At 34.4% G+C, this 128,187-nt stretch overlaps 16 protein-coding genes, 1 long non-coding RNA gene, 1 other non-coding gene and 1 pseudogene across 23 annotated transcripts; 9 read left to right on the forward strand and 10 right to left on the reverse strand.

Moving 5' to 3' along the window:
• Positions 1-2,787: 2,787 nt before the first annotated feature.
• Positions 2,788-4,385, forward strand: LOC130951301 (octanoyltransferase LIP2, mitochondrial-like). Of its 3 annotated transcripts, none has more exons than XM_057879951.1 (3): positions 2,788-2,993; positions 3,313-3,393; positions 3,469-4,385. In XM_057879951.1, the coding sequence occupies exons 2-3, from the start codon at positions 3,343-3,345 to the stop codon at positions 4,171-4,173; spliced, it is 756 nt and encodes a 251-aa protein (XP_057735934.1). In that variant the 5' UTR covers positions 2,788-2,993; positions 3,313-3,342; the 3' UTR covers positions 4,174-4,385. The 3 variants fall into 3 exon arrangements, with proteins under 3 accessions (XP_057735934.1, XP_057735935.1, XP_057735936.1); XM_057879952.1 differs by having other exon boundaries at positions 3,327-3,393; XM_057879953.1 differs by lacking the exon at positions 3,313-3,393.
• A 1,862-nt stretch (positions 4,386-6,247) lies between these two features.
• LOC130950204 (endo-1,4-beta-xylanase 5-like) lies at positions 6,248-8,890 on the reverse strand (annotated as a pseudogene).
• A 6,258-nt stretch (positions 8,891-15,148) lies between these two features.
• On the reverse strand, positions 15,149-15,819 carry LOC130947989 (uncharacterized). The gene is made up of 4 exons (XR_009072894.1): positions 15,739-15,819; positions 15,515-15,649; positions 15,268-15,378; positions 15,149-15,198 (listed from the first exon to the last, which is right to left on the reverse strand). It is a non-coding gene; the product is annotated as an uncharacterized LOC130947989 (long non-coding RNA).
• A 5,623-nt stretch (positions 15,820-21,442) lies between these two features.
• LOC130948521 (uncharacterized) lies at positions 21,443-23,624 on the forward strand. 2 transcript variants are annotated; one of them, XM_057877273.1, is made up of 4 exons: positions 21,443-21,629; positions 21,913-22,150; positions 22,658-22,718; positions 22,809-23,600. In XM_057877273.1, the coding sequence occupies exons 1-4, from the start codon at positions 21,571-21,573 to the stop codon at positions 23,387-23,389; spliced, it is 939 nt and encodes a 312-aa protein (XP_057733256.1). In that variant the 5' UTR covers positions 21,443-21,570; the 3' UTR covers positions 23,390-23,600. The 2 variants fall into 2 exon arrangements, with proteins under 2 accessions (XP_057733256.1, XP_057733257.1); XM_057877274.1 differs by having other exon boundaries at positions 21,472-21,629; positions 22,685-22,718; positions 22,809-23,624.
• Positions 23,625-25,439: 1,815 nt separating this feature from the next.
• Positions 25,440-25,513, forward strand: TRNAN-GUU (transfer RNA asparagine (anticodon GUU)). Its single transcript has one exon. It is a non-coding gene; the product is annotated as a tRNA-Asn (tRNA).
• On the reverse strand, positions 25,447-28,404 carry LOC130948116 (probable beta-D-xylosidase 5). Its single transcript, XM_057876828.1, has 5 exons — positions 27,707-28,404; positions 27,462-27,631; positions 27,254-27,351; positions 26,406-27,167; positions 25,447-26,317 (listed from the first exon to the last, which is right to left on the reverse strand). Exons 1-5 carry the CDS (start codon positions 28,394-28,396, stop codon positions 25,677-25,679), a joined length of 2,361 nt encoding a protein of 786 aa, XP_057732811.1. The 5' UTR covers positions 28,397-28,404; the 3' UTR covers positions 25,447-25,676.
• Positions 28,405-31,907: 3,503 nt separating this feature from the next.
• On the forward strand, positions 31,908-36,382 carry LOC130948367 (vacuolar-sorting receptor 1). Its single transcript, XM_057877085.1, has 12 exons — positions 31,908-32,614; positions 32,962-33,654; positions 33,736-33,824; positions 33,907-33,976; positions 34,065-34,148; positions 34,236-34,312; positions 34,414-34,495; positions 34,706-34,788; positions 34,892-34,958; positions 35,494-35,622; positions 35,719-35,831; positions 35,924-36,382. Exons 1-12 carry the CDS (start codon positions 32,305-32,307, stop codon positions 36,020-36,022), a joined length of 1,896 nt encoding a protein of 631 aa, XP_057733068.1. The 5' UTR covers positions 31,908-32,304; the 3' UTR covers positions 36,023-36,382.
• Positions 36,383-41,221: 4,839 nt separating this feature from the next.
• LOC130951596 (AAA-ATPase At3g50940-like) lies at positions 41,222-43,304 on the forward strand. Its single transcript, XM_057880289.1, has 2 exons — positions 41,222-42,318; positions 42,595-43,304. Exons 1-2 carry the CDS (start codon positions 41,287-41,289, stop codon positions 43,012-43,014), a joined length of 1,452 nt encoding a protein of 483 aa, XP_057736272.1. The 5' UTR covers positions 41,222-41,286; the 3' UTR covers positions 43,015-43,304.
• On the reverse strand, positions 43,263-44,739 carry LOC130951597 (transcription factor bHLH84). Its single transcript, XM_057880290.1, has 5 exons — positions 44,295-44,739; positions 43,901-44,164; positions 43,751-43,816; positions 43,580-43,645; positions 43,263-43,434 (listed from the first exon to the last, which is right to left on the reverse strand). The coding sequence occupies exons 1-5, from the start codon at positions 44,712-44,714 to the stop codon at positions 43,315-43,317; spliced, it is 936 nt and encodes a 311-aa protein (XP_057736273.1). The 5' UTR covers positions 44,715-44,739; the 3' UTR covers positions 43,263-43,314.
• A 2,079-nt stretch (positions 44,740-46,818) lies between these two features.
• On the reverse strand, positions 46,819-48,033 carry LOC130950205 (transcription factor bHLH84-like). The gene is made up of 4 exons (XM_057878733.1): positions 47,530-48,033; positions 47,258-47,413; positions 47,034-47,165; positions 46,819-46,944 (listed from the first exon to the last, which is right to left on the reverse strand). Exons 1-4 carry the CDS (start codon positions 48,031-48,033, stop codon positions 46,843-46,845), a joined length of 894 nt encoding a protein of 297 aa, XP_057734716.1. The 3' UTR covers positions 46,819-46,842.
• Positions 48,034-50,963: 2,930 nt separating this feature from the next.
• LOC130951579 (uncharacterized) lies at positions 50,964-55,246 on the reverse strand. The gene is made up of 9 exons (XM_057880271.1): positions 54,958-55,246; positions 54,491-54,571; positions 53,968-54,088; positions 53,779-53,873; positions 53,135-53,206; positions 52,613-52,846; positions 52,395-52,503; positions 52,029-52,215; positions 50,964-51,713 (listed from the first exon to the last, which is right to left on the reverse strand). Exons 1-9 carry the CDS (start codon positions 54,979-54,981, stop codon positions 51,623-51,625), a joined length of 1,014 nt encoding a protein of 337 aa, XP_057736254.1. The 5' UTR covers positions 54,982-55,246; the 3' UTR covers positions 50,964-51,622.
• Positions 55,247-55,479: 233 nt separating this feature from the next.
• LOC130948536 (mitotic checkpoint protein BUB3.1) lies at positions 55,480-58,450 on the forward strand. Its single transcript, XM_057877294.1, has 8 exons — positions 55,480-55,705; positions 55,783-55,996; positions 56,669-56,935; positions 57,191-57,266; positions 57,412-57,492; positions 57,660-57,738; positions 57,839-57,939; positions 58,087-58,450. Exons 1-8 carry the CDS (start codon positions 55,583-55,585, stop codon positions 58,166-58,168), a joined length of 1,023 nt encoding a protein of 340 aa, XP_057733277.1. The 5' UTR covers positions 55,480-55,582; the 3' UTR covers positions 58,169-58,450.
• Positions 58,451-58,569: 119 nt separating this feature from the next.
• Positions 58,570-61,582, reverse strand: LOC130948535 (ATP-dependent Clp protease proteolytic subunit-related protein 1, chloroplastic). The gene is made up of 9 exons (XM_057877293.1): positions 61,234-61,582; positions 60,979-61,094; positions 60,663-60,866; positions 60,389-60,493; positions 60,238-60,300; positions 60,016-60,127; positions 59,426-59,487; positions 59,147-59,329; positions 58,570-59,069 (listed from the first exon to the last, which is right to left on the reverse strand). The coding sequence occupies exons 1-9, from the start codon at positions 61,460-61,462 to the stop codon at positions 58,983-58,985; spliced, it is 1,161 nt and encodes a 386-aa protein (XP_057733276.1). The 5' UTR covers positions 61,463-61,582; the 3' UTR covers positions 58,570-58,982.
• Positions 61,583-79,228: 17,646 nt separating this feature from the next.
• Positions 79,229-80,562, forward strand: LOC130950632 (zinc finger protein ZAT10-like). Its single transcript, XM_057879185.1, has one exon. The coding sequence runs from the start codon at positions 79,384-79,386 to the stop codon at positions 80,224-80,226; it is 843 nt and encodes a 280-aa protein (XP_057735168.1). The 5' UTR covers positions 79,229-79,383; the 3' UTR covers positions 80,227-80,562.
• A 7,135-nt stretch (positions 80,563-87,697) lies between these two features.
• LOC130947559 (BTB/POZ domain-containing protein NPY2) lies at positions 87,698-92,597 on the forward strand. Of its 2 annotated transcripts, none has more exons than XM_057876260.1 (5): positions 87,698-88,067; positions 89,023-89,889; positions 90,337-90,406; positions 90,496-91,671; positions 91,829-92,597. In XM_057876260.1, the coding sequence occupies exons 2-5, from the start codon at positions 89,828-89,830 to the stop codon at positions 92,393-92,395; spliced, it is 1,875 nt and encodes a 624-aa protein (XP_057732243.1). In that variant the 5' UTR covers positions 87,698-88,067; positions 89,023-89,827; the 3' UTR covers positions 92,396-92,597. The 2 variants fall into 2 exon arrangements, with proteins under 2 accessions (XP_057732243.1, XP_057732244.1); XM_057876261.1 differs by lacking the exon at positions 87,698-88,067 and adding an exon at positions 88,611-88,763.
• A 3,739-nt stretch (positions 92,598-96,336) lies between these two features.
• LOC130951327 (LOB domain-containing protein 38-like) lies at positions 96,337-97,008 on the forward strand. The gene is made up of 2 exons (XM_057879981.1): positions 96,337-96,541; positions 96,620-97,008. Exons 1-2 carry the CDS (start codon positions 96,355-96,357, stop codon positions 96,901-96,903), a joined length of 471 nt encoding a protein of 156 aa, XP_057735964.1. The 5' UTR covers positions 96,337-96,354; the 3' UTR covers positions 96,904-97,008.
• Positions 97,009-97,867: 859 nt separating this feature from the next.
• Positions 97,868-103,392, reverse strand: LOC130947967 (QWRF motif-containing protein 2). 2 transcript variants are annotated; one of them, XM_057876680.1, is made up of 6 exons: positions 101,776-103,392; positions 99,610-99,729; positions 99,193-99,309; positions 99,014-99,103; positions 98,470-98,577; positions 97,868-98,364 (listed from the first exon to the last, which is right to left on the reverse strand). In XM_057876680.1, the coding sequence occupies exons 1-6, from the start codon at positions 103,198-103,200 to the stop codon at positions 98,284-98,286; spliced, it is 1,941 nt and encodes a 646-aa protein (XP_057732663.1). In that variant the 5' UTR covers positions 103,201-103,392; the 3' UTR covers positions 97,868-98,283. The 2 variants fall into 2 exon arrangements, with proteins under 2 accessions (XP_057732663.1, XP_057732662.1); XM_057876679.1 differs by having other exon boundaries at positions 98,470-98,580.
• Positions 103,393-110,212: 6,820 nt separating this feature from the next.
• LOC130948112 (40S ribosomal protein S29) lies at positions 110,213-111,522 on the reverse strand. Its single transcript, XM_057876823.1, has 3 exons — positions 111,310-111,522; positions 110,573-110,672; positions 110,213-110,408 (listed from the first exon to the last, which is right to left on the reverse strand). The coding sequence occupies exons 1-3, from the start codon at positions 111,369-111,371 to the stop codon at positions 110,400-110,402; spliced, it is 171 nt and encodes a 56-aa protein (XP_057732806.1). The 5' UTR covers positions 111,372-111,522; the 3' UTR covers positions 110,213-110,399.
• A 7,225-nt stretch (positions 111,523-118,747) lies between these two features.
• LOC130950206 (extensin-like) lies at positions 118,748-119,272 on the reverse strand. The gene has a single exon (XM_057878734.1). The coding sequence runs from the start codon at positions 119,270-119,272 to the stop codon at positions 118,748-118,750; it is 525 nt and encodes a 174-aa protein (XP_057734717.1).
• Positions 119,273-128,187: the final 8,915 nt, after the last annotated feature.

Below are 128,187 nucleotides of genomic sequence, written 5' to 3' on the forward strand. Positions count from 1 at the left end.
AGCTATTAAGTCATTTGATTGGAGCTGTGAGTTGTGAGGTATCAGGTTTGGGGCTTGGGAAGGTTGAGATTTGAACCATAAGGTTGGCCCCGGTGCTGGTATGGGTGGAGGCACGAAAGATGGAGTTGGAGGCCTAACAATTTGCTGCGCGAAACATAGTCTTGTACTCCCTATAACCCAACTCCTTCAGTAACGTTTCAAAATCAAAGAATTTTACCAAATCAATGTCTAAAGGTGGCCACTTCTTCACTTTTTCATCAACATATTCTAATTTGCCCTGTGCATTCCTCTTAAAAATTTCTCTATGATGAAAAACAGGAACTATTTTAACCTCATCCATCTGAAAATTATTTTTACTAATCAAAATCCAATTCATGACAATTTAACATCACTGTGCCAATCATCTAAACTACTGACAATTAACATCAATTATTTAACAAATTAACTAAAAAAGTTCAAAATCCATTTAGCATCACAACATTTATAAAAATAAACAACCAGAAAACCCATTTCAACCTACTGAACACTAAGACACCAACATGCAATTTAGGAACAGAGATTGGATTAGAATAATGTTTTAGATGCTCAAATTCATTACTAACCTGAATGCCGACACAAGCTGCCTCCTCCACTACATGACGTCAGTGACTTCGTCAAGTGTGGCGTTAGAGGAGTCCTCCGAGTCCTTCCTGGCGGCCTTGTCAGCACCCTTGTCAACACCTACACTTACTACTTCCACCACTATCTTTCCTATCGTGCGAAGAAGGTTGAGGGATTTTGGTTATTCTGTAAATTTGAGTTAGGGCTTGGGGGGTTATGAGAGTGAGAATGATGTTTGCTCCTTCTTAACCTAGCAACGGCGTCGTTTTTTAATGTGACAGGGGGACAAATCGACCCATGTCCATTATCCCTTATCCACGTTGGCACTTAACTCTGGCTTAACTGACAGATCAGCGCCAGTAAATGACACATCAGCTTTTTCCGTCAACTATGGACGGGGGATACACAGGAGGGGGCGCGATGAGTGATTTTTTTCATAGACAGAGATCGGGGTGTCCTAATTAGAAATTGACAGGGACCGGATTGAGTGTTTACTCAAATTCAAATTCGAATAGGCTTTCTGCATAACACGTACTCATGGCGAAACAATTGTATAATACTAAATAAATGAAACATAATTCATTATATAAAATTAAAGTTTTTGCATAATGAACCGAATACGTACTCATAGTGAAACAATTGTATAGTATTGAATGAACGAAACATAATCTATTATATAAAATCAAATTCAAAAAGCTTTTTGCATAATGAACCGAACACACTCATGGTGAAACAATTGTATAGTATTGAATGAACGAAACATAATCCATTATATAAAATCAAATTTGAAACACCTCTGTCTACGAGATTATAAATTCAATTCAGATTCAGAACACTGTTTCAATTCAATTCAAGGAAAAGTAGAAGAAGAATCTGCGTGCGAGAAGAAGAAGGAGGAAGAGGAGGTATACGTGTATTTAAAAGAAGAAGAAGCACGGAAAAAAAAAGATAAAATGTGTGTAATAATATTCTTTTAATGAGAGTGATTTTTGTTGATTTTAGACCTAATAAAACTTGGAATTTGAATGCGAAACATAATCCTTGTTTAATTGGTTTTGGCTCACCTAAAAATATGCTATTTTTTTGCTTCACAGTATTAAGTTTTCCGAAGATTTAAAGTATTTAAAATTATAATTATCACTTTAATATTTGATTCAAATTATTTTTTAAAAAAATTAAATGTTTTGTTTTGTTTTAAAAATATTTTTTTCATCTAGCTACCACCTTATCAATTTATTCCAAGTATTATTAGCAGATTATCAAGTTATTTGTGTAATTTAATCGATTTAAGTTGGTCTAATTTTAACTATTTTATTTTTTTTATCACTACTATTTCGTCTATTTAAGTAAGTGTAAGAAATCGAATTTTATTATACTAACTATAGATAACAACTTTTAACCAGGGACGGATCCAGAAATAATATTATGGGGGGCCAATAACACATATAATATTAAAAATTATGTAAAAAAATAATATAATATAAGATATATTACAAAAATATACTAATAAAGAATATAATTTAAAGTAAAAAAAATATATGTATACTTTTTGTTAATAAAGTGGTCGATTTTTTGTATTATAAAATTCATTGATAATAGAATTTGTGTCAAATTTTTCAGTAATTTTCTTTTTAATATAATTAAAAGACAATTAGCAAGAAATTCATCTTTTATTTTGTTTCTAAGTTATTTTTCGCAATATTCATAGTTGAAAAAGATCTCTTAATTGTAATAGTTGAGACAGAGAGAATTAATACCAAATGAATAAAAAAAGACGGCCACAAAAAGAAAAATAATTTATTTTATGAGATTTAAAATTTTTATTTAATTAAAAAATATTAGTAATAATATCCTTTTTTTAATTTTTTTAATATTGTTACTTACTTTTTAGATATTAAAAACCATTAATATTTACATTAGACTGAACATTTATTTATATTAGACTAAATACTAAATATTTTTTTTAAAAAAATTAAATTATACATAATAATTTATTACTATTAAAAAAAGTTGGGGGGCCGAGGCGGCACTCGCCCCCTTGTGTCCGTCCCTGCTTTTAACTGAGTTCAGATTCAATGATAGATTAATTTAATTATTTTTCATCCAAAGATTCTTTTTAATTATATTTTTTGGTTTTCTAAAAAAAAATAATAATTATTATTCGACAGCGTGTCTTCACTTGTCATATTGCATCATCATCGTTGTCTTCGTCTTCTTCTTCTTCAATCTTTGGAATGTAGATGCAGAGATGCTAACATTCTCTGCAACATCATCAACTTGAGCTTCCTTACTCTCTCATCGACACAAACACTTGCAAGCTCTTTTCCAAAAGCACCTTCAGCGATACCACCTCTTTCATCATCACATTCAATTTCTCCATTGCTGCACTAATAGTAAACTTCGCGCCACACTCTGCTCCAATTCTACCATCTTTCAATTTACATCCATCTTGTACTCCATATCCAACATACTTATTACAATCTCAATTAGTTACAATGAGAAAAAAATCTTTTATTTCAATTGAACCAACACGTAGTTAAAATTATGATTTTTTTAACCTTTATGCATTTTACTTGTTTACATTGATCTTTTTTTTTCTGTGGAAAACATATTTATGTAAAAGTAATAATTTTCTTCAAATAAAGCTGGTGTATTTATATTTTGTAGCTTTGCTCTGAATGCCCTTGAACTGTTTGCTGAAATGTTTCTTAGACCTGTTTTTGTAGATGCAAATTCTGGTGCATGACACTAAGATATACATATGACTTGAACTATCTAATTTTCAAACACATGGTATGACCAAATGATTTTTAAAATTGGAATGTTAATAAAGCAGATTGCATGATTAATAAGTTTGTTTGCCAACAGGGAATGAGGGTTTTAAGAAGCCTTGAGGTCTTGAAACTGGGAGTTGTCAACTACTTGGATGCCTTGAAACTGCAAGAAAAGCTGGTCTTGGATAGAAAATCTCATAGGATATGTGATACTCTTCTGTCTTTGCAACATCCACCTACATACACTGTTGGCAAGAGACAAACTGTTCATAATTTATTAATCCCACAGTCGGAATTGGAACAAATTGGAGCTGAACTTCACTACACACAACGGGGAGGAGACATTACATTTCATGGTCCACACCAAGCCATTTTATATCCTATCATATCACTTCGCGACATGGGAATCGGTGCTCGAAGTTATGTGGAAAAAATGGAGCTAACTATGATTGAAATGGCAGCTCAATATGGTGTGAAGGCTTGTCCTGGACTAGCTGGTGAGACAGGTGTGTGGGTTGGAGAAAGGAAGATAGGTGCTATTGGTGTTCGGATATCAAATGGAATCACTTCTCATGGTTTGGCATTCAACATTGACCCTGATTTAAGCTATTTTAGGCACATTGTTCCCTGTGGAATTGCTGATAAAGAAGTTACATCACTGAGAAGGGAGACAGATTCTGTTCTTCCACCTGAAGAAATAATGCAGGAGCAGTTAGTTTCTTGTTTTGCAAGAATATTTGGTTATGATAACCTTATCTGGAAAGAGGATGCTTCAGTAGTTACTGATGGAACTGAATGAGATGAAAGCATTTTAGCAAACAGATAGTTGTATAACTTCTATGTTTGCTTTTATTCTTTCTTATTTTACTGTGTCACATTCATTCTTACAAATATAGAGCAAATGGTGCTACTTATGCAAAGATGGCACTGAATACAATTCCACACATATTATAAACGTATCTTCCATAAACATTGTGTTTTGGGAAATAACTCCATTATTGATTTCTATGGAAATGCTTACCACTTTAGGAATATAATGAACTTGTTTGTTTTGTTTATGTTACATGCAGATCACCAAAATACATTTTGTACTTCATGTTCCTGGAAAGTGGTCTTGCCTGTCAAGTTTAGCTGTGACTGTCACACCTAATCAGGATTAAAAGCAATGATTCAAATTAATATTGTCAAGAATATTAGCAAATGAAGACAACCAATTTTATATCATGTGAATTAGTCACATGATACAAATTGGCATGTGATGTAAAGATTGTAGAAATGTCAGAGTAAGTATGAGATTTGATAAGGATCACATGACATGCTCCTTCCTTTCCACGTTCTAACCCGCCAAAAAACAAAAATGCATTGTCCTTTTCCCCCTTCATATCTAAATCTGGATCTTCTAAACAACCATTGATTGGTTGGAGAAATGTTAAATTATGTTTAATCTCATCATTGTAAGAGTGCAAGCAAGCCGCTATTTATGCATTACCCGATAATTTTGATACTTTATCAGAGTCCATGACTCAAACCTCTTAAATTCTTCATTTTCCACAGAAATCTTTAACCACCAACAACCTCTTCACTTTTAGATACACTTGTCTATTCCAGTTCTACCTTAGCCATAAATTACAACACAAACATGCCTTCCAACTCTGCAATGGGGTAGTTTCAAGCACCAGAATTCCTTTATAATAACTGTTGTCAATCGTTGTTTCAAATAAAATCTGCCATGAAAGCTGCCACTCAGCGAGCTCTGGCGGATCTCTTCGTTCTGGTTATCATACATTTAATCATGTGCTCTATAGTTTCAGTCAATTGTGAGAATAGAATTAATCTGACAGATAGGTTGGCGACGCAGAAGCTGCTAGCTCATGCCGCCTCCTCAAAAAGTATAGATAAATTGAAAAGATCATATGAACCTTCTCAGAAATCTGTAGAGCCGAGTTTGAAGAAGGCTCCTTCAAGCAATTCGAATCCAACACACAACAGATGACTCAAACGGAAAGAAGGATCAACTCTAATCTCTTTCTTCATTTTTGTAGTTTATGTAACTAGTTAGTAAATCTTTCCTTTCACTTAATCAAAGATCAGAACTTTTCACTTAGCTGTTAGGACTTTGATGTATTTTACTTTTGTCTGTTTTGGACTAGAAGGATAATATCAAACCATCTAAACTTTTGTGGGATCACATGATACTAAATATTTTGCACTTTTGGACCAAAAAAAGAGTGCAATTTTAGTGATCACTAGTACTCAGATTATGCTAATAGTGACAGCACTTTGTAAGATGTTAATTATTCATGTTGAATTAATGTGTTATTAAGTTTGAATCTGAAATATGTGTTTGCTGAGATTACAATATTACTATAGCACATCCTCTTTGCCACAACTCCAAAACTCACAACAAATGATTCAGGTCAAAATGCATACCTAGAAGTTATTAAACATGTACAAAGTTGAAAGATCTTAATGAAATGATTTCGAGTATTACTATCATCATCTTTTGTCCATATGGAAAGAGATGTATAAGACAAATGTGAATATTAAAGAACATTTGGAAACTCATCATTTAAGTCTGAATGCACCAATAAAACAGAACATAGCTCAGTGTCAGGGAAGTGAAGATGTGCCAGGCTTCAAAGTTCGAAGTATTATACTTTAAGGAAACATATATTGTTTTTATTTTTTATTTTTACAATTTGAACTCAATAAGTATATTCAAATATATTGGGTGCTTGTTTCATAATACTAGAGTGAGGGAACCGACTTTGATCGTTCGTTTGCATAACTATTGAAAATCAAATTTCATAAAAAATAATATTATATAATATTTTATCAGGATCTTTCAAAGTTGTACATGTTTGCTATAGCTTTTATGAATGCATTTTGACATGGATGGTTTGTTGTGTAGAATCTTTTCTTACACAGATTCAGTGTTTTTGAGGAGTGGCCAAGAGGATGTGTCACAGTTACATCATAATCTCCATGATGCAGTGAAAAGTGTATAAATCCAGTGCTGTCTGCTATGGCTTTCTGAGGCTCAGTTTGCCACTCACTGATGAGCTTGTCCACAACGTCACTGGCCAGAGTATTCTGAAAATTCTCATCAGTGAGAGCCATGTCCTTGAAACCTGCAGCTATTGCCGGACCGACAAACATGATGATCCCTTCAACAGAAGGATGAGAGTATTATTCTCTTAGAATTTCTTCCAAGTGCTCTGCCTGCTTCCCATCCAAAAATCAAGAATGAGAATATAATTTGGTGTCTTATCATTAAGTCATAAGCTATAGTTAATTAAAGTAGTACAACTTTATTCTAAAATTCTAAGAAGATAGTCTCTATCGAATTCTAAGGATGACACTGATCAAATTAACATGTTTTCCTATCTTAAACATTAGAAATACCTGATTTGGATCTGAATCCACACTCACTTCTGTGAGCCATATTGGAAGTGAAGTAGTATCAAAAGCATCAAGAGCAGCTCTCATGGAAGTAAGATTTGGCTGGCCAGCAGTGAAATGGCCTTGCAGCCCTATTGCTGCTGATATTCCTTCATTTCCTGGAAATGACCGAATCTTCGCCATTTTTGCAATATAATTGGCTGGGCTGGAAGCTCTATCACCACTATATTCAATAGTGTTATACTCATTCATGAACAATAATGGTTTTGGATCAAGCTGGTAAGTTTTAGAAAAATACTCTGCAGAAGCATTTTCACCAAGATTGCCCTCAAAGAAGCTGAAGTGCAGATTCTCATTCACCACATCCCATGGAATGAGTTCACCTTCATACCTTGAAACCACAGAATTTATTCTTGTTTCTATTGCTTCCCTTAACTCATCAGAAGATAAGGACGTGACCCATTTAGGCTGCATGTTTTCATTGTCCCAGAAAATGTTGTGGCCTCTGACACTAATGTCATTCTCTTTGGTGAAATCCATCATGGCATCTGCTATGGTGTAGTTCTCTTGGCCTTGAATTTCCTCTGTGCTATACCACTTCATGGCATTGGTGAAAATTGTATATTTGAATCTCGATCCAAACCAGTTCTGGTAATCACTGCTTGTGAGGATATGGAAGTTCATTCCACATCCAAATGGGAAAACAGACTTTTTTTTGTTTGATGGTGACACTTGCTCCTTCTAATGTTGTTTCATTTGTATGTATTATTTGGAACCTCACCTTGCTCTTACGTACCTACAAGTTTAATTCAAAGACTGTCTTGATGGAAGTAGAACAGAAGCATAAACTTTCACGCTTGGTATGCACACTTTTAACTAAAAAAATTAAAAGGGTATGCACTTCTTTACCCTCTCAATGCTTTCATCTTGATGTGATCTCCATTGCTCTTTGGTGAATGGTTGCAAGGAAACACTATCAGCCCATTTTCACCTTTGAGTTCTTGGTCTGCATGATTGAATATTTGAATCAATTTCACTTCACAAAATTTGAAAGATATCTAAATAAAAGAAAACCAGAACCATCTGAGTATTTGACTATTTTTTTCATGCTCTTAAAGCTGAGAAACATGCAGGTATTAAGTCTAGAAAGTTTTTCACTTCACCTCAAAAAGAATCTCAGCAGGGCTTGAGTAGTTGGCAACTATGCCACCTTTTAGCAGAGTCCAGCATCCATGCTTTGCTACCACGTGGCCTCCTTGAATCAGCTCAGTTGCATTCGTTTTAAATATAACTGACACAGTGTCACTTCCTTCACTGAGCTGAAACCAAGCTGAATATAGAAATAAAGTCACAAATTTCTGGTTGAAACACAACTCATGATACTAGAGGTAATAACAAGTCTAGAACATAGATTGTATGTATGAGAATGCTGTCTTCAAAGTCTAAGTTACCATTTAAGTTGTATAGCATTCTTTTATTAAGTTGGACCTTCTGGGAGAAATTATCTGCTGGTTGAGTCCTGTTTCCCACAACAATGAATCTATTGCCTGCATTGGATATTCGTTCCTCGATAGAACCATTTTCGAATACTGTCCAACCATCTATGCTGTGATCAAATCCTGGATTTATTATAATGCCTCCACCATACTGTGCTCTTGGTGTTTCTGCCACACACTGCTTCATCAAGGCATTGTCAACAACCGCTTATGTGTCAATGGTTTATAGAAACTATCACATAAATAATTTAAGTATTTGTCTGGTTTAAGTTATATTTTTAAATTATCATGTATTCTTGAACCTCAGAAGCAAATGGTGAACATATACAAATATGTAGCCGCTTAGGAAAAACACTTTGTAGTATTCTACTCTCCATTATTTTAGAAAATGATTCTTATTCATGAGACTTTATGTATTCTTGCCTCAGTAGTAGCAGAATAATCATAAGGTAAGGAATGGACACCAAGTCCTGCATTTATTCCTAGATATATTAGTTAGTTATATGGTGAACAATGTAGATGGCACTGAAAGAGAGGGAAAGAGAGATATAAACCTGAGATCACTAAAAGCAAAGAGGTACTAAACAATAACTTGGAGTCTTCTGCAGTAGTCTTCATCTTTTCACTTCTCAATAAAGCCTTCTCTTAATTTTATGTTACTATAAGGTATACATATTATTTGAATATAATCCAATTGTTTAAGAAGAACAAATGCTGGTTTTAGCATCAAATCCAACGAATGAGTATAGGTCATTAAGAGAATATCACGTGCTATGACAAATCTTAAGCAATGTCAAATGCTCACTGTCACACAAATACACAACAAAATTCTTTGGTACATTTTGAATATGTTTATGTAGAATTTTATAAAATCATCATAGATAATTCAAAGCCTTTGTAAATATTTAAGATAACTAATTAATAAATAGGCTATGTAAATATCATGGTGTTAGGAACTTCTATGATAGTTTATTATGCTGCATTTGGACATATATTTCTACTTAGTGATATAAATAAGAGTGACACAATTTGGCCATAAAATTAAAGCGTTATAAGGTGATGCATTTTTAAATATAAATTGTAATTTTATTTTACTTTTCTAAGTTACTTCCTTGTAAATAGTTTTGAGTGAAACTAGTTTGGTTTAAGACAAGTACAGCACAGTGCATTAGAAAGTGTTTAGCTTATGATAGCGAATTATAATTCATTTACTATGTCCCTGACTCATCTTGGTTTTAAAATGGCACCATTCATCACATAATAGTAGGTATACTCAATAAAAACCATAGCTTTAAATAATTACCTTTTTATGTTTATTGATAATTTAATTTAATTAACTGAATGGAGCCGTGTTAATAGATAAATTTAGCCTAATTTTTCATGAATAAACTTAATAAATACTTTAATATTTTGAATTATTATTTCACAATAAATAACTTTTGCATGTCAGACTAGTACTTGTTATTTAATAAAATTTGCAGTGGCATCTGAAGAGGAATGCACATTCTTTATGGGAATAAAGAACACCGTTAAATGTTAATCAAGCTATTGCATACGGCAAGAGCATGAATTTGGTGAGTTACAACTCATATTTGGCAATGAAAAATACACCTCAAATATATAGGCAGGAAGTGTTTGGTGAGTGGCAGTGTATTAATGGAGTTTGATAGAGAAGCATGCACTAAATTCATGATAATGTGATTGATGATGATAGCTATTAGCTAAGCTTTGATGGAATACATATACTCTTGTCTGAGTGAAATGTAAATCCACTCAACCAGCACAATATTCATTGTGCCATGGCCATACATGTTTCTTAGGCTTCATTTGTTTTTTGGACTGAAACTAAAATTGAAGGATTAAAACTCATCTATTTCTTAGGCTTCATTTGTTTGGTGATTATAAATTGGAACTAAATTTTTAGTTTTAGACTTTTTTGTGAGATAAAATTTTAGTCTCTTTATTATCTTATTTTTTTTAGAAATACATAGATAGAAATTTTTAGAAACAAAGACTAAAATTTTAAACATATATTTAAAAAAAATACTTTTATTTAACTTTGTAAATTTTAAATTTATTTATTAATTTTTGTATTTATCTTAAACCAAATATAATATTGAGATATAACTTAGTACCGTATATTTTACATTAAATACAATACAAAAATTTAATTTAGTTTTTATCTCTGTCTTTTAATTTTTATCTCTTATTTAATCTTAGTTCAGTTTCTCTTCTAAATGCAGCATTGATGTTCTCAAAAAAAAGTTTTTCATAACCTACATTTTTTATTAATAAAGTTTAGAATGTCCCTAGCAAATTGATGTAAATTAGTTTTATATTTAGAAAAAAAATGAGTAAATTATTATTTTTATTTATAAAAATTCTTATAAATTTTGTACATAAATAAATTAATGTTTTAGTATTTTTATTTATCCGTACAAACAACTAATATCTTATATTATTAAAGAATTTGAAAGATAAAATAAAAACTCTAAAAGGTTGATGACATAAAAAACCTAAGTTTATTATTAATTTATATTTATTACCCAAGTGAATTTTTTTTCTAATTTTAAAATATTTCTTGTTAATTTCGATGGATCAAATTTGTATCTCTCATGACATTTAACTTTAAAAAAAAAATGAGTTAAGATATTTTTTCTCAACAATAAAATTTCATATTAACTTAGAGAGTATAACTGCGTGTTCTATGTGATGTGCAAAACCAAAGTTTATCATTAAGGGAAAAGCTCTGAGGGTTTGTATGCTTTACAAGTTCTTTAACGAATAAATTTGTAAAACGCGCTGTAAGGTCTACGTTGAATACACGCGCTATATAAAGATCCTGTGTATATATAACTATCAAATTTAAAAGATTTGTTTCCTTCTTCGTTCTTCTTATTTCTAGATTTGTTTCCTTCTTCGTTCTTCTTCTCGTTCTTCTTCTTCTTGTTCTTCTCTCTTTGTAACTCCAGCTTCGTTTTCTATCGATTTTTTATTTTCTGAAATCAAAGTTTGAACTCGTTTTGAAGATAATAGATGATTCAACCTCAGATTCTTAGCTGAATCAGGGCGAAGTGGATTATGAATTTGAATCTAACAAAGTTCCTGAGGTTTGATTTACATACGATTACTCTGAATTTTGTTGCAGTAATTTGTATAGCATTGTGTAGCTGAATAATTCGTGAACATTGACTGTGAGACTAACGCGTCAACATAAATCTGTGGATTGAATGTAATGTATTAGTTTTGATTGATTATGTGGAATTTATAGCAGACGCTCGGGTGTAGATCAAAACTTTTTTGGGTGTATTTATTTCGGTAGTGTGGGTGTATTTACAGTTATGACTTTTTCTGTTATTTTAGCTGAGTTGTTGTCGTTCGGGTGTATTATATCAGACATGATTGGGTGTGTTTTTAGTTTTTGTGATGGTGTATTATGCAGTATGTGTGTTTACAGCTTATGGCTTTTATTGTCATTTTAGTTGAGTTGGTGCCGTTCGGGTGTATTATATTAGCAATGATTGGGTGTATTTATAGTTTTTGACATGGTGTATTCTGCAGCCTCTCTTTGTTGTTGATGACCAGTTTGTTCCGAAGGTTGGAATGACCTTTACCACCCTTGAAGATGCTGGAAAATTTTACAGGAACTATGCTAAGGCTGCAGGTTTTTCTACAAGAGTTCGGAGCACAAATAGGAAGGGAAACGAGATTAAGAATCAATTGATTACATGTAGCAAAGAGAAAAAATGGAAATCTAAAATATCTCTGACCAAGAAGACGAATCCGACAGCCGGTTTAAACTGTCCTGCAAGAATTTATATACACACATTGAAGGATGTTGGTGCTTAGATCATTTCAAAGGTTGTGCTGGATCATTCACACCCTTGCTGTCCAAGTAAAGCAGAGATGCTCAAACAGCACAGGGAACCAAGCATGTCCATTCGTTGTACAATAGAGAATAACGAGGAGGCTGGTATCAGACCAAGCAAAATTTATCAATCATTTGTTGCGGCTGTCGGGGGTCACCGCGAGTTAAATTTTATTGAAAAGGATGTGAGGAATTACATTACCAGGGAAGTGCCGAATGTTTCCAAATAAGAAGATGCAAAGAAATTTGGGAAACATTTGTTAAGAATGAAAGAGAAGAATCAGAATTTCTTTTTTGAGCTTGAACTCGAGGAGGATCAATTGATTAAGTTTACTTTTTGGGCAGATGCAAGAAGTAGAACTGCTTTTGAGTATTTCGGAGATGTTATTTCATTTGACACCACGTACATTACAAACAGGTAACAAACTGTCCTTTTTTATGATTCTAAATTAATGTGTTTTATGAATCTACCGCAGAGGTGTATATTTAGGTGTTTTTCGGGTGTATACAAAGCATTTGTTGGGTGTACGTATTGATTTTCCATTCTGCACTATGGTAATTTGTTTTAGATATAATTTGGTTTGTGGTTCTTTTGTCGGGGTGAATCACCACGGTCAGTCAACACTTTTTGGATGCTCTTTGATGAAAAACAAAGAAATTGAATCATTCAAATGGTTATTTCAATGTTGGCTTTGTTGCATGGGAGGAAATACTCCAAAAGGGTTTCTCACTGATCAATGCACATCAATGAAAAGGGCTTTAGAGGCCTGTATGCCAACAACAATTCACCGTTGGTGTATTTGGCACATCATGAAGAAGATTCCAAGCAAATTAAATGGGTACAAGGGACATGTAGATATTGAACAACAAATGAGCGAAGTTGTTTGGAACTCTCATAGCAAAGACTCATTTGATAGGAATTGAAATGATTTTCTGCTAAATTTTGGTCTTGTGGACAACAAGTGGCTTTCAGGTAGTGTTGGGTTAAAATCTGCAGCAGAGGTGTAAATTTAATCTTTATTCGGTGTATTTATAGTCTATGTTTGGGTGTATTATGCAGATCTCTATGCAGACCATCATATATGGGTTCCAATCTATCTAGATCACCACTTCTGGGCAGGGATAAGAAGCACACAAAGGAGCGAGAGCATGCAGTCATTTTTTAACAAGTTTATTACCCAGAACTGCTCGCTTATTCAATTCGTCAAACAATACGATAATTGTCTCGGAAGCAGGGAGCAAGCAGAGAGAGAATCAGATGCTGCAGATTTTCATACGGTCATACCGTGTGCAACCAAATCCTCCATTGAAGCTCAGTTTCAAGATGTGTACACTCATCAAAAGTTTAGGGAAGTCCAAGCGCAATTCCGATGAAAGGTGAATTGCATCACTAGATTAACGAATTCTGCTCTAGGCTATTCAGTATATGAGGTTGAAGAACAAGTTTCCAGCTCAATATTCAACAAGTTTGTGGTTACTTACGACTCAGTTGCAGCCGAGATAAAATGCCAATGCTTATTATTCGAGTCGAGAGGGATACTGTGTCGTCACGCACTAAGCGTGTTAAGCTTTGAACAAGTAAGCCAAGTGTCACCTAGATATATACTGGAACGATGGAGCAAGAAGGTAAAGAGGCGACACACACACATCAAGAGCAGCCACGACGAGCCACTGTTGGAGCCAAGAAGCAAGAGGTTTGACTAATTGGTTTTTCGTTCGTAAAATATTTGCAAATTTGCATCCGAATCGGAGGAGCTTACTACAATTCTGCAACGTGCGTACGATAACGTCATGGCTAAGATGGAATCATTGAAAGCCAAAACAAAGGGCACATCTTCTTTATCTCATGAAGACTCCAACTTGGAATCTGTTAACGAGCTTCAAAGCCCCCCAAGGATTCGAACAAGAGGACGTCCAAAAAATAGGCTAGGTTCAAAGTTGGACAAACAGATTGCAAATGCCACAAAGAAGAAGAAAACGAAAGTTTTAAGTGAGGTAAAAGTGATGTTCTTTAAATTTGTGGTGATTGAGTTTATTTTTCTCGTTAATAGTTTAGCTAATATGTGAGCTTGTTATATTCAGATAAACATGTTTGATGCTGCATCAGTGGTGCATTCAAATTTCAGCCAATATCAATGACATGTTATGAATTATCAGTTCAGGGTACCAGTAGCAGGGGACAACTCTTTGGGTGTATAGTTACAAAATATGGGTGTAAAATCAATGTTATTTTGGGTGTATTTTTGTGAATTTTATTGTGATTCACATTTTACATATAGATACATATATATACTTCAGAATCTTCTGTTTGTTTTTTTTTTACAATGGTTTAATGGTTTTAGGTATTAGGGTTTAGGGTTTTAGGGTTTACAGGTTAGGGGGTAAGGGTTTAGGTTTTAAGTGTTTAGGGTTCAGGGTTTTAGGCACAAAACACCAGGGGAGATAGATTTAAGGGTGTATATTCAACTTTCTTTGGGTGTAAAAAATGGCAAGTTATGGGTGTATATTTGATTTGATGTTTTCCTTCATATTATAGTACCTGTAATTCATACATTTTGAACACAACACACAGAGTTTAATAATTGAAAGAAATTTCACAATAAAATGCATTATAATTGTCAAATATTTACAACATGTCTTCCATTTGTTACAAGACTATATAAGATTTACATTAAGCAATGTCAACATCCTGAGAATCTATTACATTAAGCAGTGTCAACATCCTCAAAATCTATCTGACAATATGGACTCAATAACAACGAGGATGGCTTGGACAGTCTTATTGCATTACTTCCCCTAATGGCTTTATGTTTGTCTAGATTCATGTCATGGAATAGAATCCGGGAAGCATATTCTACTCTAAAGTGGTCCACCTCGTCCTACAGTAAAAAAGAATATTCTGTTTAATCAACCATGTTAATTGAGTAATGTAATACAGAGTTATTTAGTTTTAAACATATTTACCTGAGTCCAATTGTCCCACTCATACTTTCGCCTCTGAATGTTTGCGGGCTCAAATATCTCAAGCCACTTCATTACGTAGATAGCACAGTCATAGCTGAAAACAGAAAAATAAATTATAAATTACATATAGGAAAGTTTAATTTTCAGAGTGAAAGATTTATACCTTATCTTTTGACCCGAGATGTGAAGGTATGGTGCTACAATTTCCCTGTCCTTGTCCTTTGATTTCAGAGGTGCCCCCCAGCATATACTTTAATTCGTGATATTACGTATCCTTTAAAACACAAAATAAATTAGTAATAAATGAATAATTTCAATAAAAGGATACACCCAAAGGAGTTAATAGTTACCCCTTATATTAAACAGAAATACACCCAACTATATATATACAGAACATAGAACCAACTTACAACAAATGTATTCAGCACAGTTCTCTCTTCGGTAGGAGATTTGTTGTGTACTGGGTCGACTATATAAAATTTCTTCTTTCTTGTATCAGCGATCCATAACCACCAATGGTTTGAATGGCAAACAGGTGCAAAAATCTGAAATATGTTCAGATTGATCACTGTTTTAATTTATTTGGCACATAAGTAAAAAATCGTAATAAGAAGTTTTTGAAATGAAAACTTACATAACGATGTGATGCTAACTTTTTAAGGTCCAAGAAGGGTATAAACATTGGGTAGTCTTCCACCCTGAATGGCCTATTAGTTTTAGCGTTTAAGAATACCCCCTTTGGATGATTTACAATCGCCATGTTCTGCAAAAATTGAGAACAACCAAATGAATCCAGAAAATACACCAAAATGAATAAACAATTCCCACCCAATTGAACATAGAAAATACACCCAAATGAATAAACAGAATACACCCAATGTAAGAAAAACAATATATCCTAAGGAATGCAGAAAATACACCCAAAATTCGTTGAAGCAACCCTTACCACAATATCAGGGGGAGACAGTATACTTCTTCTTGAAACCTTTGAATATTTTGTTGGTTTACGATGAAGCACATGGCAGAGACAATCTAGAAAAACAGAATACACATCAATCAGGATTGTACTTAATTTTGGTGATAAAAAAATTAATATTGTTGTGATATTACCTCAGCTTCTATATGCGTTTTAGGCGCAAGTGATGCAAGGTGGAATTTTGAGAGAGTGTATATATCTCCGGCTTGGAGTCTACCGATGTCGTCAAACTCATTAGTTCGCTCATTTGAGTAGGATTTCACTCGTATAGCCTAGTGGTAGCATTTCTGTTTCTTGTCAGTAGTATCTAAATTCGGCCTGACAGGAGTTTCAAACTTCTCGAAACTCTCTGCCGCACTCTCCTTTGGAATCTGTGGACTTTTTTTTCTTTTGTCACCCCACCACTTGCAATTTTATGTACCAGATTCTCTAATTGTTCTAGCAGTATTGGGGTTTCTGGAGTTTTTGCCACGTGTTCATCTTGCGTTGACGCCCCCTCCTGCGTTGTTGTTTCTTCTTGGCTCGAATCAGTGAAGCCAAGGCTGAATGATGGCAACGGATCTTTTTTAGGAACGTATGATGCTGTCCGTGCCATCATCATCAACACAGCAGCGTCTTCTGGGGCTGGATTACTGCGTGATCATGTATAACATATTATAACAATAAGAATATACGAATGATAACCAAAACATTGATTTTACTCTAATGAACTTACATTTTAGATGGAGCTGGGGGAAGTGTGGGTGTGCTTTCTTCAAGTTCTTGGGGGGTTCAGGAGTGCTGCACGGCACATAAAATTAATCATGACGTAAATAAAACTATTTAGGGGCAATATACACCCATACTGTAACCCAATATACACCCAATAATATTTTTTACGTTTTTGTAGTTCCTTCAATTTGTAGCAGAGGGGTTGGTTCATATTTTGTCTCAGGTGTTTCTTCAAATTCCGGCACAGTGGTTGTTTGGGACACTGGTAGACAAACTTGAATCGAAACTCTAAACAAGAAGAAAAATGAAAGGTTAACAATGCCTTTGAAAATAAAAAGGTTATAAGAGTGAAATATTCTTGAAAAACTCACATTGCAAGAGCTTCGGACGGTGTCTCTTTCCTCACAACCATCATATTCAAATCAGCCGGCTCACTGTCTGACTCTTCAACCAGACTCATTCTAAAATACACCCAAAGAAAGTAAAAAATACACCCGAACAATTCAAAAGATAGACAGGCTTTGTTTTTTGAGAACTTACATAATTGTAGTTTTTGGTTTTTTTTCCTGCCTTTTTTTCTCGAATAAAACAATAAAGGGCTTTTTTTTCTAAAAAAAATATACAGAATTAAAAGTAGAAGGTAATAAAAGAACAAAAGTAATGGTTATTTGAAAGAGAAATTACATGCTGTCTGCCGATTTGTTTACGCTACTTTGTGTTGTGTGTCCTTGAGAGGAAGGATCATCACTTCCCAAGTTTACGTCTGGTATTCTAAACAGAGTTCATGTTATTCAGACAAAATATCATACAGTTAAATCATGATAACAAGATTTTATTAAATAAAGCTTCTTACGTTTCAGAGGAGACATAGTGACCTTCCGTCGATCGCAGGTCAGCTTCCTTCTCCCTGCGAAACAAGAAACAGTTATTAACAAAGAAAACACGCTAAAATCTGAAATATACACCCCAACAAGACATACTCCTGTGCAGCAGAATTTTCATTATTTTCTCTTAAGAATTCATCTTGATCTTCACTTCCTATTTCAGATCTGTCAGTACATTCATAAAAGAACATGTTAACAAAATAATCATGATGATAGACGGTAATATAGCTTACAAAGTACTGTACCCATGATAGGATTGATCTTCTTCAGGAGATGAATGCTCAACAACAACCTTTTTTCTTTTTGGATTGTATTCTGGGTGGAAAAAATAAGTATGAATCAGAAATAAAAAATTAATTTTATCACAAAATATTATCCAAAGAAGTGCTTACTTTTTTGGTGTTCTTTGTGTCTTTTTTTTTTTTTTTTTTTGCTTCATCACCGGTGATGATTCTTCGCTTCTATAAGTTATTAAGAGACACTTCTGTTAATACATAAAATCTTGATAATAAAGCCAAAAGAGAGGAGTAATAATTTCAGAACATTACTCATCAGTTGATTCAGATTCTGCATCAGAATCTTCTTGACTCTTCTTTCTTTTTTTGGAGTCGATTCTGGAAGGCAAACAATCATTATTTAAAAAATACACCCAAATGAATGCACAAGATACACCCAAATAAATGCACAATATACACCCAACACAATAAACAAAATACACCCATTTTAATAAACAACATACGCCCAACTTGATAAACAAAATACACCCAAATGGTTCAACAAAATACACCCAACTTGATAAAGAAAATACACCCAAGTATGGTACTTACTTTTTTCCTTTTTTGCTGGGATGTTTTCTTGGTGAATCATCTGAGTCTTCTTGAGTCTCAGACTCAGAGGTAGAACTGTCACTATCAGTTGTTTCTGTCTCCGAAGACGATGTTGAACTTGCCTTTTTTTTTGTTTTTTTTTTATTTCTTTTTATTTCTTTTTTCTCTATTTTTTTCATTTTCTTTCTTGTTTCAGCCATCTTTACAATCCCCTGAAATATTAGAAATTTTAGTTAGCAGCATTCAGGTAAATAAAATACATCCAACATATTATGTTCACTTACCATATTTTCCTCTATTTTCGTCCTCATTCTTTCGACTAAATGCTCCTTACTCCAGTTTACAATCCAGGGTTTTGGAGGTCTTTCTGCCCTCTTCTTGTCCTTATTTTTAGAAAGATGAAAGTAAATTATCATTAGGGCAAAGAGGCAGCCATCAATTGCCTTTTTCTTTTTCTCCTTGTAATCGGTTATGCCCTTGATGATAAAACTCAAAACATGCCCTCCCCAGTTTCGCTCTGTTATGGTGTCCATCTCAAAAATTGGGGTCAGGTGCACAAGTGATATTTTGTTTATTGTCGTTGGTAAAAGGAATGCCATCTGTATATAGAGGATGAAAATCCTCTTGAACATTAAGCGATCCTGTTCGTTACCAACGCTAATATCCATCATCTTATCTGTAAGATTTTTGAGGGTCTTACCCTGGAATCTTCTAAAAATTTCTTTATCATCCTCAGAAAGTTTCTTATAATTGACTTTCTGAGGAAATAGATCCCCTACAAAAAGGAAAACAACATAGTATGAAAATCAGTTCAAATACACTCAAGCATAAACTTAAATACACCCAAGAATCAGTTAATATACACCTATAATTTTTAGTGAGTTACCTGATGCGTTGATACCAAGCGCATCACCTATTGTTTTTGGACTTATTTTAAAAGAACCGTATCCGGTTTCCAGTCTTGTTCCCCTAATTTGAAGTTGTTAGCTAACTCCCTTCATACTTGGTGATGCACCCTTAGTGGCGGGATGTGCATCAAGCCACCGAATCCCAAATCCCTCACAATCGTTTTCTTCTCCTCACTCATGTTTCTGAATTTCTCACTTAATAAATGTGTTGAACACTTAAGGTCTTTGGTTTGTTGTAAACAAAAACAAAATTATAGTCAAATATATTTCTATTATATACAACTGATTTCATCTAAGACATATATTTGTTCTTACATTTTTTCCAGCTTGGTTTCTCGCTGCCATTTTTTCTGAAATGAAAAATACACCCATAGATATCAGTATGATACACCCATAGATATAAGTCAGATACAACCATAGATATCAGTAGGATACACCCATAGATATGATTCAGATACACACATATATATCAGTAATATACACCCATAGTTATGATTCAGATTCACCCAACAATTTATGCCATATACACCTAACAAATTACTCCATATACACCCACTAAATTATGCCATATACACCCAAGGACAAGCAATATTAGAATAGTTACAACAGTTGATTATATTACACTATATCAGTTCAGAAATTTACATCCAACAAATTATGCCATATACACCCAACAAATTACGCAATATACTCCTAAAAATCAGTTACGAGAAGAACTAGAACAAGAAGAACAGTAAAACCTAGGATAACTAAGAAGAACAGTAAAACCTAGAACCAAGAAGAATAGTAAAACGTAGAACAAGAAGAATATTAAAAACAGTAAAATGAGAGATAGAACAAGAACAACAGTAAAACCTAGAAGAACGTAGAAGAACAGTAAAACCTAGTTCTTCGATTTTGAAATGTGAAAAATCTACAAGATGACTAAAATAGTAACGTACCTTGAGTAATATTTCTTTGTTTTTTCTGAAAATTGTTGATGGAGAGTTCTATTTTTTATTGATGGTTTCTGCTAATCTTCGCGACAAGTTCTATCTCTTCAGTTTGGAATGTTGCTCGAAGGTTGACGGTTTGTGTTTTCTTCGAAGGAGAAGTGGAATAGTGCACCATAACGAGCACTTTTTTGCGATGCGTAACGATTGAGTGACGCGCGTGACATTGACGCTCTATTCAATGGGAATGAGTGCGTGTGTAATGCTATTGGGCTGGGCCAACTTGTAACGCTTGTAAAGAATTTTTGCTTGTATGTGTAGCAGACCCTATCATTAATTTTACCTAATATATAGATAGTTATAGACAAAAAATATTAGATGCATTAATTTTTATGAATAATTTTTTGCATATTTTTAATTTTAATATTAAAAATAATTCATAAAAAATGCGAAAAAGACATCTTTATATTCTAAAAGCATATAAAAATATATAGATAAACAAATTACTTCCCCCTTATTTAGATACATCTTTTGAAAAATATGTTAGAATCATTATTTTATAAGACTAAGGTATAGTATTATTATTTTTCAATAAAAGATTTTATTTTTCACATTTTGATTTTACTTATCTTGTGTTTTAAAAGTATATTTTAATAATATAATATACGAAATTTCAAATTTTTATTTATTTAATGCATTAAAATTTAAAAATATTTTATACAATATTCTTAAAATTTATATTTAAATTAAATTATTCTATTAATTTTTATAATTTTATCAAATTTATTTTATAAGTTTTTAATTAAGTTCTTATATTATTTTAAATTTTATAATTCAGTTTTTATTATACTAAAAATATTTCTTTTAACAAAATATCTTTAAAATAAAAACGTTTAGGTTTATAGATTTAATTTTTAAATATATATTTTTAATTAATTCATTTTTTTTATATAATAAAAATTTAATTAAAATTTTTTAAACTGTAAAAAATTAATTATAAATTTGGTGAGGATAGTAAATTTGACCTTATTTTCATGACACAGACGAACAAGATGAAAGATAAGGATCGTGCGGCTGGTGTGTAATGTTGAAAGAGGCATTGGGTATTTGGGTAGAATCCGCCGCATGTGAGAATGGATAGCATGAACTCATGAAGTGGCACACACAGAGAAGCTTAGCCCTAAAACGAAAACAAACTCAGGATCGTTGAATTACACTACAAAATCTCATGTCTCGTCGAGACTCTGATTCGAAGCGCTACCATTCTAAGTTCGATTCAGAATCCAGGTATGCTGACGCATTATCCTTAATTCAGGTTCCTAATCGCTCTATTTCTTAATGTCTACTTTTATATTTTGTAATCGCATCATTTTCTGTTCAAACTAGGGTTAGTTTAAATTCACTCTGGTATCATGTTTGGATTAGCTTAGTTTACGATCAAATGCTTATTCTCAGAAATTTTGGAAAGTTTAACGAAAAACACAAAGACGCTTTTAAAAAAAAAATTATTTCTGTAAAATTCAAGCAAAGGCGCTGGTAAAAGTGAGATGATGTGTGATACTATTTTTAGTCCCAAGAGATATAGAAGGGATGGAAGACAAGAAAGAGAAAGAGAGAGGGAGAGAGAGAAGGACAGAGTACCAACAAATGGAGGAGACCATACGGATCGGGACCAAAGACCCAATTTGCCAAATCGTTCTAAGGAAGTTAACAAAGATGTTGCTGACAAGAAATCAAATGATCATAATGAACCATCCAAGCATTCATCTGATCCTACTCAACCTCCAAGACCCCACTCTTATTATCAGGTGTAGTAAAAGCTACAAAGTAATTATTTTAGTTTTTTATTATTATTATTATTATTCTAGAATTGAGTAAATGTAGGAACATTGCTTGTTTACATGTGAACTAAGTTGTTCCAGTAGATCTGTATCATATAAATGTTAACAAAGGTCGTGACTGAATTCTGGTTTTAGGATACTAATAGTTTGTACTTGCCTAGTTGACCGTCCAAGCTGTATAAAAGCGATGCCTCTCCTAGAATTGCTGAAAATTGTTCTCACAGACGTTGATTTGTAAGAAGTTGCATATTCATCATCTTGGGCTGAAAGCAATGCCTTAATGATCATTTTCAAGATGACCTGGAAATTGTTTTTCAGCTGCGGATTTAAAATCATTTTGCATGCTTGATTGTTTATTCAGTTTATCCAAACTATTTTTCGGGTGTGATGTAGCGGGATTCTTGTTCAGCCCCATGCTTTCAAGTGCCCTCACATGTAACCATCTTAGGCTTGCCTATGCATGTTTTATAACAGCATGATGAACGTGGTAATGCTGGGCAGGTTGGTCGAAATGCTGATCGTAGGGAAGCTGGTGGTGAGTTTCCGTCCTTCTTTAAATACTTTTGGATATATATTAACCGTTTGGTTTGTTGTGTATGGATACTGACACCAGATATTCATGCAGGAAAAGTCTCTTCTCAAAACAGAGAGTATAATGAAAAGGTGGAGACAGGTCATAGTAGAGAGCCAAGAGATGAGAAATCACATACTAAATTGGATGACAGTTTCCAGCGACGGGGTGGTTTTTCTGAGAGGAAAGATGAGCAACCTACTACTACGAGGAGAAGGCCAGCATTTAGGGAGAAGAAGATTCCAGTGGATTCAGGAGAAGTTAATCCAGCAACAAGGATGGTGGTAAAGGCTGTCCATACTGACCAGTCTTCAGAAAGGAATGAAAGGAAGGAAGAAAAAAGCAGCAATCCCAACCATATGGATAGACCTGAGAAGCAAAATGCAGATGACAGATTACCAAACAGGACTGAAGCTAGGAGGGATGGCTTTTCATCAAGAGTTAGGTATGGGGCCAATGGAGGCAATGGTAATTACAGGGGAAGAGATAGATTCCACGGAAGACAGGGTTATCAACCAACCAAGACCCGAGCAGAGAAGTGGAAACATGATTTGTACCAAGAGGTTAATAAGGACCCTACGCCAAAGAACGATGATGACCAGATTGCAAAGCTGGAAGCACTCTTGGCTTCATGATATCTGAAAAAATAACCAGTATTTGATAAGCTATAATGATTGTTTTCTTGGAAATCATAGTTTATTTCGTGTTTTGTCGAACAATGTCAAAAGATGACTTGCAACATTTGCTGATTTCGTTTTATAAATTACATGTTGAGAGTTTAGTCCTTTTGGTTAATTTTATGCATGTCTGTTAAAGTTGAGTGTAAGACTCTAAGAGCATATACATAGTAAGTTTACTAACACAAGAGAGTATGCCACCAACTAAAAAATATTTAGTAAGCCACGGCTACTTTTCCATCTTTGAATTTTTTATTCCTACCAACCTAGAGAACTTTCATTGTTGAATAGTATTTCACTTTTAGTTTTTTATTCTTGACAATATGAAAACTGAAAAGAAAGCTCTTTTATTTCACCAGTAAAGAGGTATTCAGAGTAACGAATCAATTTATATCCGTGAATAAAAAAGTAATTAAATAAATAATGGATCCAAAGCTAGTCGTGTTCATTACAGTTGATACTCTAAGAATCAGTCTTCAAGAGCAGATGTATACACAATTAGATGACGAATAATGATACCACACATCATCTTAAACAAATGAATTATGTAAATACCAGAAAAGAAGATAAACAATAATATCTAAAAGTGGCAGGGATAAGATAAACAAAAAAATATTGAACATCTTCCATTTTGCATCAATTAGACTTTTGCAGCAAAAGATTTAGCACTAGTTGTGGCAGCATTTGGAGGAGGAGGAGCAACAGCGAAAGGGCCTCTGGGACTGACCAAGAAGCTATCAAAACCTTCAGCTGTAGTATTATTGTTGGCAGGGTGAGACTCAGACCTTGTTCTCCTGTGAGATGATCCAGTGAAGGAGTCTGACCCCAAGAGCAAATGGTAGCTCCGGTTCGAGCTCTCGGAATGGGACAAGCTCCTCTTCATTCCATGGTGGTGGTGGTGGTGATCATGATGGTGATTATTTTGGTGCTTCTTTATCGCTTGATAAAGATATGGAATCAAACCTTCCATTCTTTCCCTCACAAGTGACAACTAATAACAGCCTTTGACAATCTTGAACAGCAGATGAATTTTGGTTCTTTAATTTGGTTTGTATTGCTGAAGGTTTCTAAGGAGGAAATGTATTTATATTGCAACAAAATTGGTGTGCTATGAAAGGTACTAAGAAATTTCCAGCAGTGCCACAAATGGATGGGATGGAATAATTTCATTGACTTGTAAGGTCACTTTGACATTAGAATATAGTCTTTAATAACGTGTGATATTTTATTATTAGTTAGAGAAGTAAAAGATTAATGCATGTATGGTGTTTTTAAACAATTTTGCTTGCAATAAAGGGAAAAGTTGGTAAGGCTTTGAATAATTTAACTCGGCAATTGGAAATGGAACTGCAATGCTCGAGTATGATAACTCTGACTTTGACTTTTGCTTCGCTTGTCATGTGTTCTTTGTATCTTATATAATAATGATATGGCAACTAGTCAACTACTCCAATAAAAATATTAAAAATATTTTTTAAAGATAATTTTTGTTTAAAAAATAAAATTTTTTTGTTTAATCATACTTCAAATAAATATAACACTTTTATAATATATAAAAATTAAGTCCTACAACTTATTATTCAATAATCAAAATAAAATATTTTCACATAATAAAAATCATAAAATTTTTATTAGAATAGTCACCTAATAATATATGGATGGATATGGTCTTATATGGATATAGTTTTGACCAATAGGGATTAGATATTCCTTGCTTCGGCGGCTTTGTTATTGCGCGTAGTGAATACTGAATATCCAACAGGACTTTGTTTTTTCTTATAACAATCCATGGAACCACAGAATTAGTGATTGTGTGAATTCATTCATCAATTTCAGTGACATCCATATGCAACTAATTAATTAGTGAATTTAATGACAGCATTATGGTACAGTTAACATTTGTCAACGAATGGAAACACGAATAACACCCGGTTAGATGTGCACTAAACCGACCAAAAAATATAGAAATTTAATATTAGTAAGTTTGATTTCTAAGTTTAATCAACAAGCTGGAGTAGCTCAGTTGGTTAGAGCGTGTGGCTGTTAACCACAAGGTCGAAGGTTCAAGCCCTTCTTCTAGCGATAGTGCTTAAATTTTTTCCTAGTAATTGATTTTGTATCAACTTATTTTATATAAATATAAATATTTAATATCATATCTTTATAAGTATAAACTAGCAGACAAATAATGGATAGATTATAGATAGTATTAATATTATGTTACGGCTATTTCCCACCAGAGCTATCACTGAGACATGAAGTGTTCTCCATCCACAATCTCTGAAAGCTTAAAATCAATGTTATGTGTGACTTGGTTATCACTGGAAGAACCAACCACAATAGTGTTCTGTCCAGTGATCAGATTTCTCTTACCATCACCATCCACTACTGATAATTCTTCACATAAATCTATTTTCACCGTTACAAATTCTGTCATCCCAACCTTAACTTGCACCCTTTCAAATCCTATCAGCTGCATAATTGGAGCACCAGGCACAAGCTCAGTCATTGCTGGCTTCCAAAACACTAGCACCACATGAGATCCATCAAAGGGTCCATTGTTCTTCACACCAATCACAAGCAAGAATGTTAAGTCAAGGCAACTTATGGCGGAAACATCAATTGCTTGAACATCGGTGAGGAACTCAAGTTTTGAATGAATGGATGATGAGTTCTTGATCACTATGGTGTTGGGAGCTGATGCTACAAAGGTGGTGAATGTGGAGTAACTTAATCCATGTCCGAATTCATAGAGAGTGCTTCCATTGTAGAACCTGTAGGTTCTTCCAGGGTAATTCCTGCTTCTATTGGCTCTCATGTTCATGTCAGTCATTGGTACTTGATCAACATAAGATTCTGGGTACCATGTATAAGGGGACCTACCACCTTAAAAATAATATGAATACTTCAATGTTAGTTTCTTTCTAAAGCTTTGTTGACATAATCTATGGTCTAATGATAGAAAAAACATTACCTGGGTTGTAGTCTCCAAATATTACTTGAGCTATGGCATCTCCACCAGCTTGACCAGGATATCCAACCCATAATATTCCTCCTATGTTGCTGACACTCTTAGTGAAAGAAATATCAACTGGGCCAGCTGCCATGATCACCAAAATCAATGTTCCTTTTGTAGCTTGAGCAACATCCTTAACAAGCTTCTCTTGAAATCCAGGTAGTGTCAAGTTCTCTCTGTCAAGGCCTTCTGCTTCAATGGACTGGTCTAATCCCACAACCACCACAACTGCATCAGCACCTGATGCTGCCTTAGTTGCTGCTCCGAAAAGGCTCTGAGTGCTGCACTTAACATTGCTGCAGCCAGGTGCATAACTCACAGAAGAAATGTACTTCTCTAGTCCTTGCAATGGACTAGTGTAGCGGCAAGGTATTCCAGCATAGTTGCTAATCATAACTGTGGTTGCATTGGCATTTGGACCAATCACAGCCAGTTTGTTTATCTTGGTTTTTGATAAGGGAAGAGATCCACTATTTTCAAGCAAAACTATTCCTTGCTTTGCAGCATCTAAGGCTAATTGCTGATTCTCTTGAGTGCATACATCAGATGGTCCAAGATTTGCAAATGGAAGTGATTTGGGGTCATCAAAGAAGCCTAATCTCATTAGAACTATGTAATTGTACACCAGTGCTTGGTCTACAACAGATACATCTACCTTCTTCAACTTCACTGCATTTGGCGTGTATTTTTTTAGAAAGTCCCCACAATTCATATTTAAACCTGCATGTTAATGGTATAGTTTTTCTTCCTTGTCAGAAAAATTGTAGAATCTTTTTGTTGGTGTTAACATGAGTGATGATATTTACCTGCTTTCAGTGCAAGAGCCACAGCATCTTCAGGTGTTGCAGTGTAGTGAATTGCATCATAATATACTTCAATTGAATCACAATCTGAAACAATATATCTGCATGTAGAGTACAACATCAGTGAGCTAAGCTTCACTTCATTGTCTCATATAAAAACTAAAAAGAAAAGAATTGAAAATAACTGCATTTTATTTTATAAATGACAAACCCGTCTAAACCCCATTGGCCTCTTACTACCCCTTTGAGCAGGTTTGGATCAGCACAAGTGGGAACTCCATTGACCCTATTGTAAGAACACATGACACTACTAACATGACCTTCCACCACACAGCTCTTAAATGGAGGCTGATACGTGTCCTCCAAGTCTTGCATTGTCACCTGAAATATACAATCAATTTGTACATTACAATCTTCACATGATAATGATCATGCACTAAATCTGTAAATCTTTACCTTAGCATCAAAATGGAAGCGATCAATGCCTTTCCAGTTATCAAGATCATAAGCAGTGTAATGCTTACAACAACTTGAGACCTTAAGGCGATCAGCTTTGGAACTAGCTTCATCAGGCACTTCTTGTAGTCCCCGGACATACTTGACAGCATATCTAGACACAACAAGAGGGTCCTCGCCGGGAGTTTCTTGGCCGCGACCCCACCTTGGATCGCGAAACACATTGACATTAGGACTCCAGAAAGTGAGGCCAGCCAAGTCCACATTGTACATGGCTCTGGCCTCAGTGGACACAACTTGTCCCATGTTGTACCAAAGTGTTGCATTGAAGCTTGCAGCTGATAGAATCACTGCTGGGAAGCTTGTGGCACCAGGGACCCTTTTGTCAAAGCGTGTCCCTGGACCCAAGTTTGATACACCATGAAGTGCCTCTGACCACCATTCATATGCAGGGACACCTAGTCTTGACACACCGCTTGAAGGGTTCACTAATTGCTCTGCCTTTTCTTCAAGTGTTAGCCGTGAAACCAAGTCTTTGGCTCTGATCTCATATGTTAATGAAGTGTTACAAAATGGGAATTTGCTTCTTTGAGAAAAGCCTTTGTCACATGCATGCTTTTGGCTCCTAATTGGAACTACCACAACACAAAGGCAAAGAGATAATGACAACAATACTAGTTTATTCTTCATGGTCTTTATGGAATTTCTTTATGTTATGTTTGTGATCTCTCTGGTTTGATTTATATATAACAGATTATAGTGTCGTTGCAGGTTGCTTGTGAATTGAGATATATAATGATTATAGGATGCTTAAATGAAACAAAAGCAGCTTTGGTTCTTCCATTTATAGCATGGCACCACTAGCCAAATGGTCCAACACATATAACCTTACTAATATAAGTTTAGAGTTTATTTCATCATAATTGTTGATATATAACGTTGCTAAATATGATAAGGTAATCAATTATAAGAAGGCCAGTGGGAGTGTGACACTATTGGGAAATGGTGATGTGAGATGGATGGATGAAAAGGGTAAGGGTAAGGGTGCCTTTGAAGACACATTAGCTCATAAAAGTGCACGCTACTATATGGAAAATGTAACACCATGAAAGACACTTATAAGTTTTATGCATGAAAATTATTATTGAGGCATTGTATATCTTGATTACTCAACCATACCATGTAAAATTTGATATTTTGGCAGTACTTGGTTTCATAGTCCAACTCAACTCTCTGATATTGTGTCCTTAATTAATGAGAAAATTGTAAGGAGTATAGATCATTTCACAACCCAGATACTTATTTAAACAGACGGGTGAACTGATCGCTCGATCAATTCGTTAGTTACAAAAATTTTCTATTAACACTTAATATTGACACAATAATGTAGGGATGACAACACCATCCAAATCTATAGATATCCACCCCATTCTTATCCGTTTGGACGGATTTTTAGTGGGATGAGTTCTTGGGCGGGATGGAGTAGAGTGGGGCTGAATTTAGATAATACCTATCCGCCGTAGTATATATATATAATATATATTATTTTAATATATAATATGTGTAATATATATAAAATAATTAGTAAAATAATTAATAATGTTATATTATATTTAAAATTTTATTTTAATTTATATTATGTATATGATAATAGTTATATAAATTTTGAAATTTAATTTTATTTATTAAATTTTAATAATTATAGGGAAGTGTGATACCCATGAGGATGGAGCAGAGTCGGACATAGAACAAAAACCTGCCCTCCCGCTCCGTTGCAATCCGTACAACAATGTTTCTCTCTCTCACTCCATCTTTGGTTATTTTGTTTTTGATAATATGACTGGGCCAAGGCCCAATTACCTCTTTTATTATCAAATTCTCTGTTCTCTTACTATTTTGGTTGGAGTCGTGAACTGCATATATTTGTAATGTTTTGGTTGATTCAAAAAACCTTCATTTGGACGGTCCAATCCATACCCAAAAAACTTAAATATCATTTTCCAATTTGAAGCCCCAAAGGTAGACGAAAAACACAAGGGAAAAAGAAAAAGATACACTTGTGAAGAAAAACTAAAGAAAGAAAAGGAGTTTCTTTTCACATTAATACATTATCATCTAAATTCTTTTTTTTATAAATAAATATATTACTTTAAAATCGTGGTACATTTAAAATATGTCACTTTTAATATTTATAGAGTACTAAAAGACTAAAAACATTATTTAATTTAATTCAGCTTTCTTATCTTCAATTCGGACAACCGATTTTCACATAGCTTACAGAGAAATCAATATCTGATGTTCACACTCAACACAATTTATAAATTTTCCAATAAATTTAAGTTTTCTTATTTCTTTATAAATATGAGCCCTCACTCTAGCAGCCATCCATGGATGATGGAAGATGAACATCTCCATGATTCACAGTTGCCAGAAGAATCATAGTATGATAAATCATAGTTTGTTAATTACAAATTTGTGTAGCAGCCTCTCATTTTATTTTAAGTGTGGAGCAATTAAAATTTAAAAAGTTATTGTTGCATTCTTAATTGGTCCACGCGAGGTTTCTCCAAACACTTGTCAACTCGTGATTGGTTGGTACACGTTTTCATTTGAACCTACGTGCAAGTGAACCTCAGAGTTCTGCTCACATATGATAATGCATTGAAATGCTAAAGAATAATATAATTATCCAGTCATCCAGTGTTAGATTTCTTATTACTTTTTCAACTACATAAGATTTTCAAAATAATAAATATTTATATTTTTATTATTATAAAAATCTTGCACGTGAAGAACACTTTGTAATTTTTATGGTTGATTTTTTTTATAAAAAGACACAAAAAATATTATATACATAAAAAATTCACTTACTAAATTAATTATGATATATTTATATATAAATATATGTATTATTTTATTTTTGTAATATATTTTATATTTCACATAAAAATTTAGTAAAAGTCATGTGAGGAATAATAGATATGGTTCAGTTAGTGATTTAGTTATACTTTATTATTATGTGTATGATTCAGTTTATTAATTATTATGGTTCACCTAATGTGCAGCTAACTATGAATATCTGTTTTATTCTCAGACAAACATCAACTCCCTGGATTAATGAGATTGATGCAGTGTATGGTCTATTGGATCCAATGAGATTGTACTTTCTACCTTGCAAATTATAATTTGAGAATTAAAAATATATTTGAACAAAACCGAATCTTAGTTCTATTATTAGATCATTTTTTTTAGTTAAAACTAAAGTCATCCATCCTAATTCCTAATTATACTTTCTTCATAAGTGTGTTTTTTTTTTTTTAGACTTGACAAGAAAGAAAGCAAGTATTAAGGTATTGATTCTTTTTTGTAAGTTATTTGTTTTAGGAGAAAAAAAATTGGTTATACAATATTTTAATATTTAAAATAAAATTTCCAACCTTCAACTTTTTTATTAAAATATTATAAGATTATATGATAGATATTTTGTAAAAAAAAAAATGATTAATGGGCCAAGCTCAATATACTAATTCAAAGTAAAGCGGATAACAAATCCATGCTTGTATTAAAAATAGATATTATAGATTATAATCTTTTACTTGAAATAAAAATATTTTTTATATAAAAAAATAAATTATATTATCTATATGTTAAAAATTAGTTATGAATTAAAAATATATATTTAAATATAAAATATGATATATTTTATATTTAAATATATAATAATTAATTTTTTTATGCATGACATTTTTATAAAAAAATTAAATATATTCAATATCAATTATCTTTTATTTTTTTAAATTAAAAGTGAGATTTAAATTTAAAATTTTTAAATAAAAAAAATTATATCATTTAAATTATAACTTATTAACTTTAATATCAATTATCTTTATCGCCAATATATTTTTCTTCGTAATTATTTGTATCTGAGTATTGATTATTGTGTTTAGTCACTTTTGGTAATTCTATCTTATTCAACTTAATAAGATAGATAATATTGTAAATCAACAAGACGGTTTATAATAAATTTTTAATTAAAATTTTTCTAAAATGAGTTTGATTTGGGGAAGAAGCTAAGGTTTTGATTTTTGAAGAGTCCAAATTAGTAAATTGCTTAATAGCTAAGAAGAGTAATATTTTGTCTCCGTGGACTCAACAGAGTGAGAAAATAAATAAAGAAATAAATAAAAATTCACACAAAAGAAAAAGAGATCTTTGAGTTTTCCATTTCCAAGTCTCCAAGTCTCTCTCTATAGATTGCGAGAGACTTCACAATTCACTTGTCCCTAACAAACAATCAAACCCTTCAAATCAAGCATGCAAAATTAACCAACACACCACAATTTCTCAGCTTTTTTTAATTATTTTTTCCAGTCCCCTTCTCAAACAACTCAAAATTAAAAAGCAGCATCGACGATAATTTCCACTAGAGTTTCTTTTTTCCTTCCCCCCTCCCCCTTTTTTTTTCTTATTTAATTTTAGCAGAAGCTGGGAATAAAGGTGCAATTTTTACACTCATCGAATCACAGAAGTAGTATCGCATCCCAATTTAGAACTCGTAAAACCCAGTTTCGGATTCGTCTCTGGGTGCTCCCAAAAATATGAAGAAGCTTCGGAGATCAACGCTGGCGCTGTTTTTAGGGTTTCTGTTGCTGTCGGTGGCGCCGTCGTCAATGGGGAGATTCGTGGTGGAGAAGAATAGCTTGACGGTGACTTCGCCGGAGAAAATCAAGGGGACCTACGACAGCGCCATTGGTAACTTTGGGATACCACAGTATGGTGGTAGTATGGCCGGGAGCGTCGTGTACCCGAAGGACAACCAAAAGGGCTGCAAGGAGTTCGATGAGTCTGGGATTTCCTTCAAATCCAAGCCCGGTGCTCTTCCCACCATCGTTTTGCTCGATCGTGGAAGTAAGATTCTCTTGTTTGAACTTATTTGATGTCTGAGCTTCAGCTGATTTTCAAAGAGAATCACTTTTTTGAAGTTATGTTTTCAGTTTTGAAGCTTTTTTTTTAAATTATTTAGTATATTTTGCAAGATTTTGTAGCTAGGGTTTTGCTTTGTGGCAGAAGCTTTTTGATGCTTTGCATGTAGTTGAGCTGGAGTTGGTTGTTTACACTGACTTGCTGTTTTGTTTGTGATGGATTTGGATTAAATCATCGGATCCTAGATATTATCTTTGAATGGATTGATAGCTGAAGTATTGAAGTATTCCGTTGTTTGTATTCTTAATGTTTTGTCCATTTGTTCCTTGCAGCTTGCTTTTTTGCTTTGAAGGTCTGGAATGCCCAGAAGGCTGGAGCTTCTGCTGTTCTTGTTGCGGATGATATTGATGAAAACTTGATAACTATGGACACACCTGAGGAGGATGGATCATCTGCAAAATACATAGAGAACATAACAATACCATCAGCTCTCATTGAAAAAAGTTTTGGTATAAAATTAAAGGATGCCATAAGTGGTGGTGATATGGTCAATGTAAATCTTGATTGGAGAGAGGCTGTTCCCCACCCAGATGACCGCGTGGAGTATGAGTTGTGGACCAACAGCAATGATGAGTGTGGAGTTAAATGTGATATGTTGATGGAATTTGTGAAGGATTTTAAGGGTGCTGCACAGATACTCGAAAAAGGTGGTTATACCCAGTTTACACCCCATTATATAACTTGGTACTGTCCTCAGGCGTTCACATTAAGCAAACAGTGCAAGTCTCAGTGCATCAATCACGGAAGATATTGTGCTCCAGATCCTGAGCAGGACTTCAGCACTGGTTATGACGGGAAAGATGTGGTTATTGAAAACTTAAGGCAGCTTTGCGTTTTTAAGGTGGCAAATGAAACTAAAAAGCCTTGGGTGTGGTGGGACTATGTCACTGATTTTCAAATTAGATGTCCGATGAAGGAGAAAAAATACAATAAGGAGTGTGCTGATGCTGTCATTAAGTCACTTGGTCAGTGAATTGTTATTGCCTATGCTTTTATCCTGGCAGTTCATAGTAAAGTTTCCTAATATGATTATTCAATATCTGCAGGTCTTGATCTCAAAAGGATTGAAAAGTGCATGGGAGATCCTGATGCTGATTCTGACAATCCTGTTTTGAAGGAAGAGCAAGATGCACAGGTACAATTTTAATCAACTTATAGTACCACTTCGTTCATTTTCTCAGATGGTTATATGGATATTTAGCAAACTAGTTTTATAGGTTGGAAAGGGTTCCAGAGGTGATGTCACCATATTGCCTACTCTTGTTGTCAACAATCGACAGTATCGAGGTTTGTACTGTATGTTTCTCATGGTTATATTTTGGATTGCAACTTCTTAGGTTATATAATTTTTTATCTCTGCTAAAATGTTATCCAGGAAAACTGGAAAAAGGGGCTGTCATGAAAGCTATTTGCTCTGGGTTTGAAGAAACTACTGAACCAGCCGTCTGTTTGAGCAGTGGTAATGTTTACTTTCTGTGTAATATATCTTGCATGCTTTTCAATACTGGATCCGGTGCTTCTTGAGTGACAAACTTTTGGTTGGCAGATGTGGAAACAAATGAGTGTTTGGATAACAACGGTGGTTGTTGGCGGGATAAAGCAGCTAACATCACTGCATGCAAGGTATTTTATATTTGAGTGGAAATATAAATATCTAATAGCATGTAATTCAGGTTCCAGTTTCCTATATTCCAAATTTACATATATGATTTTTGTTTTATCAGGATACATTCCGCGGCCGAGTATGCGAATGCCCCCTCGTGGATGGCGTGCAGTTCAAAGGAGATGGTTATACAACTTGTGAAGGTTGAAATGCTTAAAACTTTTATTTTTGCATATATTCTATACGGACTTCACTTTTAGGGGACAAAAGAAAAGGACAGTCGAAGATGTTTACTCTACTTTTTGCTTAGTTCTTGCTTTGTTGTGATGATCTTTTAGATTTAGAGCATCTGTATTTTTTTTTTAAAACTTGCTTTTCACTTTCATTTAACTAGTTTTTTCCTGGTTTTACAGCCAGTGGACCTGGGCGGTGCAAGATAAATAACGGGGGGTGTTGGCATGATGCCCGTAATGGACACGCATTTTCTGCTTGTTTGGTTAGTAGCTATCTTGTTACGCTTTAGCTCAGCTTATTCTATCTTCAAAAGATCCTTAACGGGAGTTGAATTATGACATATCTTGTCACTGCTTCATGAACAGGATGATGGACATGTTAAATGCCAGTGTCCTGCAGGGTTTAAGGGTGATGGTGTCAAAAACTGTGATGGTGAGACATGATTATATTGTTTATCTTATTAGGTGTACTACAATTTGTATCATGCTTGATACCCGATGCACAATAACTTTCCTCCACTCCAGCTTGGCAAGTTGAATCCAAAATCCTGCTGAAACACAACCCAGCTGAAAAATTTCCAAATTGGTTTCAGGATGAACCCCCTTTTTTGCACCCTTTAAGCTAGTTTTTGTGATACTATAAATGTTTTGTGATTGCTTAACTAGTACATATTTCCAAAACGTTGGACAAACTCCTTGCTCCCTCTTCTGTTTGATTCTCCTTATGTTATACATTTTTAATTGACCTAGATAAACTTATTGATGGTCCAGTATGTGAAATGCTGACTAAGGCGTGTAATGTATATACCATTATTTAATTTCATCCATCATTGAAGTAGTTATGCAGTGTTCTTAATCATTTGGCTTAACATTATGAACTCGAGTATACACGGGAATGCTCTCATAATAACTGGAAAAGAAAGATGTATATCTAAACTTTTACACCATCATCTGTTTCGTTCTTGCAGACATAGATGAATGCGGAGAGAAGAAAGCTTGTCAGTGCCCTGAATGTACCTGCAAGAATACCTGGGGCAGCTATGACTGCAGTTGCAGTGGAGATCTTCTGTATATCAGGGACCATGATGCCTGCATAAGTGAGTTACATGCACTTTGTCATTCTCCTCGCATATCGGTATAAATTTCGAATATGCTCGTCTTTTTTGTTTAATTCGCTGCTGGGTTTTCTGTAGGTAAAACTGCAAGTCAGGGAGGGAAATCTGCTTGGGCTGCATTTTGGGTCATTTTACTTGGCTTGGTTGTAGCTGCTGCTGGCGCATACCTAGTGTACAAATATAGAATAAGGGTAAGCTTTATCTGGCATTCCATCATGGTTATTTTCAGCTTCTATAAAGAAGCATGTGATGACTCCTCTTTAACCAATCTCTTGTTTTGCAGTCATACATGGATTCTGAAATCAGAGCCATCATGGCACAGTACATGCCCCTGGACAGCCAAGGGGAAGTAGTAAACCATGTCAACGATGAAAGAGCATGAAATGAAAAGAAAACACAGAACTTATGAGCCTCCCTAGTCTCTTGGGACATGATGATGATGCATGAAAGCTTGGTTGAGGTGTTGATGATTCGGCGCATTGAATTTAATAATAGAATGTATCATATTTGACACAATAAAAACACCTTGGGAATTACATAGTTGTCCTGCGTTTTTTTATTTGGGATGCACCAAGTTGTGTACTTTAAAAGGATGATTTTAGTAGCAATTTAGTAGGATGGACTTAAGTTATCTCACTAGATTTTAGGACGTGTTTATGCGACTTTTGTTCCACACTTTGTTATTGTATCTTATCGCGCTTTTACTACGAAATCTACGTACATTGCCAACAATGTTATTGCCCTCACCCGACTTCTGATCACTTCTTAGATTAGATGGTGATGCCTATGCTTATGAATAGGTTGATTGCTTCTTTAAAAGCAACCATGGAGCATAGTTTCATTGCCGACTAGGTTTTGTAGCTTTCTTCAATTTTATTTATTCCCTCTCTTATCTATTCTGTCTTGCCTAATCTATTAACTTATACAATCATGTGTTATTTCCAGACTTATTTTAAAATTAACGACTCACAAGCCATTAGGGGGAAAAGGGAAAAAGTTATATGATGCTCTATCTCAATCTAAAGGTGATTTAGATGTATGGTTGAACACTTCATTAAGTGTCGTGTATTTTGGTTTGCTCATGTATAGAAAGACATTACGCCCTAGATACTAAATCTAAAGAGATATGTTATACTAGTTATTATCGTCTTTCTCTTAGATTGCATTTGGAAGAGAGATTGAATTAAATTAAGTTTTGTATTATGTTTAGTATAAAGTGCATAGAATTTAGTTATATTTTAGTATTTATTTGATTCAAAATAAATATGAATATAAAATTAAAATATTTATTGAAATATTCTTAATTATTAAAGAAAATGAACTTTCGGTTCCAATCTCAAAACAAACAAGCCAATGAGTAATAGCTCAAATGGCATAGTCTTCCCATACTAAATTAAGAGGTTGCGAGTTCGAGTTTCATATCTTTGGTAAAAAAAAAATCTCAAAATAAACAGTATGGGATTGTGAGTCGTCTAAGGCTCCTGGTTGTGATGGATACAATATGAACTTCATTAAGAAGTGTTGGGGAGATATTAGGTCAGACTTCACTATAGCTATCATGGATTCTTTCAGTCTAAGGGATTCTAATGTGACATGGACGGTTTTGGCTCCAAATTTGTTGGAACTAAGGATATTAAGGATTTTTGGCCGATTAGCATGGTAGGATGTGTGTATAAGGTCATATCGAATGTTATGGAGAACGAGGAGGATAATGCCAAGAATGGTTGGGGAGACTCAAAGTGCTTTTATGAAGGGAAAGAAGATCCATGATGGGGCTTTGATTGCATGTGAAACTGTGCAGTGATTAAAGATAAAAAAGAAGAGCTCGGTAATAATTAAGCTGGATTTCCAAAATCCTATGATAGAATAATGCGCGAAGTTTTATGGATATTGTACTTCAGAAGATCGGATTTGGACAAAAATGAAGAGGGTGGATTAAGGAATGTGTTTGCACGGCATCAATGTCAATTCTGATAAATGGCTTGCCATCTAGATCGTTTAAGATGAAACGAGACTTAGGACAAGGTGATCCTCTTTCTCCATTCCTATTTGTTCTTGTTGTTGATGTCTTCCATAGGATGGTAGAAGAGGCAATTAGAAATGGTAGGATTGCTTCTCTGTGGTTGGGCGGAACAATGTTGCGTTATCTCACTTGCAATTCACGGACAATACCATACTATTCTGTCCTCAGGAAGAGATGTCTATCAGGAACTACAAGTGACTCTTGCGCTGCTTTGAGCTGATGTCTGTCTTGAGCATTAATTTTGATAAATCTAATTTGATTCCGGTTAATTGTGAGTTAGAGTGATCACGAAAGATGTGTAGATTGCTAGGGTGTAAAGAAGCTTCGTTGCCAGTTAAATATATATTAGTATTTCTTTGGGAGCGAATCTGAGGTTGGTCAAGACTTGAAAACCAATAATAGATAAAATGAAAGAGAAGCTCATCTTGTGAAAAGTAAAAACGCTTAATAAAACTAGTAAACCGGTCCTTATCAAATCGGTGCTGAATAGTCTGCTAGTTTATTACCTCAGCTTATATAAGATGCACAGAGCAGTGGTAGAAAAGTTAATTTTCTTGCAGAGAAAGTTCTTATGGAGTAAGGAGAATAGCACTCAAGAGTTACCATATGTGAGGTGGGATATTGTCCAAGTCCCAAAAAAGTTAGGAGGTCTAGGAGTAGGTGATGTAATCATTCAGAATACGTTCAAGTGGTGGTGGAGATTTTTAAAGGAAGATTGTCCATTATAAAAAAAATTGTGTGCTCTTATAATGATTTGAATCCAAATATTGTTCTCTCTTGTCAGCCTGTGCCAAAGAAAGGAGGTTTATGGAAGGATATATGTCAATTACAAATAAAAGAGCAACAGGTGAGAGACAATATGATCCGAGGATTATCTTTGGAGGTAGGAGATGGCAAAAGAATTTGCTTTTGGGGAGATAATTGGCCACCATGTGGTATGTTGAAGTTAGTTTTTCCAAGGCTTTTCTTGGTTTCAAACCAAAGCAAATTAGTAATAGGAGATTGTGGGTTTTTGAATGGGTTAGAGTGGATATGAAATTTTCAATGGAGAAGACAATTATTCCAATGGGAGTTGAAGTTAGTTAATCAATTCCATGGGGTCCTTTAGTCAGTCATATTAACACATGGAAGAGAGGACCGACTAGTGTAAAAATTTGATAAATTAAGAGTTTATTCTACTACCTCCTTTGTGCAAGTTTTGTAGGCTGAACTATTACCGGAGGATATTACAAGTTACAGTTTTACTAGTTCTATTTGGAAGGAATTGGTCCCACCACGAATTGAGTTGTTCACCTGATTTGTGTTAGTGGGCAGAGTCAATACTAAAGAGAGATTAAGTAAATTTGACATTATTGATCAAAATGATAGTATTTGTGTTTTATGTAAACAGGATACTGAGAATAATTACCACTTGTTTATTGATTATGAGTTTATTTGGCATGTGTGGTGTGTTTGATTGTGTGCATATGATAAACCATGGTGTATTTCAGGTTAAATTAAGCAACATTTTGAGAATTGGATAGGTACACTTGTAAAAAAAAAAAAACGTAACAGGTAGTTGATTGGATTTTTTTTCTTATTATTTGGAGCACTTAGCTGAAAAAGAATGATAGAATTTTCAGAAATCAAGAAATAGATGTTGCGAAAACAGTCAACAAATCAATTAAAAGTTACAAAAAATAAAGTAATAATTGATCTTTTGAGTTGTTGATGATATTATCGGAGATAATTAAAAATTAATTTATTTTATCTGTTTACTATTTTTATACTGATGCATGACCTTGATGTGTTGAGCTATAACAAAACTTTGAAAAAGCTTAAATTGGTAATGAAGTACTAATAGAAATCCTTTACTATTTTAAAGTTTCTCTTTTTTATATAAAAAAGGTGAAATATAATCTTTCACGGATAAATATTATTATGTTACTTAAGATTTCATATTTTTAATGCATTGAAAAATAAAAAAATAAAAAATTATTATTATATACTTAATATGTGTTTTTGATGGTTCTAGTTGAACTTGAGAAGGGGGGTTGAATCAAGTTGTTTAAAACTCAAAGTTTCTAGTTCTGTTTTTACTGTTGCTCGAGTTGCAGGAGATTATTTGAAATAATCTCATACGCAGAACATTAAAAGAGTAGAGAAGAGGAGAAAGGGGCCAGCATGTATCCTGGTTCGGATTCTTAGTGCCATGAATCCTACATCCAGTCTCCACCACAAACCATGGTGGAATTTCACTATAAATCTCAGATTACATTCACCAATACTATTGAATTAATTCATAATCCAACTAGTATCTACCCCTAAGCTTTATACACCAAAGCTTAGCTACCCCAAAGTGCTATCCCAACTTGGAAGGGGAATCTACACAGATTCAATTCTCACCAAGTGCTAACCCAACTTGGCAAGAGGAACTAATCCTAGTTCTTTCACCCAAATTACATCAGAAAAACAATGGCTATTTTGCATCACTCTTGCCTTTTCTCTCTTGGCTTTTGATCCTCACATAATAGCCTTTTTCTCAAAACAGAAAATAACTCAAGACAGCCATAGCATAAAATAAGAATTAAGCTTGAGTAGAAGAAAGAGATTCCAGCTCTATGTTAGAGAAGGTGCTCTGAATGTGTGTGCTCTCTCTCTCTCCTTCAGAAGATGAAATGAAGCTTCTTTTATATCTTCAGCTTGGCTTCATTGTAGCCTATTCCTCTTTTCTTTTCCTTGCTGCCCGTTGGAGTGGTCCATGATGGCATGCAGTCCTTTCTTCATCCTGCTCCACTTCCTCTGCTGTCCGAGGAGCTTCACAACTACCTCTGCTGTCCTTGGTGTTCCTTTTTCCCTTGGCATGTTCCTCTTTTCCATTCTGCTCCATTTCTTTGCTGCCGCTGCTGCTGCTGTGTGCTCTTGCTCGTTGGTGTTTTGCTTAACCACGATCCTTAGCAGTGCTCAGCTAATGTCCTTGAGTTAGTGGTTGTTCCCTTGTGTCTTTGGAGTGGTGAGAGTGTACCAGCTGTCCTTGTTGCTTTATACTACCAACACTTGTCCTTTTCCCTTTCCAGCTGTTTTCCTTTAGCTTTTAGTAAAATATATGATGGACGTTGCTGTGAGGATGAGCTTTGGCTCACTGCTGAAGCAATTGTTGGACTAGGACTGAAGCAATGTGAACTTGGATACTTTGGACCTGCATCACTAACATTCTCATTAAACACTATTGGGCTTTTAACCCAAAACAATGTTTGTCATCATAATATAACCCAAAATCAAACTGGGCTCAACAGTTTTCAAAGCACAGTTTGCTTAAATTAAAAAATTTAAATTTTTTTCTCTTTTAGAAAAAAATAAAGAGTAAATGTTATACAAAAAGTAAATTACACTATATAGTAGTATTATGAATTTATGACGCTTACGGTATGAAGAATAAATGAATAATTGAAGTTTTATGACTTATGACAGTAAATAATGGTGATTCATAGTTACATGTTATCATGAAATTTGAATAACTAAGCAGCGTGCGTAGCAAGGTACTTGATACCATCGTTGACAACAAAAGTCAACCTCCGTCAACCCCCAAGCTTCCATGAAACCCACTCTGCTCTCTCACTCACTCTCATTCCCAAACCCAAACGATGAAGCAGCTTCACCTGCCTTCCGTCCAAACAATGATATCCGCCGCAGCCTCCGCCGCAGCCACAACCATGCTGCTCCGCTCCCTGGCCCGCGACTACGTCCCCCGCGAGCTCCACCACTGGATTCACTTGAAGCTCTCGAAGCTGCTGTCGTCGCTCTTCTTCTCCTCTCAACTCACCCTCGTCATCGAAGAGTACCATGGCCTCTCCCACAACCACCTCTTCAACGCCGCGCAGCTCTACCTCACTCCTCACACCTCTCCCAACTCCACTCGCTTCCGTGTTACCATGCCGAAAAAGGCCACCTCCATCTCCGTCTTCATGGACCGCAACGACGAGATCGTTGACCTCTTCAACGGCGTCAAATTCACGTGGAAACTCGTCGCCAAACACATCCCTTCCACCTACATTCGAACCCCTGGCTCCAACCGCCACGACTACCCAACCCTCAAATCCGAGATCCGTTACTACGAGCTGCGGTTCCACGCTAGGCACAAGGACATGGTGTTCACGCAATACCTACCTCACGTGATGGAGAAGGCCAAGGAGGCGCGGCAAAAGCAGAAGCCACTGAAGCTGTTCACGCTGAGTGACCAGCGCGTGTTCCGCAGTCGCGGCAGCGCGTGGCAGTCTGTGAATCTGGATCATCCGGCGACGTTCGATACTCTGGCGATGGATGAAGACGCCAAGAACGCAATCGTGGAGGATTTGGAGAGGTTCGTGGCGAGAAAAGATTTATATAGGAAGGTTGGGAAGGCGTGGAAGCGCGGTTACTTGCTGTATGGTCCACCCGGCACTGGCAAATCGAGCTTGATCGCCGCCATGGCTAATTACCTGAGATTTGATGTCTACGATCTGGAGCTGACTGATGTTAGGAGCAATTCTTTCCTCAGGAAGTTACTGATTTCCACTGCCAATAGATCCATTCTCGTTGTTGAAGACATTGATTGTTCTCTTGAACTTCACAATAGGCTCACCAAGACTCCGAAACCCCAAGGCCCTGCTCACGAATTTCACAATCAACAACCTCAGGTACAATCAGCAGAAAGACTAACTAATCATATTATCACATGTGTATACGATCTAAATTCGGGTTGATAAATTCTTTGGGCACATCAGAATTTATTGTTTTTGGCCATCCCTTAGCCATCGACTCAATTCCTTTAGGTTAGTTTTTTTAGTCTAGTAATCGAACAACATACTTTATCCCATAATTTTAAACATTAATAGCTAACTGATGACCAAAAACAATAAATTCTGATGGCCCTCTAACATTCCTCATTTGGGTATTGTGGTTGCATGATGCAGGTGACTTTATCAGGGTTCTTGAATTTCATAGATGGGTTGTGGTCCAGCTGTGGGGACGAGAGGATCATATTATTTACCACGAATCGGAAGGACAAAATAGACCCTGCCCTTCTGCGTCCTGGCCGTATGGACGTCCACATTCACATGTCTTACTGCACCCCCTCTGGATTCAAGATGCTGGCATCCAATTACCTTGGGGAGGGGGTCGCCGCACATCCACTTTTTCCACAAACTCTGGACCTTATGCAGACATCTAAAGCCACTCCTGCAGAGGTGGGAGAGCTCTTGCTCAAGAATGAGGACTCTGAGTCTGCACTGCAAAGTGTCATCCAACTCTTGTTGGACAAGAACAGGGGAGAAAATGATGAATGCAAGGCTGTACAAGGGGAATGCAGCCAAACTTTTGGAACTCAAGGATGACAACAAAAGCTTGGATTAGCTGAAAACAAATAGTATATAACTATATATTGTTCTGTTATTACATTGGAATTCATGTGGTTAACCAATACAATATCCAAGTTTGAGATTAAGCCAGAAAGCAAGCAATTTTCATACATCAAACGAAAGAAAAGAATAAGCAAGAGAAGTAGAGTATCATGGATTCATGCTATATTAGTTCTCTCATAAGTTTTTGAAGCCATTTTGGCTGATCACCATGTACTGAAACTTTCTTAGAATAATGAAAAAAAAAGGGAACATTACAAATGTCATTTTTTATTGCTATGCTATATATCTGCTATTATTGTTTTGTTTGGGTGTGGTAATATTGAAGTCTAGTCCAATGTTCATTCCATTGTAAGCAATTGGAGCGTACATCCAGAGATCATCAGAGCTCAAGAGCTGTCCAATTGAAAACAAAATATGGGGAAAAAAGTTGAGTCAATCTCTGTTTTTTCGTAAAACTTATGAAAATAGAACACATTTTTGCACCGAGATAAAGTTTGTATTTATGCAGAATTAGGAGCAAGGATCCTCGAGCTATCACCTTAATTTGGAGCTGTAAAAATTTCACATATTGGACAGCCTCCTCGAGCATTGTGCTGATATCCACCTGCAATTTCATAAGGAAACAAACTTGAGAATTTTGGCATCTAAACTTAACCAATTTGTTTTATTTTTTTTTTGACAATAGTTGGATTGCCACCAAGAAAGCTACCTTGGTTCCATTAGGCACTAAGTTTTGTAAGATTCTCAACCTTTCATTTATTCTTTCTCTTCTTCTCTGCACAATGTAATTTAGTTTAGAATATCTTCAAAAAATAATTAGGGAGGATATTGAGAAAAATGCACTTGGCATAGGGCATACTCTTGCATAGATGCTCTGTGGATCAGTAGCAGAACCTCTACTAGATCTAGATTTGCCATTTAACTGAAGACCTTTAGAATTTTTCAGGCTCAAGCTCGAAGACTCTCCTTCATTTAGCTCACGACACGTATCCAAGTCGTCTTCTGAGCAGGAACAGCTCAAGTTTTCCCCCTGACCAGGACACCTATCTTCTTCTTTACTGTTGCTAATGGAAGCAGATTTTGGTTTCTTTGTAGTCTTAACATTTTTCTTGTTCTTTAGTATCTACAGAATCAAAATATCATATCATGATGAGAAGTTGAGAACAGCACCAAATCAAACAAGTTATGAGGTTAAAGACTTAAGCAGTAATATGCAATGTTATAAAGCATAAGGCATGCTTTGTGTTTTCTACCTCATTTGAACTCCGAGACCTTTTTCTTGGCTTCTCCAGCTTGCTGGTTATATTCTCTTGGGCTGGTTCAGAAACAGGTTCACTTGGTACATTCTTATCAGCAATAACATCTACACCTAACTCTTTATCAGTATATGTGCTTAATGAGGGATCCACCAAGTTGGTTAATGGATCATTCAAGTTGTCACTATCTATAATTGGAAACATATTGTTAGAAGCATCTGCAGCATAAAATGAACTGCTATTGATGTCTGCATGACCATACCATAATGCAGATGGAATTCCTGCATTCAAATTTGCATGTAGCTGTTGTGTGTGTGAGCAGTTGCTAAGAAACTGGTTCATGAAATCAGCTTCCTCAGCTGTGTATGATCCACTAAGGGAACTCCATTCTGCATAAATTTCCTCACCAGGCTCCATTTTCTTTCCTTGGGAAGCTTACTAATATGATATAATATGAGTTAGAAGCTGAAGTTTATTCAATGCTTTAATGGGATCAATGCTTCTGCCTATTTATATAACCAAGAAGTCGAAATAAAATGCCTCTTTGCTCTTGGGTTGACTTAAACTATATAAAAAATTATAGTTTATACTTGCTAATAATTGGTCTCTGACAAAGTCCTACTATCACTTGATTTTTTAAAATAAATTAAAGAATTAAAAATACTTTTACTTGAATTTTTAAGGTTTATTTCTTCTGCATCTTTATCTCCATAATTATCATCACTTCATATTTGTTACCATTTTATCTCCTTAATTATCATCACCTCATCTTTGTTACATACATAGTTTCTAGGATTCAATCTTACTTTTAGGGGAAGATACTATGTAATCTATAGTAATTTTTCTATAATTCAAAATAGACTCTATATCTGATTTGTACCTATTTACAGATACTACTATATATACTACGAATTAGGCCTGAAAGTTGGACAGAAATGACAGAGAGAGAAGAGAAGAACAATATTAGTATTAAAGTATTTGTGAAGGAGGTTTAGGAGTTTTAGAAGGAGATAGAAAAAAGAGAAATACACCTGTTAATTGTGAGAACAAACGTGGGGGTGGCATTTAATATTTCATATTATAAGACAAGGTCGGCTTAATGAGAATTGAGATCGTGCCATTTATTAATACAGACATCATTATCTTCTAACTGGATTTTTGTCTCTTCCATATAGCTGTTAAACACTCACTCTCACACACACATTCCCTCCAGATTTCAAGTTAGGTTTCTGTTTGGATTTTGAGGACACTGAGTGAAAGTCCTCAGTTTTTGAGATTAGCCCATCACTTTAATTTTAATGTTAATGCTGAGTTGTTTAAGACTTAAAGAGTCCAATAATCCAGATATATTAACAAAACTAATCAGTTGTTCTTTATACTATGTGACATTGGAATATATGGACCACGTAACATTATATTCTTTGATAAGACTTCTTGGATGTTGTACATGTATACGTGTCGTGTGTGCATGTTTTCTAAGTTAAAGGTTAACATTGATTATAGAGAGATTCTTCCTTCTGTTAGATAAGGATTCCCCTTGCTCCTCGCAAAGAAGATAATGTTTTGTATGCGGTATGTACTATCAAGTCATATTGTAATTCGTTAAATATGTTCTAAAAATATACAAATATTCATGTCACTACTTGAGATTAATGCATCTTGGCATTCATTCGTGCTAAAATTCTGACAGGGAAAAGTTTATAATTGTCATGAAGGGAGACAGACATTAACCTAATGTTATAATGAATTTTTCAAGCTTTGTACAAAATACACTCTGAAACCTAGAAATTGTTGTCATGTGTTTTTCTACGTCTCATATTAGTTGTCTAAGATTTGATTAGATTTTATACATGGTGCTAAGTTGTCTTATGAAGATATTATAAAATTTACATACCCCCACCCTTATTTATAATTTTCTACATCATGGTAAGTGGAGAAAAAAATATACCAGCAAATTATCACCATTCTTACTAATATAAATAAAGAATGTTATTTTGATGCACTATTAGTATAAATAGTTTTACACATACGTTTAAGTAGTAGTAAAGTCATGTCAAAAATAACTATCTTTACATTGTTTGCGTGAATGGTTATCTAAATAAACATTTGTGATTGAACGACTGGATACTGTTAATATATCAAAATTAAATTCTTAAATAAACCATATAATTTATCTTATCACTTTCAAATATAAGTTTTACTTTCAGTCAATGTAGCATGTGCCTACATTATTCCCATCATTTACAACCAGTTAATCAACTCAAATTGTATATTCATATAACCAGTGTATGACTTTGATAATAAGCAAATTAAATTAAAAAATCCAAGACTAAAGTATTAGCAAAATTATCCAGTGTTGTAAATGTTCTCACACAAGGAACAGTGAAATTAAATGAATCAAATTTTTTGTCTCATTGCTCAATGTAGAAAAGGGCTTTCCCATTTTGAAAAACAAGTAAAAAAAAAAAAAACTCTTAGATGCTGGATTCAGTTCCTTTTATACAAAATCACAAATGAACTGAATTCTTTTTTGTCTTGTATGGTATCAACTTGCTTTAGTTGGAGGAGTAATAGAGAGGTCTAGTCCAATATTAATTCCATTGTAAGCAATTGGAGCATACATCCATAAATCATCAGAGCTTAGAAGCTGTTACATTATCATTCAAATCAAAATATTAAAAAATATAAAATAAAATACAATACAAAAAGAAACATGTTGTCAACTTGGCTTGTTACCTTAATTTGGAGTTGTAAGAACTTCACATAATGGACAGCTTCCTCAAGCATGGTGCTGATATCCACCTTAGTTCCATTGGGGACAAGTGTTTGTAGTATTCTCAACCTTTCATTTATCCTTTCTCTTCTTTTCTACACAATGCAAGCAAGAGTAGTTTAAGACATGATGATGCAATGTGGATTCATCACTTATCAACATGAATGATTATATATGATCAACTTACTCTTGCATATAGGCTCTGTGGATCTGTGGCAGCACCACTGCTACTTCTTCTATTTTTGGGAGCTGCAGGGCCTTTATCCTCTTCACTGTTGCTTGTGTAAGAAGAAGGAAGTGGATTCTCCTTCCTTGATTTAACATTCCTCATGTTTCTTGGGACCTAAGTAATGTCATCATCAAGAACATAGTTATGTACAACTCAATGTTATGAAGGAATAATTTGGAAACAATGGGAAAAACTACCAATAGATTTTTAACTCTGAATTGTTCACATACCTCAGATGAACTCCTAAGCCTTTTGGTTGGGTTCTCCAAGTCCTCTGCAGGTTCAAAAACCATTCTTTCACACTCTATCTTAGCATCTTCATCAATGATCCCACTTATCTGCGCCCTCGAGTTATCATTACTCTGTGGACTAAACTTGGCACCTTCTAAACAATTATCGGTGGACATGGAGTCGAAATTTGTTGTGGTATCATAGGAATAGATATTACCATTCTCAGTACTGGAGCTACTCCCTTGGGAGAAGCATAGATAGTTAGCATTTTCAATATGTGAAGGAGGCAAATAGGAATTGCCATTGATGCCTTTGAAGCTCACTTTTGTGGATTCATGGCAAGGCCAAAATGCAGAAGATGGTGGCATGGCAACACTAGAATAATGCTTGTCTGAGACAGAATAGTTACCAGCAAGAAGCTGAGTCATGAATTCAGCTTCCTCAGCTGTGTATAGTCCACTAAGAGAACCCCATTCTTCAGAAATCAACTGAGCTGGTTCCATTCTTCTTCTCTTAAGTGTGATAGTAAGAGTGTGTATTTGTTCCAATGATAGATCAAGTGTGAGACTAACTAATATATTTATATGTTACAACCTAAGATAATGCCAAAAAGGGATTGGAGTTATATATGGAAAAAGATCCCTTTCATAATTGCCAAGAATTAGGTAAGGACAAAGTGCAATAATATACTACTAATAGTTTTGAATACACTTTAACTGTTTATTTATTATTAAGGTCTTAAAATGTGAGACTTGGTTCATTAGATGACAAACAAGGAGAATGAAACAATTGACAAGTGCAATTGGCCTCATATGATTATGGTATGAATTAACATCTATGTAGTATGAGAAAAAAAAACAAATAATTGTATCACTATTTTAAGAAAAAAGAAAAAGAAAGAGGGGCATGGATTGAGGTTTAGGCGTGGTATCATAGTATATATGTCAAACATTATTCTAAAAATAGTAAAATACCAATCTGACAGAGACTGTGTTGTGTGACAACTGGATTCAAGTGCCCTATGAAGCAGTTTAAAAACCTATGGAAGCTCCTTCAACTCCAGATTCTGTTTTGTTCAGATTCTGTTTGTTGAGTTATTTTGTATTGGTTTGTCGTGACGTCTAAATAACTAACTACCATGTTGTAATATATTAAGATGTCTAACAATTATGTTTGTAAAAAAGAAAAAGAACATTAGTGATCAATATATCTATAGTTCTATACTAACAAAAAAATAACAAAAATTCCTCTGAAGAAATCAGATTCATCCAAAAAATAAGGGGAAGAGACCAAATTAGCAAGTGTGAAAGGCATCCCAAAAGAATTGCAAAAAAAGAACAGCTGGAACTCAACGGGTACGTTTACTAATCTTAGATTTTTATGATATAATTAATTGCAGTGCTACTACTGTAGTTACAATCATTGTCAATTAATACCATTACATATTCTCATATATTAATTTCAACTTTCAAGTGATCTTTCCACTACTCACATTAATTAAAGACGTTTATTCTTTTTAAATAATTTCATCAACTTTAGTCTGATTGAAGGTTTCAAATGATGCTACTACTTTTACAGAATGCAGGTATAATTGTCGGATGAAGTAACTTACTGTGAAATAAATTACCAACTTGATGCCATTTTTATAAAGATCAAATTAATGTCAACTAGTATATATAAAAACTTTATCAAATACTCTTCTAAACCAGACTTCAGCCCACTAATCTGTTTGAAGAGTTTAAGCTATTTGTTTTGTTAAAATGTTAGGTAGGGAAGTTTTATCTCATTTGGTGAAAAGATTATTGTCTAATAAATGTTTAAATTGTACTCAAGTTATGTATTACATTAAGCTTATAAAGTATTTGACACGCTATTAATCTTATTATCAATGCTTTATTGGTCTAATAATATAATTGAGTGAATAAAAAAGTTGAGAGTGCAATCAGAAATATTATTAATATATTAAGCGGCTTAAGACACATTAATGAATTTTCATTTTAAGGTCAACTACTACGCGTATTATTGATTTATTGTAGAAGATAAATCTATAACCAAATTAAATATTTTACATGAATCAAAAGCCCAGTTTGGCAAAGCGTGTGGAAACTTTTTTTTGGTTAATACTGGAACGTGCTGTCCACTGTTAATTAGCCTTTGGAATTCCGATCAAATAATCAATAATTTCCAACTTAAATAGTGATGCATCCTATTTAATTATTTAAGCAATTAGAAATGTATAGTTTGCATTTGTGTTGAGATGAGAATGAAAATAATCGAATATCGCTTGTGTTTATAAATATCAACAATTTTTAGTGGACATAATCTTATTTCAGTTAATTTGATCATGAACAAGTGTTGTGTGTACAAGTAAAAGGAATAATCTTATAAATTACTACATTTGTTTATAAGTACAGGACATTGAAACAGAAACACAAAAACACTAACAAAAAATATAACTTATTTTTTATTTTTTTATTATTTTTGTTAATTTTTTATAATTATATTTTTTATTATTATATTTTTTTCCAAATTTTTTGAATGAAAAAAATTAAAATAAATCAAATTTTTATAATTTATTTTAGTTTATCATTAAACAAAATATAAAAATACTAATTTATATGTATCTGTCATTTGTGTCGTGTTCTCAATTATTTTGTCTTGTCCAGTTCTTAAAACCAAACATGGTCTTCTTTTACTGGACTTGGCGTGGTTGGTTGATGCAAGATAACAAGCAAGGAAAATCCTCTTCTAACTAAAGGCCATGGAAGTCAATGAATTATATTTATTATAATAATATTGTCTGTTTAGAAGATTGACTTTTGATTTGTCAACCATTTAACTATAAACTATCGAACGCTTTCAATATTCATGTATTATAATACCAGAAAGTCAAAAAGAAAAACAATTCCTCCTCGAACATCCTTTTTTTTTTAATTTTGACTTCTAGAATGTAAACTAATAAAAGTATCATAATTTGAGCAGCCATTCAGCCAGCTTCTGCTGAGAACACTATTGATTTCTTTGCCCATTGAGGGAAAAAAAATGAAGACGTAATAAAGCAGAGTGAACTATAATTGACCTCATCTTGTTTATTCACCCTGTTTGCTTTATTTGGTTATACTATATTGAAGGCATCCCTCATGTTTGACTCAGCAGTTCACAGTTTTGTGTTATTTTATGAAGTAATTGCCTGTTTTCGATTATGATTTAATAGTTTCTGGTGATGATCTAAGTAAACCTGGTGTACTGAAGTGTCTCATACTCTCATTCAAACATTATTTTCCTTTCTCAAATTATATAAAATAAAATAAAATAGATAAAAAAAATTACATGCAGTTGTTTTTATTTAATATCAATAGTTAAGAATCATTAAATGTCAATTTAGTAAAACATGTCAAATTATTTAATAGTTTTCAACTATTAACTCTACATCAAGACAACTATATATAAATTTTCACTAATAATGAAATGAAATTCAACCCAAACATGAAACTGCTTTCTCTCTCTCATTTTGTTTTGGACAGGACTGGGCGGGCCAGGATGCAGCCCGACCCGGACCCACAGAAAACACACCTGAAGCAGATAGACCCGGGTCAGACTCGACCTAGCAGTCTAGCACTGAAACTGAAATGAGTCTCCACTCTGCTGGAGCAAGAAGTATCATTTATATAAAGATGGTATTACTGCATAACATCTATGGGGCTGTTTTATGAAACAACAAAGACTAGCTAATAATGTGCGACTTATATATCAAATGGTTGAGACAAGTTGGTCTTCAAGATTCAAGGATCCCACATAATTACAACTTAAACCAATTCAGATAACAACATTCAATCCTGAATGTGCAATTCCATTCCAAATGGACACCAAAACTGAGGGCAAAGGGCAAAGATGGCTGACAAGGGTATTTGATACATCACTTCAACGGCATTCGAATGAAAATTATCAATGAGCTAGCTACTTGTATGTTCACCAAAAACAGCCACTGGTCCAAAAAAAGAAGCCAAACAGCAAGCAGCAGAAGCACCAGAAAAATCAGCAACACAAAATGGGAGCCACTGAACATCTAGCAAGATTCAGAGCATTCCCATCTCAAATTTGTTCATCACGAAGAAGCTGCTCTTCCCCTGGACCCCTTTGCACTAGTCTGTAATACAATATGCCCATGGTTGTCATGCATGCCCTGCATGTGGATCACAATAATTTCATCTGTCAAAGACTGAATCAACATATAACTGGAGTGCATACATATGAATGATGATGGTGTAATTTCAGCATCCTAACTTTTCTTTTCTCGGAGGAATTATTTGGTGAAAGCATTAACTTATATTATCTTGGCACCCAGATATATACTGCTTGCTACAATTTCCCCCATTGCCCAAATATACTCTGACAATTTAAAAATTTTGGATCCCAGATTTTTCATTTTTCACCTCTTCTGTGCTTCTTACTTTGGATAATAATAATAATAATACAGGAATAGTGGAAAGAGCTATACATAATTGCAATCAGGAGAAGAATTTTTCTTGGGTCCATCATTGATGATCTTCGATGCTTTGTACGGCCTTCTGATGTCTCAGTTCCATTTGATGCATCTTTTCTTGGTGGTGCAGTCACTGGTAGAGTAGGTAAAGCGCTAGACCAGAATGGAAGCAATGCTCGAAGGAATTTATGACGGAATGGACCTACATTTTCAAACATGAACATTTGAATAAAAAAATTTGAACTTGACAAATCTCTGCACATAAGTGCAGATGAAGCATACAAGAATAAAGGAAGACATGTTGAATCAGAAGGTAATATTTTCCAATAATAAAACACAAATTTAAAATATTGAAATTTTAAACACAAGACTATATATCACCTCTTTTTGTATACTTTTTACGATTCCCGTCTTCATCATCAGCATAATATGAGATTTCAGAATTCTGTCGTTCAGCATGGATTGAGACCTTCCTTGTGGTAGCTCCAGGCTGAATTATTTGCAATAAGAACAAAGTTAAGCATAATACTGAATGCAAACACAAATATGTTTGACAAAGCATTTTACTTTTAGCTGTGAATGAGAGTAAATGTCCTTACAACAGGACTTGAGACATTCATGAAGTTTCCTGCTGAATTAGGACCATCTATCTCCACTATATCTGACACCGAAAGTTTAGAAGGTTGAGATCCAGCTGTAGCTGAGTATCCTTCTACTGAGTCTGAGTTTCCATGACTTTCCCTATTAATCAATGGATCTGAAGCAAAAGCAGGTGGAGGACTCCCTGACAATGAAACTGGATGATTTCCAAAGATATTCTTTTCCAAACCAGTCTGCACAAAAACAGGTGAAAACAAATGAAAAAAATTGTGATTGTTTCAACAAGTCCTCACACTATGATATTTCACATTCCTCAGCTAAGCATGAAACCTGACATGGACCCATAACAAGTATGGACATGAACATGGTGTTGTTTTAAGTGACGATAAGATACATCAGTACATCACAAATCACATCCCAAACCCACATTGTAAGACAATTGTCTTTTATTGTGACGAAAAGTCAGTGCATATTATAGCAAACAAGTAATGCCACCAAAAATTAAACATGCGATAAATCACCTGCAGGATAGCTTCCTTCAACTTGGAATGAAGACGTGATCCAGAATCTCTCACACTTTTGGGAGGCCATATCTGCATAAGTTATTTCACCAAAGTGAGACATCATAAAGAAAGGGTAAATTTGGCAATACAATTGCCTGATGTTCTGCAAGGAGAAGGCAAACCATATTGCCGTTCTCTTTGATTAAGCAACTACATTCATGATAAAGTCTTTGAAACAGGGGATTTAACACCCAAGTGGCCAAGTCCAAGTCATGTAGTGTGGGAAGAGTGACCCCATGCAATAAACTCATGCGTATGTGGCAGCAGGGGCCAGGAAGCATGGAAATCTAGGAAGGGCTCCAATGGAAGAAAGAGAAAAGGACTTACAAAGAGTGCTATGTACATGAAAAACCATTAGTTTAAGGCTTTAACAAATATAATCTCCCCTTCTGAGTTTCTACCTACCGTTAATAATTATGAAAAAGAACAAAGCAACAAAAGATAGAGGGGAAAACAAAGAAAAAGAGCACAAAACATGTTGCTTGGTTTTCTACTCCTTGTTTGTACAGAATGCTTTAGTAACCAGAACACCATGAATCCATTCCTTGTTAAGCAAAACCAGACAACTAAATGAACTAATGCACTGAATAACTAAATCTTACCGAAGTGGAACATGAAGGACATACATATCCCGCTGGAGCAGTATGTGGAGGAAAACTCTTCAGATGAGAGACCAAGCAATTTGTGTGAATAACATCTATGTACAAATTTTAATTCATAACATGGATGTCAGTGCCTGTGAACAGTAATTATTTCAAACTTCAAAGGCACACATAGGCAAAACTACATACGCAAGCAACCCAGTCGAGTAGTTTGAGATCCAGCCCCCTCTTCTAAAACAACTTGGCACTGGCAGCATTTAGGGGGCCAATCATACTCCCCATCTATAACCCATTCTGAATAAGTTTGGACCTGTGAGAGACAAAAATAAATAAATAAATAGGTACACAAAGCTTAACCCCAAAAACTTCATAGCTTGGTACATCAATATTTGAAGAACTTAAAAACCCTATCATTTGTCAAGGGAAATAATGAAAACAAAAGAAATGAAAATTAAATGTTGTACAAATATAGTACCAAAATGATACGTGCCACAATTTTCTTTCCATCTTTTTGTTTATTTTGCGCAAAATAATCGCTAAGAGTTAATGTTACAAAAGGATCCCCAAAAAAATCCAGTCAAAACCAGAATTAAAATAGTTGTCATCAAACATGAAGCCAGGGCAATATCAATTAAATTAAATGGAGAAATATCATATTGAAAATGGACACCGTTACTTAGACGACGTTAACAAAGAAGAGATAGAAATTTACCACGCAGATTTGGTGCTCCGGGAAGCAGATACATTCTCCGCAGACAGGAACTTTGTGCACGAAGCAATATAACTTAGTAGCCTAAAACACCATAAAAAATTATCAGTTCTGATTCCACGCAACCAAATGGGAAATCAAAATCATGGCTCAGCCCAAAGCTAATCAAGAACAAAATTCACATGCAATAACACTAATCACTTCCCATCAGTTCTATCTTCTATGCTCTAACACACACGGAAACACAGCTCAATCACCCGTTTCCGTCAAGCATTTTCATAAAAACACCGAAATCAAACAACGATTGAAATTCACAGATCGCACACACGCACATAGTTGATATGAATTTACGACACCAATCCGATCTAGCATTCTCAGCCAACAAATCAAGCACGAATGGGGAAACCAAATTCAGGGTTTCGAAATGAATAAAAAGAAGATACGAACTGCAAAGAGAAAAGAGGGGAAACCTTGCGACATTTGCAGACCACCATTGCATTGACTGGTACAATCCAATTGAATCTGATAATATGGTAACGGAAATCTTTCTTCAAAATAATCCGATTGCAGGAACGAAGACGAAGACCATATATGATTAATAATTCATAGTTCGGAGAGTGAGTTGCTCAAAGTTATTCATATTCACAGAGATTGTTATTTGTGTTCATGATTCATGAATAATAGCCTCTCTCTTCAGCTCACTGCGCACAAAACCCACCTCTTCTACGTTTTGTCTCTCAGATCCGTTTTCATTTTTGTTTTACTTTTTAATAATTGATTAGTTAATTCCATAAATGTATTTATGTTTTTTAAAGAAAAAATAAAATAATATAACGGGCCTTGTTATAAAAATGGGCCGTTATATTAGCATGGGCCCAATGAACCAGATTGTGGGCTAAATTGTTTACATTTGGGCCTAAGATAAGGATCTGTCTTCTTCTAATTTGAAATTTGAAAAAACTCATCATCCTTCATTTGTGGGTCTTCTTCATTACTTGTCGTATTGTTCTCTCAAAAATCAAAATTAAAAGTCAAAACAATTTCAATTCAAACGAGATTCCCTCTCTGTGTATTCTGCCAGAACCCTAACTAACCATGGCAACTGCAGTTACGCCGGCGTCGCTCGGCCGAGAGCTGTCGGATCCTCCGTCCGACGGAATCTCCAACCTCCGCTTTTCCAACCACAGCGATCTCCTCCTCGTCTCCTCTTGGGATAAGGTACGCTCCTCTTCTCTCTCTTCCTCAGTTTGCTTCTCATTTCCGTCTCTGACATATTCAATTAATCGAATCTTCAGAGCGTGCGCTTGTACGATGCCAGCGCCAATGTGCTCAAGGCTGAGTTCATGCACGGCGGCCCCGTACTCGATTGCTGCTTCCACGATGACTCTTCCGGTTTCAGCGCTGCCGGCGACAACACCGTCAGGCGCCTCCTCTTCGCCTCTAACAAGGACGACATCCTCGGAAAGCACGACGCTCCTGTTCGTTGTGTTGAGTACTCCTACGCCGCAGGTTTCTCTCACTCTCTACTCTTCATCTAGCTGCTCAGCAATTAATTAGTCAAATTAGGAACTATATCCTAGTTACTCTCCAGTAGCTTATTGGCAATTAAGTTGTTAATCACATGATTAAATACACTAAGCTGGTTGTAGTACGTGTTTGCTTTATCTTTCAGATCTAATGCTTAGGGCTGACAAATCGAAAATGAACCATGTGTGTTTTCTAACTTAATTGATGCTGTTATATATGTTCTTTCGTTAGTCAAGTTCACTCTTCAGTTGAATGCATGTTCAGTTTATGTTTTTTATTGTAGCTGAAGACCACATTTACTTGTATGCTCTGCAAAACCTAAACTAAACTATGCGATCAGACCCTCTGATATCTTCCCCTGGCATTGCTGGTTAATATTCTTTCGAATAAGTAACGTTGGTGTGTTTCTTATACAGAAAGTATTCTGACTTTAAAGGGAGGAACAACATTGATGAAATTTAAATAAAAAAGAAAATCCTTTGTGTTACCATTGCTCTTTAATGCTCCTCAACATGAATGATAATTTTATAATCATGATATAGATGCTCACCATTTGGTGGAGCTGTCATACTTGTATCTGAAATTTTCAACATGTTTTCGTTCATTTTAATCATTGTGTTTCATTCTTTTCTTTTCTTTTCTTTTTCACAATAGGGCAATTGATCACTGGTAGTTGGGATAAAACCCTGAAGTGCTGGGACCCTAGGGGTGCAAGTGGACAGGAGCGCACTCTGGTTGGGACATATCCACAACCTGAGCGCGTTTACTCCCTATCTCTTGTTGGACATCGGCTAGTTGTAGCAACGGCTGGAAGGCATGTCAATATTTATGATTTGAGGAACATGTCTCAACCCGAGCAACGGAGAGAATCTTCATTGAAATATCAAACTAGATGTGTGCGCTGCTACCCTAATGGAACAGGTAAACTTGAGCATTCATAGACGTGCACTCATCAAAATTTTTGTATGCATTTCTTGGCTAATGGTAGCTCTATGTTTGCTTATGATTTTGTGCTTTAAGTTGTTTACAAATACTACAAAATAGAAATCACTTGAAGGAAGAAGATGTAATAAACATGCTCTGATTATTTGATTATGTATGATTGTATATTCCAATTTCAGGAATGACACATTTGATTGCTTTGTTAAAATCACTTGTATTGCTACTTTTTTGTAGGATATGCACTTAGTTCTGTGGAAGGACGGGTTGCAATGGAATTCTTTGACCTCTCCGATGCTAGCCAAGCAAAAAAGTAAATATTTCTTTGTATATCTGTATGTTTTCCCTTTCAAATGCCAGTGTGATACAGTGATAGGAATATTCATGTTCATGATGGTCGTTTGACCTTATGAGAAATAGCAATTACTACCGGCTAATGACTTATGACCTTTATTCAGATATGCCTTTAAGTGCCACCGAAAATCAGAAGCTGGAAGGGACATCGTCTATCCTGTAAATGCTATTGCATTCCATCCCGTGTATGTTTTTAAGAATTCTCAGTCATCAGGATTTTATTACCACCTTAATTTATTCGACGCTGTGAGGATGTTGAATTGCTTACGTAATTGTGCATGATAGGATTACCAACTTGTAGTCTGAGTTATAGTGATTAACAAAATGCTCTATAAAAAAAATCTTGCTGTAGATATGGTACGTTTGCCACAGGAGGCTGTGATGGTTATGTTAATGTTTGGGATGGAAACAACAAGAAGAGGCTATACCAGGTTTTAATTTCTTTTCTCTTCTGAATAGTTTGAACTACGAGATTTCTTTCCCCTTCTCGTGCACTGAATCCTATTACTAAATCGCTGCTTTCGCTTCCAGTACTCAAAGTATCCAACAAGCATTGCTGCACTTTCATTTAGCAGAGATGGGCGGCTCCTGGCTGTTGCATCAAGTTATACATACGAAGAGGGGCTTAAACCGTAAGCACTCTCGCATAACTGCTGGTTCTAGTCTATGTATTTTTTTGGGAACACTCGTCTCCTGCCTTTTTCTTCTAGGGGACTGAACTGAAGTTCTTTCTTGGTCCTGAATATTATGATAGTTTTTAACTACATTTTAATTTACAGCCATGATAAAGATGCCATATACATCCGTGGCGTAAACGAGATTGAGGTCAAGCCAAAACCCAAGGTCCTTCCTCCAGCTTGATCGCAGATGATGACCCAGATTGCAAGTAGATTCCATATGCTTGTCAACTAATGTGTGCATATGTTCACGTCTCTCTCGTGGACACCTAGAACAAAGCTATATATAAGCTCATTTTGTTTAGTAGTTTTATTTCTAAGTACGATCTGTTGTTGGAAATGTTCTCTTTTCTACTATTGTTTGTCCAGATTACCTTCTTTTGTTAAGGTAGTTATGTTGTAAAGTAATTTGACTTGAAACTGATAACCAGTTATTACCAATGTTATGCCCCCCATTTTCAACTCAGCATTAAGATCGTTATACACCCTTAACTGTGCAGTTAGTCAACAACTATTATGATCCAGGGGTAAGATATCATGGGCGATGCTGTTAAGAATTAAGATGTAACGTAAACGCGACTAGACTTGAGAAAACAGAAAGTTTCCCACCGTTGAACTTGAATGGGATGTAAAGATAACATAGCGAGTAGAATGACGCCATAAAAGTCTACCACATTAGTAATGCTTCCATATTTACAATATAAGAAAAACACTAATATTTAAACATTATTCGTTCCCTTCATCCAATGAAATTTTCGAAACCAACAATAGATAATTTAGTAATTCAGCAACGTAGGTAACACATCACCCAAGAGACGAGATCCAGACGTTATAATCTGTCTGGGGCAAAATTTTTTAGTTGGCCTTCATATAATATAATACCAAGATAGCTGCTTGACCTTCATACAATGAGTACAACAAAACCCACAAACACCCTTTAAAGGCGTTGCTTGCTTTCTTGTGGTAGCAGGGAAGAAGTGCCTTATGCTTTGTGCCATTTACCCAAGTCCCGAAGGAGACACTTGAGGGTTAGCACCACCTTGTCTTCTCATAGCTCGTGATTGAGCAAGCATTTCATCATAATTCTGATCCAAGAAGTGATAGTAAGTATAGCATGCATGGTATTTTAGGAGGGAATATATATATTGCAATGAAATATTACCCGTTTGTCAAAAGCAATGTCCTGCGAATCGATTATTTTGTCAGCAAGACCGTACTCAATAGCTTCCTCTGCCCGAAAATATTTAGGCCTCTGGACATCTTTAGCAATTTCTTCCTTAGATTTCCCTGTTCCTTTAGCCAACAGCTCGATGTAAGACTCACTATTTGCCTCCAGTTCTTTTGCCTGTATTTTTCCAATATAATTGTTAAATTGAATAGCTATAACAAAGAGATAAACAAACAAACAACAAACAGTGAAGAGGACAAACAGATTTATTACCTTAATCCACATATCTATAACAGCACCACTGGATCTGTTGACTTTTGGTAGATGCAATTTTGCTGCAATAGGAAACATTTTAGAATCCACGGTAGTATAAAATATCATACAACACTATATTCCACCTAATCCATTTAAAATATATGGTCTTTTTCTGCAATATTTTCTTATTCAAATCATTCTACTCCACTTCATAAATAGCAACTGACAGGAGAAATATACCTAAGCATAGAACTTTTATATTCAAAATAACAACTCCACCAAGGAAGTTTTTCCTTAAAAAAATCGGACAAATGGAGAACCAGTATCAGCCAGCAAAGAAGGAATTGTATCAACTTCTTAACAAGCATGTTAGTAGCCGTTTGATCAGAAGATCTAATGTGAGATCCAAAATGGATGATTATGAGGTTTTACAAGGGAACTATAATTCACTATTCCTATCTCCAAATATACTCATGAAACAAATAAAGGATAAAGGCTTTAGAAGGAAGATTCATAGAACATGTCCGAAGCCTCTACAAAGGCACAATGATGAGGATTCAATCAAGCAAAAGTTTTTGAAAAAAAATTAACAGAGATAAAGGTCATACTAGATGAATTTGGCTGTACAGCGCGATAACCCTTTGCTCCAAGCGACAGAAGCATTGCTGCCTGACCATATGCCATGCCACAATTCACAGTATAGACATCTGATTTGACATACTTCAGGAAGGAAAAAAAAAGGATCAATTAAAGCACGGGTAGCAGTGATGAATCGAAAGAATACACCAAATCACAGCCTGTGTAGTATAGAAGTGGTGACATAAACTTACAGACATCATATCAGCTATAGAATATGCCTCAGTTTCAGATCCCACAGTCTCATTCTTCTCATTCTAAAAATAAAAAGGGAAAGGAAAAACAATAATATAAATCAACACCTCACATAGGGGAACATTTTATAACACTGATTACAAAGCTTACCTGAGTCCCAGATGAATTGATATACAAGTATATAGGTTTGGCCGGATTATCATAATCCAGCCACATAAACTGAGCAATAAGAAGTTCTGTGACAGCTGGTACAATCTGCTCGAACGCATAGAAAAACATCAGCATGACCACAATAAATGATTGAAGGTATACAACTATAATAAAGCTAGTGATACAAGAAATCTATACATAGAAGCTAGTGAAACCAGAAATATGCAATCATCAAGAGCAGGCGATATTAAAGTGAAAACATGATGATGCTTACCGGCATACCCAGATAGCATATCCGAGCATCCAAGAGCAACGACGGCAAATCCGGTGGAGCAGTTCTAGGCCTTCCGGTTCCTCTACCTCCTCCCCGGTACATACTGACACTCATGCTGTATTTTGAAGGGCCCTTATCACCGAAGTCAGATAGACTCCACATCCCACCATGATCCAAATAATTTCTGGCAGATGAGATGCTTTCCTGTCATAACAGTTAAAATTGAAAGTAATTCTCAAAAGGCAAAACCACATTCTCAATCAATAATTTGATTATCAAATCAATGGATATATAGAGGGCAATAAAATGTGTGAACCTCTGTAACTCTTTCAGCCTGCTGGCGGATAGGATTATCTTCAGTCATGAACATATCCATCTGTGAAGGACTGAGGCCATATAGAGATTGAGGTGCATTCTTGTAGTTATCCATCACTACACATCATAATCAAGCACGAAATTGTAATGTTCTTCGGCTAGTTCATACTCAAATTTGCAAATAGTAAAGAAAAATCGAAGAGCACAAATTAGCAATAAACCTAATAAATGGGGAAAAGAGGTGAAAAGAACTCACATCCGTCCTTGAGGTTTTCCTGGCGGAACTGCTTGGGGATGTGGTCGAAAGAAGAGGACTTGGCAGAAGGAGACTTGAAGGTGCAGCCACGTGGCAGTCTGGGCCTGGCGGGAGAAGGAAGGAGCTTGGTTCCATGGAGAAAGGGGCGCAGAGAAGAAGCTGCGGAATCGTCAATGAAGGAGGAGGGTGCAGAGAGTGTTAATAACAGAGAGGATGCCATTGGAGGCATAATCGGAAGCACGGATGAAAAGGAATTTGGGGTTTGCTTCCAACGGCGGAGAAGAAGATAGCTCTGCCTACCAGATGCTATGCTACTGCTTCATCCACTTCGATCCAAATCCAATTGTTCCCGGGTCGGGTATAATACTTTCTTAACACTTTTTTTTTAACTGAAAAAAAATTTTCATGTATTCCTTTTGCACATAAAAAAATTAATTTTTTTAATTAGTATTAGTGAATCTTTTTTATTTTAAATTTTAAATTCTAAAACTTTTTAAAATACCATCTTATCTTTTAGGTTAAATTCTAAACCTGTTTACCGTGTGCATTTTATCCAATCCCATCAATTATCCTCGAGTTCTCTTTGCTTCAAAAGCAGTAATATTAGCAAAGATTTATTCTTATTGCTTAGTAGATTGACATAATTCAAATAAAACCCTTATCACATTGCCAAACCTTCATTAACTAGATAATTTTTGGTAGGCTGATATGTGGTACTCGTAATATTAACATGTGAATACAACGTGGCAGTGTGGTTATCCTCTTATTTATCTTGCCTGTCGTAATTGTGTTCCAGTTTTTGTGGACTTAAAAGATACATTAATCAAGTGCTCATACGCTACTCTGTTTTGTCCTATGTATTTTGAACTTTGAAGTTTAATCACCTTGATGTTGGCCCATGGTGTGGTCTCAAACTCAACTCTCAATAAGGATATATCGAGAGATATATAATCATGACACAAGTTCACTTCATGACATGCATATATGTATCATGTATGTTAACTAAAGCTATGGAGAAGCAAAATACGAGGTTTCTAGAACCGCAAGAAGATGTTTAAGCTCCATAGATCCCTCATGTAGGATTGTGGGAAGGACATATGCTTGACTTAAATACCATAAATAACCTTGGCATATTGCTGTTTAATTTTTGCTAAATCTCAATACAAGAGAGTCTTAGTATGTGTTTGGATTATAGTTTGTAAACAGAAATTTACATAGAATTGATTTTGCAAATTTGATTTTGATAAAAAATAAGATGTTTAGCCATTTTTATATCAAAATTGATTATAGTAAAATAAATATAGTTTGGATTACACTACTTAAAATCACTCTTAGATAAAAATTACAAAAAATATACATCAACTTAAATAATTATTTATATATTATTATCCTATCATTTTAATTTAGATATTTGAATAATCTTATTAATTAATTTTATAATAAAATTAATATATATTATTTTAAATAAAAATAACATATAAAAATTAGCAAAATAAAATTATATATATAAGAGTATTAATCAAATATGTTATATTTTTTAAAAATTTTAAGTATTAACGTAAAAATGTTAATTTAATATTTTCTTACATTATATTTTTGGTTTAATACTCTTAATAATTTTATTCTTAATATTATTTTAAAATCTAACGTGTATGATTTTATTAATACCTATGATTAATTTTTTATTTAATTTGTCTTTTTTTAATAAGATCATAATCTATATTATAAAAAAATTACAATAAAAATTATATATACCAGAATTATAATTATAAAAAAGAATATTAAAAATAATAAAATTAAATATTTATCTTGACAGTGATGGAAGCAAATTTAAAAGTTCTTAATGATGTATTTTATATAGTATATTTTTAGTTTTCTTAGTACTCTTTTTTAGTACCTTATGCTGCGTTTATTTTTAGAGACATGACATAACATGACACTGAAATGGAGACGGACGGAGACACTAAAAATTATCTTTTGTATATTGTGTTTGGATACGATGGACAAGACACTAATGTAATGTCTAGTATTATGTTTGGATACATATGGACAAGACTAAAATATTATATGAAATGACTAAAATAGCCCTGTGATTCCAAATTTTCTACATCAATACAGATTAATTTAATAAAAAATGAGAATACGTAGAAGTACAGATGGAACTTGAAAAAAATATTTGAAGAGGCAAAAAATTTTAATAAAAAAATATATTAGTATTTATATTAAAATAAAATTTATAAATATAATTATTTTATTTTAAAATTTATTATTAATATGTATGAATACATATGATTAAGATTAACAAAAAAAATAAATTTGAGTTTGATTAATAAAAAATTTTGTTTAAATTAATAAGCCAAATTAATTTTAAATAAAAAAATTAATTTTAAAAAAAATTCATTTTTACATGAAAAAACAATTAGTTTTTGCATATAAAAATATATTTTTATTTTAAATAATTAATTTTTTTTATCTAAAAACTAATTTTTTTTTATAAAAAACTGATTTTTCTTTAAATTATATAAAATCAATTACAATTTATAAATTATTTTTTAGCATTTTAAAAGATCAATTTTACTTTTGATAATATTTATCTTTCAAAAGTTTTAAGATTAATTATTTTTGTTATTATTTTTATTACAAATCAAATAATATAATATAAGGTTAAAATGGTATTGAAGTAAAACGATAAAAAGAAAATAATTATCTACTCCCAATAAAAAATTCTACAGAAAGGAGAGAGTACCTGGAAAAGAAAGAGATAGAGAAAGAACAGTAAGAAAAAAATATCTCTGAACAACGCAATAGGAAAAATAAGAAGGGGTAATAGTGGAAAGAAAGGAAAACAAAATTTATAAAATTGTCCGTGTCTACTCTTTCCAAATCTCGTATCCATCATTGTCCTTCATGAAAAAGTGGACGCAAAAGTATAAAAAACTGTCTCGGAGACAATATGTCCACTATCCATGTCTCTGCTTCCAAACACTTTTTAAACCAGTATTGTCCATGTCTCCGTGTCCTGCCCCCAAAATAAACGCTACCTTATAGTTTTATTATTATTATTATTATTATTATTATTATTATTATTATTATTATTATTTATGGTTAATTTTTTGTTTAATATATTTTATCTAATGGAATCAATAAATCATATTATAAAAAGATAATAATAAATATAATATACAAAAATCACAATTATAAGAATGTATAATGTCAAATAAAAATTTAACAAAAAATAAAAATGATAAGAATTCTATAAATAATACAATAACTAGTGTATGTTCCCGTACCTTGTACGGGATAATACATAAAATTATATTAAAAATTTTATTAAAAATTAAATAATATATAATAATTATTATTATAAATATTTTATAAAATTGTAATTAAAATCAAACTCTTAAAATTTTTAATATTAAAATATAAAAAATAATTAGTATTTATCTTAATCAATTTGAGTTTGTTAAATGATCATCTCACTCTTCCGCTTAAACAACTATTAGGAGTTAGAATCTCGTCTTGTGTATATAGCAATCCATTGGCTAGCGATAAACCCTTAATAAAAGGAGTATCAATACGTGGTTAGACTTGGCAGGAGTTTTCGAATACGCAGGTACCCGACCCGTCTATACTCGAATGAAAAGGGTAATAACTTGATTCGAGTCGGGACAGATTTTGTTTAAGACAGGTATCGTCAGGTTTAGGGTGTACCCGCTCCGAATATATACATATAAAAACTTTTTAGTAATTAGGATTTGCCTCACATCACACATGATTCATAGCTTCAGCCTATACTCTATAGCCATGCAAGATAAACTCAATCATCCTCACCTAAAATCTTCTTCTTCTCGACTTCTTCACAAAAAAATCGCATAGCTCCTGTCATGTTGTTGCTGAGACCATCACCGCTTACCTATTCACAACTCCCATCTTCCTTCACAGCCAGAGACGAACCCACATTTAATATAGAGGGGGCATTTGCCCCCACAAATTTTTTTGAAAAAAAATTAATACTTATATACATATATACCACTTATTATATTATATTTGTCTCAAAATAAAATATAAATAGTTCTTTTGTATTTTATGCTAAAAAATATTTTGTTAAACTTAACACATACTAATAATTATATTGTTAAATTTGATTTAGTATGAAAAATAAATAAATACACTCAAAAATTAGTGATAATTAATTATATTATATTAGTTAATTAATTAATCATTAAATTAAAACTTAGTTTTCTAATTAAATACAACTTAAATTATTAGTATTTTTTTAAAATTGTTTAAGATAAAAAATATATTATCTATGTATTAATATACTGTAATTATTTTGGTTAAAAAATTTATTTATACTATAAAAAATTATAATAAGTAGATTTGACAATTAAGTAAAATAATTGTTTAAAAATATATAAAAAATATATTTAAGCATGTTAAAATAAAAAAAGTCCTTATAAATATTTTTTTGTTATTTTAAATATTATACTATGTGTATGAAATTATGTTTTTATTATTTTAAATATTATAATAATGATTGTGTGTATATTTCTAGTTCTTATCAATATGTATTAGATAGTTCTAATTTTAAATTTTGAATATATCTAAACTAATTTAGATTGATCAAGTGATCAACTTAGTTGGCCGCTTAAATAAGTATTGAGGGTTCGAATTCTGTCTCGTATGTATAGCAACTCGTTGCCGGCCAATTGTAGATTCTTAAATGGAATTCAAATTCATGACGGATTAATCCTTAACTTGTTGAATATCATGGGAAGTAAAAAAAATATCAATACCTAAACTTTATTATATTTTTGTCCCCATTACTAAATTTTTCTAGGTCCGTCACTGTTCACCGCTTATGTCATCATCGCTGCTCATCCTGTTACCGTCGTTATTGAGCCCGTCGCCACCATTCTCATGCCAAGTTTCTTTTCTCGAGGTAAATTTTCCTCTCTCTCTCTCTCTCTCTCATTGTGAGTCTGTTAAGTTATTCTACTCAAACATTGATATTTAAATTATAAAAAAAATTGATTTTCATATTTTATAAAATATCATACTGGCGGTAATTATAAATATGACGCTACTTAAAATTAAATAAAGTAACATAGATAAAATAAATAAAAAAATAAAAAATTATTTAATCTTATATAAAATTTACCTATAAAATTCTGTACCAAAAAATGAATTTAATTTTAGTATATTAATAATATAAAATATTTTATATAATCATTCAATTCAATTTGATTTATCTGTTTAGGTCATTATTAAAAATAAATTTAAGATACTAACATACAATTACTTTAAATTAAACAATAATTATCAATACTATATAAAGGACACACTATTCTACTAAGAATGATTGCCATAAGGAATAATTTTCCAATTTTCTATACTAATATTAGAAAGTTTATATAATACTATATAATAATATTATCATTGTTAATACTATATGATATCAAAACAAAAAAATCACCGTGCTAATATAATATTATTAATATTATATAAATCATCTTTGTATTTATTTTTCTATGCGTATATAATATTTAATTAACACATTAAGATATATATAATATTTTGTTAATACATATATAATATAAAGTGATTTACAAATTATTATTAATTCGTATATAATGTATAATTAAATTTAATGAATTCAATTAGAATAAACAATAAATTATTTATTTTATTTCAAACTTTATAAATGAATAAATTAATTAACTAATATAATAAATTATAATTAATGTATTAAAATTAATTAAGTAATATATATTATAATAAATTATATTAAGATTTAAATATCTAATCAAATCAATTTGCTGATATAATTAAGTCATGGTAATAAATTGTATTGAATGAGTTAAAATAATTAAATCGGAAAACACTCTCCAGAGCATGCCACGTCAGCTCCATCATTAAGTGCAGACATCCGATTTTTATATAATAGAATAGATAGATATGTCTATATGATAAAATTGGCAAAGAAAAAATAGATGTTTAGGATAAATGGCTAAAAGGCCATTAGTGAAACGCAAAAGCTAAAAATTATTGTTTCTGGTAAACGTGGTTTTAAATACAAAATCACTTCTGTGTTTGCCAAACCAAAAAATAGCAAAAAAAAATTGAAGCTTTCAAGAAGTTTAAACCTATTTTTTTTTTCTCGAACGAATTTGTCAAACACACCCTTAATTTGGTAAAACCGTCATAAGCAAATTAGTCTTCTATGTTTCATCAACATTTACTATATGAAGAATGCTTAATTGCTAATAGAAATAATGCAGCTTCAATTTTAGGGTTTGTTTGATAATTTGAGTTTGAATATGTTAGAAATTTATACTTTAGTTTAAATGCAATACTATTGCATTGATAGGGCTAGTTCCCCTGCCAGCATTTATTATTATTATTATTTTTTAGATGTGGCTCCAGCAATTCGACTCGGCCCAAAACAAGAAAAACAATTCGCCCCGCAACCCAACTCAGTCCCGGCACTCGACCCACATGAAATTCGACCCTACAGGAACCTTAGCTTTGCTCTTCGTCCTCCTTCACACTGGGTTCTCCCACTACTATCATTGTCTCCTTCACCTCACCTGAGATTTGATACATGTTCCTGATTCCAAGCGCCACCTTTTCGGATGCCATTGTCGTCCCTAATCTAGAGGATTTTCTTCTAAATTAGGCCATTGCTGCGCCTAGCCAAGGATGCACCTTCCTAACCTGAAACCCCTTAACCTGAAACACCTTCCTGGAGTCCCTGTCGATTCTATGGTTTGATGATCACTACCACTTCTCTGCCATAACGCGTTTTGTGACGTTGTAAGATCGGCTGCGCCCCTACCTCGGTCCGTGTCTGCTCTGTCGATGGCTTCCTTATGGTTATCGTTGGTTGGTTGGAGCTTCGCTGTGGATCGATGTTGCTTCTCGTTTTCAGCTGCTTGCTTGTCTCGGGTTTTTGTTTCCACCCTCCCAGGTAACCCCTCTTCCATTTGAAGTTCCTGATGGCTGGTCGAGTAAGAAACCTTGTTTATTTGATTCTATATACCTTGATTATGCTAAATTGATGGAAACTTGCTTATATTCTGATTGTATTCCTAACTTGAGTAGGTGGATTCATTGTCTATTGTCTCCGTAGTTCATTTTCCGCTGCCAGTTGGTGAGCTAATTTGTTGCCATCCCGTGGAGTCCAGGTAGCTCCCACATCTGGAGCCTCATCTAGTAATTGGAGAATGTCTCGGATGATTGCATCTGCTTCCGCTATAGGCATTTCTGTCTTGATTGTCTAAACCAGAGGTAAGCAGTCTGTTTCAGTTATGAAATTGGGTATTTGTAGATTTTTAATGAGTATGAGTGCCTCTCTGTATGCTTGACCTTCTGCTGTTAATGCTGATATTGTCTTGAATGTTGCTGTTGTCCCAGTGATGACTTTTTCTTGCCAGTCCCTGACAACAGCTGCTAAAGTTGCCATTCCTGTATCCTTGTGGAATGCCGTGTTTGTGTTCACTTTCAACTTATTTTTTGGCAGAGGTCTCCAGGTAATTCTCTTTCTCTCACCGCTCCTACCTGTCCCTGGTTTGTTTTCTATAATGGATCCCTATATTGCATTATGAAATTCTGCTGTTAGATACTCTGATTGGATTATTACCTTTTTTGAAATGATTTTTGTTTGCTAGAATATATGCTGGTTCCTCGCTTTCTATATGCACCAGCAAACACATCCGAGTTCACATAAAATTTTTCCTTGTTCATTCCATGCCTCACTCTTAATTCTTCTAATTGTATCCATCATCCACTCTCCAAAAGATCTTACATTATAGGCCGTAGGCACAATTTGAATGCTGAATCTGAATCACACCGTTCTAGTCCACAGACATAATAGTAACGCTTGTTCAATTGTTTCGTCCTCTTTTTGGCATATACTGTATGAGGGTGTTGTTGTAATTTTTTACTAGTACAAGTTCGTATTTACTGGCATAATTCTGTGCACTGCTTTCCATAAAAATATTCTAACCTTTTGAGGCACCGGCAGTCTCCAAATGGCCACCCAAACCTCCCTCCAATCTTGACTAGTCGAAGTTTTGCAGATTCTTCCCTCTTCCTTTGCATCCTTCTCCTCCTTTGCAGCATGGTAATCGGTTCTCATGGAGTACTGTCCATCATTTCAATGCGACCAAACAAAGTGATCCTTTTGATTAATCATGCTAATGGGAGTTTTGATTATTAGTTCCACTACATTTCCAGGAAGTATGTCTTGAATTTTGTTCGTGTCCCAGCCCTCCCCGTCTCTTATCAACTCACTCACTCTTCTAATACCCCCTTCTCTGCCTCTCCCCAATTTATCTATTCCTGCCACCCAATTGTCTTCCCAAATATCTATCTCCGCTCCATTTTCTATACTCCACCTTCCTTTCCGTCTAAGGAAGTCCCTTCCCTCCAGCAAGCTCCTCCATATCCACGATGTGTTTCTTCCCTCTCCTGCCTCCCATAGGCTATAATTAGGGTAATAAATGGCTTTTAGTATCCGAACCCATATTGCATCCTCCTCTTTTAATAGCCTCTATATTTGTTTAGCCATGTGTGCAATATTTTGGCATTCTAAATCTTGAACCACAAGCCTCCGTTTGTTTTACTCTTAGTCATTTTCGCCCAACTCTTCCAGTGAATGCTTCTTTCCTTTTTATTATTTGTCCATCAGAATCTGGCAATTGCTGCTTCAATTCTTTTACAAAAGGCTTTAGGGAATTTAATGACATTCATGGCATTGATAGGAATTGCCTGTATTACTGCTTTTATCAGAACCTCCTTTCCTGCTTGATTTAATAGTTTCTCTTTCTATTCTTGCATCTTGTCTAGTATCTTTTCCTGTATCTACTCCAATGCCCTATTTTTGGATCTTTCCCATCTCGCTGGTAACCCTAGGTATCTACCCGGATCCTCCCATGATGTCATTCCAGTGATTTGCTCAATGTTCACCCTCGTTTGTATTGGTACATGCCTTTCAAATATCAGCTCAGACTTGTCAGTGTTGATTCTTTGTCTTGATGCCTCTGTATATTTATTTATAATCTGAATGAGTTGATAAATCTCCTCTTCTTGCACCCGTGCAAAAATAATACAATCATCAGCCAATAATAGGTGAGTAATGACAGGAGCTGTTGGAGCAAGCCTAATTCCAGATATATGATTTTTCCTCCTCGCCTTTTCCATGAGAATAGTAAAACTCTTAGCAGCCAAAATAAATAAATAGGGCGATAGGGGATCTCCCTGTCTGAGACCTCTTTGAGGATAGATCTTAGTTAACAACTTTTCATTTATTTTGAATTTATAACTAGCACTTTTCACACAGCTCATCATCAACCTGACCCAATCTTTGCTAAAACCGAACTCTTCCATGACCCTTTTGTAGAAAATTTCATTCCAACCTGTCATATGCCTTATTCATATCCAATTTGATGGCTATGTCATTGGTTCCAAGATTTCTTTTTTTGTTTAATTTATGAAATGCTTCCTGTACTATTACTATATTATCTTGTATGAGTCTTCCTTTTACAAAGGCACTCTGAACCAGAGATATAATAGCATTTAACACTTTCCTTAACCTCCCCACTAAGACCCTCGTTACAATCTTATACATGAAATTACAACAGCTTATAGGTCTAAGTTGATTCAGGCTTTCCGGTTGACTCGTTTTGGGTATCAACACAACAGTTGTTTCTCCCAAGTCCTCCAGTAAGCTGCCCTCTCCAAAAATTTGTTTGACTACCCCACACACTTCTTTACTCAAAATATCCCAGTGTTGTTAAAAAAAAATCCATTTAATCCATCTGGGCTTGGAGCTTTTAAGCCACCCATGCCAAACACCGCTTCCTTAATTTTCTCATAACTGATTTTCGCCATTAACTCCTCATTCATCTCTCTTGTGTCTCTCTTAGAAATTTATGTTACGCACTCTTCCAGGTTCTTATCTCCTTCTGAAGTAAACAGCTTAGTAAAATGTCTTTCTACCATTCTCATTATATTTACTTCTCCTTGTATCCACTGTCCTGTCTCATCTCTCAATTTGTCAATTCTATTCCTAATTCTTCTCTGAATAGTTGTCGCATGAAAGAAGGCTATATCTTTGTCACCCCACTTTAAACATTTCAGCCTTGATCTTTGTCCCCAATATTTTTCTTCTTATTTCCAGAGTTATGATATTTGATTCTTCAGCTCTCTCTCCCTTCTTTGATCCCCTTCCGTCATACCTGCCTCTTGAATTTGATGTAGCTCTATTTTCTTTCTTTTTATCTCTTTATCTGCTCTCTTAAACTTCCTATTACTCCATTCCATCAACTCCCTTTTGCATCTATTCCCCTTTTTTGTGAATTGATTCCACCAGTTTCTATTTTCATCATCTAGTTGCCAGCTCCTCTTGATCACCTCTTTGCACTCCTCATGTTCTACCCATTATCATCTACAAACCTTCTCAAAGTTTATAAATAAATTCTTGGTTGTGGATGAATGCCTACCTTCTCATCTTGACTTAAAATATCATTGAAGTCCCCCAAATAAGCTTGAGGTACTTCCTTACTCTTGTTACTTACCGTAATCTCCTGCCACAGTTTCCTTCGCTTTTGGAAAACTGGATTACCATACACGAAGACACCCTGCCAATTCAAATCGTTGTTAATGTTAATATTTACTTTAATATAATTATCACACCACTCATAAACATTGATATTAGTATTAGATTTTCATAGCGAACTTAGATCGCCGGACAAGTCCCGGAGTCCCACGCAAAATATATAGTCGAAATTAAGCTTTCTTCTTACCCTATTGATTTTTTTCTTACTAGCACTAGTTTCCATTAAAAACATTATTAGCGGCTTTAATTTTTTACATAGCTCATGTAACTCAAAAATTGTCGGGGCAACCGCTATTCCCTGACAATTCCAGCTGATAATACTCATGACTGAGGTTGGGGCATGTTAAGGCCCGCCTCCTTAGTCATTTGTATTCCCCTAATGTTACTAGACTCATGCATGGATAACTCATACTCCCCTGTGTCCAGAGCTATATTGCCATTTTTCATTTTCTTGTGCTCCCTGTCCTCTTGTTCCTCCTTCCAATCCTTGTATGTAAGCATTGGTGCCTGCCTGTTCCCTCGTTTTCTTTTCAAATACAACTTCAATTCCAACTTCTTGGCTAGATGTGTTTTCCAATCTGCAGGTACCTCGGTTGTTTTGTCTTCATCTTCATCACTTGCTAATTTCACATAGTAGACGTTTTCACCATAGTTGACATGCTGACCGACCACTTCAAGCTCTTTATTCTGTGCCTCCTTGGATGGCTTGTTTAGTTCATCTTCTTCTATTCCTCTTTTCACTGATTTCTGGTATTTCTTGCTCTCCATTCTACCTTCAAACGTCTGCTAACATGAGCCTTTTTAATTCCTGGCCTATGGTTTCTTTTTCTCTTTTATCCTCCTGGCCCAACTTCTAGTCTTCAATTTTATAGTTGTTCACCTCCTTTTCTTCTGTTGGATAATTATTCAGCCCACTTCCTCTAATGTTCCCAACTTGCAAAGGGTTTACTTTTAAGTTAGGCCCAATATCCTTTCTTAGTCCGTCTCCACTTAACTTCTGAGCCTCTTTCCTCTTATCTCCCTTCTGGGTCTTTATGTTATTGGCCCATTCATTATTCCTTTCTCTTATCTCCTTAATAAGATTCTTAAATTTAAAGGCTACTCCTAGGTTAAGCTGCGTATCCCTGTCATCCTGAAAGTCAGAGATTTTTGGTACTTCCTCTACCTGCTCTTCTGCCTGTGCCATCTCTTCTTCTCTGCTTGTTTAGTTTTCCCAGACGCTTTCTTCCCTGATTTTCTACTGCAGTGTTCGCGCAGCCCTTATCCTACTCTCCTCAGAGTTCTGTTCTTTACCACTCTCTCGTCCAAGGCCCTGTTGCTCACGCGCCTGCTCCTCCCCTTCCTCTTTTCCTCCATGTTGTTTTGAAATTCCTCCTCCCATGGTTGGACCTGGTCAAATTTGACCTACTCCTAGTCCTGGTGAGTACTTCTTCTTGGTTGGATCAGCATGCCATGGCTGTTGGATTTTTGCACATTTTCTTTTAGTGTCCTAATATACCGTAGTTGAAACATTAGCTGTCCGGTAGCCTTTCATACTTGAAGAAGACCCACAGTGGTGGCATCTCCTCTCTATCTAACTAAAAGCCTGTTGGCAGAGCCTTGGTAATGTTAATGCTAACCCTTATCCTCATATATGATCTCGTAAGAACGCCATCCACTTTTGGATCTTCAGTCTCAGTCAATACTCCCAGCATCTCTCTGATAACAGTGCATGTATCCTTTTCTATGAGGTCATGTGGAATACTATGCACTTGAACCCAAAATTCCATAAAATTATGATCTACTTCAAATACAGATTCTCCCTCCCTCCAGAGTCTGAGGTTGACCATGTTTCCTTTGACATTCCAAGGACCATTCTAAATAATCTGCAGCTCTCTCTTTCTATCTTTAAAGCTGAATAACATATTTTTTAAACTAATATCAGTAACTGCCACTCCTTATGGGTTTTCCCATATTCCCAATAAAGCATTCTTGTATGTTTTGAAACTTATCTCTTTATCACTTATTATCTTCTCCACCATATTTAAGCAGCCTCTCTTATACCCCAATTCTCCAGGTTTGTTGAACTTGTTGACTTTTCCTTCAATGCTATTCATATTGTGAGTTTCTGAATAAAAATAGTTGTATATTTCAGGTTTTTCAGTGTTTTTGAAAGCTCAGGTTTAGTGATGTATGTGTGAGAATATGGTTGTAGGTGTTGAGAGAAGAATGACTCTCTATTGGAAAAGAACTTGAAGTTCTCAGAAGACTCTCCTATTGAGAGAAGAAGAGCTCCCTATAAGAAAAAACTTACTTTTAGGTAGTAGTTTCCAGTGTTTCCTGCTAGCATTTGGTTAATTGGTTTGATGCACTATTGGATTGCTGGAGAACATTTTTGGTTGATAAAAAGCTAACTTTTTTTTTTCTCCCATGGTCGGATCGATAATGAAAGGTTAGAATTTAGAACAAACAAATAAATGAATTTTTAAATAACAATGGGCCGAAGCCCAAAGAAACAGTTAAACCAGGATAACCCATAAAAGACCATGGCCCAATAAGTTTGAATTGGTAGTATAAGGAGATCAGTGAATTCCTTTATCAAAAATAAAAGAGAATGGCCAATGAGCCATAGCTCACACGGCATTCCGCCCCCTCCCTATCTCAAAGGTCTCGGGTTCGAGTCTTACCAGTTGCAACCGAGAAGAAAAAATTGGTAAGTATGTGAAAAATGTGTAGATATATATTGTGTACCTAAAATTAGAGGTTGTTCAATCCACCAACCAAAAAAAAAAGGTGTGCAATGAAACCCAATAGCACTTGGAGGCTTTGTTCAAGTGGAAGGTTTTAGGCCTCCTACAAAGTATATTTGGGTTCAGGGCTGTTATAGCTGAGTTAGTAGAGAATAAACTGAAAAAAAAAAAAAACAACTTTCGTACCCCGGATGATTAGTGCTTTGTAATCTTGGGCTTTTATCCCTATTTTAATACCAAAAATAAATTAGTTGAGGCTGTATTCCAATGACAAATTGTTTGCCTCCAAAGTTGCCACACCAGGCTCGAACCCAAGTGATTAAAGAGCCATATATTGTGTGTGTCAGTGTGTGAGTAGGTGAGAGTCTGTGTTATGACCAAAAAAAAAAAAAAATTATAAAAGAAGAACATCACCTATAAGGAGAAAAGAAAAAAAAAATCCAAAAATATGTATACGGATTTCATTATTTAGATTGACAATTCATGGGATGGAAGGCTTAGTTTTTAGTAATATAATAATAATAGATTTAACAAAAATGTTATGTATGTACACTCTAAAAATTAATAACTAAATCAGGTAATATATATTTGTGTATAAATATATATATTATTTAATTTATTTTTAATATATTTTTTATATTTTAATATATATTATATGTTAATAATTAATTTTTAATGTATATTTAATATGATTGTGAATTTAATTTAATTTTATTAAATTTTATTCTCTTTTAACTGAATTTATAATTTAATATTAAGCATCTACTCCACTTTTGATCCATTGAAGTTGGAACAGGTAGATTTAATAGTTGTTTGCTTAAACTTTTCAAGCAAGTCTATAAAAATTTAAAAGAGCTTCAACTTCACCAACTGCATACATTTCTGATTTAGTAAGAAGTGTAGTAATAAGTAAATATTCTTCAAGTAATCCTTCGCATATTGCTTCAATGTAATCCTCAGAACTCAAAATGACAAGTTTCTTGAATTTAGCCAAGTAATCTTTGGCATAAACATTGAGTTTCTTCCCATTTTTAGTTTTATTTTGTTTGAAGCAATGAAGTGCTACTGCAATATGCAAAGGCACATTTGATTATGCAATTCTTGAAATCATCATCCATCGATAATGACAATCAGGAACAAAGATTATAATCTTGAAGCAATCATTCTTGATGTTTGATAAAAGACTTTTCAGTAAGTTTATACGCATCAAAATCAAATTCAGATAGCTCTTTGTTTGGTAGAAGATGTCCTAAAAATTTTGACTCCGAATTTTGAATAATGCAAGCTGCTTCTAAGTTATAAAATTATTTTTATGAAGCTTATTAGGAATGGAATAGAGGAAGAATTTTTGTATTAAAGTTATAAGAATTAAAAATATAATAGCCATAATGAAAATAACAAGATTGAGATATTAAAAATTTAAAATTTTGGCTCTTGATATCATATTAAAATAGTGATAAGAATAAAAATATTGTAAAATTATGAGTGAAAAAAAATGAACATAGTAAAATCAAATTAGAAAATTGTGATTATTATAATCTTAATTGTACAAAAGCGTATGATTATACTTGTATATACATTAGGGAGTGTATGAAGCAGAGAGTAGAAAACTGTGTATAGAAACTTGGATTATAAGTATAACTGAAAACAGTTTTTAATAACAGAAAGTTACTGCTACTCTATTAAAGTACCTACTCAATTGTTTATAGTACATGTGAAAATTTTGAAGCAAGTATTGGCTCTTGTTCCAAAGAGGAAAAGAAATAAACGGTTATTGTTGTCGAGAGATGAATTGGTAGAGCAAGAATTAGGTGTCATGTGACATGCCAATAATCCTGTTGGCTCCCACAGTTGTGTTCAGTTCAGTGGGGTTCACCTTTTGGAACCCTCCACGTACAACGATGCTTAGTGTTAAGAATAGATTAGTGGCTGGTGTTTCACGCACAAAACTAAAATTATATTATAATAAATATTATGCCAACGCACTCCTCCTCCATCCACTCATCCACTCACTACCTACATGATATGTTCTTTCCTTATAGTTACGTATACCCTAAATCCATCACATCTATCTAATTATCGGTTATAAACAAATACAATCCTTTTTAATTTGTCAAGTCTATCTCCCCAAAACAATTAAAAGGACATAGAGAATTTAATTAAGTTTAATTCAAAAATATAAGAGTTTTATTTAAAAATTTGTTATTGATTAATGAATTTTTACATATACAAGACAGAATTTGTGTAAGTGAACTAATAAATTAATTACTAGATTAATTTAATTTGATTTAGATTAGTAGTATATTAAGAATTAAGTAATTAAGGATTGAGTGTTGATATGAAGTGAGGATAAGAGAACAGGTTGTAGAATAATAATGGTGTGAATGAATGGAAATGATTGTGTTTGTCGGTTATCCATAACATGTGGGAAGTAGGCAGATCAGATGCGAAGTTGAGACTTCAACTGCTACGTGTCACCATTTCAAACTACTTCACTTTATATGCCTTGCGTGTCGCCATTTCCAACGCCTTTCCTTCTTCTCCTCGTTGCTCTCTTTTTTTTTTTTTTTTTTTTTATATATATTTCGTCGGTGAATCAATCAACCAACCCCTCTCTCCCTCCCACAAAATACCACACTCTTCTTTACTCTCTCTCTCTCTCACTTATCCTTAACACGTTTCAATTGTTTTACCTGGATTATTAATTATTCAAAATATCACATATTCCACATAGTTCTAGAACTTATTGTATGTGTTGAATCAAAATGCACGGAGATAACAATCATGGAAAGATACCTGATTGAATATATATATATATGACGCAATATTTAGGTGTATATAAAATGCACGCGCACGCACGCATCTACAGTTCCACACTTAGCTTCAATTTGCTCGATCAATATACTCTACTTTTCCAAATAGTTCCAGAACTTGGCTTACATTTCACTAAAATCTTAATTGGGATAATAAAGGACTATTTGATTATGACGTAATATTTATTATTGAAGTTGATCATAGAGTAATCATCACTTCACAGTTCACAATTACTTTTCTTTTGGAGTTTCCTGTGTGGTATTTTGGCATTTTTCAAACGCCAAGTTAACATTCTTAGGCATAAGAATGTAAATATCTTATTAAAGCTTTCTAATAGCAATTACAACCATATTTCAAGAAAATATTTTAAAAAATTAAAAAATTATTAAAATTTATTATTTTAAAAATAATTAAAAATAATAAATTCGGATAATTTTTTATTATTTTTTGTATGTGTTGTGTTGGAAAAAGGGTATTGGGACAGGTGGCGAGTGTTGAAGGTGGGTGCAATTGTTAGCTGTATTATTGGGTGTGTGCCAACCAACGAATCAACAACGATAACTGATCCATTGCACAGTGGAAGTTGTTGTTGAAGCCACGAAATGTAAAGTGAGAGAAAGAGTAAGTAATAGTGATGATGAGGAGTGTGACTCTCAAGCATATCCTTACTCTGATCCAAGCCATGACGAATAATCAATTACCCTTTTATTTTTTCGCCACGAGGCGTCTACACTTTTTTCTTTCTCATTAACACGTCAATTTGGTCAAATACGTTGCCTTCTACGCTTCTTTACAATAATCCCTTTCCATTACTCTAACTTCTACGCGTATGCCTACATACACTATACGCTTCGATCCATTTTATTATTCTTTTCTCCTTCTCCTTCATTAATTAATATTACTTCAAAATACATCAGTTAATCAAGTTGCTTAGCTTGCAACAAGTTGTAAATGATTGAACTGATTTAAATTCATTACTCACCACATTAATTTCACAAAAATGAATGAATGCTAGTACTTTTGTTTCAATAATGGTGTTTACTTTTCTTCCCTTTTCCCGTTTTCTTTATTCCAATAATATTAGGTATAACCACTATAATTAGCGTTGAATGTGCAAATTGTGAGGAGGAGGATGATAATAATAATGCTGAATAATAGGATTATTCTTGCCAAAATGTCAGGATATTTTTCGTTGACATTTAAAAGACCGAGCTGGCATTATTAGTAACCATAATCAAGGAGTTAGAAATAAAGAAAACAAAAGTATGTAGTAGCTAGTAGATTAGTAATAATAAGTACTAATTAGAATTTAGAAGTCCACCAGAAATGGTAAAAAAAGAACACGAATAAAAATTTGACATTTTCTTATCCAATTGGGGGATAGAAATTAGAAAATTCCAATTAATACGTAATACCATACATACTCTGACCATAGAAAATCGTGTTTTACACGGAGAAAGAAAGAAAAGTGAATGAGATTAAGATTAGATGAGATAAGAGTAGGCAATTATTCACATTTGACATTCCCACAATAAGAGTGAGCATGATGACCATAACCACCATTCACCGTGTGCGGGATTAATTAATGGCACGGCAACTGCACATTAATAAAATTAAATTAGAAAGAAAAAAAAAAAGAAGAAGGTAGAAAGTGCAGGGAGAGTAGAGGGGCATCACGTAGCATAGTTTTGACTTTGAAAAAGTCATGGGGAGGTGTTTTTTTCATGAGTTCTCTCTCTCTCTCTCTCTCTATATGTGTATGTGTATATGCTTTAGTTGACCGACTTTTGCTTTTGGTATGATAGGAAGTCACCACTACTCAACACTCAAACACTCACCACCGAGTCACCAACTCATATTCCTATATAAACACCCCCGAGCACACTTTTCTCTCATCCACTCATTCACTTCAATACAACACACACTGCTCTGTTCGTACTCTCTTTCTCTCTCTGTCTCTCTCTCTCTCTAGTTAATAAATTAAAGATGGCTTTGGAGGCTCTGAACTCTCCTACAGCTGCAGGAATCACTCCTTTCATTGCGAAGTTCCAAGATCAAGAAGAAGAAGAAGAAGAGCTTCATCAGCTGCGTGAGCCGTGGGCCAAGAGGAAGCGATCAAAACGACCGCGTTTCGAGAACCCTCCCACCGAAGAAGAGTACCTGGCTCTCTGCCTCATCATGTTAGCTCACAGCGGCAACAAGGTCACTGCCACTACTCTTAAGAACGAACAAACAGAGTCTTCATCTTCACAGCAACCACAAGAAGGATCATCGTCGCCGGCTCCGGAGATCAAGCTTACTCACAGGTGCACCGTCTGCAACAAGGCCTTCCCTTCTTACCAAGCACTCGGCGGACACAAGGCCAGCCACCGCAAATCATCCAATTCTGAAAACAACACCGCCGCCGCCGCCACCACAGCAGCTGCAGTCAACAGCGAAAACGTGTCAGCCTCCGCCACCACGAACGGCGGGCCAAGGATGCACGAGTGTTCCATATGTCACAAGTCTTTCCCTACCGGTCAGGCTTTAGGTGGCCACAAGCGCTGCCACTACGAAGGTGGCAACAACCACCACCACAACAACAACAACAATAGCAGCGCCGTGGCATCTTCCGAGGGCGGCGGCACCTCCTCCCAAAGCTTCCGTGGCTTTGACCTCAACCTGCCCGCTCCCCTGACCGAGTACTGGTCGCCGGCGGGGCTTGATGACGTCAGCGAAGCGAAGACAAAGAACAAGAAGAAGAAGGTTGAAGAGCAAGAAGTGGAAAGCCCTCTGCCGGTAGCCGCCGCGAAGAGGGCGCGTTTGTTTGAAGACGCTGATCAGAACTAAGCAGAAGGGATTCCGATTCTGCTTAATTGATTGAATTTGATTGTGAATATGAACGGACAGATATACATATACATGGATCGCACACAGATTCATTCAAATTCTTCAACTCACTAGTTTCCGGCCATGATTATTTTATTTGGTTTCTCGTTTTCTTTTCTATTTTTGGGATCGGATATGGATGGAGAATTCGAATTTTAGTTTCAGGGGATATGATTTAATTTGTTTCTACTACACCAATGCATTGATGTTTCTCTGTACAGACAAAATTTCTTCATTGCTTTTTGGACTGTACCTTCCTTCTCTCATCAATTCAATCTAACCATTTTTTTACCATTAGTTCTATGTATTAATATTTAATATTTTAATATATATTTCGTATAATATCCAATTTCTAGTGTACTGTATTAACTGTACTTTAAATGGAGTTATTATTATGAAGGTTATTAGAGTAACTAAAGGTCATTTAGTTTCTAATCAAAATGTTTTGGACACATAAACATCCACTGCATGCCGCGTGAACAACGCAGGGACAGCAGGGATGGACATATTCTTGTTTAAAAATTCACATTTTGACACCCTAAATGAACTGTACTGTCTCAATTATGAAATAACAGTACATATATAAAGGTGTTTTAGTATTTTAGCATATTTGAAATTAAAGCCTCGCTATCTATTTAGGTCTCACATAAATATTTTAGATGGAGATTTATTAGTTTAAAGTAAGGAGAAATTAAATTTTTAATAACAAGGTAAGGTTAAGGTACACTAATTATAATGAAAGGTCTAAAAACAAACAACAACAACAACTTGAAGATATAATTAGTTGTGCAATGCAACATCGTCCATGTTATAAGGTAAGGTGGGTTGAACTGAAAACCTTCCCATGTGGTTCGTGGCTTTAATGCACATGTTGTTATCATTATGCCGAATTCACAACTGCTTTAGTTTGTGGCTAATAAGGACACTTGTTATTGGGTTGGCAAATTAAATCTATCTACCCACTAATTAATTCCAACTCTTGGTACATATCCATAATCTGCTACTATTCCATTCCACAGGTACTTTTTCACTACACTGATATACACACTACTAATCAGAATAGTAATATTATGTCTTAATTAATTAAACTCTGGCAAGACGTGTGGGGAATGCTTGAACGTGCGGTGCAGTGTACTAATAATGCATTCAAGTAAGGTACGTTAATTGAGTTGTGAGCAAAGCAACTACTACATAATGTAATGTTAAATGTTATATAATTTTGAATGCCTAATTAGCGTTACGCGTTATATGGCCATATGAGAGAGAAAAAGAGAGGGTTCGTTCAATTAAGACAAGTTTGTGACTTAGCTTGGAGGAGTCTGAATCAATAATCCTAAATATGCCGTGCGTGTCGTGTTGTCAAAGTCGGTTCCTCCAAATACGGCCTTCACTTCTTATACACATTTATTCCTTTATTTATTTATTTATCTATTGCTAGCTCCACATACATACGCTATTCGCTGTTCATATGCTTGAGTGCAAAGAACCACTGCTTTATTTTGACATTCACCAATCATTCTTGTATTATAGTTTTTTAATTTCAGTATATTCGGAAACTTTAGCTTAAGAACTAAGGGAAAAAAAAGGAGACAATTATGAGAATTACGTACTATTGTTTAGAATATGATCAGTATTTCTTTTCTCTCTAATTTAACTATTACAAAGTTAATGATTGTTTCGTTTTATTTTCTAGATAAAATTGAAGACGAGGAAAGCATAATAAAAACTATAGGCTGGTTTATAAAGTATGTAGCAAACGTGTATAATATATATTCTTTAATGGTCATATATATGGATATACATGAGAGTGTGCATGACGAGGCTTCAAAGATTGTTTTTGTTAAATACTGAAAATTAAATATAGTTTAGAACACACTGAAAAGAGAAAGGTGCAAAGGTTTCGGTAAGATGTGAACAATTAGGAATTTGTGTCCTTTGCGTATGGAAGGTGAATATATGCATTAAGGAAAATGTTGCGTGCTTTTATCATTTCCCTCTTTAATTTTCCAAAAAGAAACAAAGCAGCTGCATGGGTCAAATACTGAGCTCTTTCAACGTTTTCAATAGTACTAGCTTAGATATTAATTATTACTACCAACTTCCCAAGAAACAAACAAAAACTGAATATTGATGATCATAATAATTGATTAATCATGGTGTAGTAATCTAAATAATAGAGAGAACTCGCGTGGTAAATAACATATAAAATGCATGCGGATTTGAACAAGTTGAATAAAATAAAAGACGTTGAAGTAAAAGACACGAGAAACGTGAAAGAAACAGCACTTTATTTTTCGCATTTGATCGTTTCTTGTATTATAATTGACATGAGATAATTGAAAAATCATTTATTTACAGGCATAGCACATTAAAATCAAAATACAAAGACATAAAATTATAGATGAAATATAGATAAAAATACTAAATTAATATATTTTGCGTCAATCATAACAGAAAAAATATATAAATACTATCAAAAGACATTATTTTTTTTATTATTTTAATTAACTTTTTATTATTATATTTTTTATTATTATATTTTTCTCAAATTTTTTTATTAAAAAATAATATTAAATTAAATTTTATAATTTATTCTAATATATTATTAAATAAAATAAAAAAATATTAAATTTTATATCTCTATATTTCAGTATTTTATTTTTCTGTTCTCATAACCAAACACTATTATCCATCTCGAATTTATTTATGATGCCACCCCTTCCGTCATTTTCTCATCACCATAGTGCAATTTTTGTAAAATTTCAATTTGTTTTCAAGTTTGTGTGTCGTGTGTACTATGGTGGTAAATTTTGACTAAATTGTAACATTATATTGTTGACTTTTGAATACTACTTTTAATCATCAACAAATAACTGCCAGGTACGTACGGTCAAGAGAAAAAACCAACGCACGAATTATATAAAATTCAGTTAGCAGCCCCTAGCTCCTTATATTATATTAATTTAGTAATTAATGAATTAATCCAACAAGATGATTTTTCGTGGAGGCTCTTTAATTTGTATCAAGTGGATGGATGGATATATAGGCATAATTCCATTTGGCCTAGTTGGTTTCAATTGGCAAAACCAAGTTAAACAGGGTGGTAATTAGGTCATCATATTAAGGCGATAATTAGAAAAGTTGGATGAATGAATTTGGTCTACGTCACAGTAGTACACAGAGTTTAGGTAGCTATTAGCTAAGTTCGTTGTTATCTACTGCTTTGCCCAGTTGCCTTTTCTCTATTTAATTAAATATATAAGATGGGTTTATCACTAAGTAATCGTTTGATTTGGCATAATTTAGTAGCTAGGTTTTGCTTTCATGTGGAGTTAGGTGTTAATATGTTAGCATTAACACGTGGAATGGCAAATAACCTCAAATTTCATAATATGACAACAAGGTTGAAGGCGATGTTAATTCAACTATATATCTGCTTACATATTTTGCATGTTTTTCGCTAGGTAATATCCATGTTCACTAATACGTTAGGCACCAAATTTCTTTTATATATTCACCTTCAAGTTTATCCACATAATCAGAGTAATTTAAAAGAACCAAACATAAAGAGTGTGACAATATCAAATTTGAGAGTAGCGATATCACTCACTATTTAGGTAGGAATATTACACAAAGACATATTATGTGCAAGACAATTAATTTCGGAAACGTTTGAATTTTGTTTTATATATACAATAATTTATTAGTCAATACCAAATTTTTTAGTGAAGTTTAAATTTTGGGTAATGTTAGATAATTAATGATTTTTTTGAATAACATGAACAATTGATCTTTAAAATGGTCCAATTCAAATAAAATATATTACACTCCAAATTACTCACCTAAATTTTAATATTAGAATAATTATCCACACATTTAATAAATTTAATATTCGATATATTAATTGTTCACATTGTTTAATATTTTCATTGTTAGATTTTTATTGGATTCATCCTTACTTCTTGGATTGAGAATACTAAAATAAAAAAATAGTATGTACAAGATTTCTGTTGGGTTTAATGCACATGGTGTTGGTGCTTTCTTTCGGACTTTGGATCTGGGTCATAGTGGGCATGGTCCTTATTAAGTTTCTGTTTGTCCGAGCTGTTATAAATGGGCTATGTCTTTGTGCTCTAATGGGCCTCTGCAAGAAAGCCAATGTTATTATTGGCCTAAAAGTGATTTTTATTTAGACGGGCCCAAAGTCACATTTCAAATAAAGCTACCTTACAAGTGAAGCCCAGTTCTACTAAAAATATCAAATGAAGCTCACAATCATTGGTCACCCTAACAATTAAAAAAGAAAAAGAAAAGAAGAGAACAGAGGAAGCCTACAATAAGAATACACGCAAAAAGAAAAAGTTTGGTTGGTGTAGCGATGAATTCACTAAGCAAATTTACTAAACTAGCCTTTAATTTGAGATTCTGAGATAGAGACTATTATGTTTGTTGGTTCAGATGTCGGTAATAAAATTTTTGTTTCTTTTTCCAAAATTTTAATATTTCAGTATTTCTAAAAAGTGAGGACACAGGGGATTAAAATTTTTAGAGATAGAAACTGAAATTTTAATAACATTTTATACCTAAAATACATTTTTTTCAATTAATTAATTCCAATTTTACTTTTTATACAAATTAAATTAGAATTTCATTCTTATTTCAATTTATGTCTCCCACTTTGCACCAAACAGAATACTGATATTTATTTCAATATCTGTTTCTTAGTCTCTATCTCTTTATTTTTCAGTCTCAATTTTCCTATTTTTATCTCTCTATCAATTAAAAATTCGAATTTTGATTTGCGTATACAATAAAAGATTGACGTAACACGAAAACAAAGAAAAAATAAATACACCTCTCCACTAAGCAAATTTGTTAATTTTAACCAAATCCTCTTCTTATATATCTATTAAAGTTGGTTATACAGTAGATAGTTAAAAGAGGGTGAGTTAGTTGCGTGTGTTTTGTATCCCGTATATGATAGTAGAAAATTAAGATAAAGGAGTCACATGTTACCAATAAGGCAGCTTTTCATATGTGCACTGAATCTACTGGGAAAAATAAAAGTTGTTGCCTTACCATCATCATTCATTTAAAAAAACATATCTAATTCTATACTATGTATATGGTTGGCTCTTTTATTTTCTTAGTTTTTCCATTGCACCTTAATAGCATCATATGCTTTTGTAGTACGAATATAGTTTGATTTTCTTATTTCTGTCATAAGCAGGAATCATGGAAAGCTATGCTTAATATAGTGCACCAACCATATCACGTTACACATTCAATTCACCCTGCGCCAACACGTTCCCCCTTATATTAAATTGAATAAAACACACTCACACGTATTAAAAGAACAACGTCATATGAATCAGGTAACGCATGCTACCATGCAATCATGCTCACAAAAGTAGTCATGCCACATTATTGCATATTATGTGCAAAAGATATCATATCATATCATATATCCCCACTTTGACGATTATAGCCATAATTAGAGTATTATTTCATGTCATAGCTTTGCATGATTATTACCCAGTTTCAAACAATCTTCTCATTCTATCTCCATACAACTCCTAAAGTTATTCATCCATCAACCACTGCCCATTTTTTTAATATAATATATCAACTCAAAGTATATTTAATTCTTGATAAGACAATAGTATGCTTTAGCATTTATAATTTCTATTATGGCTAAGCTAAGGGTATGATTAATTATTCTTTTACTGTACTGGCTAGCTAGCATACAGTTGCATGCAGCCAATGTTATTATATAAGCCATGTGAATTCTGGTACAAGCAAGGGAAAAAAAAAAGGGAGATGAATTAAGTTATGACCGTACAAAAATTTCTCTATGTGGCTGGTTTGTACATGATGAGTTTGTGAATGGCAAAGTTGTTTAATTTAGTCCAAGAAGGAAACAAGTAGTACCCTTTGGTAGCTAAGACACCAGGATTTATGCACAAAATCTGCAGCATTAAAACTGTTACAGGATTCTCACAATTCATTATGATTACACTGTCCCCCACCCCACTCAAATCTTTTTCTCACTATACACCATATCTTTGTAGACATAAATTGATAAATATACAGCAGATGATTGGTACACAAATTGACAACATACATTTTGGAAAAAAATATATATATGCTAGTAATCACTGCCCAGGTTTTTTCATCATTGTTTATCTTTTTTTGTAAAAAAAAAAATTTAACATTAATGTGTAAAGGGTTTAAAATCCATGTTAGGGAATAGGGGGGACCCTTTTTCCACAACTATGATAAGAGGGTTTATATTCTTTTGAGATATTAATTGTTAAAATTAGGCAATGTTTGGGAACTTTTTGGCACTGGGCGTGACCATTAGCCGTTGACTAATCCTTGTTGGGAATCTCACTAGTGTTGGGGTAATTTCTTTCACCTAAGTTAATTAAACTAATTATTATTATTATTATTATTATTATTATTATTATTATTATTATTATTATTATTATTATTATTATAGTCATGACACTCCATCACTACCATCTTTGAATTTGAACCAGCTAGCACAATCTCAAAGTTGGAAGAATCAAGTACTAGTGAAGGAATATACTTAAAAAAATATTAGAAGGGTGGAATATTTAGTATTTGTGGTGTGATACAGTCAGCAGCATGTGTATAATTTAGTTTTAGACATCTTCTTAAGACTTTAGGAAAAACATGGAAGGAAGGAAGGGGGACCTAAACATGTGCATGAGAGAGAGAGTGTGTGTTATTGTTTAAAGAGAAAAATATAGCAGACTATAGCACTATTATAGGGATGTGTTCAAAATGGAGAATATGATATATTCTTGGGTGATTCCATAATACAATGTGCTTCCTTCATCTATCTGGTCAAAAGCATGAACTGATCCACTGTTATTTTATTTATTTAAGAAACTTTAGTGAAATATATTTTGTACTAAAAGGATTAGTGAATAAATATTGCCTATCAGTTTTCTTTAAGTTTAATATTTTGTTAATATATTTGATTGATTTGACTTTTTGAACTATTTATTACTTTATTTATAAGATATCATATCATTTGAGGATTAAAAATTTAAAATCCATTAAGGGATTGGTGGATTTTCAACTAGTCCTCCGCGGCAGTTTAGAGTCTGCGTAATTAAATTATTAATTACATTTTTAAATATGCATGTAACTTTGAGACTTATGTTCACATGACACAAATTATTAGCAACATGATCAAAATAAAAGTAAAATATCATAATTTAACAGTTAATAACTACGAAAGTTAGGCATTCTATTCAATACCTCGGTCTATAGTAATTTTTTCTAATAAAAATTTTGAAAAAAAAATAATAATAGAAGACAAGATTTATATGGTTAATTTGAATATAGCAGAGTGAAATATTAGAAGGAGAAGGAGAAGTAGAAAAGCAAGAGAATGGTGCTTTTGTTGCCAACTGTCAAGTAATGAAAAGGAGAGAGTGAGAGTGATGATGAAAATGGTAGAAGAAGATTAGAACTGAATCAATGCTATGATATAAAGAAGATAACAGATACCAGTTAATGAGGTTTCATTAACTACTATTTACCATTACTCGCTCTTCTCTCCCAACCCAAAAAGAAAGGCTGTAGTGTCAGTTTTGGCGTGCTTAACACTCACCAATGTCCTGAATGTGCTTGCTTTCCTTTCCTTTCCCTTCCTTCTGAAATTGAATGTTCTGCTACTTACTTTCTTACCAAAAATTAATGAGCAAAATGCATTAGGAATGGTGTGGCAAACCAGCCAAAAAAGTGGTAACATTGAAGCTTGCAAGGTTCATGCAACATTTCTTATCACTTTGTCATTTTGTGCGTTTTCAGTGTGTGTGTGTGTGTGTATGTGTACTTTGGAGTGTGGAACCAACAACAATAACATGAACAAACAAAACAACACCAGATTCTCTGATGGGTTGTGCTGGTTTTTCTTAAAGCTTTTGGCTTGCTTGTGATTGTGATCGTGTGTGTGTTTGTGTCTCGGTTTGTTTGTTCTTCTGACTTGACAAACACACATAACACTGTCATGCACAGCAACAGTGTTGTGTTCCTGTTCTACTGAAACTCCAAACTCTCTGCTGTAAGATCTTAGGGCCACTCTTCTTTTACCTTCCTTTCTTCCCTCTCTCTCACTTTACTGTTTCTAGATGGTTTTTCTTGTTTCATCTCCACCTTCAGTGTTGTATATTATTTTATTGTTTTTTAACCTCTCTAGTTAGTGGTTATTTTAGCTTCAAATTTGGCAGATTTTCTTTATTTCTGTGTGCCTTTTTTTTGTTGGTAGTAAGTTGTAGTTGTATATATATATATTTCCCTCAGTTGCAAAAAAAAAAAAAGGGTCTTGGTCTTGGGTTTTGTAGGGAACTACACGGAGAGTGAAGTTTGGTGCCTGTCCTTGTGATTTATTTGCCAGTTTGATTCAAGGCACATACTTCTTTCATGTGGGGTGGAGGGTTTGACACCACACACACCATAAAGTTATGATCTTGCTTTCATTATTTTACTTGATTTGTGTGATCCACATTCTGGTGGATTCCAATGGGTTTTTCCAGCTAGAATTTGTTTATGATTATATTCTTGCAAGTAGGAGTAGCTGCTAATGTTTGATTGTTACATTAATTAACACCATATTCTGTGATCTAGTTCATTTATTCCATGCTTAACAATAAGATGCTTTCTGTCTACAGTTTTGGTGGTTTATTTCTTCTGATACCAAGATGCTGTTTTCGGTTGCAGGTTTTCAAACTTCAACGGTAAAAGAGAAAAAAAGAAGAAGAAAAGGAGTGGCTTAAAAAAATAAATCATTGTTGCAAGTATAAGAAGATAGGTAGATATATACGTGTTGGATTTGGAACTTGTAGCTTTAGAGGCACTAGATGATGGTGTTGGTGTTGTGAATCTTGAAGTGGCTTTAAAAAAAGGAAGAAAAGGGAACAGAGGAATCAGAAAGTGAAAAGGATAAAAGAAATTATGGGAAAGTGAGGTGGAGTCAGATTTGTGTGTGTGGTGTGTGTCTGATTTGAGAATTGTTTAGTGAGACTAGTCTGTTGGCTATGTCCCCTGAGCTGACTCGGTGCGCCCGGACTCCGTGGGCTTTGCCGACGACCAAGGAAACAAACTCTTACTGCCTTCTCTTCCCATTTAAGAGAACCTTTACTTAAAAAATTGGACAATCCCCATCTTAGAACATTTTCTTACATATATAATTATATACCACTCTCTCTTTGATTCAGCTTCTGCCTTTGTTTGCTGTCAAGATTCGGTCACACTCCTTTGGTATTTAAGCTGTTCCTCCACATACCATTTCTTTATTACTCACTGAAAACCAAGAACCTTGGATGCATATCTCACTGTGAGTTGGCTGGGGTAGTAGACTCTTCTCTTTCCTTATCTGGTAAATCTTCATACATAGAGAGGGATGTTTGGTGGACCTAACCGGAGCTTGTTGGACTTTGCATTCAGCTTTTGATTGGTGGAGAGTGGTCTTTTTCTTCTTTGAGTTGTCATCTTCAGAGAGGAAGCAGATCTTATATTGTTAAAGATGAAGTTCATGAAACTTGGTTCTAAGCCAGATACCTTTCAGACTGATGGGAACAATGTCAGGTCAGATTATTCTTGTCTTCCTTATACACATTCTTGTTTGCTTCTGTTTTGTGGCTATGATGTGAAGTACATTGTTTGATTGTAATGGTTTTTGTTCTCTTTGCTCCGTTTTAAAATATATTATTATGATTTCATTCTCCTCCCCAATCTCTCTGATTAGTCCTTGAAGGTCAATTTCAGTGATTGAGGGAATGTGTTGTGTTTGGTTGCTTCAAGTACACAGAAAAATAGTCTGATTATGCTTAGTTCCTGATTCATTGCTCTTGAAAATGGAAAATTCAATAAACAAAGCCTCTTCCCTTCATTCCAGATCCATATAAAATGTAGGAATGTGAATAGCCTGTATAAAATAAAATCTAAGTGGGAAAATTATGGTTTGATTAAAACATCTTAGTTTATTGTACTTTATTATTATCCACCTCTTAACAAGTTGCATTTCATGTCCAGGTATGTGGCCAGTGAGTTGGTATCAGATATCATTGTTAGTGTTGGGGATGTAAAGTTTTATTTACATAAGGTATGCATCAAACCAGTAAAATATATACATCAATGGATCTGTCTTTTGATATCATATGTTACTGATATTTGAAATGTTCATCCATGTAGTTCCCTCTTCTATCAAAGAGTGCTCGCTTACAGAAGATGATCTCCCTCAGTAATGAAGAAAATGTAGATGATGTCCAAATTGGTGACATTCCGGGAGGCGCAAGTGCCTTCGAGATATGTGCTAAGTTCTGCTATGGGATGACAGTTACCCTGAATGCTTACAATGTAATAGCAACTCGATGTGCAGCAGAGTACCTTGGAATGCATGAGACAATTGAGAAAGGAAACCTCATTTACAAGATTGATGTTTTCCTTAGCTCTAGCATTTTCCGTAGTTGGAAGGATTCGATCATACTTCTTCAGACTTCAAAGTCTATGCTACCATTGGCTGAGGACTTAAAGGTGGTGAGCCATTGCATTGAATCTATAGCCAACAAGGCATGTGTTGATGTATCCAAAGTTGACTGGTCTTACTCCTACAACCGGAGAAAGCTTCCGGAGGAAAATGGGATCGATTCAGATCCGAACGAAATCAGAACTCGGATAGTACCAAAAGACTGGTGGGTTGAAGATCTATGTGAGCTTGAAGTTGATTTGTACAAGTCTGTAATTACAAGTATTAAAAGCAAGGGAGTTCAGCCTAATGAGGTAATTGGTGAAGCTTTGAAAGCTTATGCTTACAGAAGATTACCAAGTTTCACCAAGGGAATGATCTCCTGTGGAGACATATCAAAGCAACGGCTAATAGTCGAAACAATCCTATGGTTGTTACCTACTGAGAAAGGCAGCATCTCTTGTAGGTTCTTACTCAAGTTGTTAAAAGCTGCCATTTTCGTAGAGTTAGGGGATAAGGCTAAAGAAGAGCTTGTAAGGAGAATTGGGCAGCAACTGGAGGAGGCTTCTGTTAGTGATATTTTGATTCGAGCACCGGATAAAGAAACTACAATCTATGATGTCAGTATAGTCCAGAAAATTTTAAGAGAGTTCTTCATGAAAAATCACAACACTGAGATCGAATCAATAGGTGCTGGTGAGCTTGTGGGGATAAGAAATCCCGGGATTTTATCCGATGCTTCCAAGCTTATGGTTGCAAAACTCATAGATGGATACCTTGCCGAAGTTGCAAAGGATCCCAATTTACCTTTGTCAGATTTTGTTGATCTTGCTGATCTAGTGTCGAGCATCTCTCGTCCTACTCACGATGGCCTTTACAGGGCCATCGACACGTATCTTAAGGTAACAGTTTTCGATTCAATTCGCCTATTACATTATAGTTTAGCTATAAAGTATGCATCTATACTAGTAGTTAACATTTAACACTATTTAAGAAAGTTGTTTGTGGAACTAACTAGTGCAATTTTGTTTATTTCAAACTTGCTTTATAATGCTACAGGAGCACCCTGGGATCAGCAAAGGTGACAAAAAGAGGATTTGCAAACTAATGGATTGCAGAAAACTGTCTGTTGATGCCTGCATGCATGCAGTGCAAAATGAGAGGCTACCATTGCGAGTTGTTGTGCAGGTACTTTACTTTGAGCAGGTAAGGAGTGCTGCATCATCCGGTACCAGCACGCCCGACATACCTAAAGGACACAAGGATTTGAGCAATGTATCTAACGCTAGCTCGAGGTCCGGGACAACCAATCCGGAAGACGAATTGGATGCTGTGGCCACAGCTGAGGAGCTGAAGGCATTAAGAAGGGAACTTGCATCATTGAGGATGAGCAATGGTGGTGGTGGTAATGAGAAAGATGTAGATATCAAACCAAACATGGACAAAGCTGTGATTGGAAAGATGAAAGGGTTGCTCAGGTCAAAGAAGTCATTCATAAAGAAATGGGCCAGCAAAGGAGGACAAGGTGAAAATAGTGGCTCTGATTCATCAGATAGTATTGGTTCTGCTAATCCAGAAGAAGTTAAATCCACTCCATCCAGAAATAGGAGACATTCAGTTTCATGAAATTAAGTTTGGTGTATTTTCTTTGCCTCTTTTTTGTTTTTGTTTTTGCTTGTTTCTTTTGCTTAGTTTCTTATGCCAAACATGACCCCAACACTAAGGTACATATAGTTTAAAAATAGCAGAATTGTGTAGATTGGAAAATCATGTAACCATGACATCATTATCCTATGAAATTGAAAGTAGCTATATTATTTAATTGCAATCAAGTTAGTTACCTTGTCTCATAAGAGCAGTTACTGACAACTTATTAATATCTCATGTGCTAATATTCTTGCCTAATGTCAGATTAAATTCTTATAATGTTGAGAATCAAGATATAAGTGGGTGGGATGCTTGATACCACATGTGTTAACAATTTTGTGGAACTGCAAGCTTGTGCTGGATCCATTATTTTGAGCCATTAAGTCAAAACCACTTATTGATTTGCATATAATAATTTTTAACGGCTACTTGTAGATTCTTATATAAGATTCAAAGTTTTTTTTTTCCCTTTTTACTTGACAATGATGATAATCCGAAGTGAGACTTCCAACATTACAATATGGACAAAAAATAACAACTCAGTTCAGCTGTTAGTGCTCTTAATAAATTGTAATTTAACTATGACCCCATTATTTGTTTTGCTTATCTATCATTACATCAAAATGATACAAAAGTTGCTCCCGTAAAATCCACACAAACATGCTTCAAAATGCACGTCACAACTCACAACCATTCTTAATTAATTAATTAATTAGTATAGTCATCCGGCACCCATTAATCGCATACAAAGCTTTCTAGTGATTACAATAATACTAACAAAATCAAGGTTAACACTTGTCCTTAGGCCAAGGCCACATAATTGTGCCGCGGCAGCAAGTAATAAAACTCTATATAAATATTTTATGAAAATAATAGAGATATCCAATAGTTACTATGCTTCAATAGCATCTAATTGTATCTTTCATCACACTTCGTTTATGTCCAAGGTTTGACTTTAATTTGGTTCATTGGAGCCACTAGAAAAATCTTGATTAAAATTGAATCGTTGATTACAAAGGAGTGGTGGCAGAAGTTTATCAAGACTGTAAGTTTGGTTATTTATACATTTTCATATCTTTTATAAAGATGTGATGAAATTGAACTCATTTAAAAGAAAGGTCAAATTGATTGAAAGGTGCCTGCATAACAATAACGACCAATTATGCATGTGTCTTCTTAATGCATTGAAGGGACACAGATTCTAAGGTGTTTAATTTCCTCTCTAATCCTAAGTTTTGAAATGTGTAGGGCCTAATCAAATTGAGTTAATTATAATCTATGAGGACCGGATCAGATCGGATTCTCTCCTCTAATTTTAAATTAGTATTTTTATATGCAATAATATTACGAAAATATAATTTTTTTAAAATTATAGTCTACTTTATTTTGACAGTATAAATTATGCATGACACAAAAGATTTATAAAATTAAATTATTTTTTAACAAAAAAGTTGTAAATTGACAAAAGTTTTTGACTAAAAAGACTAAGGTATCTGTAAATAAAAAAATCAAATAATAAGATTTTTAGTTATTATTTTTATTAATAATTAATTTTAATATTCGTTATCTAAAATTTAAAATAATTTGATGTATATACTTTTATATTTAATTAGGTGTTAAGTTTGTTGCACAAATAAAAATAATTAATTTTATACTTGCTATTTAAAAATAATATTTTTTCTCTATATGTATATAAAAATATAATTAAATATTAGCATAAAGAAATTATATATACTGTTAGTTATAAAAATTAATTCAAAATTATTTTTTTTAAACAATTGATTCTTAATTCTAACTTTTAATTATAACATTAGTATTCTCTCAAAATTATATATAATAAATATTTAAAATTAAAGAAGAGAAATAAAAATATAAATTAAAAAGATAAGCAATGAAAATTTAAAACTAATAAAAAACTAAAAAATTATGTATATAATAATAATAATAATAACATTTTTTATTTAAATTATATTATTTTGTTAATTTTGTTTTCTATAGAATAGAAAGATAGAAAAAATAAAAAATAAGAGAAAAAAAAGAGAAAGATAAAGATGAAGAATGAGAGTGAAAGTTTGTTAATTTTGGAAGAAAAAAAATTATTTTAATTGTAAAAAATATCGGATGATATATTTTGATTTGTTAAATTACTAATATAAAATAATAATTATATATATAGTAAAAATAGTAGAGAGAAATGGAAAAATAGAGAGAGGTAGATGAGAGAATTTAAGAAGGGAGTTTATTAATTTTGAAAAAAAATATTTTCTCTCAATTTTAATAAGAGAGTGTCATGTGATATATTTGATTATTAAATTAAATAGTAATATATGATACATAATATATGTATATTTTAATTTCAATTTTAATATTTTAATTTTAATTTTAATACAATTAAAGAAGGTAATGTTGCACATTTTGATTGTCAAATTAATAATTAGTCATTGATATTGATGATGGTATATAAAATAGATAGAGTGGTGGAAGGAATGAGAGAAATCGAGAAAGGAATGAGGGAGTGACATGTGGCACATTTTGATTGTAAAATTAGTAAGGAGGAGGAAAAAATTCTTTAAGTTTGAAGAGAAAAATTTGATTTAAATTGTAATGAGAAAGTGACATGTGGGACATTTTGATTATAAAATTAGTAAGAGGAAAAGATTTGATTTCAATTACAATGAGAGAGTAACATATAACATATTTTGGTTGTAAAATTAATAAGGAAGAGAGAAAAATTTTTTAATTTAAAAAAATTTAATTTAATTATAATAAAAAAATGACATGTGATATATTTTTATTATAAAATAAAAAATATATAATAGATATATTAAAAAATTGATACCGTGGTTGAATCACATTTATTAATTAGTCACCCAAAAAAAATCACATTTATTAATTAAGCCACATAAGAATTAAGATGAGATGCATGTAATATAACGAGCTGCTAAAAAAATTAAACTAAATAATAGGAATCTAATTCTCCGCAAAGAAAATTGATGTTGGAAAAGACGACGTTAAACACTTGTGATTAGAATGCAAGTTTTGGATAAAGATGCCAATTGCCACGTATCCAACTTGGTTCTGTAATTTCTATGCTCCACTATATATTCATGTCCAGATCATCATCAACTTGTCATTATCGCTTTTCTTTAGTTGGAATCAGTTCACTCTATACTATAGGGAAATTTTGAAATGAAGGTAAATAATAAATAAAAGATGAATGGAGAATTATTTAGGAGAAAAAAGAAAAAGAAAAATAAAAGCTGGTGTATAAATGTAATTTACGTTGATACAAACTGGGAATCCAAGTGGCGGAGAATTCCCAAAAATTGCGGAGAACCTGAGCAGAGCAGATATTATATGATACCCATTTCTTTGGAATCCTTCCTAGTTCCTCTTAGCTGCACCCCTACAAACTAGAGTAATAAATAAAAAATTAAACATATATAATTTTTAATCCTTTTAGTTTCTACTATAATATAGTTATGATTGATGCAATAATACATAATTAAATATATAACGATACTAAGTGTAGATAAAAAGTCAAATATAAAATTAGTTATATGTGTAAAATATAAATTAAATAAAAAAAATTTACGGAACAGTAATTTTTATGTTTTGTAGTCAATATTTAATTATAAAAAAATAAGTAATTTTTTATTATTAAATATAATTTTACACCATTAAAAATATTATTAATAATTAATTAATAATTATAAAATATAAAAATTACTGTCTTCTAATATTTTTTAATTAAATAATACAAAAATATTTTTTATATATTAAAATTAGTTATTAATATGTATTTATATTTTATAATGTATTTTATAATGATGGCGAGGATGATTTAATATAACGTTGAGACGGAAAATGAATATTTTAATCCGTTTATATAGTAAGGATGGGTAACAGAATGAGTGTAGTCGATAAAAGAAAAGAGGATGAGCTGCAATGGATGCCGTGTGCTACGAAAAGGGTGCAGCGAAGAGTGCATGCTACGACATTGCCTGGTGTGGATACAGGACAATCCACGAGCACAGGGTTACGCCACCCTCTTCGTCGCCAAGTTCTTCGGCCGCGCCAACCTCATGTCTTTCCTTTCCTCCGTTCCCACCAACCACAGATCCGGTAATTTATTTTCTAGTTAAATAGTTTAACTGAGAGAACCGTTAAATAATTTAACATATCATATTTTATTATTGACAGCATTGTTTCAGTCACTGCTATATGAGGCAGTGGGTCGTACCATAAATCCGGTGAGTGGGGCAGTGGGGCTGCTCTCGACAGGCAACTGGCATCTCTGCCAGTCCGCGGTGGACAAGGTGCTGCGAGGGGGCGGCGCCGCCTTGACGGAAAGTAGTGATCATTTGAAAGAAGCAGAATCAGAAGAGAGAATTGAATCAAAGAAGCAACCAGCCAGCAGCACAACAACTACTCATCATTGGCCTTCTCAAACGACTGAAACCAAGCTGCTTACGCTTTTCTTATGACCTTCAATTTTCAGATTTGCTACCAACATGCTTAATGCCTTTAATTAACAACTTATGACTAATCTATATATAACCAATAAATGAACTTATATTCATCATCAAGAATGTTATTTTCTTCAATCTTTGCTTCCCGACTACCGCATCCATATTAGTCCATCCAATTTTATGTAAAAATATCTCTAGAATTAAAATTTCAGAGTTAAAATCTTATCTCCGTTTTTCTCCTAATATGTGATGACGTTCATTTCGCATCTAGTCGTAGCAAGTGGGAGATTTTTCCATGCATGGTTTAGTATGATCATGTCATGGGGCCAGCAACTCGTCCATCATGGATAGACTGAATTTCATTTGCTTTAATTTGCCGAGTGCTAAATTAAAATAACAATATTGCAAGAGATGTGTAAATAAAAGTTAAAGTGGTAGGAAATAATTCTAATGAACTTTATCCAAGTGAATCTTGAAGAATAATAGTTAAAAAATGGGACTTGTATATATTATCACACATCAAATATGACATCTGCATCACTCACAATGTGTACGGTAGTGGCTTCTGCTTGTTGTGGTAAGGCAAAAATATAAGACTTGTATTGCGTGTACAGAAATGTGAATGTGAATACTGAATACCACTGCCCCTTCACTTCTTCCAAGAGTCATTTACTTATTTAAATCAAATATTGCTTACAAATGATATTTGTATCAACTTTTGTATTTGTATTGATCATTTTTTTTTCACATGGTGGCAGAGAATGGGCCTGCATTCCCATTTTTGGTGTAGTGGGCTATGCTAAAAAAACCAAAAGACAAAAACATTTTAATGATAACAATATACAATTTGGCAGCCTTTACTCTTGTGCAAAATCAAGTGAAGCCTATGATCGCTAAAACTGTTAATCAGAAAGTACACCCAAAAAAACTGTTAATCAGAAAATAAAATAGTGAAAGATGGGAGGAGGAATTGAAATGAAGTAGGCGACATACTCCCTAATAAACAATGATTAGTTGATTACATATAGTATAGATTTATATACATAGACACAGCTTTCCTCAGATGACAAGTGACAAGGTAATTGTATACAACTCTAGCTAACTACTGAGAGAGGAAAGCCACCTATTTTTCCTTTTTTCTTAGTAAATCGAAATCCAAGACACAAAGATATACTACACACAAAGACACATTACAAGACCACACCAGAACGAGGCTCCAAAACTTGTCAAATGAAATACCAAAACACCAGCTGTTAACTCTCCATGATTATTACCTTGTTGGTTGTTGTGTGTTATCATCTCATCTCCACCCCGTGGAAAATAAAAAGGCTGAGAGTAGTGTTAGCATTAAGAGTGAGCAGTCTGTCAAATAAGGATCAGTTGAGTTCTTTCTTTCTACACATGTGTTGTCAGGCAGCTGCAACTTGGTACTCGAGATAGTTGTAACATATGCGTTCTTAAACTACAATCCTTCACCTATAACAATATTTACACATACAACATACCAATAAGAAATTCATAGACAAATTGGTCAATTGGGGTGAGAGAGATCTTCAGAAAGAAAAAGAAAAACATGACTACCTGCATGGCTGCTAATGAGGACAAAAAGTCCTTGCATTGCTCAAGCAAAAACCTTTCCTTTGAGGTCACCTTCACGATTTCCGCCACCAAGCAGTTAGTTTCTTCCACCTGCTACAAGAAACTAGTGTTTTTTAGACATACTGATAGAAGTGTAAATATCCTCTTATCTCTTACCCCATTCCCACTTCCCTAGTCCGTACTACATATGAACCATGCGATGAGTATGTGGCACCCCCTAGAAAATTGAGCCAACAAGCTTTTAGACCATGCTACTTATGGTTTAGCATGTTTGGTTAACAAAAGCTTCTCTCTTGTAGCTTTTATCCAAACCATGATTTTTAGGTCATGTTAGAATTTAAGGTCCAATGACTGATTGCTTCAATCAACCCCACTAATTCAAGAAACCCAAGAATCAAACAAAAATATGGAAAGTAAAAATTATACACATTTTCACTCCATACAACCTTACATATACCAATGGACGACAATTAAAAGAACACAGGCACCTTGCTGAGAAGCACAAACCCAAGAAAATAAAAATCACCTTTGATGAGAGAGAGTATATAGAGGATGCCATTGCCTGCATCACATCAACTGCTGACCCCAGAGCATCCTTTAGATTTGGTACATCCGCCTGATAAAGAATAACGGTTAAGATTTCACAATCTAACTGAAAACAGTGACGAGTGTTTCTAGAAGGAAAGAAAAACAAGTGGCACATACTACTGCTTTTTCAACAACCGGAAGACGGAGGGTACTGGCCTTCAAAGCTTCAGTTGCTCCAAGCAAAGAATTGGCGTGATCTCTATCTAGATGGGCCCATTCTTCCAAATAAGAAATCTATGGCCAAGAAGAAAAAACATCAATAATCGGGGAAATAATATTAATAATAATAATTTTATTTTTATTAGCATTATTAAAAGCATACTGATTAAATGCATTTAGATTATGATTCTCATGTAATCATGAAACCAACTTTGCATCAAGATATAAAAACATCAGCAAGTGCATGCAGGCATCTAAAGCAATAATGCAAAAACACAATATAGAATTGTATTAAGTTGATCAACTTTGGAGTCACATGCACTGCATACACGCATAATAGGTATTACATTTGAAACTGAAAACCCTGAACCATACCTGTCCCTTTAGGATGGAAGTTAGCTTCAACTTTTGCCTCAGCAACACCAGCTTGATTCTTTTAAGTATGACTGAATGCCTAAGTTCTGAAATTGTAACCCATGCATTCCACAAATGCCTCTGGTGCAATGAAATACATTTAAGTTAGCCTAACACTACATTACTATTTAGTAGTACAGTTATCAGCCAACAGAACAGATGTTGTCATCCTAAACATGGAGTGAATTATTTCACTACGCATGGAACTCGAAGTGCCAGTAAAAAAACCAGGTGCAGGAAACATTCTTTAGAAGTGTGTGGATACCTCTCATGATGAGCACTCTGGAACATTGTACAATCCAACAACTGTGAAGTGTGAATCAAACCATTGAATGTCACTAATACTAATACGTTTCTTGATTCTATTCCTATAATATGATGTAAGAAATTAGTAGTGTTACTTTCATTAGACACCTCATGCCATCATAATGATAAATCAAGCTATGGTATCAGGAATTTCACTCAAGGTAAACCTAAACTACTCTATTTTCAGCTCATATACTTAAAGTTTTGGGGCCTATGAACATCCTCTATCTTGCATGTTACAGATTTTCTTCGTCAACATAGATAAAAAGGCTAAGGGTGAGTCTTGGTGCAATGATAAGGTTGCTTAATGCCCAGGAATTTAGATCCTCTAAAGTGAGAAAGTTGGTAAAGTGAAGGGTTAATCACTATTGATTTTGTAATTTTCATGAAATGTGTGCCCCACTATCTTAATTTAAGAGTGATTATCTCCTCACTTTACAACTTTACCGACTTTCTCACTTTAGAGGATCTTAATCCAATGCCCTATGCTTAAGGTCATGGATTCAAATCTTGTGGAAAACCTCTCTGTTTGGGTGGGTACATGATTATATTCTCCACACCCCCGACTACGTAGGAGAGTCATAAACTGGGATGCCACTGGTAACAAGGTCCATTTTAACCACTTGTAGACTTCCACCTGTAACTGGTTGTAAACTTGACTGGCAAATGGAATGACACTAGTAAATCAAGACACAGACTTTTGTTATAAAGCAATCTTCTTGTTGTCAAACTGACAAGATAATTTTTCGGTCAGAACAAGGCAGGAAGTATTCTGAACAAATTTCCAAAGTTAGTATGACTACTGGTCCAGAAAAGGTATGATTGTTCAACTAATACATAAACCATGTTGTCTTTCCTGACCCTGGATAAACAATCTCATGTATGTAAGTTTTCTGCAAGCATTTCCATTTCTAATAGTCCATTAGCATACTTAGGCTAGAAATTTTGGAGAACTCCTTGATAATCTTTATTTACGGAGAACACCCTTCTCAAATGAGCATTAGAATGATTCTATTCAATGGTTGATTTTTTTTTTCTTCTAACTTTTTATAGAAAAAGAAATTATAGAAGAGGAAGGGGCATCCTGACATAGATACAAAGAGATATGGCTAGCACCTAATGGGATAAACCTTGTGACAATGCAAGTCATTTCTTGACATCAGGATGAAAATACTATCTTTACTTTCATGCTTAAATACTAAATCCAAGAAGCATATAATTAATTTTTCATTAATCAGTATTCTATAATACCTAGGAGCCTTCTAGATAAACAACTCCATAGCCTGCCCTCCCTAAATATCAGATGAGAGAATATGAAGGAAAACCCAGCCCCTAAACCAACAACACTTGTGAGACTTGCCAGCAGATAACTAGTTGTGGGAAGAGGAAACACTAGAAGACTTTCACACCATAGAAGGCTAGAAGATTCAGATATTTAAGATACAGGAACAGTGTAGCTCTATCCAAAGAAGCAAAAGTGATTTGTGATTAATTTTAAAAAATGCTATTACCAACGATCCAACATGCACTTAAGTGTTGCATCTACATATTCCCTTAAAATCAGGCATCAAATTTTCGTTTGAGCAATAAGAACATTCATCATTCACCCTAATACTCTAGCATCTTAAACTTCCAGCACATGGTTATACAAAATTACTAGTCTGATGATGCACTCCAAGGCACATTACATGAAATGTAATCCTCACTAATCTAAATTGTTTGTTCCGCAAACCATGCTGCAGGATATAAGCATTCAATGACATGACACAATTACTAGAAGAAAAAAATTGACACCCTAATTTCAAGCAACTAAAAGCATACCTCTGCACTCAGTTTCTGAACCATGAAGGTAGCATCTGCCCTTGCATTAACAAACCGCCACTGCGCATAGCGATTATACAGAAGCCTCAATGTATGTGCATCGAATATCCGATCTTCCCCTATCTTCCCTCTTCTCACATCAGCAGAGAAGCTGAGAATAGAAGGTGTACTACTAGAATTACTACTGATGGAGCTGGCAACAGCACTTCTGACCCTAACAGGACTGGCAATCCCCCTCGAAGGCGAGGATGTAGAAGATGCCCAAAGTTTACTTGGTGAAGCAGGCCGCGCTGGATTACCCCTGATAGGAGAAGCCATGGTTCTTGGAGACAAGACAGGGCCACCACTATTATACCTTCTCAACTGAGAATTCTTTGCTGTACCAACCATTCTAGAGACAGGGCTTGTTGACAATGGTGAACCGGGATCCTGCAGGCGGCGCAGGCGGCTATTAGTCTCCTGCCAAAACTTGGCAGAAACAACAATGCCGCGAGGCTTAGCAGCAGCAGAAGGATAATCCTGCACACCTGAAGTGCTACCAGAGGAAACACTATCACTATCAGAAGCAGAAGCAGTGAGATCACTAGGAACCAATGGAGACTCATGATGATGATTATTATGCTTATTATCGTCACTCTTCAACAACTCAGCTTTTCCCAAATCCAAACTCAACCCTGCAACCCCACCACCAAAAGAAGCCCTTCTACTGCCACCACCATCCAAAACCATCGATTGCTGCAATGCACGCACCACTTTCCCAGCCCCATTTCCAACAGTGCAATCTACACTCCTATAGAGGCTATTCGGACCTGCGTTCGGGTTCCGGGTCCGACCCGGCCACCGGTGCTGATCTCCTGGCCTTGAATTTTCCCCTTGATCTCCTCTCACGGGAGTTGACCTCCGTCGCTCCGGAGTCGCAGCGGCCTTCCTGGAGTTGCCGGAAGAAGGCGGCGTGGCGGTGGCGGAGGCCTTGGCCTTGCTGATCGGAAGCGAGAACGCCTCCCCTTGGAACGAAACGGAGAGGCTCCGCGTGGAACTGACAAGAAGCTTAGCGGCGGCGGAGGAGACATCGGCAGCGGCATTGTCGGGAACCGGAGTCATGGGCCTGCTGGGCCTGCGTCGGCCCACAGATTGGGAACGGTTGGGAAGGAGAGGAGTTGAAGGAGGATGAGACGAATTGGTTGAGCGAGAGAGTAGAGGAGAAGGGAACCTTCTAGAAGAAGTGGAAGACGAAGAAGTTGAAGTAGTTGAGGTTGAAGTGGTGGTGGTGGAGGTGGAGGGTGAAGGAGACATGTACCTTGAAGAAACTTGCCTCCCCTTGGGTCTTCTAGGTATGGTAGAGGTGGTGGTGGTGGTGCCATTGGTGGATTTCGAGGGCAATGGGTCGGTTGAAGCTGCTGCAGTTTCAGAAATGGCAGCCACCATTATAAGGAAGTTTGGGGGATAAAGGTGGGAACTTTACCTCACATTGCTTGCCTCAGTTACTAAAAAGGGGGTTGAGGGTTTAGATCAAGGGATTCGAGTATGGCGGAGAAGGGCGAAATGGGTATGCGCCAGATTCAGTATTGAGAGAAATAGCGTTCCAGGTTGTGAGGGTTTAGAGAGAGACAAGAAAGAGGGGTGAGAAAGCCAAGTAGGTAAAACTAAAACAATGAATATGGCTTCAATCTTTGGAGGAACGTTAACTTCATCAAATTAATTAGCTAATCACCATTTATTTAATTTTAGTGCTCTTATTCTACTACTTACCTCTTTTTTTAATTCTATCCTCTATATAGTTTCTCAGATGTGAATTAAATTTCTCGCTACCTTTTACTTGGAAGGAATCATAAACAAGTTTATGTTACTTGGAAGACTTGAATTTTTAATATTCTTTTTCTTATCAAGTTACTAACCATTTTAATTTCTAGTGTTTGCATTATTACCGCTTGTGTTATTATTAGAGTTTAAAAGTTACCTACATTGTTATAAAGTTAAAAAAGGGAAAATCTAAAGTTCTAAAGACCTTGTTATTGCCTTAATTAGCATTAGCTGGTTCCCTTTTTCCAGTACAAAATATTTATTTCAGAAACCGTGACCAATTAATGGAGTCTTCAAGGATTAGTTGCATAAGGTTTACTAGTCCAATCCCTTTCGTTAACCGATATTACATCAATCTTATTTTCTTGGAAATATTAATTATGTTATTAGTAGCTAGATTGGCATGTCGTACATTATTTGGTGGCCTGGTGGGGGAAGAGATTTGGGAGGGAAAATAACTAAATCAAATTGAACACATATTTAGATGCTTAAATACATTAGTAGATATTTGTTATCTATTTCTTCATCTTACCAAATACAACATTAATGTAATAATGTTGTTCCCTTCAAGTCTTCAACTAAGCCATAGCAATGAATGATACCTTTCTAGAATTAAAAGTACATGAAAGAGAGAAAAGAAATGAAGCAAATTTTCATATATTTTTGTGTAAACACAGCATCATTTCCAATTTTTAGTAGCTTGTTTCCATTAGTTTCCTTCTTGATTACCTTTAACTGTTCCATTACTTGAGGCAGGGGCATTGACTTTATACATAGCTTAATAAATAAAACTAGTACTAGTCTTGGTGGATATGCTCATGGAGTGAAAAACAAAAATTCCTTCTTTCCTAAGCATAAAAGAAATTATTTGCTAAATTTGAATAATCACGAGATTTAACTCAAGTATATAATTTATATCCGATAATCAAGACGATATCTATATTATCGATTTTATCTAATAAGAAAAAAGATTTAACTAAGTAAGTTTATTCGTATTATGTATGCAATAATCTATTGTTTTTTTAATAAAACTCAATTTCGCAGCGCATTAATTCTTGATTTACCGAATTAGAGACGGTGAAAAAATGTGTTATTTTTATTACATTTCAGCTATGAGGCTGTCTCTTTCATGTTGGTGTGAAATATTAATTTTGCCGTATAAGCAGCAGGGTGTTTGATTTTCATAAAACAATAATACAAGAAAGTGATGGGTCTTACTTTCACGTGTGTATATTGCATATGTATAAAATTAGTAATAGTAATTAATAATAAACAGAGAGATTTGTGAGAGAGATAGAGAAAGAGATGAATGAGCTAACCCCTTCATGAAAGGAGCTCTAAAGCAGATACAGTGGTTGATGCCATCAATGAATTTATTTTGGGCCATAAAGGCTTAGACATAATCAACCAAATAAAGGGCTAATAGTGATTTTTGCAAGCTAAGCTATAATCAATTTGATTATTATTAACCTGCAGATTAAGATGCCACATCTCTTTCTAGCTATATGTCCCTGTCCCTCTACACCCACTCATTGCACCCTTTGAACGCATCGATCTCATTTCTTCATATCAGCATCCTCCTGTGCTTCGAATGGAGACGGAGACTGAAAGACGGAGAGTGAGTTATATCAGGTTGAGTTATGTCTAAATATTATGTTTAATTTAAGATTAATATAGAGATTGAATGATAGATTTAAAGTTTGAAAAGTTAAATGATGATATTTCTTAAAAAAAATGTTATTAAAATTTCAGTTTTCATCCATAATAATTTTAATCCTCTCCGTGTATGTCCTCACTTTAGCGTTTGTTTTGAGATATTGAGATAGAGATTGAGAGACTGAGAGTTAGTATCATATTTGTTGGTTCAGATATTGGTACTAAAATTTCGGTCTCTGTCTTAAAAATTCCAATATTTCAGTACTTCAAAAAAATAGGGACACAGGGGACCGAAATTTTTAGAGACGAAGACTAAAACTTTAATAACATTTTATACTTAAAATATCATCACTTCAATTAATTAATTTCAATTTTACCTTTTATGCAAATTAAATTAGAATTTTATTCTTGTTTTAATTTTTGTTTTCCACTTTGCACCAAATAGAATATTAAAATTTATTTCAGTCTTTATTTCTTAGTTTCCATCTCTCAGTCTCTGTCTTTCAGTCTCTGTCTCTCCACCAAATGCTTATAAAATTTTGAGTCCGAGACTAAAATTTTAGTTCCATCACTAAACATAATACTACGTGTCAGTCTCCCAATGTCACCAGTATCTAAAAACAAATGCCATTTACCTCTAGCTTTCTAGCCACTTTAATTTATATATGTATGATTCCTTAATATTCTGTTTCTCTTACTAACTTTCATCCAACAATGCTTTTGCTCAAATACAAAGAAAATAAATATACAATTAAACTTTGACAAAACACAACAATAATGTGTTACAGTTCAGTATTCTCAATTAGGCCTAAGACATCTTATCGATCTAAATGCACTTTCTTAGAAGCATAATTAAGTTACAAGATACTCGAATCAGATCATATCTCACCATAATTGGAGATATAATTCTGTATAATTATTTTAAATTTCCTGCTAGTTTCAAGGATAAATAATTGTATATCTTCAAATTGAATATTATTCAGAAATATACAAGTAATTTGACGTGGGATGACTTTATAAAGTAGTTGAAAACCAAAATGAGATACAGTTGAGCACCTTAGAAAAGCAATCAAAGAACTGTATTGAAAGCAAATTATGAAATGCCTTTCATTTTGTCTATGTCAAAAAATGTTGCATATAGGTTGTGATAATGTTATATGAGTATGACAGCACATAATTACATCAGAAATTTTGTGAGGCCTAGCAACAACTCTGTCCAATTAGTCTTGATCTTATTGTCTGAAAGAACCCGAGAGAAATTTATGATTTTGGGTTCAATTAATTGAATTCTTTTTTTTTCCCCATAATTAGTTAATGCCAAACATGATTATCCACTATAACTAGTTACTTCAAAAGGGAAGGAGAGTGATTACTGATTAGCCAGTTGGTTATTTGCATAATCAGAATTTTGATTAGTGATTGCCAAATAATAATATATTAGCTTTAAAATCACTGATCCATAATTATAAATAGATAAAATCTATAATCATAGCCCCACTTAATAATGGGTCACTCATCCATGGCAAATATATAAAAAAAAATGATGAGAAAGTGCATAATCTTTGAAGGCATGTGACTTAAGCCACACTCAATGGAATAATCGGTTAAAAAGTAAACACCCACTTAAAAGATATGGGGGTTTGATTAGTTTGCTTCGGAAGTGATTATAGACATAGACATATATATAATAACAGAAGATATATAGTATTGTATTATTAATTAAGAATAATATTTTGCTTCTGTCCCATAGCTTTCCAACGTTGCTTCACCTTTCCACCGCAACCCCACAAGCCCAGAAATGAAAATAATAAAGAAAGAGAAAAAAGTGTGTGATTATTAATTGTTTATTTACCAAGAGAAAAATGTGGAATATACAACAAGGTTGGTGACCGTATTATATATATTGGCGGCTAATGCTATTCTGCATGCTCCAAATTCCAAAATGAAGTTATTATAATATATTACTTTTGGGTTAATAATCCTTGAAGCCAAAGATTCAAGATCCTTGATTTTTCATTTGTTGAGCTAAAAGCTTTTGAGTACTCAAAGAACACACAAAATATCATCATCTTCTTCTTCTTGCCTGGCTTACGTCACTTTGTACATGTTCTACACAAAATTAATATACCAAGAATATGATTAAATGAGAATATCACGTTATAAGCTCAATAAAAACTAACGAGTATGTCATTAAGATTCATGAAGTCATTAACTCACGAAACTGCCAAATCATCAAATCATCATGTTAAAAGCATATATTTAGGTTGCGTTTGTTTTTTAGAACAGGACAGAACAACACTGAAAACAGGACAGGCATTATTAGTGTCTCTGTGTTCAGTGTCTCTGGACACATTGTCTCTGTTCATGTCTTTTCTGCCAAACACGATTTTGTGTCTCTGTGTTCATGTTCTAGTGTCCTATTCCTGCAAACAAACGCAGCCTTAAAGACAGTAAATACGATTATCTCGAAAAGATGTAATAGAGAGAAAAAGAAAATGTAAGACTTTGTTTACTATTATCACCCAAAAATCACTACGGACTTAGACATCGAAATTTCTTTACAGATTGTCCTCACAGGCTTGTGACCTCCACAAAAATTACGAAATTACATATTTTGATATGTCATTCATTCATATACTCTAAATCTAAATCATCGGTGCATGGGCAACGTGCTTATTTTAAGTACTCCAACGCTTAAGTCAGTATATATGTTTTATTATTATATTCAGACTTAAAAACATTTGATTTTTCTTTCTTACTCTTTATAATAACCTTACTTCATTCTGTTCTGGATGGCTTAATTTTTGTTGCAATCAACGTAGTTGTTACTTCTCTGTTTAATTCATGGAGTGTTTAGCCCGAGATATTTTGGATGGATAAAAATGGAAGTAAAATATTATGCATAGCTTACCACAAAATGAGGAAGCCATGGAAGGAGCCTTTATTTGTTCCTCTTCTATTCCTATCTTAAAGCCATAGTATCTTGTGCAGTAAATTCCTTGACCATTAAAATTAGCATCTCATCACAGCATAAACTTCAGTGAATAGATCAAAAATCGTTACAAGAAGGATTCTTGTAAAGAATAAAGGGATACCGAAAATGACAGCTTACTTGTGTAATGGATTATTCTCTTGTATCGTTGCTTACAATTACAATATAAAATTTGATTATAACAAAAAAGCCATTTATTCAAGCATTCCCGCTATATATATATATATATATTGATTTGTCCAACAAAGTAAGAACACATTTACTTTTTCTCTGCATATTAACCATTTTTACTCATTTTCAAAGCTATAGCATTTCATGCAGTATATATAAACTTGTGTGGAAAGTTGAATAATTGTAGTGTATGATTCTTGTTTTCTTGTGAGAAAAAGATATCCCGAAAATGACAGCTTACTTGTGTAAGTGTAACGATATATTCTTAGTGAAAATTGATGCGTTGTGATTATAATCTTAACAATAAGGTGACTTGAGCATAATTTGAATCTATATTTTCCAACATAAAAAACTTTTAAGAGTAATTTATTTATTTAATAATTTATTATTTATTAGAGTCCATTGTATGTTATTACCCTAAAAGAAACGTGAGGACGTTTGTAATGTCTAATTTAGTAATGGTAGGTAACAATACGAAGGACATGTTTGATTTGCTGAATACTTGTCTGGACGACACATGGATGGTGATAGGAAAAAGGTGGATAAGACAAGATATAAAAAAAATGAAATGGAGAATGGCAGGTGAATGATTCATGCATGAGAATAATAATTGGAAGGAAAAGATGAAGTTGAAATAACTTGGAGAGGAAGGGAATAATTTAGAGAAGAGGAGCAAAGTGTTTGGTACAACATACTAATAAAGGGTAAAAGCAGGTAAACATGAGCAGTGTTTTTGTGCTTTCAGTTTATTTTCTTTTCAATGTGGGTCGCAGCCACCACCTTCACTTGTTTTCAGTTTGTTTTCAATGTTTGTGTCTAGTTCCATTCATATCCAACTTACAAATGTAACTGCGTCAGTAAACATTGTATGGAGTTCATGGCATTAAATCGAAAGAGAATTCCATTTTCTATTTGTTGTTGATTTTGGTGTGTTTATGAGTTCGAGTCTGGAGGAGAAGGGACCAAAATCAATGAATTTGAAGAGACATATAAAGACACCTTTAGTTACTCTTAACACTTTCTTTTCGAATTTTTTATACTTACTTACACATATAAAGGGTGGAGCCTGGATCATGGCTCTCTATTTTATAATTGGAAATTTTAAAATTTTAATATATATTTTATATATTAAAAGCATTGACAATTGACCTTTTATTGGCAAGATCTTTACGTTTGGTATTAGAAACGGTTTTTTAACAGTCGTTTAAAAATGGTTTTTATAAAGGTGAAAATTCACTATAGTTCTATAAAGACAATTTCATATGTAACTCATCGCTGACCATCTTTTATTTTTCATTGGAGCATAAGAAGTTCTTTTCTTTTCTTTTCTTTTTTTGAAACCATAGTTAAAACTCCATTTAAATTAAAAAAACATAGCTCCAACCACACACTTCTAAAATAAACCCAACAAAGAAATGCACTATAGCCCAAACAAAGTGAACTCCTGAGGCTAGAATTTGATAATACTCGAGTTGCTCAAATAATGTAGAATTCTAGCTTTTGCCTTTTATACAATTTAATTTTACTATTTTTATTTAAAGATTTGTGTTTATCAAAATCTCAATCCCCAGCGCCAAGCATTCAATAAATGATAGTCAATTTACAAGACATTACCGTGGGTAATATCACATTTAACTCAAAGATGAAATTAGAAGACAAATAAACAACTTATGCAACGAATAAAACTATAGCGTCCCAACTTTTTTCCCACCTGATATAATGCCTCCCCATTATCAGTTTAAACTTGTTTTCAATCGTGTAAGAAATAACCATTAAGAATAGAATCCAATTCACACAGCACGAAGGAAGATTAATGCATCAAACAAAAGGTGGTGTATACCAGACAGTCAAAAACAATTGATATTAAAATAAAATATTCATAGTTCCACTGCTTCAGTTCTGATAATAAAACTAGTTTGCCATAAACAACTCCTTTAAGATTCTCACATCCCTAATGCAAAATTCTAAAATAGTATGGTGGGCATCTGACCAACCATGCAACCCTTCAGCGGTACTGCAACAACAAGAAAAAAGAATTGGAATGAGAATCAAGACATTACGCATAACATAACTCATACACACAAGTTAGAACATAACAAAACAAAGGCAAGCAACCAATTCAGCAAATTGGATTAATTAGGGCAAAGGCAACAACTGAGAGCAACAAGCTCAGTTTACCTTGATGAATCCGATTTCCTTAGCGTTGCTGCGGAAGCACTGCCTGCAGCACATGAGCCCATACTTCCTGATCAATCCATGGGGGTTTCCACACACACGGCTGACAAAAAAGTTAATAAAAAAACTGTCAGCAAAGCTCTATCAACAAAATCAAACTGCATCAGGTAAGAGTTACACTAGAAAGTCAACTTTCCTTTCGGAGAGTATCAGTCAACGTTTCTGATCCTAAATTCTACATCCTTAATTTTAAACCCTAAACTCTCCTAAAAAAGGGGTTAAAATAATTTTATAATTAAAAAAAGTTGATTAAAGTTGGCTAATTAACAAACTAATACGTCTACACCACATATGCACCCAACAAATTTCTATTCAACAGCACACAATTTCTTTTCGTGTAAATCTCACAAGCTTACGCAGCAACAATACAAGCTAGAATTGTAGAAAGGGGGAAGGGACCTATTAGATCCTTAACGTAGGGTCAATGTCATGGTTATTCAATATGAAGAATCTAAAACCTATAGTCATAAACCCTAAATCATACGCACCTAATTTGCAATCACTATCACATAATCCATACAAATAAGAGACATATAACAGAAAAATTCAGCAGAGACTGTGCCATAGAACATGATAATTCGCAGGATCCAAGATAAATAGACAACGTTTAAAGCACAAAAGGAATATAACAAGGTTAGAACATTAGAGAGATTAGAAGTGAAGAGGATGAAGAAGAATACCAGGTGCGAGAACCAGGACCGTAGTTCTTGGGGTGAGAGTTCCAAACGTTGGAGTGACCCATGGCTATTGCTTCTTCTGCTTCTGCTACGGTGGTTCGCTGGATCCAAAGGAAAAATAGGTAGCTGCAGAATGAGAATGAAGAGGAGGCTGCTCATGCCACTTTATAGCTCTCAACCTAAAATTAGGGTTTCCGTTTTTTTTTTCAGTTGATGGGTCGCCAGTGACGAAGATAAAAAGCCCTGAAACTTGAAACTAAAGCCCACCATGAAAATAGGCCCACGCTAGAGTTTCCTTGAAACTGACAAGAAAAAAGTGTCGTTTTATTATTTTAAAAAAATAATAAATAAATCTCTAATTTTTTTTATCGCAGATATAAATAAATTTCTTACAAAATTAAATACAACCAATTCTTTGAGCTTTGTAAATAGGGGATGTATAAGTCTTTCTAGCGATGGTTTGGATTTTAAAAAAATTTTATGTCTCTTATCTGTAAAAGATAAAAAATTTATTTGTAATTAAATTTAATGAGAGATTTATTTATTTTTAGAATAAAAAATCAAAACTATTTCTATTATTTTCTTTCTTACTAAATTCAACAATTCAAAAGCTAAAAAATACACCATACATCCAAAACCAAATTATGTTAGGAATGATTTGGAGAATTAGTCTCATTTTGGTCTTTAAAATTTGTGAGTTGTATTTATTTAGTTCTTAAAATTTTAATTACTTTAATTTAATTATTAAAATATTATTAGTGTTGTTAGTAGTTGAGAGTTAAGTTAGTAATGACTAGTAATTAGTAAATGAAATATTTACGAGACTAGTTGATAATATTCCTATAAATAGGGTGACTCTTTGTATCATGAAGCTTCAACACAACAACTTCAATACATTATCTTATTATGCTCTCTCTCCCAAAAATTTAACATGGTATCAAAGTCATAGTATCCTCCTTGAAGAGGATAAGCTATTATTTTTTCGGTAAAAAATTACCATTCTTTTTCTTTAAACTCAAATAATCAATCTCCATAGTCTTCTTCCTCTCTAATGACATAATCATCTTCTAACGTAGCACAAAATCTCACTAACCCTTTATATATTCATTCTAGTGAAAATTCAACCTTTGTCACTGTTAAAATTTGATTGAATTAGTCTCACATTGCTTAGGATAGCAAATGGAGTGGGTGGCCTAAGCTATAAATATGAGGCTAAGTTCTCCATATTTTTTGCACCAGTCGAAAACACTTAAAGCTTGTATCTGACTTTTCTTTTCCTCTATACCTTTTGATTAGAGAGTGTTGTGAGGTGTAGTTAAATATTTGCTTTGAGAGTGTGGGTGTACTGGGGTGCCGGTGTTAGAGAGAAAGAAGTCTATGTGTTGTAACAATTTTCACATAGTGATATTCTCTGGTTGTCATTTGACAATGGCTGTGGTTTTTTTCTCCAGTAATTGGAGTTTTCACGTTAAATTCTTGTGTTGTGATTGTGTCTATTTTATTTCTCTGTGAAAGGTATTTTCTCAAGGGAAAATGGTGTATTATTCCCAACAAGTTGTATCAGAACTTCGGTTCGGTGGAATTTATTCTTAGTATGCTCTGTGGTTGCAGCCTAGTCTGACCTTCCACATCATAAAAGAATTTTGTCTTGTGGCTTGATATTGATCTTTGGTTGCTGTTGTTGTTGCTGGAAGGCAGTGTGACACTGTGAGATTGCAGTTTGGAAGGGTTCTGGCTAAGGAAAGACTTGGTATTTAAGTGTGTCAATTGTGACTCACCTTTCTTTTCCGGGGACCCTTCCTAGTGCACGGTCTACAGTTGAGTTATACTATTCCAGTATACGGTTGCAATAATGTCAGGATATTCAAGTGCTGTGAAGCTTGAAATAGAGAAATTTGATGGAAGAATCAATTTTGCCTTGTGGCAAATACAAGTCAAGGATGTGTTGATACAATCAGGTTTGCACAAGACGTTGAAGGAGAAGATCTCTGGTATGAAGGATAAAGAATGAGAGGAACCAGATTTGAGAGCTGCAAGTGCTATTCGCCTGTGTTTAGCTAAGAATGTTCTTGCAAATGTGCAAGAAATGAAAACAGCCAAGGAACTTTGGGATAAACTCGAAGGGTTGTATCAGGCAAAGGGCATCTCAAATCGGTTGTTATTGAAGGAGCAGTTCCATAATCTACGCATGGATCACAATGTGAAAATCTCCGACCATCTTAGTGCTATCAATGGTATTATCTCTGAATTAGAGGTAATTGGAGTGAAAATTGATGATGAAGATAAGGCACTGAGGCTCATATTGTCTCTCCCTTCATCCTATGAGTATATCAAACTTGTTTTAATGTATGGGAAGGAAACTCTGAATTTTGAAGAAGTTGCCAGTAAGATCATTGCTGAAGAAAGAAGAATGAAAAATGAGAGTAGCACTTCATCAGATTTGGCGCTTGTAGCTAGAAGTGACAATTATGAAAAAGGAAATCGTGGAAGGAGTGTAACATGCTGGAAATGTGGAAAGCCTGGGCATGTAAAGAGAAATTGTCTAGGTAATGCGGTTTCAGAAAAAGCTCTCAATCTGATACTTGCAATATTGCTCTCTCTATGAGAGAAAATGATGTTCTCTAGAAGACAAGAAGTATCCTCATGGTATTGCCGCACTGTCATGGATAAGGATAAGTTGTGGCAATCGGGTCCACAATTGCACACGGGCATTGGTTGGAATTGAGATGCAAGGTGTGTGGCGGAGTTATGTCGATGGTTGAAGAACTTCCAGGAAAAGCCAATTTGGAAGTTGCACCATGAATTTTCAGCAAGGTTTCGATCTGTACCAAGGCGAAATACTTGGAGTGGTCTAATTCCAAGTGAGTATACTTTTATGGTGGAGTATGATAGTTCTCTGAACTATGATTGTTGGTATAGACAATGGCAGCAAAGAATTGTCGGTGTTGACTATGGAAGCTGAAGATGTGTGATTATTTCAATCAAGGTGGAGATTGTTAGAATTTGGTTGAATTAGTCCCACATTGCTTAGGATAGCAAATGGAGTGGGTGGCCTAGGCTATAAATATGAGGCTAAGTTCTCCATATTTTTTCTACCAGTCGAAAACACTTAAAGCTTGTATCTGACTTTTCTTTTCCTCTATACCTTTTGATTAGAGAGTGTTGTGAGGTGTAGTTAAATATTTGCTCTGAGAGTGTGGGTATACTGGGGTGCCAGTGTTATAGAGAAAGAAGTCTATGCGTTGTAACAATTTTCACATAGTGATATTTTCTGGTTGTCATTTGACAACGGCCGTGGTTTTTTTCTCCAGTAATTGGAGTTTCCACGTTAAATTCTTGTGTTGTGATTGTGTCTATTTTATTTCTCTGTGAAAGGTATTTTCTCAAGGGAGAATGGTGTATTATTTCCAACAGTCACCGACTCTGTTCCTTCTCCTCTAAACTCTTCTATTTTCAATAGCTGGTGTTGTCTTGGTTATATCATTTCCTCTCTCTTTCTATTACCCAAAATTATGGTCATTGAGACCTGCGCTTTTACGCGCCTCTCAAATTTGTTGTCATCATCACTTTTTCTTTTTTTTCTCTTCTCTTCTTTTGTTCCTATCTCCTTCTTCTTCGGTAAAAAAAATCACCTCCTATCTATACATTTTCTTCCTCTCTTTATCTATCTGTTCAAAACACTGTCAGTCGTCGCGGAGTTCCCAACGTCTCCTTTCTTCTCTCTTCTTTTTCTTTCCTGGTTGTCTCACTATCAAACAGAGAGAAGTAGCCTTGTTTCTTCCTCTCTTTATCTATCTATTCAAAATACTGCCGGTCGTCGCGACGTCCCCGACGTTTCCACCCTTTTTTTTAGTTCAACAGGTCAAAAATTACTGGCATCCACCACCAAACGCGTCTTCTTCCTCTGCGTCATCGCATCATCTCTTCTGCGTCACCGCATAGCACGCATCGTCTCTTCTGCGTCACTGCACGCCGGTCACAGAAGCCCTGTTCCTCCCTTCTGTCATGACCAAATTGCGGCTTTTTCTTTGTCTTCTCTACGTCTCGCGCCACACGCCTCTTCTTGCCGCACTCCTCTTCCTCAACCATCTCATCGAAACTTATCCAAGTTGGGATTATTGACATCTTCCATCCACTAACTTGCGGAAGCATATTAAAATATTATTTGAAGGTTGTGGTAGGCTTATAGAAGGGGGTTGAATCTATGCCTTCCTTTTAAGTTGCTATTATGACCTTTTTAAACAAAATTACAATTCTGATTCTGTTTGAACTCAGCAGCGAAAATTTATGAGACAATTTATTTTTGTCTCATGAATATCAAAAAACAGAACTCAGCAGAGAAGAGAAACGCGAACACCAGCATGTATCCTGGTTCGGTTGCCTTGTGCTATGCAACCTACATCCAGTCTCCTCCATAATTATGGAAGAATTTCACTATAGTTAACAGAATTACATACACCAATTTCACACTCAAGTTCTATCCTAACTTGACATTGGCTATACTAACTCCTAACTATTCACTCTTAGTGCTAACCCAACTAAGAAACGGATATCAAACAGGTACAAGATACAAGACACTTAGCCAACCTAAAGAAATCAGAAAATTAACTCTAGGCTTTTCTCTCAAGTGTATCACTCAGCCTTTTTCCACTCATGGCTTTTACTTGAGCTTTCTCACAATGCCTTTTCTCACAAGAAATTACAGAAAGATAAACTTGGAAAAGTACATTACAATCAGTAAAACATGAAGGAGATTGATTTCATCAGTAGCCTCTTTGCTATGTGCAAAACCAGATTTACAAACTTCTGATACAGTTCTTCAGTGTTGGCCGAATGCTTCTTTGAAAGAGAGCATTATCCAAGTAGAGGAACTTTTCAGGACACAACTCACAAACTCTGGTTTTCTCTTCTTACCTTTGAATGAATAGAAAATCTTCTTTTATCTCCTTGCATGTTGTTGGGTTCTTCTTCCAAGGTCAACACCTTGAGCCTTGAGCTTTACCAACCCACAGCTTCACTTTTTCACCTTAATCCCCAGAGTAGAAACTTTCCCTCTGACTTCCTCATCTTGACCGAAAGCCACAAAGCAGTAACGATAGAAATATTCTCATGGTCAACTTGATCTTAGCCATTGAAAAACTACTTGGTCCCCAAGTATCACTTGTGACCGTAGATGTGAAACAGAATAGGGCAGAGAACAACTTTCTCTTGAATGCCATTTTTGGATAGAGCAGAGAATTGGGAAGAAGAGATGAGACCGAGTTGCATGTATGAGGAAAAAATTTACCTATAACCTAAGCTTGATTTGGTTTGGATTTGTTGAGATGACTTCTGCCTTTCAAGCTTGGTTTCTCTTTCTTGCTTCTTTGGTGATTTGCTTGGTGAAGAAGCTCTTTCACTCTCGTTCACTATCTTACTTTTCTGAAGCTTATTTGACTTGGTCAGAGAGAAGAGATACGTTGCACATTTTGGAGGAGTGAAGAATTCAATCTTGCAAGAGAAGCTTTGTGGGATGGATACGGGCCTGGATCGGTTTAGTTCATGTAACCCGTTTGGCCCATCTGATTTCTTTGGCTTCTATCTTTTGCTTTTTCTTGGGCTTCTGATTTTTGCTTTCAGCCCAATCATCCTTGCTAATTGCTTTTTATTCCATTTGGGCTATTGAAATTTGGCCTGCAACAATAAACAATTAGTAAAAAAATAAATACAATTAATCAACACTAATTATTTATTTTGCCCAAAAATAATGTTTGTCATCACTAATTAATTTAGTTAATTTCTTAACTCAACAATCTCTCCCTTGATGACAAACATAATTTAACCAATAATTAAAAGGAAATATATTTGAGTAAGGTTTAGAAACTCCCTTTGATTTTTTGTCATTTGCTTTTATGTTGCTCCCCCTTTTCTTTTCAAGATTAGCTCCCCCTGCTTTTGTGCTTTTCTCTTTGTTCCTAATTTTCTTTGATTTTAAGGAGAGCACAATAAAGAGCTAAAATACATTTATCTTGACTAAGGGATATCAGATAAGCAATCATCACATAATCAGCTCAATATCAAGCTAATACCATCAGCAAACTGGTTCAGTCATGTGAAATCAAGTATTAATGCAGCAAAGAATATTCAGCATGCAAACTCAAGTATTAATGCAGCAAACATCCCAAAAGAAGTACTTGAATCTATTGTCCTATTGCTATTATTCCCCCTTTTGTCATCAAGGGTGGATAATAAGCAAGATCAATAAAAACAAAGTCTTGCATCCTGCAGAAAAGAGTTAGTCCATAGTGCAAATTACTGACTAAACTACCAAAGGTGCAGCAATATCTAGAGTTTTTACAGTCATCCAAAAAACAGTTCAAAAGTAGCTAAAGAAACAGAGTTCATGAGATAAAAAGAGAGCAGCAGCAGCAGTTTTTATGAGACAAATCCTATGCATCATAACCATTTTCCTCCGAAGCGTCTTCCTCTTCAGCATCAGTGGCAATGTCTTCATCATTATGGAGGTTATCAATGAAGGTCATGAGCACAACCACCCTATCTCTTGATTTCTTCAGGAAGTTTTCATGCTTGCTAGCTAGCTTCCTTTGTTCCTTGCTCAAGGCAATCAAATGATTTGATTGGGAAAGAAACTCTTGAGCAACATCCTTGACCACATTCAGCAGAGCAGATTTCTTTCCAGTGGAAATGGAAGTACCCTCAGTGGAAGGAGGAGGAGAGTCATCTGGGATGTACTCTTCATCATCATCATCTAGAACCACTCTCTCAGATTGAGTTGGTCCTTTTTGCTGTTTCACTGAACCACCTCCCTTTAGATATGAATGTCTATTTTGATATTTCTCATTGGTCAAGTCAATACCAAAATACTCAAAAATACAAGTTAGAAACATGCCATAAGGAAGTGCTTTGTCTTTTTCACTCCTAACAGAATCAAACATGTATCTAACCATCAAATATGCAAATAAAAGTTCAGTTTTGGTGAGAATGGCATATAAAACAAGAGTGTCAGTGTACGAAACCCTTTGATATGAACCACTTTGAAGAAGTATGATGTGGTTGACCATTCGGTGCAACTGAGCACGTTCATATCCTAGGGCTTTGTGAGTGGGTGTAATGCCATCAATTAAGGAGACATGTTCACAGATACTAGCCAGGGCATCATTGTATGAAACACCAACTCCTTCATCCCACTTAACTGAAGTGTAAGCACTAGGCCCAACATCAGTATACTTCAAAGCATCACTGATAGTCTCATTGTTTAAAACTATATCTCGGCGCTTTACATATGAGTGAGCAGTGCCTTCATGATAAGTCATATTAGCATAAAATTCTTTGACCAACAAGGGATAAACAAGCTTTTTGATATAAAAAAGATGATTCCAGTCCAGAAAAATCAAGTTATCAACAAAAGAAAAACATTTTCTTTTCAAAAATTGCAGATCAGCTAGAAAAGATGGACACAGAGTACGATCCTGGATACCCCTTCATAAAAATCATTGTTCATGGCAGATTTGAATCTATAAGGGTTATAGTTCGAGTGAGAGGTCAAAAAGTGAGCTTTGTGATCAAACGGCCCAATGTCAGGTTCACTAACTGATTTGAGAGGAACTCGAGTTTTACCTCTCTGTGGGCGCACAGGAACTGACCTTGCCCTGGGTTGTGGTGGCTCGGGAACAGGTTCCTCCGTCGCCGGACGCTTCCCTTTGGATGAGGATGGCTTTGAAGAGCCAGGTTTTGAAGAGGCAGGTTTGGAAGGCGTCGCTTTTGGTGGTGGTGTCGGTTTGGCAGAGGCAGGATACCTTGGAGTGGTCTTGGTACGAGCCATGGGGTCAGTTCGAGGAGGAGATGTAGGAGGAAAAAGTGAAGGAGTAAAAGTGGTGTCTTGAGAACAAGTTGATGGTCTAGGATATCCTGGAAGTTTATGGATTTTCTCACGAGGTGCTCTTTTAGCAATGACTTTCTTTCCCATTTTGGTTAAATTGATGCTTTTGATGGAAGAGAGATAGTGGAGTGAGAGGGAAGAAACCAAAGGGTTTGAGGAGAAGTTATGGAGGGAAGAGAAGGAGTGTTGGTAACCGTACCCAAAAGTGGTTTTCCAAAACCATGCAACTGCATCACCTTTTGAAATGACATGAAAAGACCTGACCTCATAAATTTAAGATTTGATTTGATTTGAAAATAAAACAGGAAATAAATTTTAAATTTTGAAAAAAAAATTAAACTGAAAAATCTTTTTGGATTATAAACATTAAATGAAGAATTATTTAAAAAAATAAACACACAGCCCATTAAAAATGTAACATTCACATATGGGCCCAGAGATAGTTGGATTTAAGGAAACACAATGGACCACTCTAGATCTGATTTTGAGATTGGCCCAGATTATCTTTCATTTGAAACAAGCCCAGAACACGCTGGCTTGATGGAGACGTTCATCACCTGCCCAGAATTGTCTCATACCTGTTTATGAGACAAAAAAAAACTCCAGCAAATACATCAGCAATTTTCAAATAAAGAATCATAACTCAAAATTCCTAGACAAGTCCTAAGCATATAGAATCTATCCTCAGCTAATGGTTTTGTAAAAATATCTGCTAATTGCTCCTCAGATTTAACAAATTGAATACTAATATCCCCTTTTTGGACATGTTCTCTTATTGACTGAAATTTCACTTCAATATGCTTCGTCCTTGAGTGCAAAACTGGATTTTTAGAAATATTAATGGCACTCATATTATCACACATCAAGGGAATATTTTCAGCCTTTAATTTGTAATCAGCAAGCTGTGTTTTTAACCATAAAAGCTGAGAACAACAAGAAGAAGCAGCTATATACTCAGCCTCTGTAGTGGATAAGGCTACTGTTGGTTGCTTCTTACTTGACCAAACATTTAAGGACTTTTCAAGGAAGCAACATAAACCAGAAGTGCTCCTTCTATCAACTCTATCACCAGCAAAATCTGCATCACAATAACCAACTGCAGAAAAATCATCAATCTTAGGATACCAAAGACCAAAATTAGATGTGCCATGAACATATCTAATGATCCTTTTAACTGCCGAAAGATGTGACTCTTTAGGTTTGGATTGGAACCTAGAACACAAACCAACACTTTGTACAATATCGGGTCTAGAGGAAGTTAAGTACATAAGAGAACCAATCATTCCTCTATACCTAGTCTCATCAACATCTTTCTCAGTTTCTCCCTTATCTAACTTAGAACTAGGATGCATGGGTGTTCCCATGGGTTTGGCATTTTCCATACCAAATTTCTTAACTAATTCCTTGGCATACTTTTCTTGATGAATGAAGATACCTTTTTTAGTTTGTTTAATTTGCAGCCCAAGGAAAAAATTAAGTTCACCCATCATACTCATGTCAAATTCAATTGTCATGAGTTTTCCAAATTCAGAACAAAGGGATTCATTTGCTGATCCAAAAATAATGTCATCAACATATATTTGGACTAGAATAAAAGAATCATTAGAGTTTTTGATGAATAGAGTTGTGTCAGTGGTGCCTCTTTGAAAACCATTTTTCAAAAGAAAAGAGCTAAGTCTCCCATACCAAGCTCTAGGAGCTTGTCTTAAACCATAGAGAGCTTTAGACAATTTGAAAACATGATTAGAATGTACTTTATTTTCAAAACCAGGAGGCTGCTCCACATACACTTCTCTATCTATCACACCATTCAAAAATGCACATTTCACATCCATTTGATATAATTTAAAACCACAAAATGCAGCATAAGCTAAGAGAAGTCTTATGGCTTCCATTCGGGCAACAGGGGCGAAGGATTCATCAAAGTCTATTCCTTCTTCTTGGTCATATCCTTGAGCCACTAGCTTGCCTTATTTCTTGTAATGCTACCATCTTCTCCCAACTTGTTCCAAAATATCCACTTGGTGCCGGTCACTTTTTTCCACTTGGCCTAGGAACCAAAGTCCATACTTGGTTCTTTTCAAACTCAAGAAGCTCACCCTCCATAGCTTTAACCCAAGATGGGTCACTAAGTGCTTCCTTAACGTTTTGAGGCTCTATCTGTGATAGAAGGGCAATGTTGGATCCTTCATTTGCCTTTCTAGTGGAAGACCTTGTTTGCACTCCATGAGAGACGTCCCCAATAACAAATTCCTCAGGATAATTCTTCAAGAATCTCCACTCACGAGGTCTGGTGGACTTGGAAGCAGATTCAGTCACCAAGGGATTCTGGGCGCTGCTGGCTGCAGAATTTCCTTCAAATTCATGAGATAAAATGGAATTGTCTCTTGAATTTTCAGCATTTGCAGTTTCTGGTTCAGCTTGTCCAGAATTTTCTTTTCCATTATTTTGAGCAATTTTATCCTCCTTTTGTGCTTGATTTTCTGCATCACAATCTTCCAACATGCTTTGCACCAAGTTACTATCACAAAATGTAACATGAATGGACTCCTCAATAATTCTAGCATCTTGATGATAAACCCTATATGCTTTACTAGTTGTGGAATATCCTACAAACAAACACTCATAAGCCTTTGGATCAAATTTACCAAAATTTTCTTTGTTATTTAAAACAAAACATTTGCATCCAAAGATGTGCAAGTAATCTAAGTTTAGTGGGTAGCCATTCCAAAGTTCATAAGGGGTTTTCTTCAAGAATTTCCTTATGATAGTTCTATTCAAAATGTGGCAAGCCGTATTGACCGCTTCAGCCCAAAGAAATTTTGGAACATTACTCTCACAAAGCATAGCTCTTGTCATCTCTTGTATGCTTCTATTTCTTCTTTCCACAACACCATTTTGTTGTGGTGTTCTTGGACAATAGAAGTTGTGAGATATTCCAAATTCCTCACAAAAGGATTCAAACAAATTATTTTCAAATTCAGTTCCATGATCACTTCTTATAGAAGAGATTTTCAAATCCTTTTCATTTTGAATTTTCTTGCAAAAAGGTTCAAAGGCCGAAAAGGCTTCATTTTTGTGTGCAAGAAATAAAACCCAACCAAACCTAGTATAGTCATCCACAATCACTAAACCATAATGTTTATCACCTAGGCTTTGAGTTCTTGTTAGACCAAATAAATCAATGTGTAGCAACTCAAGTGGTCTTTTAGTAGAGATGTTTTTCTTTGGTTTAAAAGAACTTTTTGTTAGTTTTCCCATTTGGCAAGCATCACAAGTGATGTCTTTGTCAAACTTTATCAAAGGAAGACCTCTTACTAATTCTTTCTTTACAAGTTTGTTTATTTGAAACATACTTGCATGGCCCAATCTCTTGTACCATAACCACTTTTCAGATTCTTTAGAGTGAAGACAAGCTACATTTTGATCCTTTAGTTCATCAAGAGTAAGTCCATACATATTATTGAAACGCTTGGTAACAAACATCACTTCATTTGTCTTTTCATTAACAACACATCATTCAAGCTCTTTGAAAACAACTAAATATCCTAAATCACACAGCTGACTTATACTCAAAAGATTGTGCTTTAAACCACATACCAAAAGCACATCATCAATGAAAGTAGATTGCTCATTACCTACTTTTTCAACAGCAATGATTTTACCTTTACCATCATCTCCAAAGGTCACAAAACCTCCATCATACTTATTTAGTTTGATGAAGTAGGTTGACCTTCCAGTCATGTGCCTTGAACATCCACTATCCATGTACCACATGTCCTTTTTGTTCTTGGATGCTAGGCAAATCTGCATGATGAGTTTCAAGTAGCCTTAGGTATCTAAATTAATTTGGATCCTTTGAAGTTAATCCATCTTGGTTGCCCAAGTGCATTAAAATCACAAACAATATTGTAAACTTTGTTTCCAACAACTCTTTTTTTAATGAAGCATTGTGCATATGAGTGACCAAATTTCTTGCAATTAACACAATGATTTTCTGATGTGTGCCGCAGAAATTGAGGTGAGTTATATTGCTTGAAATGATTAAATGGTTGGAATTTTCTGGTTTTTGGAGGAGATGCATTTCTTTTAACAAACAGATTTTTGTTATAATTATTCCTCTTTGCAAAAATATTTTCACCAGATTTTTTTTGAATATTTTTACCTTTCGAAAATAAGGTTTTGTTGTAAAATATTGGTTTCTTGAAAGCATCCTCATTTTTTGAAATGTAACCCAAACCTGGCCGATTTGGACTCGGACCAGTTCTTGGTGAAGGCTCAGTTTCACTTGTGTTTGCTTCATCAAATTTTTCTTCACAAGTTAAAACATATCCGATACCTGATTTGCTTGGTATGGATTTGGTATTTGATGAAGAAGCCACAAATTTTATAGAGGAAGTATTAGAAACTGCATCTTCCTTGGCTATGTAGCCTAAACCAGATTTTTCAAATAATGGTCTTTGACTTGCAAGTAATTTGTCCAAGTTTTTGGAACCTTGAGCAAATTTTGCTAAGTCACCATTCAGCCTTTTAATCTTATCATTTAATCTTTCATTTTCAGCAATTAACTCATGAGAAGGATCCACAATGTGCTTTCCTTTTAATTTTTCAAGTTCAGATTTTAGAAATCTGTTTTCTTCAATGATGTCCAATGCACATTCAGTTTCCTTCACTTTTTCTTTTAAAAAAATATTTTCAGCTCTTAACACATCTCTTTCAGATCTGCATTCATTGTATTTATCAAGCAGTTTTGATGTGTTTAAAGTGAGATCATCAATAATAGCATGCAAGTCCTCAATGGTCAAATCATAATAGTTTACCTCATCAAGATTGTTGTTTCCAGCCATGAAGCAGTCTTTGTCATCTCCTTCAGATTCTTCTTCATTTGAGTCATTCTCAAGATCCTCCCAAGCTGTCATGAGTACTCTCTTCCTTTCCTTCTTTCCTTTGTCCTCCTTTTTGAGCTTTGGACAGTTTGACTTGAAGTGTCCAGCCTCCTTACAATGATGACACGTCACCTTATTCAAGTCTATCTTGTGCTCCTTTGAACTTGAACCCTTGTATTTGCCCTTGCTCTTCATCATCCTTCTAAATCTCCTAGCAAAAAACAAAAGCTCGTCATCTGAAATACCATCACTAGACTCACTCTCTTTTGGTTCTATTTGTGACTTGAGGGCTATTCCCTTTTTCTTTAAGTCTGTGTTTGTGTGTGTGGCTTCATAGGCAAGGAGTTTTCCTCTCAGTTCATCATAGGTTATGGGACTTATGTTGTTACTCTCTGTTAGGACAGTGGCAGTGTTTTCCCACTCTTTTATGAGGCTTCTAAGGAGTTTTCTCACCAAGGTTTGTTCTGCATAGTTTGTACCCATAGCATCAAGGTTGTTGATTATGATTGAGAATCTCTCAAACGCTTCATCAATGCTTTCTCCATCCTTCATGCTAAATATCTCGTACTCTTTTCGCAGCATATCAATCCCTGTTTCTTTGACTTGTTTGGTGCCTTCGTATGTAACCTGGAGTTTTTCCTAGATTTCTTTGGCTGTCTTGCATCTAGACACCTTCCGGTACTCTTCAAAGCTGATAGCACAGTGAAGAAGGTTGATTGCTTTAGCATTCAGCTCTATCTTCTTCTTATCATCTTCATTCCATTCAGTTTCTTCTTTTGGGGTCACTACTCCATCAGCACTTGTTTTTGTCGGGATCTTTGGACCGCTTACAACGATCTTCCATATGTTGTAGTTAATGGATTGGATGAAGATCCTTATCCTTTCTTTCCAGTAGGAATAGTTCTTCTCGTTGAAGAAAGGTGGCCGGTTGTTTGACTGGCCTTCAGTGAGGGTGTAAGCAACTGTGGTTGTGCCAAAGTTGTTTGCCATTGGATATTTGCTCTAAGCGGTTAAGCTTGATTCTTGAGACCTCAGCTCCTAATACCAATTGAAGGTTGTGGTAGGCTTAGAGAAGGGGGATTGAATCTATGCCTTCCTTTTAAGTTGCTGTTATGACCTTTTTAAACAAAATTACAATTCTGATTCTGTTTGAACTCAGTAGTGGAAATTTATGAGACAATTTATTTTTGTCTCATGAATATCAAAAAACAGAACTCAGCAGGGAAGAGAAACGCGAACACCAGCATGTATCCTGGTTCGGTTGCCTTGTGCTATGCAACCTACATCCAGTCTCCTCCACAATTATGGAAGAATTTCACTATAGTTAACAGAATTACATACACCAATTTCACACTCAAGTTCTATCCTAACTTGACATTGGCTATGCTAACTCCTAACTATTCACTCTTAGTGCTAACCCAACTAAGAAAGGGATACCAAACAGGTACAAGATACAAGACACTTAGCCAACCTAAAGAAATCAGAAAATTAACTCTAGACTTTTCTCTCAAGTGTATCACTCAGCCTTTTTCCACTCATGGCTTTTACTTAAGCTTTCTCACAATGCCTTTTCTCACAAGAAATTATAGAAAGATAAACTTGGAAAAGTACATTACAATCAGTAAAACATGAAGGAGATTGACTTCATCAGCAGCCTCTTTGCTATGTGCAAAACCAGATTTGCAAACTTCTGATACAGTTCTTCAGTGTTGGCCGAATGCTTCTTTGAAAGAGAGCATTATCCAAGTAGAGGAACTTTTCAGGACACAACTCACAAACTCTGGTTTTCTCTCCTTACCTTTGAATGAACAAAAAATCTTCTTTTATCTCCTTGCATGTTGCTGGGTTATTCTTCCAAGGTCAACACCTTGAACCTTGAGTTTCACCAACCCACAACTTCACTTTTTCACCTTAATCCCCAGAGTAGAAACTTTCCCTCTGACTTCCTCATCTTGACCGAAAGCCACAAAGCAGTAACCATAGAAATCTTCTCATGGTCAACTTGATCTTAGCCATTGAAAAACTACTTGGTCCCCAAGTATCACTTGTGGCCGTAGATGTGAAACAGAATAGGGCAGAGAACAACTTTTCCTTGAATGCCATTTTCGGATAGAGCAGAGAATTGGGAAGAAGAGATGAGACCGAGTTGCATGTATGAGGAAAAGATTTACCTATAACCTAAGCTTGATTTGGTTTGGATTTGTTGAGATGACTTCTGCCTTTCAAGCTTAGTTTCTCTTTCTTGCTTCTTTGGTGATTTGCTTGGTGAAGAAGCTCTTTCACTCTCGTTCTCTTTCTTACTTTTTTGAAACTGATTTGACTTGGTCAGAGAGAAGAGATACATTGCACATTTTGGAGGAGTGAAGAATTCAATCTTGTAAGAGAAGCTTTGTGGGATGGATACGGGCTTGGATCAGTTTGGTTCATGTAACCCGTTTGGCCCATCTGATTTCTTTGGCTTCTATCTTTTGCTTTTTCTTGGGCTTCTGATTTTTGCTTTCAGCCCAATCATCCTTGCTAATTACTTTTTATTCCATTTGAGCTATTGAAATTTTGGCCTGCAACAATAAACAATTAGTAAAAAAATAAATACAATTAATCAACACTAATTATTTATTTTGTCCAAAAATAATGTTTGTCATCACTAATTAATTTAGTTAATTTCTTAACTCAACATTATTAGTGTTGTTAGTAGTTGAGAGTTAAGTTAGTAATGACTAGTAGTTAGTAGATGAAATATTTACGAGGTTAGTTGGTAATATCCCTATAAATAAAGTGACTCTTTGTATCATGAAGTTTCAACACAACAACTTCAATACATTATCTTATTTTGCTCTCTCTCCCTCCCAAAAATTTAACATTAACCTTCCAAATTTAAAAAAATGTACCACGTTAGTCTTATGGCCATTTTCCATCACCAAAATAATAATACCCTGAGTGATGTGATTTACCCCTTACTAATGGCTAATGTAATTACACTAATTCAATTTTTTTTCATTTATAACCTAAACCAAAGAACATATTTTTTTTCTCCTTTCTAATAATAATAATCTACCAGATAAATATTTTTTGGATAAAACATTGAACATGTATTGGGTGTAGTTTAAATTAAATATATTTTGGGTTGTTGCTAACACAGATGAATTAAAACTGGGGCAACGATTAGAACAAAAGCAGACCAGTCATAGAAGTCTAAGGGTGGTAATATTACTATTGTTCTACGAATGTTGGACAGATACCTGATGCAGAAATTTTTTAATATCCACTTCTAGATCCTACTTTGGATTGTCTTCATGTATGTGTATCTGTTTTTAATGTTGTTAATCATACAATCATTCAATTTAGTTCAACACTTGTCAATACTCAAAAGAAAATAGCTAAATTGGAAATAGAAGAAAACACAAACCTCAAGAAATTGGGCTTATTGACGGCAAAGGCGAAGCAAGTGATAGCTTCAACAATGAATTAGAGCGATAACTCATGGCACACACGTGAAGGTTCCGAGTTTAGGGTGCAAGCAATGGAGGTACCTAGCAGAAGTGAGATGGGAGAGAAAACGGAACCACCCAAAACGTGTGGGAGCTGAGAAATGTAAGGTGACGGAAGAAGAAGGAGAAAAAGCTAGTACAATTTAAAAGCATAGCTACTGTTAGTATTATTGGTGTGGTTATGGATGGTTAGGAATAGAGCTAGAGTAATTTTTAGGATGGGGCTAACATAAAATTATAATTTTAAAAGAAGAAAAAATTAAAATTAAGGGAACTAATATAAAAATTAAATGATCGTTATACATTCAAATTTTTAAATTGGGGGCCATTGCCCCCTTGTCCAGCACTTGCCTCCGCCCTTTTAGATGGTGATGGTGCCGGGAGAGTTTGAGTTTGAGAGGAGAGGGTGTGAAAGATGAAGTAAGAGTAGAAAGGCGACAAAAGTTTGTAGAGAGTAAGAGAAGGTGGCGGCGGTGGTGAAGGAGAGGAGAGAGAGCGTCGGTAAGGAGAGAGAGGAACTTTGGGGTAGCATCAAAAATAGATACACATATATGAAAAAGACAACATATTTTTTTGTTTAGCCATTTGGGTTATAAACTTATAGCGGGGAAAAGAATTAAATTGGTAC

Source organism: Arachis stenosperma, chromosome 9 (assembly GCF_014773155.1).
Source record: "Arachis stenosperma cultivar V10309 chromosome 9, arast.V10309.gnm1.PFL2, whole genome shotgun sequence".
In the NCBI taxonomy this organism is placed as follows: Eukaryota; Viridiplantae; Streptophyta; class Magnoliopsida; order Fabales; family Fabaceae; genus Arachis; species Arachis stenosperma.

Bases quoted from the DNA above. Each gene is read 5' to 3' on its own strand.
- LOC130951301 (XM_057879951.1), top strand. From the start codon at position 3,343: ATGACACTAAGATATACATATGACTTGAACTATCTAATTTTCAAACAC. The intron at 3,394-3,468 runs GTATGACCAAAT...GTTTGCCAACAG, and splicing joins ATCTAATTTTCAAACACATG to GGAATGAGGGTTTTAAGAAG.
- LOC130948521 (XM_057877273.1), top strand. From the start codon at position 21,571: ATGTCTCGTCGAGACTCTGATTCGAAGCGCTACCATTCTAAGTTCGAT. The intron at 21,630-21,912 runs GTATGCTGACGC...TACTATTTTTAG, and splicing joins AAGTTCGATTCAGAATCCAG to TCCCAAGAGATATAGAAGGG. The intron at 22,151-22,657 runs GTGTAGTAAAAG...GTTTTATAACAG, and splicing joins GACCCCACTCTTATTATCAG to CATGATGAACGTGGTAATGC.
- LOC130948116 (XM_057876828.1), bottom strand. From the start codon at position 28,396: ATGAAGAATAAACTAGTATTGTTGTCATTATCTCTTTGCCTTTGTGTT. The intron at 27,352-27,461 runs GTTTGTCATTTA...CTCTACATGCAG, and splicing joins GGCCAATGGGGTTTAGACGG to ATATATTGTTTCAGATTGTG. The intron at 26,318-26,405 runs GTAATGTTTTTT...ATTATTTTTAAG, and splicing joins ATTTGGAGACTACAACCCAG to GTGGTAGGTCCCCTTATACA.
- LOC130948367 (XM_057877085.1), top strand. From the start codon at position 32,305: ATGAAGAAGCTTCGGAGATCAACGCTGGCGCTGTTTTTAGGGTTTCTG. The intron at 34,313-34,413 runs GTATTTTATATT...TTGTTTTATCAG, and splicing joins CTAACATCACTGCATGCAAG to GATACATTCCGCGGCCGAGT. The intron at 35,623-35,718 runs GTGAGTTACATG...GGTTTTCTGTAG, and splicing joins GGACCATGATGCCTGCATAA to GTAAAACTGCAAGTCAGGGA.
- LOC130951596 (XM_057880289.1), top strand. From the start codon at position 41,287: ATGAAGCAGCTTCACCTGCCTTCCGTCCAAACAATGATATCCGCCGCA. The intron at 42,319-42,594 runs GTACAATCAGCA...TGCATGATGCAG, and splicing joins TTCACAATCAACAACCTCAG to GTGACTTTATCAGGGTTCTT.
- LOC130951597 (XM_057880290.1), bottom strand. From the start codon at position 44,714: ATGGAGCCTGGTGAGGAAATTTATGCAGAATGGAGTTCCCTTAGTGGA. The intron at 44,165-44,294 runs GTAGAAAACACA...TTGATTCTGTAG, and splicing joins GGTCTCGGAGTTCAAATGAG to ATACTAAAGAACAAGAAAAA. The intron at 43,646-43,750 runs GTAGCTTTCTTG...ATGAAATTGCAG, and splicing joins TAGTGCCTAATGGAACCAAG to GTGGATATCAGCACAATGCT.
- LOC130950205 (XM_057878733.1), bottom strand. From the start codon at position 48,033: ATGGAACCAGCTCAGTTGATTTCTGAAGAATGGGGTTCTCTTAGTGGA. The intron at 47,414-47,529 runs GTATGTGAACAA...GACATTACTTAG, and splicing joins GGCTTAGGAGTTCATCTGAG to GTCCCAAGAAACATGAGGAA. The intron at 46,945-47,033 runs GTAACAAGCCAA...ATAATGTAACAG, and splicing joins TCTTACAACTCCAAATTAAG to CTTCTAAGCTCTGATGATTT.
- LOC130951579 (XM_057880271.1), bottom strand. From the start codon at position 54,981: ATGGTGGTCTGCAAATGTCGCAAG. The intron at 53,207-53,778 runs GTAAGATTTAGT...TAACTTATGCAG, and splicing joins GTCCTTCATGTTCCACTTCG to ATATGGCCTCCCAAAAGTGT. The intron at 52,847-53,134 runs GTGATTTATCGC...GTTTTTGTGCAG, and splicing joins TGAAGGAAGCTATCCTGCAG to ACTGGTTTGGAAAAGAATAT.
- LOC130948536 (XM_057877294.1), top strand. From the start codon at position 55,583: ATGGCAACTGCAGTTACGCCGGCGTCGCTCGGCCGAGAGCTGTCGGAT. The intron at 55,706-55,782 runs GTACGCTCCTCT...TCGAATCTTCAG, and splicing joins TCGTCTCCTCTTGGGATAAG to AGCGTGCGCTTGTACGATGC. The intron at 57,267-57,411 runs GTAAATATTTCT...ACCTTTATTCAG, and splicing joins GATGCTAGCCAAGCAAAAAA to ATATGCCTTTAAGTGCCACC.
- LOC130948535 (XM_057877293.1), bottom strand. From the start codon at position 61,462: ATGCCTCCAATGGCATCCTCTCTGTTATTAACACTCTCTGCACCCTCC. The intron at 60,494-60,662 runs GTAAGCATCATC...GCGTTCGAGCAG, and splicing joins TATGCTATCTGGGTATGCCG to ATTGTACCAGCTGTCACAGA. The intron at 60,128-60,237 runs GTAAGTTTATGT...TCCTTCCTGAAG, and splicing joins CTATAGCTGATATGATGTCT to TATGTCAAATCAGATGTCTA.
- LOC130950632 (XM_057879185.1), top strand. From the start codon at position 79,384: ATGGCTTTGGAGGCTCTGAACTCTCCTACAGCTGCAGGAATCACTCCT.
- LOC130947559 (XM_057876260.1), top strand. From the start codon at position 89,828: ATGAAGTTCATGAAACTTGGTTCTAAGCCAGATACCTTTCAGACTGAT. The intron at 90,407-90,495 runs GTATGCATCAAA...TCATCCATGTAG, and splicing joins TAAAGTTTTATTTACATAAG to TTCCCTCTTCTATCAAAGAG. The intron at 91,672-91,828 runs GTAACAGTTTTC...ATAATGCTACAG, and splicing joins CCATCGACACGTATCTTAAG to GAGCACCCTGGGATCAGCAA.
- LOC130951327 (XM_057879981.1), top strand. From the start codon at position 96,355: ATGAGCTGCAATGGATGCCGTGTGCTACGAAAAGGGTGCAGCGAAGAG. The intron at 96,542-96,619 runs GTAATTTATTTT...TATTATTGACAG, and splicing joins TCCCACCAACCACAGATCCG to CATTGTTTCAGTCACTGCTA.
- LOC130947967 (XM_057876679.1), bottom strand. From the start codon at position 103,200: ATGGTGGCTGCCATTTCTGAAACTGCAGCAGCTTCAACCGACCCATTG. The intron at 99,310-99,609 runs GTATGGTTCAGG...TCTTGGCCATAG, and splicing joins CTTCCATCCTAAAGGGACAG to ATTTCTTATTTGGAAGAATG. The intron at 98,365-98,469 runs GTAGTCATGTTT...ATATTGTTATAG, and splicing joins CCTCATTAGCAGCCATGCAG to GTGAAGGATTGTAGTTTAAG.
- LOC130948112 (XM_057876823.1), bottom strand. From the start codon at position 111,371: ATGGGTCACTCCAACGTTTGGAACTCTCACCCCAAGAACTACGGTCCT. The intron at 110,673-111,309 runs GTATTCTTCTTC...CTTTTTTGTCAG, and splicing joins GGTCCTGGTTCTCGCACCTG to CCGTGTGTGTGGAAACCCCC.
- LOC130950206 (XM_057878734.1), bottom strand. From the start codon at position 119,272: ATGGGAAAGAAAGTCATTGCTAAAAGAGCACCTCGTGAGAAAATCCAT.